Source organism: Notechis scutatus, chromosome 5, assembly GCF_049901735.1.
Source record: "Notechis scutatus isolate UNSWTSFEM ecotype Mainland chromosome 5, rNotScu1.2, whole genome shotgun sequence".
Taxonomy (NCBI): Eukaryota; Metazoa; Chordata; class Lepidosauria; order Squamata; family Elapidae; genus Notechis; species Notechis scutatus.
The window spans coordinates 56637776-56740238 of record NC_142013.1 but is presented as its reverse complement, the minus strand read 5'-3'; the positions used below and the strand labels follow the sequence as shown (position 1 = coordinate 56740238).

The 102463-nt window shown below is 36.5% G+C and overlaps 4 protein-coding genes across 6 annotated transcripts in view; 1 reads left to right on the top strand and 3 right to left on the bottom strand.

The window, feature by feature from the left end:
• GATD3 (glutamine amidotransferase class 1 domain containing 3) overlaps positions 1 to 4542 on the bottom strand; it is a 10642-nt gene extending 6100 nt beyond the window's left edge. Inside the window, exons 1-4 of the mRNA XM_087966809.1 lie at positions 4353 to 4542; positions 2235 to 2287; positions 1403 to 1516; positions 457 to 579 (exon numbers count right to left, since the gene is read on the bottom strand). Of these exons, the coding sequence (XP_087822935.1) occupies positions 457 to 579; positions 1403 to 1516; positions 2235 to 2287; positions 4353 to 4484 (422 nt within the window). The 5' untranslated portion in view covers positions 4485 to 4542. The remainder of the gene's footprint in view (positions 1 to 456; positions 580 to 1402; positions 1517 to 2234; positions 2288 to 4352) is intronic.
• The window catches only part of ICOSLG (inducible T cell costimulator ligand), a 57257-nt gene extending 30592 nt beyond the window's left edge, over positions 1 to 26665 (top strand). For 2 of the 3 annotated variants that reach the window (XM_087966803.1, XM_087966807.1), the window contains one exon: positions 1162 to 1466. In XM_087966803.1, the coding sequence (XP_087822929.1) occupies positions 1162 to 1223 (62 nt within the window). In that variant the 3' untranslated portion in view covers positions 1224 to 1466. Of the gene's footprint in view, positions 1 to 1161; positions 1467 to 25428 lie in introns of those variants that run through there. The other variant, XM_087966806.1, reaches the window with a different exon arrangement.
• PWP2 (PWP2 small subunit processome component) lies at positions 6719 to 34928 on the bottom strand. Its single transcript, XM_026674034.2, has 21 exons — positions 34817 to 34928; positions 29686 to 29798; positions 27486 to 27580; positions 27158 to 27257; positions 26670 to 26813; positions 23436 to 23571; positions 22331 to 22557; positions 21075 to 21218; positions 20297 to 20367; positions 19072 to 19208; positions 17429 to 17577; positions 16312 to 16459; positions 15465 to 15615; positions 14281 to 14461; positions 13432 to 13579; positions 11756 to 11864; positions 10908 to 10973; positions 10007 to 10225; positions 9367 to 9517; positions 8085 to 8159; positions 6719 to 7550 (listed from the first exon to the last, which is right to left on the bottom strand). The coding sequence occupies exons 1-21, from the start codon at positions 34832 to 34834 to the stop codon at positions 7394 to 7396; spliced, it is 2739 nt and encodes a 912-aa protein (XP_026529819.1). The 5' UTR covers positions 34835 to 34928; the 3' UTR covers positions 6719 to 7393.
• Positions 34929 to 38373: 3445 nt separating this feature from the next.
• On the bottom strand, positions 38374 to 101875 carry TRAPPC10 (trafficking protein particle complex subunit 10). The gene is made up of 23 exons (XM_026674033.2): positions 101552 to 101875; positions 72198 to 72279; positions 71135 to 71270; positions 70269 to 70465; positions 69028 to 69223; positions 68130 to 68241; positions 67718 to 67965; positions 65431 to 65577; positions 64475 to 64589; positions 63844 to 63920; positions 63195 to 63286; positions 62223 to 62363; positions 57661 to 57773; positions 56363 to 56877; positions 53799 to 53940; positions 51850 to 52008; positions 50446 to 50675; positions 49855 to 49955; positions 49245 to 49371; positions 46715 to 46885; positions 45939 to 46116; positions 45051 to 45245; positions 38374 to 41143 (listed from the first exon to the last, which is right to left on the bottom strand). The coding sequence occupies exons 1-23, from the start codon at positions 101664 to 101666 to the stop codon at positions 40905 to 40907; spliced, it is 3828 nt and encodes a 1275-aa protein (XP_026529818.2). The 5' UTR covers positions 101667 to 101875; the 3' UTR covers positions 38374 to 40904.
• Between the last annotated feature and the right edge of the window lie 588 nt (positions 101876 to 102463).

The following is a 102463-nucleotide window of genomic DNA, read 5'->3' as shown; positions in this document are numbered from 1 at the left end:
ATCAGAGACATACATACACATTCCATAGCATCCCACTGCTCTCCTCTCCACATCTGCGCATCAGACACAGGGCCCAGCTGTTCCTCCTCTTCCTCTTCAGCCACCTCCGGACCTGGGGGCTGTTGCCTCTCCACCTCGGGACTGATGGATGGCTCAGGCTCCACCTCTGTCTCTGTCTCTGACAGCTCCATTCCCTCTTCTCCACAGAAGATTGCCTTAAGATTGGCCTGAATCCCAATCCGCCTCCTCTGATTTAGCTACTGGAGGGGCAGGCCACAACAGGACCGCAACTTTTAATTCCATTGTTCATGATTTGAGAAAGGATATTTAAAAGTATGTTTTATTCATTTCAATTCAGGGTTGCAGTCAGAATTTACACTGCCTGCTATGTCATTTAGTCACATCTAATTAGAAAGTAGTGGTAACATATTGTGGCAACTTATAGAATTAAATACTCACAGATTTTTAGCAGCTCCAAAGCCTCCAGGAAATACTACCGCATCATAGTCTCTTGCAGTAAGTCTAGCCAAGTCAATAATTTTCCCACGAGCGATCCTTGCTGATTCTGTTAAGACGTTTCTTAAAAGAATATAAATATAAATGTTTTTTGGGCATCCAATTTTAGAGTACTGCTTATCAATAGAGTTTAAAAAAAGAACAGTGTGCCTAATTCCTTCACGTAACAAAAAACTTAAATTATGTTAAAAGTGGAACTGAATGGAATTTTAACAGAATCACCACATTAAGTCTCAACCCCTTCTTCTTATACTACTTGATAGTACTGAAGTACTTGATAGTACTGAACAAGCTTCTTGAATAAAAAGCGAAACGTCTTCAAGGAAAAAACAAAGTCCAGTTGTCTTTCGAAAAAGCACCTTTGGGGCAACTTGTTAGTAATTGCAGAGTTACCAAACCTATTTCATAAGCTATGACTTGATTCCAGAACTGTGATCAGAATATGGGAAAAAACCTCTACCTCAAGAGAAAATGCTTCCAGTTTACAGTTATCTCATGCAATATTTTAAGCTTTTGAACTCTGGTGTTGAAAAAGACTTAAGAACACTATGGACAGCCAAGAAAACAACAAATAAGATTATTGAACAAATCAACCAGAGTTCTCACTCAAGGCACAAATGATAATTTCAAATTAACCTACTTCAGACACAAGAGAAGACCCAGCTCTCTGGAGAAGTCTCCGGTGCGTGGAAAGGTGGAAGAGATGAGGACAACCACCAGAAACTTGATAGATTGTTACACTGATGAAGGGGGCACCATTAGAGGAGCTGAAGAACTAGGTTAGGGATAGATCATCATGGAGAAAAATCTAACTATGTGGTCACTAAAAGTCATCAACAACTTGATGGCACATCATTAATCAAGCATATATTTTAGTAATTCTTACCTCGATTCCCTGTCAGCTGGCTGCCCTCTGCTGTGATCAACAACATGCATCTGAGAAATATTTGGGGCATACATGTCAACATTGGCTCCTCCTCGGCTCAAATGAACCATTATCCTACATATAAATTTAATAAATTATGATTTGTCACATATTCAGCCAGATGTTGTGGATTTGTTACTATTACTATAATTCATCACACGGTTAGCCAGGAGTTTAGATTGGTTTTGGGATTTTTATCAAGTCCTTCCCTTTATCTGCCTGGGATAGGCAGATATTGATGTTTGACAGCGTTAAAGATATCATCACAGGATGCAAGCTGTTCCAAGTAAAACTACTTCTTGCAATTTACTGATTTTGTCAATGCAGAGGGGGTTCAAATGGTGCTCTGACATGTTTAATCCTACCTTCCAACTCAGCCTGCCCTTCCAAGGCGCCTATTAATATTGGTAGTATCTTTGCTCTCTTTTGCCACAGTCTTTCTATTCTCTAGTTCTTTCTCTTCTATTCTGCTGTCTCCAGGTATTGCCATGTCCACTATCCAGACTTTTTCAGTATTTATTATCATCAAAGTATAATAAAGCCAGAATGAGCCTAAATAAGTACTCCATTAAATGCAAGATTAATTTAAGATGAAATGTTATTTTATTTATTAATGTTCTGCAACTCTCATGTAGCGGTTACTAAGTACTGATAGAAGGGAGAATGACATTCCAAAATATTCTAATGGAAAGTCACTTAATGCTGTAATGCTTTCTAGATAACTGGATTATCTATCAGTCAGCTTTACTTATGGCAATGGAGGTTGTCCTACAATGTTTAAAAATACACTTACGCAGCGGCTTCATGGATTTCAGTGCCATCATAAACACCACAACCAGAAAGAACCTGTAATAAGAAATAAAGATCAAATAAAATAGCCTTTTCTAGATACCTCCTAACCTTGCTAAATTTAATGAACTTCAGAGATGATAGAAATAGTAGCCGGATACAGCTTGAAGACCACAAAAGGTTATGAACCAACTTAAAAGAGGGAGCAAATATATCTGGAGATAAAATAATACACCCAGTCTTACAGATTATTTGCTTATACAAGTAATGTACATTATTTTATTATATAAAGTATATATGAAATATGCGATTGTGGCATTTTGTACTTTGCAGTTTTGTATGGAAAGTTCTAATGATTTTAATAATTTCTCCATTTCAAGAATGGTAATTTTCCTAAGAAAAAAAATTGTTAGATATCCAGAAGCAGTTTATAAACCACAGAGAAGCAATGAATGAAGCAGCAGGAAAGATTTGATTTCCTTTCCTTTATTAATTTGTTATAAGACAACTATATTATTATATCTTAAATATTTCTGACATCTACATTCTGGTCTCGTATGTCTTATGATAAAGTAGGAGCCCCTAAAATTATGGAAACAGAACAATTAAATGAACCAGCATTCAAAAACAGGACTTTTTTGGGGGGGAAATATTAGGTGGGATTAAACCTATTGGTAAACCTATTGTAAGTCTTACCTACAATTTTTGCTTGTTTTCTGCCTCAAAAAAGGTAAGGCAGAAATTCTGCCACATTTTCTACAATACTGGAGGCTTGATAGCACAATGTAAGCTGCAGGCTGTTCTAACATGTACGTGGATGGTCCCAGAATGCTTAGACCTGTTCTCTTATAAAGAATTGAAGATACAGTTACAATTTAATAAGAAGTTCAATCAAGAATAATAGCTTACTTCTAAACTGATTTATATAGTGTTATACTGGCACATGCTCCTTTATGTAATACATAAATATTGTCTATATACATAAAGTGTGTCAACAGAGAACAATTAAATGCTTTTCAAGTCTGTGACACCTTGGCCACCCCAGTGTAAGTAATCTGTAGCAATACAAACAAGAGATAGCTTAAAAGACTAATACATAACATAGCACAATATTTTGAAGATTAAAATTAACCCCATTAAACATAAATCTTGAAGATACCAGACTGTGCAGGCAGAGAAATTGGAGCAGAAATGCCTAACTCTGCCTCCCTAGCCCACAAGAGCTCTCCAGATGCTGTAAATCAACTATACTTTTTAAAGTAATAGGCCATTTGATGAAACACACTGAATTCTGTTGCACTTAATTTTAATCCAGACAAATTCTGTTTTGTCCCTCCACTCACATTTTTTGTCCTCTTTCTGTAGCCCGAGACGCTGCATAAAGTTGAGAGATAATCTTTAAAAAATTGTGCACTCTGCCATTACAAAGCTGATCTGCAATTGGATGCCCAGGTTTCAGCCATTAACGTCAGTAGGTGATTATGAGCAAGTTACTAACATAGCAAATAGACACTTCATATAAGTGCTTTAAAAGGCAAATGAGTTTAAATACAAATTACTCTCAAAAGTAACTAGTAGAGTTACCACTGGGGTTAACTCAGCTTCCGGATGATTGCAGGAATACACATACATATGAGTTGACCCAGTGGTAACTCAACGACTTACTTCTGGTGTGATTTGTGTGTCAGGGGATATTTAAATTCGTTAGTCTTAAAACACTTATATTAAGTGTCCATTTGGTATATTAAAAAATAGTGAGCAGCTTGACATTACCTTGTGAAAAGTCGTGCGACTTCTGGACTAATCCTAGGATTCCTTCATTCCTGTGACTCCCCAATGGCAGAGTCAAGCTAAAGTCGGCCAGATACAGTCACGTTACATAGCTGTGTGGAGTTTCACTTGTTACCAATCTTTGGCGCCCCTCTCTCTCTCACACACACACGCACCCATCCCACACACGCACCCATTCGACTCCCCAATTGCGGCAGACTCCCAGCCTTGGAAAAATGACCCAACGCTGCAGTGTTTGGTTTTGCCGCCGGACGGAAAAAGGCTACGCTTCCTCCTCCTCCTCCTCCTGGCAGCCATGAGGCTGCCGCCTTTGCCGCGGAGGCGAACTCACCACAGCTACTTTAGCCCCATGGCAGTGCGCCGAGGAGTGAAAGGGCGAGCTGGAAGCTGGGGCTCCCTTCGAGAGCAACAGCACCGAGGACAGGAGAGGCGAACGGGCGTTCAGGAATTTAGCAGCCCACATCTCGACTCCGGGAAAACCGAACCGCTGCCACCGAAGCCTTGTCAGTGACTCCTCCAAAGGCTGAGTTTCAGAAGAGGACGCCGCAGCGCCACCTAGAGGTCGGAGGATTTATCCCATGTCACTGCCTTGTAACAGCTTAGGTCGTTGCCGAGAGGAGCAGCTTGATGTTTGGCGTTGTGCGAGCTCCTCAAAGTGCAACGTAGCGCTGTCAGACCAGCTCCACGCCAATTCTTCGGTAATGCCGTTTGGGAGGCGGGGAAGGGAAAGCAACACGTTCAGCTGCGCATTCTATACAAACCATTCTGATAGTTTGTATAGCGAACCAACCTGGTGGAATTGCCGATCGCTGCAGCTTTGCACAACCCCTTGCAGCACTATAAAAAATCCATGTATTCATCAAACCAATTTGATTGGTTCTGCTCATCAATAAACAGTCCTTTTTTCCAATCAGCTGCCATTTCCAGCTTCTTTCTCTCGACTTGGAACTGGGATAGGCTGAATGAGTGACCAAAGTCATGCAGCCAGCTTTCATGCCTAAAATGGCACTAGAACTCACAATCTCCAGGTCTCCAACCCTATTATCTTAACAACTACACCAACTTTTGATATTCATTTGTCATCTCTTTCCAGCAAAGTAAGCCACATTGTCCCACTTGGTTAAGGAACAGAAACACTATTTTTATAGGGCCTCCAGGGATTTTAGAACTAATTTCTTTTATGAACAATCTAATTTTTTACAGAATCAAAGAGCCTTCACCTCTGATGCAGCGAAAACTATTCATTAAAATAACTTGATTCTTTTTCTATTTAGCTGAGAATTCATATTATAGTGACATCTGTATCTTTCCACCATATTGCACTAATTTCACTTAATATAGTACTAAAAAACAAGGTAAGGAAGTGAGATGGAATAATTACTCTGATGAATCAGAATGACATGGCCATCCATCTAAAACAAAAAAATGTCTCAAAAAGAAATCAAAGTTGTTTTTAATGATTATATTTTTATTCCCAAGGATACACATATTTTCTTATCCAGCAAAATAACATAATATTGCGAGATGGGAAATGCTGTTATTCTACTTCATGAAGCAAGTGGAATAACTTTTTGATGAGGCCTGATTGGTCATATCTCCCAATTTATCATTTTCAAATATTCAAAAATATATTCTATATTGAATGGTATTTTGTCTTATTTTTTTTATAACTACTTTTTAAATAAAACAGGACTCAAGGGGGAGGGGGAAAATAAGCTAGCCCACAATTCCAGAGCAACATATACAAATAACTTCATTTATTCTAGCCTAAAGCATTTTTGTTATTAAACCAGTAGAATTTCTTCATAATTTCTATTCAGGCTATATCAAACAAAAATTCCGAAGCATAACAGATACACTATCACATACTAACAACAATGATTTTTATAATATATGGAGTCCAAACACTTCCTGTTAAACTTTGATCAGATTTTCAATTATTTCAAATAAAAGCTTTTGGTGAGCTACCATGGTGAATAGAACAGGACACACTGCAACTGAGTAATGTTCAAATGCAAGATTTGGGCTACCAAAATCTCCCTGGAGTAAGAAGAGATCACAAGATCACCATATGTACTATGGATAGCTGGGGTGTTGTTGTTGTTTTTTTGAGCAGATGGCAAGAATTGCCTTTTTGCAGTCAGCTTATAATTGGCTGAGTGTCGCAGGATTCCATCATGCTAATATAATCTATGCAAACTCTTAAGTTTGACCCAGGCTCATCTCTTAATCACATTTATTTTTGTTGTTGTTTAAAGATTAAGAACATTCAGACTGGCAAGTTTTATTGAAATCATTGGGTGAGTTTTTCTACAATCCTTTTTAAAAAAAGTTCAAAGTTTAAAGTTTTGTAAGAAGAAAACATTGTAGCATTTAGAGCAAAAAGATTCTTAATGTTAGCTTTAGAATTGCTTAAACCAATTAAGGGCTTAGATGGACTTTGAAGTTAACTGAAAGGATCTTTCTTTTCTAGTGTTTCTAGTGTTTATGTTTGAAAACACTAGAGGGCATCAGATAGTTCCTTTAAAAAGAGATTTTTAATAAATGGATGCAGGAAGAATTCCGGTTATTTTTACCTTTACAAAAGAATCAGAAGGTGTTAATGAAGAGGGACAAGTTCTGTTGAATAAAACTGAAACTGATTTGTAGGTGGACTAAAAAAATAATAACTTACAAGAAAGAGATGGAAATAACAGATTTGCAAATGAAACTGGCCGATGGTTTAATCATTGAAATCAATATATAAATAATAAACTAGAAAAGAGATCTGGGTAATTTTTTTACACTGAATTTACCCAAGTGTTTTGCTGAAGTTTCCACACAGGAATTACAGACAGTAGATTCACAAAAACACCAAGAATTTTGAGAGAAGAGACAAGTAAGTTTCTACAAAGGATTTCTAGAAAATCTGTGGTTATTTTAGGACAATAAATGATTTTTGGTTGTTGTTTTTTGCAAAAAGTATAAGTCTGAATCTATTCAGTTCATTTTTTTAGTCCTTGTGTCTCCATTATTCCCCAATATATTTTATTTAATAGAAGTGATTTTATATAAAAGATCATTTAAGTAATGTGTAAATCACCAACACTGTGAGCATCAGACATGGGTAGGAACACTTATGATTCATGCAGTCTACAACAAAATTACAATACATGTCTAACTGCAAGAAAAAAGTCATGATTAGGATTTAATGACCATAGTTGTCCAGCTATTCAATTACTGAAAAAAGTGTACAAAAGATAAACTACTTTTTCCTAGATGCATTATTTCACATTCAAACCATCTATTAAAAAATAGGCCACTTCAAAGGGCTATGAAGTTCTCAGTGAATATCACTGTTTAAATTTACACATGGAAAAAAGTGTCATATTTCTATAAATGTACAGCTGATTCTTCCATAAAATCCTCACTACTGGAATCTTCCAAATTTTTCAAATCATTGTGTTCAGAATCTTCTGCTCTGCGTTTCATACCCCGTTGTTGTGAAATAGAAAGAATGTATTTCATGTTATAACAATTCCAATCACAACTGCAGAAAGAAAAACCATCATAAAAATAAGTCAAAAGCAATGCTAAACATATACAGTACAGCAAATAATCAGAGGCAGTGAAATATATACATCGCTCAATTATTCAACGCATCATTCAATATTCTGAAGCAATCTGAAGTCATATGATACAATGTGCTACAATGTGTTATTTATACATAGTTTCTGATCAAATGTACAACTTTCCTTTCCGCTTAGTTACTTCTAGTTGCAAGGTATTCCATAATATCCAATACTAGAGTAAATCAGGCAAGCCTGTACTTTTTCTGCTGCCATTAGAAAATGTAGTTTTTGATATCATATGTATGGACTGTTGTTCAAAACAGTAACTTTGGGCTACAGAGAATAAGAAAAGGCCCAAAGAGAAATGAGACAAAGCTGGCACTTACCCAGATTACAACCTGCCGTATGTAATGGGAAAAAGGGGAAAACATGCTTTAAAAATAAAATGATCTTATAGTGCAGCTTTTTTATTCTCCTCAATTAAGTAGAATGGAATCAAACAAAATACTTACAGTTTAGAAAGGTCTTCAAAATGCTTCTGAATGCTCTTCTGAAGAAACTGAACAATAGGCAGCAGTTTTTCTGATCTGCAAATGGACAAAATAGTCATTTTATAAATGAGGGCTGTGCAAAGCTCTTGAAAAAGAAACATTAGTATAAAAACTTTAAAACATTAAAACAAACATCCTTTGCAAGATTTTTATTTTTTTTAATTGAATAAAGCATTAAAAACAATGAATGTGGTGTGATCATCCTGACTATTCTGCTTGTCATTCATATCTATCGTACATAACATATAATACATATTTACATAGCATATACATTTATACATCAAAAATTTCCCATATTTCTAGTCTACTATCCTAACAACCTTATCTTATTTTAATTCTCAGTCCTTCCTTTTTCCCCACTATTGATAAAATTTATCTCATATTTTGTAATATTCAGTCTCATCCTTATTTTTAATAGTTAATTTGTCCATTTCAGCGCATATCCATATCTTTTTAATTATTTCACTTTCATCAGGAATTTCCATTTTTGAGCATAAGCTAACCTTGCTGCCGTAATCACATGTATTATTAGATACATCAACTCCTTATTATATCTCTCTGTAGTGATTCCCAGCAGGACAAATTCCAGTTTGTACTCAACCTTAAATTCACCAATCTCTTCTAACTATCTCTGAATCTTATTCCTGGGCTTTCCTACACAACCACTATATATGATAGTATGATCCATATTCTTGGGTGCATTTCCAACAAGCAGGCGATACATTTTGATTCATCTTAGGATTTTTTTTTTTTACCTGGATGTACATTTCAGAGTAGTGAAAGTATGCACATGCAAACGCAGCAAAAAATGTCAAAACCATAAAAATGGTGAAGAATGCAGTTGCTTCTTGGTGCCAATGCACATTTTTTTCACAACCCTGGAAATAAGTCCTAGAAATGCTAAATATAAAAGCCCAAATGCTAATTTATATTTAATTTTCAAAATATTAATGAGCTTGAAAAAGTATCTTTAATGTATTACCAATAAAATAGCTAGTAGTTACAACAGACATACAGCATACATGTTGCAACCTTTCTTGGATACGGCAGTTTGAAGCATATCTGCTGCTTCCCTTGTATTCCAGTCTTCAATCAAATCACCAAAGCCAATGAAAAAAGAATGGAGTTTCACTGACATTCTAACTACTGGCCTTTTGATGGTAGATATAATTCTACTTTTAAAATTATCAACTAATAATATGTATTCTCTCTTTTTCAATCATATTAAGCTAAGTTCACTAACCTTGTTTTTAACTTGCATCCATGCAGCATGAGCAATTTCTGAGTCCACACGAGATAGAATTCCAAGTGACGAGATTTCTCAAAACAAGATGCTAAAAATTCTAGGACTTTTTCTATGTACAAGTCTGGAAGCGATGAGCAGACTATATCAACTATTTTTTACAACAAACAAGAGGATGTATTAGTTGACAACAAATGAATAACTATGTCAAAACAGTTCACTTGTCATGATGTGCAGAAGGAAAATGTCTGCATTTTTAGCAAAGGAAACTGAAGGCAAGGAAATGCTATATTGCATGACACAATTCCTTTAACCAAGGAATAGTCTTGGATTCACGAATAGTCTTGGATACAAACTGCCTCACAAACACCTCTGTGTTTGTCTACCTTTTGTGTTGCTAGTTTTATGCTTTTGTGGGGGGTCTTTGCAGATGACATATCCACTGGCTGGGCCGACTTTTTGTCGTGTGATATTTAATAATTCTCCTATTCACTTAAAACACTCAAATTATTCAAGATATTGTATTTTTCCTTCTCTTTAGCACATACACACACATCAAGTTTTGCTAACAACTTAGAAATTTAGGAAATTTTGTTTTCTGCAACCATCACATCACACTAGTAATAGTAGTCCAGCTTACTTTCATCATAGGGCACAGTTTCTAGAACCTCTTGAATCATTTTCTTCTCATTTAGTCGAAAAGCCATGACAATAGCCTTAGTGTACTCCTTTTGGGTCAATACTTTACGAATATTTCTAGGAGTAATGTCAATTTCTAAGTCAAATGGATCAAAGGTGAGACTAGAGTCCAAAGAGTAGATAAGAAGACCTTCTGTAGTGGTTGCTGCCCAATTTCTTCCTGAAAGAGAAGTACTGTGATATTAACTAAAACTATGGAGATGTGGGAGCAGGGGTGGGATTCTATAGAACCGGTTGTTATGATTCTGCGCAGTTCGGAGAACCGGCAAATTGTGCCCTTAGCTGGCCCCTCTCCTCGCCGCCCAGTCAGTCCTTATTGCACATGTGCAACATCGCGCGCATGCCCGACATCGCTGACTGCATTATTCCATGCATTATTCCATGCCCAGTCACTCCATGCCCAGTCACTCCCAGTCACTCACTCAGCATACCCCCGCCCCCCCCTCCATTTTTTGCCTTCCTGGGCCCTAGGAAAGCTTCCTGGGGGCAAAGACACCTCTCCAAGGAGGCTTCCCTGATGCCCAGAAGGCCCCAAAATGGAGCGCAGGGGGGTCCTGCGTGCCCCCTCATGCTCTGTTTTTTTCCTTCCTGAGCCCCAGGGAAGCCTTCTGGGAGCAAAAAGGCCTGGGCTTCCCTGAGGCCCAAAAAACGGGGGGAGAAGGGTTGCTGCAAAAAGAAAAGAAGAATCCATGCCCACCCAGTCACATGGCAATGTCCACCTAGCCATGCCCACAGAACCGGTTGTTACAAAATTTGAATCTCACCCCTGTGTGGGAGGATAGGTGGACAGACAGAAATGAAGAACATTTTTCAAGTAACGAAAAGAACCTCTAAAAACCTACCAGTAGGTGAGAAGCGGAGGCATGTTACTCTTATTTCTGGTTTAAAATGCCGAGAACTCATATCACCTGAAAAGAAAGCAAAAAGCAACATAATTTCCTACAATAATTTCCTTGTACAAACCAGTGCTGACACCGTAAATTGATTCTTTCTACAAAAGAAGTATGGCAAGAGAAAGAACCACACAGATACATTTACATTTCTTTTCTTTAAAAAACTTATTATTGGACAGGGCATTTCCTCCATCAATGTTCCCGCACCCAAACCATTACCACCCTGGGAAGTAAATGACTGTCCTTGTTCAACATATTAACCAGTACAAATGTTTATGTGATGCATACAATTGTTACTATCACAGCAATCATTTGGAACATTTACATTTGTCAGTTGCCAACTTTACAAACATTTAGCAAGCATACTGGGATCATAGTATTTATTGATCAAGCCGATTTTGTCTTGTTATGAATTATTCCAAATTAATTAAATTCAGGCAACATAGGGAGGGTGGGAGTAGCGATACATACACATAGTAAGGGCAGTAGTGAAAACACTAATGTTATTAAGTGCAAAAGTTGCTAAACCTTTGAATTAGCTAAAATAATCAGATAATGAAGAAAAAATGTCATAAAACACTCAATACAATGAAATATTTTCCAACGGCCATAACCTGGGGGAATGCTTCTCATTCCTCAGTAAAGACACTGGCTGATCTCCAAACTAAGATTCAATCATTTTGTCAAAATGAGAGGAAACAAAAGGACTAGTTTAAAACTTTGCCCTTTTCATCAGGAAAATTTAAATCAATCTAATACACATGATTTGGAGACCTTTATTTAAAATTAACTAATACCTCTCTTAACTCCTGGAAGAGGAATGATAACATCATCATCGTCCCCATTTCCTTCTTCTATTAATGCCATGCTCCCAAACTCAGTCATCTTCCTGCGATCCAAATATTCCTGTAAAATAAAACATACAACAACATAGCCAAAGACACAAATTTAAATTTCTCAGTCAAGTAATACCGTATTTGCCGGGCGTATAAGACGACTTTTTTGCCCTGAAAAACATGCCTCCAAGTGGGGGGCGCCTTATACGCCGGGAGGACTCGACTCCCACTTCGAGCTTGAGTTGCAGCCGGGAGGGAGGCTGGGGGGAGCGGGTGTGTGTGTGTGTGTGTGTGTGTGTGTGTGTGTGTGTGTGTGGCGGGTGTCACTCGCCACACGCTGCGCAACCTTTCCCCTCTTCCTTCCTTAGCGGTGGGGAGGAGAGGATTCAAGATCCTCACGTGCGGCGTACTTTTTTCTTTTTCTTTTTTCTTTTTGCACGCAGGTTTTGCATGCGGGCGGCTGTAGGTTAAGGATGGGGAGCCCCGGGTGAGTTATCAGGTTTTACGGTGCTTCCAACATGTGCGAACGGTGGGAGAGCGGAGAAGAGAGCGAGCGAGCGCCTGGCTGTGTGAAATCCTGCCGTCAAAGCAACAGTGGGGGAGGCAGGGTATAAATTTACCAGGTTAATGTAGCAATGGTGATTAATGCCCAGAACATTGTTTGCGGGTATTGGGGTGTGTGTGTGTGTGTGGTGGTGGTGAGGAGAGGTTGTCCTTTGAATGCGGAAAAGTAGGTGTGACCTTGTGTAGGAAAAAATAAAGAGATCCTTTTAGCGTGTTTGGCTTCTTTGCCTCCCCTCGTCGTTTTGATGTGGAGATAATGGCCTTCGGGCGGAGGGGAAGAAAACTGTAGCTGGATCATTTCAAATTTCACTTACTCTCCTGCCTCACTTCAATATGTCTGAGCGACTCCAGATACTGGAAGACTTTTTGAATGAAAGTGTTACCTCCATATATTTTTTTAAAGAGGGCCACTTGGGGAAAAAAAAAAAAAGATTCTAAGGAATTCCTTGTTTCTTGATTAAAGAGAAGGCATTGAATATACTGTTCCTTGGCAGCCTTTTCAGTGTCCGGTTTTTGGTGTGTGTGTGTGTGTGTGTGTGTGTGTGTGTGTGTGTGAGAGAGAGAGAGAGAGAGAGAGAGAGAGAGAGAGAGAGAGAGAGAGAGAGAGAGAGAGAGAGAGAGATCAGCTGTATTGAGAAGAGAATGTTTCCTGTGTTCTCATTTTATTTACAACATATTTTACGCTTAATGGTAAGCAATGAAAAATATTTTTAAAACTCATTTCTAAACTCCATAGCTATTGGCATATTCTTGGTTCAAAATTGGATTAGCTCATTTCAAAATTGTCCAAAGCAGAAAAAAGTGCTCAAAAAAAAAAAAAAAAAAAAGTGCAAAAGTGGAAGGTGTGTGGAAGAGGGGTAGTCTTATACGGCGAGTATATAACAAACTCTATATTTTGAGTGGAAATGTTAGGGGTCGCCTTATACCAGTCGTCTTATACGCCGGCAAATACGGTACTTTTACTATTAGCATAATTTAAAAATAATGTGTGGCAAGGCAAATAGCAAAAGTGACCATATTTTTATTTCATAAACTTACAAGATTTATCCCATACATACAACACACATACTAACCTCCATTGCATCTAAGGAAAGATTGCAAGATATTTCAAACTTTTTAATGAGAATCTGTTCCTTGACATGATAAATACAAACATACTTTGACAGACCTCCTGCCAAAATACACTGGCCATCAGCAGAATAGCACAGACTTGTAAAAGATCTGAAAAAAGAAGTTCAAATCAGTAATTTTACATGTATCCCAAGCTCGGTAACCACAGAGTTTATAGTTCTCACCCCTGAGCAGTTACTCTGGAATAATTGCAGCCTGCATCCTATATGATAGGGTTGGGAATTTTTCAAGCATAATTTTGTGCGATAATCCATACGTGCAGATATATTTTATTTAAATCTTACTCAAAACTTGTGAGATTTGAAAATCTAAAGAGATATTTGTAAAAAAAATATCCCCATGTAAAATTCAAACAAATTGAACACATTCCTGACTTGTTCACTTTATTTCTTTATAACCTTTGTCGGTTAAAGAGATATAAAAAGGTGGCTGGTAGATCTCAGAAAATCATTCAAGGTTATGTTTCAAATAAAGCTTCGGTTGAACTAAATCTTCAAGATTCCTTCCAACCTTTACAGTCCATGATTCTATAAGTTTCTTCTAAGGGTTCCACCCAAAATTTTATATTTTCATATTTTCTCTCTGGCTGGAAATTGATTTAAATAAATACCTATAATTTTAGGATTAAATATTCAAAAGAAAACCATAGAAAGCATGCAAAGCAAATCTCTGCACTCCAATACTAAAATAAGCCTATAGTAATAAAACTCGAACATTCAGATAAAAGATTTCACCAATTATAATAAATACCAGTACAGGAAAAAAAAGATAAAAAGGTCATGAATACCCACTTGCCCTTAGCAGCTTGTTTGGCAGTTATTTTGTCCAGTTCTTTCCTCCCCATTTGAAGGTCATGTCGCCCCATAATTGATCCTGTTTGCATTGCATTTTCATGATCCCAGAAAGTGATCTGCCCATCCAAGGAAGCTACGGCAAGCTCATTGCCATCCGGACGAAAAGCAACAGCAAGCACTGCAAAGAAAATCCAAGGCAAACTTTATTTAAGTTTTGTTCCATTACATGCATTTTGATTGCATTACCTCCCTCAAACAATTATCAGAGACCAATTGTTATATTTTAAATTTCCACAAACATAGATTCCAGAGTTTGTAAAGATGGTCCTGTTTCTTATACTAAAACACATGTGCAACACGGAAAGTTTTAACATAGTCAATATAATTTCCCATCTGATTAGTTGGTGGTTTGTGTAGCTATCACCCACATGATATTCAGAAAGGCAGTGAAAGCATAGCTGTTCTCACAGGTTTTGGGACAGAATGGTGGTTGAGTCCCTATATATGATATTTTATCATTATTCAGACTTTGCTTTCTAGATGCTTTTACACTGTTCCTTGCTTTACATCAGAGGTGGTATTCAGACAGTTCTGGAGAACTGGTAGCGGAAATTTTGAGTAGTTCGGAGAACCGGTAAATATCACCTCTGGTTGGCCCCACCCCCATCTATTCGCTGCCTCCCGAGTCCCAGCTGATCGGAGTCCCAGCTGATCAGCTGGGTCGTCTTTTGTTGCCCTGCACAGGAGAACGGAGCTGGAAAGCAAGTTAGTGGGATGGGAAGGAATTGAGATTTTGCAGTATATCCTTGCCCTGGAGTGGGGGTGGAAATGGAGATTTTACAGTATCCTTCCCCTGCCACACCCACCAAGCCATGCCCACCAAGCCACGCCCACAGAACCGGTAGTAAAAAAATTTGAATACCACCACTGCTTTTACATTTTTAAATATAAGCCACTCAAGAGTTATTGGAGTTACGCAACCTCTAAATTGTATTAAATAAATAAAAAAAGTAAAACTCAATTCAGACTCATTAATAAAAATTGTGTCACAGGGAAGTTTTTGTTCCAACACCAGTGCTCTGAGGTCTCCATGCAATTTGGCTTCACTCCATTCTACTCCATAATTATTGCAAACATCACTCAAACAAGATAAAAATAGTCATACATTTCAACAGACTTACCATCAGAACTTAGTGTTAGCGTTTCTTTGGTCCTCCAGCTATCTAGCATGTCCCACAATCTGACTGTTTTATCCCAAGAGGCACTTGCCAGAACACACTTCACTGGGTTAAAACACAGACTACTGATGGGGCCTTCATGACCATCTAATACCTAATGAAAAAAGTATCTATGTAACAATGGAGAATTATAATAAAAATTCTTGAAATATATTTATCAGTATTCAACCAAGGGGGACATTTTATGTGTATGTTTGCATTTCATTTTATGCACTTTTTTCTTTTTTTGTCTTTGTTTTGTTCTTTGTTCTTTTCTTTCTTTTCTTGGATTTTGTATTTTAATTTTGAAATAAGTAAAACACTTATAATTAAAAAAGGAAATCATCATTTATTTTATCTATGGGCTACTGAAGAGTCCAATCCAATCCTTACAAAATTGCACCACCTTTGGGTGCTTGGCACCTGACAGTTACAATGTCCTGCAGTCATGTGATCATGATTTATAACTTTCCCAGCAGGCTTCTGACAAGCAGTCAATGGGGGGGAAAGCTCTATTTGTTTAACTGTGTGATTCACTTAACAACAGTGTGATTCATTTAATGACCATGATGATTTGCTTAATAACTGTGGGAAATGGTTGCAAAATCAGGAGTTCTATAACTGTATCTGGTTTTATTTTTTTCACATAAATAATCTGCTTAAAAATTCACAGGAATTCAATGTTTGATTTTAATAATCACTTCTACTAATTGTACTAATAAGACCTCATCTTTAAGGGCAACACTGATAAGAGTAACATTTGTGTCAAAATGGATTACTGCAAGCACCATAAAAAGTGCCTATGTCTTACATCTAAAAGTCGTCCACTCTGCACAGACCACACAAATACTTCAAAAGAATCCTGGGAACCAGCTGAAACGATTTCTCCACTGGAGTCTACAGCTAAGCAGGAAAACTGTGTTGGTCGCGGGGAAGTGAAAGTGCGGAAATTGCGGTACCTATCGCAAAAGGCAAGAATAATATATAAAACTATTTTTTAGACTTAAGTTAAAAACCCCTAAATGCTAGAAAAGAGCAATTAATTACATAAAATGTTTGACTAGGATTTTAATTATGCTTCTACACAACAACCTAGTATAGGTAGTTCTCAAGTTACGAATGTATTGGAGCCTGCCCATTCCATTTGTAACCCAAGGATTCATGGGAGTGAATCTCATACCTTGAACGGGATCACTCCCTTCTTTTGTCCACGCATTCACTAATCAAATGCAAGGCTTGTTAAGTGCACATGTATTTCAGGGTGGGGAAGACTGGGGGGGGGGCTAGTAATGGAACAGGCCACCTGCCTAAGACCACCCAAGGCCTCCCCAACCCACTGAAATACCTCATGCTCCCCAAAATTGCTTCTCCTCCCAAACCTGCCACACCAGGTCACTTACTGTGTGAAGATCTAACAAGCAGTCTCTTCTCCAGCCTCTCAGCTACGCATGTCCCTCTGCAACTCCGTTTTGGTGTGTGCAAGCCTCTCCTGGCACTCTGCTGGCCAAAATGGAGCTTCGGAAGGGCAGATCTGCTCCTCCTAAGCTCCATTTTGGCCAGCAAAGTGCAGAACGAATGTTGCAATGTTTGTAAGGGCAAACAACTGCCCTGGTGGTGCAAGATGCATAGTTTTGGGACTTGTTCATAAACATTACGGGGTGCTTATTGTGTAACTTCGAACATTTGCTAAGGGAACACTCATAACCTGGGGATGTCTTCTTCAATCAGGGAACATGATTTTTATAGGGGAGGCTTCCAAATTAGATTAACTAATACAATTAGATTGACACAACTGTTAAAGAGAACACAATCTAACTGGTTTAATGGAAAATTGCATCTTGAGACATTAATAAAGAATACACTAATCTTCCAATGTCTATTCCAAGGTGGACAAAACTAAAAGTAAGCAAGTAAAATAATAAGCTTACCTGTGAAGATCAAATGCCCGCACAGTTCCGTCAAGAGAAGCACTCAAAACAACATATCCTGAATTGGTAAATGTTACAGCAGATATGACGCTGGTATGCTCAGTAAAGGTAACAAAGCAGAAGCCACTGCTGGTATTCCATACTTTCACCTGAAATGGAAAAAAAAGCTCTACATCAGCTTGAGATAAATTAAACCTTTTCAGTAATTGATTAATGATTTAATTTGGAGAGATTACTATTGAAAGAACATTCCAATTCACCACCTTTAATAATTACCCTGGCAGGGAGGTTAACCAATCATATTTTCAACAAAAAAATATAGAATCATCTCTTTAAAAGCAGGTATGCCCATAAGTTTCACCATTTTTTATCTTAGTTTTTCATTTTTATCTTACCCTTTTTATATATAACTCAAGGCAAAAAACAAACCAGATGTCATGCAATTCTGCACGAACCAAATATTTATCTTTTTAAAAAATAGAACCAGTCTTTTATAGCTCAACAGGATTAAACAAACATATACGACATATTACTTTCTAATCCCTAGGTATATTGATTAGAGTTGGGGAAAAACCACTCTACTCTAGAAAAAACAAAACATCAATTTATAAGAACATGACCATAACCCAAGAGATAAAATTAGACCCTATCATTCCAATGTTAAATTAGCAGTAAAGTACTGTATATATTAACAGTAGTTTAATATTATATATAATAGCATACTCAGCATTTTTATAATGCTGACTTCACAAAATGTTATTTATAAGTAAAGTTAAATTTAAAAATTTAACAAAAGACTGAATTAAATGTTTTATTGTTTTCCAATGGTTCTGTATTGTTAGTATTTTTTTAAATCCCACAATTTATTTTAAATATCACAAATATTTTTAAGATTTAGTATTCCCAAAAAATTTAATATATGCACATGCTAAATTGTAATTTTTAATATGCATGATGAATTATGAAACTGCATACTTAATTTCTGACAATTAACATGAAGATATATTTTTGTCATAGTCACATTTATTTCTACATTGTTTTATATATTACTTATCCTTAAATACACTTAATAATATTTAGTACAATAACTACTGTTTGATTTCCTTAATAAGATTGTTTTGATTTGTCAAAGATAATCTCATAGGTCTTGACAACTGTGATTTGTTAAGGTTAATCTGACTAGCACTTGGATGGGATAACAAGATACAGGCTTGACTGGAAAATCAGAAAATATATTTGAAGAAGGCAATGGAGAATCATTTCCATATTCTATTTCTAACAGATTTAGCAAAAGAATGCAACAAATAATGGAGAAAAATAACCTTGATGTTTATCTCTGTAACATAAATATTTAAAAAAATAAGTCATTTTCCTCAGTGCAAATTCAAATTACACCAGTGATTGCTGGTTCTTAAACTGCCCTCTCATACTTATCAAGTATTTCATGCATATTTTTTTTTTAAAAAAAAACCATTTTAATGTGATTTCTGCATCCAAAACAATATTGTGATGTTAGGTATTTTAATTGTAGAATGTTAACGTAATAGGTCACCCATTTAATATTATTAACAAATCCTTTCTTGGTCTTCTGAAACTATATACTAAGACTTTTTAAAAATCAACATTTTAATCAACGTACTTACTTTTCCATCATCCCCGCCAGTAACTAAGTACTGCCCATCTGGTGAATATGCCAGTGATACCATGCTGTTAAAATGGCCTTGCTGTTTCAGCACATAGGACTCACTTTGCCATTCCCAAACCAAGAGCTGTCCCAGACCTGTCAATAAACAGAAAGGAAATGTGGATCAGTGGAGATCTCTGAATGTACCAGAAAGCGTCTTAACCTTGGTCAAACAGAGAGGACAAATGAGGAATGAATCACAAATATTTTCACTGCTCCTTCATTTATTTCTAAATCATTCCTCATTGAGGAATTCATTAAGAGGGTTAGAAAGATTGGACAAGATGTATTTGATGAAGAGGTAATGAAAGAAGTGAAAGGTTTAATAAAACAAAAGGGAATGTTTGAGTTGGAGACATCATATACACAAAATTTATTTGCAAGGATAGAAAGGCATGGAGAATTACAATTTTGGTACAAACTTAAATTAGATACATTTCCTTTCCTATTTTTTCTTATATTATGCCTTAATTTCTTTCTCTCACTATTTTTTACATTCTTTCTCGGCTTTTGTTTACACAGCTTTATACTAAAAGAACATGGCATCCTGGGTATGAATATAGGCACCGTATTTTTTGCTCCATAAGACGCTACGAACCACAAGATGCACCTAGCTTTTGGGGAGGAAAACAAGAAAACAAAAAATCTGCCTCTGCCTCCCAGCGCCAGCACATGCCTCGTCAGGGCTCTGCTCCTCTGCTCTTTTCAGCCAAAAGCTTTTGAAGCTACGGAAGAAATTTCCCATAGGTGAGGCTGTCCCCACAATGGATTTTTTTCTCCTGGGACCCGGGTCTATTCTATTGCTGCCACCACCTAATGCCGCAGTCACTGCTAGCCACTGCCACCTATCCACAGTTGGATTGGCCTCCTGGAATACTGCCAATCAGCTGTTCCAGGAGGTTATCGCCGCCACTGCCATTCGCAACGCAAATGGTGGTGGCAGCAACAAGCAGTTCGCGGCTGCCTGTTGCTGCCGCCTCCCAAACCCTCTCTCCCCCGTGGCCCGTTCTGTGACGTAATATTCAGTCCATAAGACGCACAGACATTTTCACCCACTTTTGGAGGACACAAAAGTGTGTCTTATGGAGCAAAAAATACAGTATTTATGTACAAATCCAACTATTATTTTAACACTATTACATAAATAAGCCCTCCCAAATCCTTAGAATATCTTAGTTATGAACCTGCACATCCAAAGGCAATCCAGTCACTGGTACTGTTGATGGAAATAGATGCAATTCTATGGTCTGAAATGCTGAACAAAATGAAGAAAAAATTAAATACAGGTAGTCCTCGACTTATAACAGTTCACTTAGTGATCGATCAAAGTTACAACGGCACTGAAAAAAGTGACATGACCGTTTTTCACATTTATGACCACTGCAGCATCCCATGGTCATGTAATTTACATTTGGATGCTTGATAACTGACTCACATTTATGAAAGTTGCAGTGTCCTGGAGTCATGTGATCCCCCTTTGCAAGTTTCTGACAAGCAAAGTCAGTGGGGAAACCAGATTCATATAACACCCGTGTTACTACAGTAATTTAATAGTAACAACTGGAATGATTCATTTAACAAATGTGGCAAGAAAAGTCATAAAATGGGGCAAAACTCACTTAATACATTTCTCATTTAGAGAAATTTAAATTTTGGGCTCAATTGTGGTCATAAGTTGAGGACTACCTGTAGATCAAAAACATGTCTTTCTCTGTGTGTATATAAAATTAAATATATTATTTCAAGTACTCGCGGCATCACATTTTCATCACGTGATGTATCACAACTGTTTTCCCCTTCGCTAAAATAGGGGTGGGCATGGCCAGCATGTGATGAATCTGGCCTGCAGGCCGTGAGTTTGACACCCCTGCCCTAAACAAAAGATGTTTTTAAAACTGATGAATTATTATTGCTTTAATACTATATGTATCCTCAATGTTTAATATTAATATTAACATTAACCTTAAAGAATGGATGAGATTGAATTCTGGAAGCTCATGAAGATGAAAAATTCCAGAAGCAAATCCAGTGACCAACAGATGGCTTTTCTTGTGATAAGCTGCAGCTGTCAGGGTGTTAAAATCTCCTTCTTTATTAAAAAAGTATCTGAACACATAAAGAATACAAAAATTATCAGATGCATTTTTATATAAGAACAAATCATCCAATTACCTTTCAAAGAGTAGTTTAACAGATAGGAAAGGAAGCAGTAGGTTGGTAATAAAATGCTGTTTTATGTTAGCGTATCAAGAAAAGGAAGAAAACATTAACAATATGTTAATATTTGTCACATCACTAAAGATTAAACAATAATCATGAGTCTTAAGTTAAAATGATGAGCAGAAAAGTTTCAAGTGTTTGCTGTCTTAAATTTTAGCAGTCTATTACAGCTTTAAGAATCTATTAAGTTTAAATGGAAGTGTGTGTTGTCTTTTTTTCCTCATAACTATCACTTTAGTGGGTGGCATATTTGATTAAGATTTAGATTATTTTATTCAACTATTAGTTGCACAAGCACCTGCAGCATACTTTTATTACTGCTCCCAGTATATATTTACCTAAATAACTGGAGAGAATGCATAATATAATAGCATGCACTTACATTGCCAGAGGATAGAGACCCTCAGCTGCTTTCCTATTGTCCTCCTGATTTTCTGGACTTCAATTAATAGACTTTTCACTCTTTGCCATCCTTACTGGTAATGTTTGCAGTTGAAATCCGAAACACAGTGTGTGGGGGATGTTAAATAATGCAAGAGCAATTGTTTGTCTGAAACTACTATAGCCCATACTTTTAAGACTTCTACTTAAAAGAACTGATTGCAGTGCTTTGTTAACAATTCTTCCTAGTTCAGGCTTCTTGAAATTCAGTGAGCTGTACCTCACATCTTATGTGCCATACAGAACAATAATCTGATTACAGGTACAGCAACATTAGATTCTTTTTACTTTTTGTCAATAACAGTGAGATCAACAAAGACAATTTTGATATTTCTTAACAAAACTAGAATTCCTGGGTCCTCCTCATCAGTAATATAGAAATTAATACATTAGGTCTTCAGTTCAGAAGGCTAATTATAACAACCTGTTTCCAATCACTTCCACCATGATTGCGTTCATGTTAAAAGCATCCCAATGTAAAGGTTACCTACGTAACAAACCAGTTAGAAATTCAATAAATTCCTCTTATAAGTTTCTTTCATTAGAAATTCACTTACTTGGCAGCACATGAATATTTCACTTTTTTCTTGTTTTGTTTTTCATTTCCACTGGTTTTTCCATGAATCTCTTTGTCTCTTTGTGTTTCTATCAACTCTTCATCTAGGTCTTTTGCTGACTCTGCCTGGTCAGTGGGATGGCTTTTGGAACTTCTAGTTATCAGACCATTTAGTTCTGTGTCACACTGCCACACACACAAAGCCCCATCACGGCTAACAGTGTATAACTACAATAACAAAGTATAGTTATCAATTGGCAAAAAGGAAAATAAAGGAACTGTGCAGGAATTCCAAAATCACAAAATGCTACCTCTAATCTATACTCTTATTTTAGTGTGAGCATGTCATCTCTGGTATATGAGAGAGAAGCTTCTTGAAATATTTGGCTGCATGACATCTGGGTTGCATTTGTTATTATATTATATAATTATATTTACATTGGATCTGTGCATAGCACTTAATGACAGAGAATCGGGCTGTACAGTACTTCAAATTCAAAGGCAAAAAGTGGTTGGAGTATTTGGGGTATGCTCCTCTATCACATGCCTGCAACTCCTTCAGCAATTGCAACTCCTTCCCAGGCTGCTCTCTGCAAAATCAATGTGATCCAGGAGGAAAACATTTAACGGATAGTTTAGAAATGTAGGATGTGCTCATCTGTATACTTCGAAGCATCCTTTTCCTTTTGAATCTGCACAGCCCTAATAGATAACTGGACATGTGCATTCATTAGTTGTTTAAGTCCAAAATCTATAGTGCTAATTGTTTATGGCTTTTCAGAACACTATATCAACTGCCACCATATTTAAAGTATTGCCCTACCCACTCATACAGCGGTGTCAAACTCACATTGTTACGGCAGTGTCATGTGACAAATCAGGACTTTCCCCCCCTTTGCTAAACCAAGCGTGGTTGTGGCCAGTGCATGACACAGTCAGCCCATAGGCCGGGAGTTTGACAGCCCTGCACTAATGCATTAACATTGTAACTACACACACAGGCACAAAAATATATTGAAATATTGAAAATTATAGACCTCACAGGGATTAAATCAAATAAATACTAACTACATTAACTTAATGTAAAAAATGTGAAAGGTACATACATCCAAACTGTTTTCTTCAAAAAAACAGGCAACAATTGCATCTTTATGACCTCCTAGTGCATAATAAACCAGATTGACCCAGCGTTCAGCTCCAAACACCCATGTTGACATATCTTTGCTACCCACTGCAAAACATCTGAAAAAAAAGTTACTTCATCATTATTAAAGTCTATGATAATTACATAGCTGTGGGTAAGACAAATTACTCATTCCAGCTAGCTATCTCCTAATAGCTTTATGCACTGGGAAAAATACTGATGAGTTCACATAAGTTAAGCTCATTTAACAACTGTTCAGTTACAAGGATGATGAAAAATGTGACCATTCTCACATTTATGACCTTTGTAAAGAAGAGGAGAGTATAAATAAATGCACTTAGCAACTGTTTTGTTTAAAGCAAAGTTCTTCCTTCAGACTGTGGTATTTCCCCAGCTTCTTATACTCCTTCCTGATGTTGCTATCATTTGGCACTACTACATCTATCACCACTGCTGTCTTTTGGGTCCTTGTCTACTATCATGTCTGGGTTGATTGATCAGTACCTGCTTTTCTGTGTGGGAAATGGAAGTCTGGAAATCTCACAGTATCTTAACTTTCTTGTCTCCATGATCTTCTGTGGGATTTTCCATCTGGACTTAGGAGGGTCTAGCGCAGAGGTCTGCAACCTTAAACACTCAGTCATACTGTCATGCCCCTGTCAGAGTCTGAATCCGAGGTGGAAGACGAACAGCTGACTGGGGAAAGGCAAAGTCTGGCTGGGCAGAGCAGGGGAGAGGTAGAACGGGAGGGAGTTCAGAAGAAGACCCAGGCCCACCCCCTCTTCATCCTAGGGCAGGGGTGGGCAAACTTTTTGGCTCGGGGGCCTCATTGACTTTTAAAATTTGACAGACGGCCGCTACCTGGTGTCGAAATGCCTGTCATTACAAGTCAAAATCAAATGAATGCAATTATTCAATCATTCACATCAAACCTTAATTCTGTACCAATCTTCGGCGGGCCGGATTAAAAAGACCAACGGGCCGGATGTGGCCCTCGGGCCATAGTTTGCCCACCCCTGTCCTAGGGCATGCAGGGAGGAGCGGAGAAGAGAACAATGTGGGTTGCGGGGCTTACAGGGGAGGAAAGGCCCCTGATTCCCTTCATTAGCCACACCTGGGAATGAGAGTTTAAAAGAGATGCAAGCTGAGTGCAGCATCTGCTGGGAACAAACCAGAGTTTATCTTGTGTTGACTTGATTATCTGCATTCCTGGCATCCTCCCAGCCGGGTTGAATTACTGCTGTTCCTTCACGTCTGGAATTCCTTCTCTTCCTGCCAGACTAATTACCTCATTTTGCCTTGATTGGACTTATAGTTTTTGTTGACCATGTTTTGACTTGATTCTCTGCAGCCAAAGGCTGTTCCTGGGAGAGTTTTTCTCCAGCCCAGAAGGTAACCAGGACATTAGGGCAAAGTTGGAGCTAATAGAGGACTCCTACTGATTATCTCCAAGTCATCATACACATGGATCCGTTTCCCACAGAAAACAGGGAGCCACAAAACCTGGGTGGGCATGGCCAACACATCCTCACTCCCACCCAGTCACGTGACCCCCCCAGCCATGCCTACCCAGTTTTTGTGGCTACCGGTATTTTCTTTTCTCTGGGAAACAGGTATCTCTCTCTCTCTCTCTGTTTCTCTCTCTCCTCTTTCTTTTCCCCTTTCTCTCTCATCTCTTTGTCTCCTCTCTCTCTCTCTCTCTTTCTCCCTCTCTCTCATCTCTCTTTCTCTCTCCTCTCTTTCTCCCCACTCTCTCTCACCTCTCTCTCTCTCTCCTCCTCGTGTGTGTGTTCCCTCTGAACCATTTCCAAAGACAGGCGAGATTTGGGGTTTTGTTTTTTGTTTTTGCTGATGTTGTTCTTTCTTGTTCTTTGGGTGCTTTTTACCATATGATTTAAATCAAGAGTCATTTCAGGTTCCCAGATAAATGAAGCTCTTTCATCCCCCTGCTGTAGCTCCCTGTCGGCTGAACCCACCACTGGCTGGCCCTGCCCTGCACCCTCCCCTCCCACTCACTCATCTGCCCTGAGAAGAAAAGGGCGACAGCAGCAGATGGAGACTCGCTCCGTATTCCAGAGCAGGAGCGAAGCACCCCTCCACTTGTCTCTTCTTCCGACCCATCTTGGTGCTGTCCCTATTTTTAGGGCTTTATTACATTAGCGATGAAAAACCAACCCTACGTTTTAAGCGGTTTGAAACATGCTCTTTCTAATGAGAATGATTTCACAGAGTTTCCAGAAGGTCTTTTTGTGTAAAAGTGGGCTGGAAATACCCTATTTTTGACCTTTTTACAAAAAAAAAATGTTAACTTTACACTCAATTTGTAAGCTATTAGAAAGCAATAGGATAATGAAATTTTATATTCGAAAACCTTGTGTTGCTAAGTTATTATGCACAAAGGTTCACATTTATCATATCTTTCCTTCCAGAGACATAAAAAGCTAAATTTTAACCTTTTTTCAATCTGCAATATTTTTGGACAACTTTGCTCCAAATTATCTAGATGGAGATCGCTCATGAGAATGTTTTTATTATTTTGTTTAATAGAGCACAAAAAGTTGTACAAGTTTTGTTTCTCTCAACAAAATATTGCTGGAGATATTATGTCTCAAAGTTGCTGAAACCTCAGAGTCATACTGTAGAAGGCTGCGGGTATGGAGTCAAACAAATGACTATATCTCCACAAGTATTGCATCAGCAAACGTAACACTTTACCAATGTTCATTGGGGACATGTGTGCATGTTCACACAAAATTTCATCAAAATCCATGTTGGTCAAGCAGGGCACTTTTCTGTAATCAGACCACTTGACATGGATTGAACCCAAATCGTGATTACATGACCACAGAATGCTACAAATGGGCATAAACATGAGCCAATTGCTAAGTGCCCAAATTGCAATCTCATGACTTCTGAAATGGCGCGACAGTTGTCACTTTAAGGACAAGTCATAAACACTTCTCCAAGGCCATCATAACTTTGAAGTATTGTTATATAAATGGTTGTAAGTCAAGGACTACCTATAAGTATAGATAAGAAAATATTCCTAAAATATGCTTCAGCTTCTTTCTTTAAATTAATGGAATGATGTACATTAACTGTATATTTTTAGATTACAAATCATGAACTGAAACCAGGAGTCACTGACATTGACACTAGGCGTTTGGCTTTCTCAATAAACTATACAAAAACCTACCTGGAATCATCAGTCCAGTCAATGCATGTTGTTTCATCATAAGCACCATAATATGTTTTGTCAAGAACAAATGCATTAAATTCTCTCTTTTTCCCTGGAGCATTATACATCAGGGCAACTTTGTCTTTAGTAATCACAAATTTTCTGTTTTACAAAAATGAAAATTGAAAATAAATTATAGAAATAAAGGTCACATTACAGCCAATTTAGTAAATAAGAATTTGTGTAATTAAAATTATTTATGCTTCTGATGCAGATAGACTTACTTTCTGATAATTTACAAGAACCACTAGTACACACTCATAAATAACATATAGATTGACTTAAGAATGATCCATTAAATCATTTCATCTACCATTATATCTATTTTTCTTTAAACAAACTTAATTTCCTTAGTAATTTCATGAAGCTTATTTCACTTTATTGTTAATTACTATTAATATTTCTATAAAATGCAAAATAGTAAAATCAAATACAGTTCTTCATACTTTCCATTTGGAGAAAAACAGACACTATGGACAGGTTTCTGAAAATGGAATCGATGGATAACAGTTTTACTGATCAAACTGACAAGTAAAGCAGATCCCTCTGTAAGGAACAGAAGAAATATTTCAAATATTTTTATATATATGAAAAACAGTTTGTTTACATGTTAAATCTACTCATATTTTAACTCACACAAAGAATTTTACCTGCAGTTCAACTGAATATTTAAACAAAAGATTAAAACATTATTTTTAGTGTAAATATTATAATGCTAACATTTGTAAATGTAACTTACTGATCAAATTCTTTCTTAACATCTTAAACAATTACCTTCATCAACAAGTATAGCAAGATTTCCATCTGGAGACAGTCCCATACATGCAACATTGTATTGAGCAGCCAGTGGTAAAGTTTCAGATTTGTTACTGAAAGAAAAGATGAACAACATATCAAAGGTAACAACACAGTAGCGATTAATACAGTAATTTTAATTATATATATATATATACAGTTGAGCTCATAAGTTTACATACCTTGGCAGAATTTATGATTTCTTGGCCATTTTTCAGAGAATATGAATGATAACACAAAAACTTTTCGTTCAGTCATGATTAGTGGTTGGCTGAAGCCATTTATTATCAATCAACTGTGTTTACTCTTTTTAAATCATAATGACAACAGAAACTACCCAAATGACTCTAATCAAAAGTTTACATACCCCAGTTCTTTAACACGGTGTATTGCCCCCTTTAACATCAATGACAGCTTGAAGTCTTTTGTGGTATGTGTGGATGAGGCCCATGTGTGGATTTTGTGGTATGTGTGGATGAGGCCCATGCCAAAAAGCCTCCAATTCCTGTAAATTCTTGGGCTGTCTTGCATGAACTGCACGTTTGAGATCTCCCCAGAGTGGCTCAATGATATTGAGGTCAGGAGACTGAGATGGTCACTCCAGAACCTTCACTTTATTCTGCTGTAGCCAATGACAGGTCCACTTGGCCTTGTGTTTAGGATCATTGTCATGTTGGAATGTTTAAGTACATCCCATGCGCAGCTTCCAGGCTGATGAATGCAAATTTTCCTACAGTATCTTTTGATAACATACTGCATTCATCTTGCCATCAATTCTAATCAAATTTCCTGTGCCTTTGTAGCTCACACATCCCCAAAACATCAGCGATCTACCTCCATGTTTCACAGTAGGAATGGTATACTTTTTATCATAGGGCTTGTTGACTCCTCTCCAAATGTAGCATTTATGGTTGTGGCCAAAAAGCTCAATTTTGGTTTCATCACTCCAAATGACTTTGTGCCAGAAGGTTTGAGGCTTGTCTCTGTATTATAAGCGGGATACTTTGTGGCATTTGCGTAGCAATGGCTTTCTTCTGGTGACTTGACCATGCAGCCCATCTTTCTTCCAGTGCCTTCTTATTGTGCATCTTGAAACAGCCATATCACATGTTTTCAGAGAGTCCTGTATTTCACCTGAAGTTATTTGTGGGTTTTTCTTTGCATCCCAAACAATTTTCCTGGCAGTTGTGGCTGAAATTTTAGTTGGTCTACCTGACTGTGGTTTGGTTTCAATAGAACCCCCCATTTTCCACTTCTTGATTAGTGTCAATGCTGCTGATTGGCATTCTCAATTCCTTGGATATCTTTTTATATCCCTTTCCTGTTTTGTACAGTTCAACTACATTTTCCCACAGATCCTTTGACAATTCTTTTGCTTTCCCCATGACTCAGAAGCCAGAAACGTCAGTGCAGCACTGGATGAAAGATGCAAGGATCTGTCAGAAGTCCAGGAACTCATTGACCTTTTATACACACACACTAATTACAAGCAAACAGATCACAGGTGAGGATGGTTACCTTTAATAGCCATTCAAACCCCTTTGTGCCAACCTGTGTGCATGTTATCAGGCCAAAATCACCAGGGTATGTAAACCTTTGATCAGGGTCATTTGGGTAGTTTCTGTTGTCATTATGATTTAAAAAGAATAAACACAGTTGATTGATAATAAATGGCTTCAGCCAACCACTAACCATGAGTGACAGAAATTTTTTTGTGTTATCATTCATATTCTCTGAAAAATGGCCAAGAAATCATAAATTCTGCCTGGGTATGTAAACTTATGAGCACAACTGTATGTCTGCCAAATTCATGAATTAGGTAAGGAAGCAAATGTAGCACTTGGTTTCCAGGCAACATTATCCAATATATTTGAAGCAGAGTAGAAAACTAAATCCTCTATAGCACTAACTTATCAAATGTATTTCATAAATCCCTTCCACAAACAGTAGCTTGAGAGGCAGACTGCAAAAGCATTTTTAACAGGCTATTTACTAATAATACACTTAGAGGTCACCGTACAAGAGCTAGATATAATGGTTTAAATGTTAGACTGACACTTGGAAAACCCAGGTTCAAATCCACCTTCCACTGTGGAAGCTGTTGAGCTAGTATCCCACACTCTCACATGCTTTGAGCTGAACAAACAATATCTAATAAATCAAATAAATAAATGAATACTTTTTCAAGTCAAAGACTGTAATTCTGTTTCCCACTGGACTAATCAGAGAGTTTCCATCTGGAGTGAACGTCAAGTTTCCACATCGGTAGACTGTCCCCAACAAATTGGAAAACTAGAAAAATAAAATTGTACTTGCATTAATGCAACGTAAGCAGAAAATGAAATAAAACACAAAAAGTGGTACAGTACCATAATTCTTGAAGGCAATTTCGGACAATGCAAACTTGAATAGGAATTAAAAAATGTACATGATTTGTAATAAACTCACTGCCAAAATGTAGAGAAGTACATATAATGCACAAATAAATTATATTAGGAGATGCTCTCAAGTGCCATTTCTTTTTCTTTTACCAAATTTTATTAAAATGTTAAAAACTAACAAGAATATTTAGAATAAAGGAAAATGAAAGAAAAAGAAAAAATACAAAAAGTCAACAAAATCAACAAAAGAAATCAACAAAAGGAAAAAAGAATTATAAAATTATAAATTATCCAATTTTGTTTTACAGCAATTATAAGCATAAATATAAAATAGCCTGTAATTTTATAGTTACAGCATTGTTTACATTTTTGTACAGTCCATTATTTTTAATCCTAAAAACCATATGACTTCATTTTTTTCTGTTTCCTGCAATTGAGGGTTTGTATTAATCGTTAAATTTAGACAATGTCCTAATTAAAGCTGTCAATTTAGCCATCTCAGCAAGTTCCATAACTTTTACTATCCATTCCTCCATTGCAGGTAGAAAGTCGAATCTTTGCATCTTGCATAATAGTGTATAATAGTTTTGGCTGCAGTTTTCATATATAAAAACAAAGTTCCCTTCCAGCTGTAATTCCCACGTTATCTAAAGCAAGGACCGCAAGCTCCACAGCCCCGCTCCGAACTCTGTCAGAGGGCTGCAAAAGGAGCCATAGCCATCCTGTAGGGGTGGTGAAATAAAGCCTTGCAGGTTGCGGAGAGGCACTTCTTTCCTCCCTAACTGTGAAAATCCCCTCATCCGAAGATGAGAAGCAGCGGCAGCAAAATGGCTGCCATGAAGCCGGAGACAGTCTGAATACCTAAGACAGTGCAGGATGAGATCGTGAATGGTGTGTGAACTGGGTGAGAGAATACTTTTTGTTGAAATCTGACCCCTAAGAATCCAAGGGGAATATATATTTAGAACTATTTGTCAAAGTGGCGAACGAGCACTTTGGAAAAATATTGGAGAATTTAAGAAGAGAACATTTTTCTTAAAAAATATTCAAAAATATTAGAAAATTGAATTCTCAAAGTGAAAAGATGTGGTATCATGAAGGCATTTTTAAAATGCTGGAATTACAGACCTAAAATCTTTTTTTATTAATACTGCTTACTTATTGGAATTATAATTTAAAATAATTAAAATCGGACTTGCCAGCAACATTGCAGAGGTTGAAGCAGGCTGAAGCAGACAGCGCCATCTACTAAAGAGAGGGCAAATATGCAAGCCTGGGAATAACCATCTGAAGGACTGAAAATACTTACTGGGTTACATGTATCTACTCTAAGAGCACTGGAGATTTGAATATTAAATAAGAATTTTTAGTTAAAGGACCCCTGAATGTTATTGAATGTATAACAGTGACTTGAAGAGGCGTGGAAAACTCCCTGGTGTATCTAAAATTGGTTTGACTGATTATTGATGAGATACTAAAATTTGTGATTTGGCAAGCTTTGTTTTGAATCAACAAATCCTAGACAACTGGATAAAAAGGAGACCTGTTAAACCAAATAAGAAATCTGTGGAGTTTTAAATGGAATGGAGCTGTTGTTTCAAAGTATTAAGGACCTTATACAGGAACAACATAAGACGATGGTGAAAATATTTGATTGTATAGACCAAAAACTGGAAAATATTATATAAGGAACAAGGAGCAAGGACCAAGACTATGAGGAAAGAAAGGAGCCATCAGAAGAAATGGAGGGGAAAGCAGAACTGCGAAGCCAACAAAAAGAAGACAAGGAGGAGACATTATCAAAATTAATAATGATTAAGGAATTAAAACAGGAGGGAAATATTTTAAAAGATTTAAAAAGGGAATGGGAGAAACAGGAGGATATCTGGGGGAAAGAGGTAGGGGCTAGAACAAATAGCTTTAAAACTAGACAGTGGGAAAGGATAGACAGGAGAGAAAAGGTTAGATTGTATAGTCAGAATATAGATCTAGAAGTAGATGGAGTAAAAAGATTTAAGAGAAGAATATGGGAGGCAAGCCAAAAAAAAAAAGATTAAAAGTTCTGATGTGGACAAGAGATGATGGACTTAAAAAAAGAGAGTAAAAGATCTTCCATGAATACATTTTAATAAAAACATGTATATTAATACTAGAATTATATAGGCTGGATAATTATTTTGTAAGTAATGTGATAGATATTAGGATAATATTTTAAGATAAAACAGATATGAAGAGTGAAATATAGGAATTATGAATAAGAACTAAGTATTCTGGAAAATTAGAGATTGAATGAAAGCATTATTAAATAAGCATAAAAATAAGATTAGCAGTGAAATGACAAAATTAAACAATGGGTGATTAGATAATGAAAGAATATATTTTAATGTAAACATGTGTTTACCAGTAGAATCACACAGATTGGATGATTGGAAAGAACATGAACAGATGTACTTTAAATGTTTAAATGACTGTGATTGATACTAGAAGCATATATTAAAGCATTGGATAATGAAAAAATGAAGGATAAAATTTTAACATAAATGTGAAGAGTTAAATAAAGGAATTATGAATAATAAAACAGGTGAAAGATGGAAAATAGAAATGTCTTTGAATATTACAGTGATATGGGGGAAAGATTAAAATAGAAATAGAAATAAGAGGGGAATAATAGTATATACATACATACATACATACATACATACATACATACATACATACACACACACACACACACACACGTAGGTCTTGGCATGTTTGGGTCTTTTCCCGTGTAAGATTGAGAGCATCTTGGCAACGTTTCGACGAGGTCCCACTTGCCATCTTCAGGCTGGTGCTTTCGGCTTCGTGCTTGTGCGAGCAAAGCATGATTGGAGCTGCCGACTCCCTATATATACTGGTGGGTAGGTTGGTTCTGTTGTCATTTCTTGATTGGTTGATGGAATTGTTTGCAGATTGGCTGGCTTTTTCATAAGAACATGTGTGGCTGAGGTATTGGCTGTGTGTCTATCAGCCTCCTGTGTTGTAACGACCTGGGTAATGGGCTGTGTGATGACCTTCTGAGTTCTACTGTTGTGACATCCTGGGTCTTGTGCTGTGATTTCCTGGGTCATTGACTGTGTTGCAACATCCTGAGGTTTTGTGGTGTAACCTCCTGAGTTCGGTGATGTGATATCCTGAGCGGGGTGGCTGTGATGTGACGTTCTGGGTTTTGGTTTGGCTCCGAGTTTGAGGCCTGGATATGTGTTCATGGCATTTATCCGTTTGCTTGGTTTGGGGGTTAGGGTGTGTGGCAGCTGGTGATGCAGCCGTGGTCTGGTTTCTGGATGGTGGTTGTCTTTTGTCTATGGGATGGGTTTGGGTTTGAGTCTGGCGAGGGAGAATGGTGGTGTCATGTGTTGTTTTGGGTCCAGTGTTGGTTTTCATGGCTGGGACTCACTTGTTGGTGAGGGCTAGTTTCCAGATGTCTGGTAGGCGGGAGGCATCGTCCCGTTTATTCATGTTATGGGGGTGTTTCTCTATTTCGATGGCTTCCCTGATTATTCTCTTGTTGAAGTGTTCAGTATTGGAGATTAATTTGGTTCCCTCAAAATTAATTTCATGTCCTGTGGCTTTAAGGTGCTGGAAAAGGGAGGAAGTATTTTCTTCTTTAGAACTCAGAAGGTCATCACACAGCCCACTACCCAGGTCATTACAACACAGGTGGCTGATAGATACACAGCCAATACCTCAGCCACAAGCACAAAGCCGAAAGCACCAGCCTGAAGATGGCGAGTGGGACCTTGTCGAAACGTTGCCAAGATACTCTCAATCTTATACGGGAAAAGACCCGAACACACCAAGACCTACATACCTGTACCCGTGAAAATCTATGAAAACATATTATATATTTATATATTTATATTTATATTTATTTTATATATATATATATATATATATATATAGATATAGATATATAGATAGATAGATAGATAGATAGATAGATAGATAGATATAGATATAGATATATATAGATATAGATATAGATATATGAAAGAACAAGAGGTTTAGAAACTGAAGGGCAATTGTACAAGGTATATGTAAACAATATGAAACAATGAAAATGAAATGTAATAATTAGCAGCAATAATATGTCTATGTATCAAAATGTACAATTCCCAGGTATCACACCATTCACTCATTGATATGTATAAACAATATAAAATAAAAATCTTGATGGGGAAAAAATAAAATAAAAACAAAGTTCTATAATATTTTTCCATCTGCTTACCCATCAAGTGCCATTTCTATGTGCCCAAAATATTTCACTTGATCTTAAAATATAATATCAGTTATCTTTAATGAATTTTAATTTAAAGTTTTACAAAAACATAAAAACACAAATCAATAAAAGGTTAAAAAAGAAAAAAGTGCAAAAGAAAGGAAAAAATAGAACTTTCTGATTTCATCTGCAGCAAACATAAGTACACTTATAAATTACTCTGATTACAAAAAGAAACCATCACCCAATTTAGATGCAGGACTGATTTCAAACGTAATTAGTAAATGGCTTTAAATAAATTGTAGAGAATCTCTCAGATGTGTTGGACTTCTGGACAGATATTTTGCAAGCAATCCAGCTGCACACTTGTCAAAATGTAAAAAGCCGACATTTATCAGGGACAAAGTGAACCCGTGGGTTATCAAGTACGTTTCCTACTCATGGATAAGGATAAGAAAGAGGAAGCGGGAAGGAACCGAGGCTCATCTCAAGTTACGTTTTGGAAAGTCAGGGATATCCAACCAGCTCCACTTGTGAAACCTGGGGGTAAGCAACCATGGGATAAAAAGAAGATGGCAAACCGATGGGAAGAGGAAAACCTAAAACAAGGGAGCCACCCACACAAGAAGACTTGCAAATCCCCAAGTCGGCACCGGGCCCCGTTTTCTCACCCGGTAAGCGAACTTCATATCCCCGCAGGTCTCCTAGCCCCACTCCCTGCAGCAAAGCGCCCAGCACGTGAAATCGGCGAGGCAACCGGAAGATTTTCCTCTTTTCATTTCCGGGTCAAAAATGTTTCCATAGCAACTGGAGGCGTCTTTGGTTAACCTTGTGCAGACGAGTCGACTTGAGCTGTGAATCTTCGGAGACTCGAGCTCTGAAGCAGGAGGGTCCGGATTCCCGTTGACCGGACGAGGTTTTGTGTGCGTTTGATAATATGCAATCATTGCTCTGCATATATTGGCCAGCAAAAGATTTAACAGACGTTTAAACTGCCAGTCGCCGTGCATTGTTTCTTAGGAGCAAGCCCTCGATGCATAGGGTCGTACGTGGCCATGAAATTACAGAATGTGGTTTGGATGGTGGTTTTAAGCAGAGTAGCTGGCTGGAGAATTCTGGGAGTTGAAGTCCACAAGTCTTAAAGTTGCCAAGGTTGGAGACCTCTGGTTTTAGGTATGGGCAAATTGAACAGTTGCCCAGAGTTCCACACGTCACCCCCTCCGCACGCATTTTGGCATAATTTCACTACATAGAAAAGGAAACCTAAGGGAAACACTTTGCTGGCCTCTTGTTAAGGTGGGGGCCAGATGCATCAATATAGAGTGTTTGTATTCTGACATCTGGGACAGCCTTTTAGTAGGTAAACCCTCAAATTATTTGAACACTCAGATGGTATGTCACTATTACTTTGGGGAAATAAAGAGGAAAATGTGTGATGCCTTAGATAAATATGTCAATCATTGCCACAAAAAGAAAGCTTATAAAAATTGTGCAGGTCCCCAGTTATATTTCTAGACACTGCATTACAGTCTCTACCACAAGTCCCGAGTGGTGATCCCACAGGTGTCGCTCGGATTGTTAATTTACTTGTCAAACTGAACATAGGTAGTGAGGCAGAGATTGATGAGATCCAACACTCTGGATACTTCAATCTTAATGTATTTGGCTAGGTTGGGTGTGTTGTGTAGTGCTATTGCCGTGGATTCTTTCACTAGTTCTGGATATAATTATGGTCATAGATCCAGTGCGTAGAAATATGTGAACAGTCCCAATGTTATAACCATTTTTATTGCAGTCATTAAGTGAATCACATAGTAATTAAGCATCCAGCTTCCCATTTGATGTTGCTTGTTGGAAACCAGCTGGGAAGGTTGCAAATCGTGATTACATCACCACAGAATGCTGCAAATGGACAGAAACGTAAGCCAATTGCTAAGTGCCCAAATTGCAATCACATGACTTTTGGAATGATGCAACAGTAGTATCTTTAAGGACAGGTTGTAAAACACTTTTTCCAAGGCCTTCATAAGTTTGAAATATTGTTAAATAAGTGGTTGTAAGTCAAGGACTACCTGTATGTATAGATAAAAAAAATATTCCTAAAATGCTTCAGCTTTTCTTTAAATTAATGGAATGATGGACATCCACTGTATATTTTTAGATTACAAATCATGACATGAAACTAGGAGTCATTGACATTGATACTACATATGCCACACCTATAACCAAAAGTATGGATTCAGTATATAGACAACACCTTTGTCATAACAAAAAAGGAACTGCTAGAAAAGACACATAAAACAATAAACAAAACTTCAAAGGAATAAAACAATAACACAGAGCCAGATTGGCCTAGTGCCGTGATGGCAAACCTATGGCATGCCTGCCAGAGGTGGCACGCAGAGTCCTCTCTGCGGGCACACAAGCACATGCCTCCTGCCGGTCAGCTGGTCTTTGGGTCTCTGCTGAGCATGAGCAGGGGGCAGGGCGCAGCAGGACACACATGCATTGCACTTTGGAAGGTCGCACACATGTGTGCTTGCTCTTTGGGCACTCAGTGCAGAAAAAGTTAGCCATCACTGGCCGAGTGGTGAAGACACTAGACTAGAAAAACTGGTATCATGAGTTCTAGTCCTACCTTAGCCATGAAAGCTAGCTGGGTGACTGGGTCAGTCACTCACTCTCAGATGCAGAGAATGTAAAAACACAACTACCTTCAAGGCCAAAATGTTTCTATATGAGAGGAAGTATAGAAAAAGAGCACACAAAAAATCTTAAGAGTGGATATAAATTGTGTACCATCCCTTTGGCTGCAATAAAACTACAAATTAGCTAAAATGACTTATTTTCCTGTGTTACAGCTAGCATGAATTTTTAGTGCATTTGTCCATGTCTCTAAGAAATATATTCAGTATTTAAATAAAGGAAAGAAATTATTCAATTTTCTTGAATTTCATAATCCTCATGATCCACTGCAAAAAAGGAAAAACGAAGCAGCATAGCATGTCTCCACTGAGTGTATTGCCACCTGCAGTTGCTGCACTGGGCATTCCAAATTTAATATTTGCTTACCAAATCTCTGAAGCATAAGTATAATTCTATATAAAAGTTTAGATTCATTAAAAGTACCTACATGCTAATTGATGGAAGGCAAATGACTGCTTTTTATATAATTGCTTTCCAGTTGCCTTTTGGAAAAACACCTTTGGGACAACAACAACCTGGATGATTGAGAATCTTCATAGACTGCTTTATAACTAACAAAAATAAGAAATAAGAATCAGAAATAAGACAGGATTCATGTACTATTTATGCTAATTAACCTTATAGCAACATGGTGTTTTCTGTCAAACTCCATCTGGAAAAGTAATTAATTGGGAGGTAACACATTAAACTAATAGAAAAACTATTAAAATAAATCTCTACCAGATCAATTTAGAATGGTAAGTCTAAGTCTTTTTAACATCCAGCCATCTGGATATTACCATAACAAGATACAGCCAATGGTAAATGTGGTCACCCTTGTGTGTTTTGGAGAGCTAAGGATAATCAGAACAAAGTAATGTTGAACTATAAAGCAAAGTTTGAAATTTGATTGTTTATCAGGAACTATGGTTGTAAGAGGGCTCTAATATTGAGAAATTGGAAATACGATGTTCCAGATGTTGAAGACTGACTGTTGGATATGTATATCTGTTTTAAAAAAGGCATTCTCTAGTAAAATGCAGCAATATATGTCACAATGGCTGAAACTTTGTGGTATTTTATAATATTTTGTTCTGTCAGATTATTGTATTGATCAATAAACCACTATTGTTTAATATAATATATAAAGTGGATTTCACCTTCCTACTTTCCCCCTTTTTTAGTTTATTTTGTGTTGGGAATTTTCCTAGTTTTTTTCCCCTTTTTTGTTTTGTTTTGTTTTGTTTTGTTTCTATTAATGGTTTTAAGATTAAAGATTGTTTTTTTAATTGTGTATGTTAAGAATGTGCAATGAAATAGCATGATATGACTCAGCCCTGACATATAATTGGATGGGAGACCACCTATTCCTACCAGGCCTGAAGGCTAGATTGGGAAGTCAAACCAATAGTTCAGTTTGTCAAAACTGCATAGTTCTGTCCATGAAGTCAACCAAGAGTCAAGCTCAACTCATGGTTGGCTTTAGTTTTTCATGTGAAACAAAGGATTGTATACACAAATGTTGAGAATCAGAACAACTTACTTAAAATATTCAAGATTTTTATTCACTTTATCCAGTAGCTTGTTTTCCATTTTTTAACAGTTTATTCCCTACTTTTAATGACACTGCTTTAGGAAAGAATAAAACTGGATAATAATTTTCTGGATATTTTTCCTATTTGCTTTTCAACATTGACATTACACCTATAGTGTAATATTGTACAGAGTTGCAAGTAGGGTATGTCATAAATGTCATTTAAATTCAACAATTTCCATAGAAGGAGTTAATTTTTCCAATCACAAATCTGTGAAAATCATCAAAATTTTACTCCTTTAACCCATTAACACATATTTACAGGCTTGAAAGTTATCTACAAATAAGATAATTTGTCTTTTTCCGCCAGATGCATATATTGCAAATTGAATCAATTATTTACAAGTTAGAAAGCAATCGTTTCCTTCTATACATACGGTATATTATCACCTCAGCAGTGATTAAAATACACTTCTGGTGTATTTTAGTGAAGTTCGTCATTTCAATATGAACATGAATACTTTATGCTGCTCTGAAACTATAACAAAACAAAGTCTTCCACATTAATTGTTGATAAAACTTTGCCTTTGGATTTTTTCACAATACATCAGATTATTCATTATGTCCAAAATATACATTTATACTCAAATTTGTTTGAAAGACAGTCTCTATTTTAAAATATATATATAAAGAAACTCATGTGTATACATATGTTCATTGTGTAATCTTGTTAATTCTTATAAGAAAATAATCAAAATTAAGAGAAATTATTGTCAAAAAGATGTTTGAGAGCTTGCATTTTTTTTCTAAATAAAGCAAATGGCAAAGAGACAATCAACCTGACTTCAATGGAAATTTCATGAGGGAAGTTTCTACAAAAGGAAGAAAATTAAACATACAAACAGCTATTGACAAATTAGCAGAAATGTGATGTCTCATTTCCTATTAAAAAAAGGTTGAATTGCTCTGAAGGTAGGCAAAGTAATCAAGAATAGATACACAATTTTGGAACACATTTACATACTATATAGCTTAATAAATGATTTGGATTTTAATTTCATTATGCCTCCTATATCTGGAATTATCATTGTTTTCAAATGTGATGGAGGCTGATTACTAAGAGGCTACATATATTCACTAATAAAGTAACTGTGTAAGCTAATAATTGATAAGAGCAACAGCTAAGGTAATTACAATGAAATTTAAAGAAATGTTTATGTACAAAAATACATTGTTTCTAAGAACTGGAAAAAGTTCTACATATTAAATGTATTTACAAGCTTTGATTTTCACACCAATTAAAAACACATTTATTTTGTCATTGATTTCTGGAACAAATTATACACAGACAAATACATCAGATTATTTCAAACATTTTAAAATAATCATTTATACAATAGATTTACAACTAAAATGTAATCAGTTGGTGTAAATGCAGTTTGTTGCACCACAAATTCAAACTAGGACCTTAAATTCACCTATAACCAGATTGCAAAAACAATTAAGGCTCCCTGCAGTTCTTGCCTCTTCAGTTTACAGTATGGTATGGAAGTTTGTGTGTATATACTGTACATACACACTTACTCTTTTACTATATATATATGGCTCTGCAGTCCATAATAAATTAACAACTGTAACAGAAACAGAAACTTTGGTGTTAAAAATATCAAGTGAAATATTCAACAAAATCAATTAAGTTAAGACCTAATATCTTACACATAATCACTTAAGTATTAGATTTGGGAACAACCTTAGACCAGTTTTTGTGTCTTCACTCCAAACTAAATGAATTGTGTGTTTAATTTTAATTTAACCACTTTTGTGCCTCTTTGCTATTTGTATCAAGGTGTGCATGCATATATGTGTATGTGTCTCTGCATATTATCCCATGTGTTGACAATGTGATTCTCTATATGGTACAAATTCAAAAGCATCAGCAGACTGATAAATCTGTTATGTTCCAAGGCACAGAAGAAGTCTTCAAGAAACCTCTCTCTCTCTCTCTCTCCCTCCCTCCCCCCCCTACACACACACACACACACACACACACACATGCATTATTTAAAATCTTGCCGATAGTTATGGGTTTAAGAATCGCTCTATTACACAGAAATTTGGAAAAATACCCTGGTCCAGGAAATCAGACAATCATGTGACTAGAAAGGCACCCACTTCAGTATTTAATTGCCACACTGCAAGACTTACACTGTCAACCTGAAATATCATTTGAGCAGGAACCTAATTATTGAGGCTGCTCAAATTAACGATTTGCGGTAAGCATCTTTTATTTCATCAATAGAATGACAGAGGAAAAAAAATCCCAGAATTCATTTTACATAAAATGTAACAATATTATCTATCAGTTACAAGTATCACTGTACATTTAAATTGATACAATTGTCTGATGCTTCCAGGGCCAGTAAGGAATAAGTTGCCATAGTGTTAAAATATCTCAATGGTGAACTATCGGGTTATGATCTTTTAAAGTGCATTTATATTCAAGTCTCATGTGCATATTTTTACACATTTACAGAGAAACGTCATGTGACATTGACTTCCAAAATGTGATCATCTTTGCTGGGAATGACAAGGATTTGCATGCCAGAGCTGGAATTGAAGACCTGTCCAGGGGAAAATGATTGAAGTCGGGGCATGGGCAAACCTTTGTGTTCTGCACTGGCTGTTGAATGCATGCTTCCTCTGCTCTTTATGCTACTGCTGTCAGCTTGATCATCCATATTTTTATCCACAGAGAGATTATCATTTTCAATCCAGCTATCTGTAAAAAACATAAAAAATGTGAAGGTCTATTTCACATTCATCTATTGATATTGTTGATTATAACTAGTTTGCTTGCACTCATAATTAACTAAAATTATCAGAGATTATTTATGAATGCATTTAAATTAACATAAGAAGAAAATCTGACAAATTTATAACATCAATTTCATTAAAAAGAAAAAAAGGCCAGCCAGGACACAACTCTTCTCAATGTTTTCACAGATAAAACTCTGAATGCATCCCCATTGAAGCGTATGAAAAGTCTAAGTTAAGGAGTTCCTGAAACGAGAAGAGCTATCTGTTATAATACAATTTTGTCTTTTAACCTAGTGCCTTAACATGAAGGCAACGTAAATTTCAGGCCACTTACTGAAACTTCTAGTGCAGAAGGAATAATCAGACCATTCCCAACTTTGGCAATTTCCAGGTGTGGTCTTCAAATCCCAGAATTCCACTGCCAGCACAGCAATAGATGAAAAACTGGGATCTGAATCCCTATTCCTAGAAGATGTCAAGATTGGAAAACACTGGATTAAATCAGTCTTTTTACCAGCAAAAGATATATATTGGCAGCATTCAAATAAGTAATTATACTTCATGTACATGTCATCAGAACAATAGGTTTTATAAAGAGCAAGATATAATACCTCAGATGTGATTATTGAAGTCTCAAACACCTACTATTTTTAGTTACTTTTTTGTTGAGTCATTGTTTCGTAGATATTCCTTTACCACAAGGTTGTCAAACTCAATTTCATTGAGGGCCACATCAGGATTGTGGTTGACTTTGGGGAGCTGTGGTGGATGTGGCCATGGTGGGCGTGGGTGTGGTGGGCGTGACCAGCTCCCACTGCTGCTCTCCTTGGTCAGGTTGCTCATGGTACGTACAGGTGGGTCAGAGGGAGGCCCATTCCATCTCCTTACGAGGAGACCTGGCTTTGTAACCAAAGCATCCTCAGTGATAGGATGGGAGACCACCAGGAGAGGTTAAGAGGGGACAAGAGGATGGCAAAAGGCAGCAGGGCTGCTGGTGTCCAAGTGTTCAGGCAAGATTTACCTCTGACCCTCACTCTCATTATTATCTTTCTTCCCTTTTTCCTTCTCTCTTCCTTCTTTCTTTCTTTCCCTCTTTGTCCTGTTTTCCCCACTGAAAATAGCTATTTGCAACACACAAGGAGGGGATACTTTCCTAAGAGCTCACAATTCAATAATACCAATGTGCACATGAGGTATCTCAGGGTGGGGAAAGCCATGGGGGGGCCTAGTGATAGAACAGGCCCTCCCACTAAGATACCTCACGCTTCTTACTCCCTTCCTGCAACAAGGACTCACCTTGCAAACATCTATCTCCTCTCTTTCTTTCTCTGTTTCTTTGTCTTTGCTTTAAGGGAGGAAGGGAGAGGACAGTTGGCTGGGAAATGCTTTTTGTGGCAAAAATGGATGTTCCTGGGTGCTATATTGCGCAGATTCAGGCACCTATCCTCTTTTGCAGAGTCAGGGACCCAAAAACTTTCATTCTCAGTGTGAAAAGTGTTTGTCGGTCTCCTGCTCCTCCCTCCCCCACTACTTTCCACTTAACTACTTAATGAGACCTTGTGTCCCACGGAGCAAATGGGACGAGACAGAGAGAAAGAGAAATCTAATTGTGTGTGTGTGTGTGAGAGAGAGAGAGAGAGAGGAGAGGGGGGAGGGAGGGAGGGGGAGGGAGAAAAATAGATCTGTATGGCGTGGGGGACAGGAGCCATCTGAGCAGCGAGGCAGGGGGGGGGGTGGACTATGAAACAAGGCAGGGGATGCTGAGCACCCAGCAGCCCGGCACTGTGCCTTACCACTGCAGCGAGAGACAGAGAGAGGGAGGCTCTCCAAAGTGTGTGTGTGTGTGTGAGAGGTGGGGGAAGTGAGCATGTAATCCCTGCTTTAGTTGGGGCATTTAAGCTGCTGGCAGTGGGGGAAGAGGGCAGGAGCTGCCTTAGCAGCTGTTTTTCTCGTCCTCCTCACTGAAGCAGCATGCTCTGCAGGACAGCAGGGCCTCTCATTTCTCCCCCAGCGCAGCAAACTCCAGCTTCAGTCAGGGAATTTAAGCTGCTGACAGTGGCAATCAGATAATCCCCATTTGCCACCTCCCCAACCAGCCAGCCAGCCAGCTGACCTGCTCCCTGCCGGCTGGTGTAAAGCCTCACTGTTCTTCTCCGCACTCTTCTCCTCCACGCACCAGGGCCATAGATGGGATTGGTTCCTGTACCCAGCCGATTCTGATTCCACGGCCACAAACAAAGCCTTCAACTGAGCAAGGAAGCACTGCGGGGCCAGGCCCTTCACACCCGCGTCCAGCCCACCAGAGTTCGCTGCACCGGGGCAGAAATGAGACCCTGTCCTGTGGAACCTGCTGCCGCTTGGGCAGGGAGCACGACGAGGAGAAGAATGATGAAACTTTGCGCCAGCTGGCAGGGAGCAGGTCAGGTGGTGCAGGCTGCCTGGTTAGGGGGCAATCATTAGGTGGCTGCCACTACCAGCCAGTTAAATGCTCCACTTGAAGTTCACCATGCTGGGGAAGAAATGAGAAGCCCTGTTGTCCCAGAGCCCGCTGCTGCTTCAGTGGGGAGGATGAGGAGAAAAACAGCTGCTCAGGTGGCTCCTGCCCACTTCTCCTGCCACCGCCACCAGCAGCAGCTTAAATGCCCCAACTAAAGCAGGCATTGCACGCTCGCTCTCTCTCATACACACATACACACAGAGAGAGTTTGCAGAGCCCCATACCCTCTGTCTTGGTGCAGCAGTTGTGGCACTTCAGTGCCTGGCTGGTGGGGCACTCAGGTAAGCCGCTGCAGGGCATAGAGGGGGCAGCTCCGCACCCTCCTGCCTCATAGTCCACCAATGCCTCACTTTGTGACCATCGCACCAGTGCGTTGCTCAGCCTCCTACTAGGTTATGGCGATGGGGGTGGAGGACGAAGCAAGGCAGGGGGTGCAGAGCTGCCCCACCTAACCTGCCCCACCCCAGCTTACCTGAGGGCCCTTCAGCCAGGCCAACCCTCACCCTCCCACCACCACCCAGGGCAGCCATATCCCTTCACTAACCTTTCCAGCTCCTTTTGCTGCCGCCTCATGCAGAGCAACTAAAATAGTCTGTGGGACTACGGTAAAACAATAGTTCAGCTTCTCTCACAAAAAAAAAAAAAAGATCTCGTGAGGTTGGAAGGTCTGAACTATTTTTTTACCCTAGTCCGACAGACTACTTTAGTTGCTCTACATGTGGCGACAGAGAACTGGGCCTGTGCACATGCACGCATGCCGGGATGGTGGGGGCCAGGCCAAAGTGATGCAGGCTGGACCCTTATAGTTTTCAGCATAACCACGTGTGCCGGATCCGGCCTGATCCGACCCGCGGGCCTTGTGTTTGACACCCCTGCTTTACCAGATTCCCCAATGACTTCGGCAATGATGAGTTTTTAATGTTCTGCCTTCACTGGAAAAGTTCTTAAAGATTCAGGGAGGTATTTAGAGATGTAACAGTTCGATGCCATTTGTATTATCACAAACCATTTTATGATAATTTTTGTGTCATAAAATGATTTATAAAATTTGCCAAATTTCAATTCCGTGCGAGTCATATGTCTCAGATTTTGAACACATTCTGTAAATTAGTCTATTTGAAGTACCTTGATTCAAAAATTGTTGTCCTATAATGCATTGGTTTGCCCAGTTAATATGTTTGTTCAAATTAAATTTAGCATTTTCCAGAGAATGGGAACATCCACATAAATATCTATTAACCCAAAATAATGTCTTTAATCATGAAGAATTTTCATAGTTTAATGCTATAAATTATAACTCTATAGAGAAAGGACGTTCTATAATTTTATGTTAGCCCTTTCTCACATAACTTTTAAAAATACACATTCTTACCAGCGTCAAGCTGCATAAAGTGAGCAGAGTGATGGGGGAGATATTTAAATAGTTTAACATCAGGAAAAGGAAGGTATCCAGCAAAGAGGGGCATTACTTCCATATGCACTTTATGGGTTGCTTGAACTGCTACTGGCATAGATATTACCCCCGAACTCTTTCCACAGACTGCCCAGTTACTACTGTCATCCACAACTAAAATAAAGAGAAAATGTTATTCAAAATCAACTATTACTTCAACTAATATGGTATCATAATGTAATACTGGATAACATCCTGTGAAGCAACTTTTGTAGATTGATAACACCTGGTGCTTAAATTTACAGATTTGACATGCTTATAAAAGAAACAATCTTGGAAATATAACATATTTATAAGATTGAATATTCAAGCATCCCTGCCTGTTAAGGAAGTATAAAACATTTCAATCATATAATTATCTCTATGGAAAAACATAATTCTGTTAAAAAGTTTAGGTTATGATTCTACTAGTACTTTTAAAGGAATCTTTTATAAGATTCTTCTCTAAACATCTTCACTGTTCTGTTTACAATGACAACAATCTGATGTAACAATTAAGGTGCTGAGTTAGAAGTTGTAAGACCCGGGTTTCTAGTATTTCCTCAATCTTGAAAACTCATGGGGCAACTTTGCTCAGTTCAGTGCCACCCCACAGGGTTGCTGCTATTGATGAGACAAACAGAAGGACTGAGCACTGTGTACATTGTCCCTAGTTCTTGTACAAAAGGTACGATATAAATCTAACAAATACATGATATCCTGAGATACCAAAAGAAAAGTGCTTGTTTTGACAATTGATGTTAACATGGCTCAGTAAGTTATCAATAAGTAACCAAACTAAATCTTGAGTAATAAATATTCACTAACCTTCATACATCAGTTTGGTTGTACAGTATCCATCAGTTTCTGTTAATGCTTCATCTTTATCCACATCCAGGAGGTCTAAAAGACGGGTAATTGACACTTCCAATGAACAGAGCGAGCCTGTTTTACAATATTCTGCCCCCAATGGGGGGGAAATCTCAGCATTCACATTGTACAATGTCTGACAGGAGTACAATAATATTTATGGTCAACATACAAAAGATAACTTTTTCATACTATTCAAATTGATATGAGATAATCCATTTTTCTGATTGGATAGAACAGCCTAACCTCTGAGTTTCTATAAACACAGCATCAGGGGGGGAAATCCCATATAAGCCAATTTCTTATGTTTAAAACTGACATTTATAAAAATTGCAATGACATCAAACATTTTGCTAGTCACTGCTTTGGTATCCCAAATGCAAAACCTTAAGGGTGATTGCAATAGACAGATGATAAATACTTTGAACAATAATTATATAAAATGCTTTATTGCAATCTTGTATAACTTTGCAACATCAGCAGAAAGTTCAATAAAGATACTGTACTAGAAAACCCCACAGGACTATCATAATTAAATATATATCCTTCTTGATCCTGTAGTTTTAAAAAGCTGCTTGCCATACAAAGACAGAAATAGGGCAAGTATAAAATATAAACCAATACATGATGTCAAGTACTGCAGTGTTAAAATAGCATCTCTATATCAAATTTAATGTAATTTGTTATTTCTTATTGCATCCCAGTGTTCTTACAACAAGGTATTAACAACTTACAAAAAAGTTTTCCAGCTGGAATTCATAAGTGTACGGCTTCAGAGAAAATGAGTGATCCTCAGAGAGTGCAGAACAAAAGTTCATTGAAAATATGCACTGCAATGTTGGGGGAAGCTCTTTTGTCCACTTCAGTTCCCAGACAAAAAATATTGCTTGCTTACTGTAGATGTGCTAAGAAAGAATTTTTTAATTAATATTACATTAGAACTGGAATATTGGATAGCAATGGGTAGAACTGAAATATTTTCTAAATAAATAAAGCAATTATGAGTTCATTTATATATTTTCAGAACCAATGGCTTAACTTAGAAACAGTTAATGTTGGTCAGTTAGGGAAGAGATGTATACTTACAGTAGATTACCTCATCTGGTAATTTCATGTAGATGTTAAATAAAAGCGGGAAAAGATTAGAACACTGAGAAACCTCTTTGTCTTGTCTCCCTCTAAACAACGCTAATTGAAACTGACCACAGAAGCAGAAAGAGAACCATTATAATACTTTGCCACCTCCCAGTCCCCCTGCCAAACCAGTCCAAAAGGATGTCATGACTGATGGTACTGAAGGCTACTGAAAAGTCAAGAATGGTTTGACTGATTGCATTACCTCTATCTAGTCCAGCCAGCCAACCATCATCAACAAAATCAACACCATCTCAGTACTATATCCAGGTCTGAAAGCCAACTGTAAGCAGATAATCAGCTTCCTCCAGAGCAGTGGTTGCTAACCAGTGGGCCGGGGACCACTGGTGGTCCGCAAGAACATTTTAGTGGTCCGCAGATAAAATTTCCCCCAAAGCATTCCCCCCAAAGCAATTAATCCAGGCTGCGTGGGAACACAAGGCTGCATCGCCTACATGGCCTGCCCACCCGCTTGCCCCCACCCTTCGGCCAAGCGCAAACCTTACCTTGAGTAGAGCCATACGAGCTGGAACTGGAAGGTAAGACCAAAGGCGGGGGAAGGAAATCCGCCCCGGGGTGGCTTGCTGACATTGGTGGGAAAGTCGTTGCTCCGGGATGACCAAAGGGCCAGTCCTGTGACTACTACAGCTCTGGAATATGGGAACGACTTTCCCACCAACGTCAGCAAACCACCATCAGTCAAAATTCATATTAGTGGTCCGCAGGATTTAAAATTATGAGTTTGGTGGTCCCTGAGGTCCAAAAGTTGGCAACCCCTGCTCCAGAGCACTTTCTCAACAACCTTCCCTACTGCCTAACACTACTGGATCAAGCAATGGTTTCTTAAGAAGATGGCACTACTTCTCTAAGAGCTAGAGAGACTACCCCTTCCCTCAAGTATGCATACACCATCATCTCAATTAAATTAAAAATTTCATGAAAGGCCTTAACCCAGGGGGGTGGCTCGGGGGCCTGACTTTAAATAGGGGGCCCCCCGGGGGTGAATGCCGTACAAGTCAAAATCAATGAATGCAATCATCACATCAAACCGTATTCTGTACCACCGGGTAAAGACCCATGCCAGAGTGGGACATAGCCACCCCTGCCTTAACCCAAGTGGGACATAGATCTAGTACACAGGTGGCCATACTTACAGCTTAAGTACTCTATCCACTTCCTCAGAACCAACAGGCTCAAACTCTTTCCTATTACTACAGTAACTTTTTTATTATAAATATTCTGCAGAAATATAATCAAATGTTTTACATGCTCCTTAACTTAAGCTATTCTATATTCTAACACAATGTATACAATAGCTTTTCTGTAGACAATGAAGCAAAAGCAAACTACCTTCTTAAACTTTCATTCTCTTTCTATTATTAGCTATTTGAACTCATGTTTCTCTACATTTTCTGAAGTTGGCTGGCCATTTTTTTCTATTTCTATGTATGGATCTATTCTTTTTTGCAAGATCTTAAACAAAAACTTTGCTAGTGTTTAGGAATTAAATGTTTAGAAATTTACATATTCTTTTTTTAGTATAAATTATGTATGCCAATCTTTCAGTCTCTAGGGCAGACAATTTTGTTCTTTATTTGTTGAAAAAGTGCAATTAACATTAGCCTTTTAATTTCTTCTTGTCCTACATGTTTAAGTAGTTCAGTGGACTGAAAATAAATGTATTCTAATAGAAAACTGCAATTCAAATGATCAGAAACAGATTTTTAGTCAAGACAGATTACCAATCAAATAAAAGAACCTGTCATAATACTTTCTCAAAACCCCATCTCTATTGCTGCTTTTCAACTGCCTCTTAAATAATCTCAATAGGGTTTACAGTAAAATTATTGAAAAAATAATATCAGCCCAAACTGAAGCTAATATTCTCTCCATAAAAGTGCATTAGATGAGACAAGGGACTTGTGAGGTTCCATTTGTTCTTCCCAAATCTTTTCAGGCATTACAATAAAATGATAGTTTTCATAATCATTTTTAAAATAAACACTTGATTTTTTGAAGCCACATATATATATTTATAACTTTTAAGATGCATAACAAAATGAGTGAAATTGAGTTGTAGTTCAAATCTATGTTTTATGTTATTACAAGAAATACATGTAAAATAATTACCTGTTCAGCTTTAGGATTTAGAGGTTGAAGACTTAAATCTAGGTAAATGTCAGAACTTTTGAGATTATTTTCAGAGAATTGAAAACAGATTTCGGACATGTTCTGCACACAAACTTGTATATATTTCCTAAAATAAGAAAAAATAAAATTAAAAATAAGAAACTATTATAAAGAGGTATTGCTATATACAATTTAATTGAGTTGTGTGCACGCACGCATGTATATCCTTGCAGCAGAATTAACCAAATGAAAACAATAGTTTAAAAAAATGAGAAAAACATGCTAATTTACATTAGATTATACCCTAACCCAAAATTTAAATGATGTTTTAAGCAAAGATCTCATTTGAATGGTAAAATATCCCACCACACAATTGACAGTACAATTGTATATATACCTACTTAGAAGAGTCAAACTAAATTCAACAGAGCTTTCTCCCAAGGAAGTTGTAGGTTTGGAATTGCAGTTTAAAATATAAAAGGACCCTTTTAAACCCTTGGGATTAAAAAGTATTTTCAACCCTTCCTGCTCATTCAAACTACCTAATTCATAGTTTTGATAAGAAAAGCTTTTATGATGGAATAGAAAATGAGAATTTTGAATAAGTTACCTTATGCCTGCTGATAATAAGGAATGCTTGGCTTTAAAAGGTACACTGAAGGTAAGTGAAATAATAGTGGAGTAAATTGACCATGGACAATCAATGGTTACCTATATGAAACATATAATAAAATCATCTGATATATGGCTTAAAATTTCTATTTACAGACAAATAGTTGCTACATTTTTCAATTTTGGGCATGGAAGAGTAAGTGAAGAATATAGTGTAGCATAGCACATCCAATCCAATCCATTCCAATCCAATCCAGAATCCTGAATTAATTTATTACAGATTTATTGTCTTGCAATTCTTTCATCTCTGCATCAAATGCACAAAACAACCATTTTAAAGCAAACTAGTTGGAATAGCAAGCTTGAAAATGTATTCAAACTCTCTCAGGAATTGATGTGTATATATTTAGCAAAAATAATGCAAAACAATACAGAAACATTGGAAGATTAGCAAAACAACTCCAGGGATCAAAACAGCAGCACAGCAAACTATTAATATAGAAGTATTTGCCAGTTTGAAATGTGATATTGACATCTGAATTTCATTTTTAGTTAATTTAAATATTAATCTTTATTCATAATTTCTTACCTTTTGGTCAATCGTAGTCATGCTATTGTAAGATGTTTCTTTCTCTTTGCCTTTTTTCCTACACTCTTTACTTGACAGATTCTCATTTTCCATCATACATATTGGGACTGATGGTGAGTATAAAACTTCAAGTTCAAAGGTAATCACATGATAAGCAGGAACCATCGGTAAACTGATGCTTGTGATTTTTTCAGATGACTGAACAGTTAATGATGCTTCTGATACCTTTTCTAAAATTGTATGAAATATAAATTAGAGACTATAATTTATATTTGAATTAATAAATTATTCAGTTGGTAACATATAAGCAAATCCTGTGTTGACCTCCAAGTAACTATTTTGAATGTTCCAAGCATGAAGGAAAGTATGTGTTTCACAGTTTTATTTTATTTGTTCTGAGTATTGTAATTGTTTTAAGGGAGAAAGGAAGCAGAAGGAGATAACCAGCACCACATTCGTGATCAGCCATGCCCAAAATTCTATTGCTGTAGATTGGATGGGCTGGAGTGGAAGTTAAGTATTCAAAATAAAATAGGACTTAAATTCCTTGTTAGTCAGAAAAATAGCTGAGCAAAGTTTTTCTAAATTATTGTTATGAGAAAATTAAGGTTATGCATGTAGGAAAGGCCGCAAGTGTGCTGTATTCTTTTGAAGGCACATAATCCTAATATTTTAATAATGGTTGCTTGGTTGCTTATGATTTGGCAAAAATCAGTTTTGTATTAATATTTTAGATACATACATGCACAATGTGTATATGCATATCTATGTATATAAAATTACTATATTAATACAAAATTATTTCTTAAGCTTTTTATGGTTGTGCATTCTATGCATATTCTTATGCCTTGCAGAAGTTGACTTTCAAGTTTTACTGAGGAGGGTTTATTTTGTTTTCCTATGAAAAACTCTAGTTGCCTGCTAGATCACCCTACAACCAAACCTACTTCAGAAACTTGTTAGCACTAAGATAGAGAATTCATTGTGAAAACACATCCTCATTAATTGGCAACAGCAACAGATGTGTGGATGTTCTAAGACTTAATGTTACTTCTAATGCTATTTCCCTGTGTTTTAAACAGCATGGAAGAAAGGAGAAGTAAAACTTCAGAAACAGATTTGATTCTATTTAATTTTATAAATGTATGTATCAAATTTGGAAACTATCCATCACACACTCACAGAGCAACTATACACATATTATACCAAATCATAATAAAACGCAAACTGCAATTGTCACAAAATGTTGTTAAATGCAACAAAAAATAAGATCTCAGTGAAAATGGTGCACTATGTGTTAACAACTACAATTTAATTGATTGTTTATAATCTGGAATTTCTTTTATCATAGGATTAAAATGTAACAAAACTGAATATCTTGAGTGTAACAAAAAATTTAAATACCTTGAGTGTTTGAATAAATCACAGCTTTGCTTTCAGGATGGTACAAGACAGGCATAGCATCAGCATTACTTAGTTGTAATGCATCTCCACTCTTTATAGTATAGTGGCCAGTAGTCACTGTAAATTTTACCTTCTGAGGAATGCCAGCCAAAAGGCTATCTGGAGAATAATGAGTTGATAATAAGGGGTGTGGCAAAGGAATCATTGCTTGCATAACATAATTTGGATATTACTAAATCAACTGCACAAGATCTGTTTTACTGTGCCTAATTGCCTAACCCTAACCCTAATTTTTATCACATATAAACATTTAAAAATACAATACTGTGCCTGTAAGAGCTCAGAAAGTTCTATCATCTGTCCGTCCATCCATCCATCCATCCATCCATCCATCCATCCATCCATCCATCCATCTTCCTTCCCCGTCTTGACAGTGTACATTAAAAAAGTTTGACAGTCTACATTAAAAACTCCAAAAAGTTTGTCCAATAACTGCTAAATTAACAGCTTAGCTAAAACAGAGACATACAAAAGGAACAAACAAAACACACATTAAGAAAACACTGTTAATTCTGTTATATTGGGACCACCAGAAAGGTAATAAATATTATTTACCAAAAAGTTTCAGTGAATCAAATCACAAATTCTCTGTAGAAACATAGAAAACTGATGGCAAAAAAAGACCTAGTGGTCAATTGAGTCTACCCTTTAAGGTTTCTAGGTATCCAGAACTGGACACATTATTCCAAATGGGCTCTGACTAATAAATACTCTATGCAGTGGGATTATGACCTCCTTTTTGCTGCTTGTGATCCCTCTAGTAATGCATCCCAAAATTTTGTTTGTCTTCACAGCTGTTTGCCATGCTGTTTGCTATGAGCACACCTAAATTTGTTTCTTCTGTTGTTCTACCACTGTACCCCCAATACTATACCCTGCCAGAGGATTCCTTTTCTTCCAGGTGCATGATCGTATGATTTAGAAACAATAAACTGCAACGTTCACATTTTTGAACAATTTTCCAGCAATACCAAATCATTTACCATGTTATGAATAGCCCCATATCAACTCTATTACACATATCGACTCTATTACACATATGGGTATTATTTCAGCATTCACAAAACAATAAAATGCTGTTCTCAAATATCCTGTTTGCTATCACATAATTCTATCATATGAGTATTTCACTTTCATTTAATTATCTATGAAAGATCTCAAGCAAACAGCTTTATAAGTAGAGATTATTTGTAGAACATCTTGTTTTAGATGAAAAAGGAGCTGAGTATTTTCATCCATTAGAAACAGCTTAAACCTTCACAATGAACACAGGGAATGAAGGCAGTGCCAGGAACTCACTCTGTTACGTTCCATATTTTTATGATATTCTCATATATTACAACAGATACACATTTAAAAAATATTTAATGCCATTACATGAACAGTGAAGTTCATTTAACAGTTCCCCTGAACTCATCAAGCTATGATATTTACTCTTGATTTTAAAGAAATTATTATATACTGCAGTAAGAAAAAGTTTGTAAACTCTTTAGAATTATCTGCAATAATGCAGTACTGTGACTTCTAATAAGATCTGAGATTTAAACTGCTATTAATGGAGCATTCACAAATATAAAGAATTAACACACTTTTTCTCAACACTGAGACACTTCCATATTGTAATCATTAATAATCATTTTCAAGGTTTAAATGTGTAAATTCCCAAAACAAATAACCAATAACATCTTTAAATATGTGTAAGCTATCACTTAGGAACAATCAAATTACATTTGGTCCAAATACATTATTATTATTATTTTAAATGATTAATGGAAGATAGCTGCAAGGAACTTAGTCCTCACAAGTTAGTTTGCAGTTTTTCTGATTGAGAAATAATTTTAAAACTATAAGAAATAATAACGAAGTACAACTTCTAATTATTTACTTACCATTACCTGGTTCCACTTTTAGCTGTGGCTCCTGAGAATAGATATCATACTGCACAATTGGATAAATATGAAGTAGAACAAATTGCATTTTGCCCACTGAAAGGCATAACTGCCTAAGTGTATATGTTCCAGGTTCTTTGCCCTATGAGAACATTTGAAGTATTTATATATTAAACTTCTTCTCAAGAAGGCTATTTGTGCAAAGCAAGAGATTTAACATCTGATCAGCATATAATTACACGAAATAGAATGCATTTTTCATCCTCATATAACCACTGGTATATTCTGTATTTTTATGAACAGAACAAAAAGACCTAACACAGCTTCAGATTCACTTTTATATTAAATAATTTGAACTTACATTAATTTGAAGAGGAGTATCATCTAGTTTCTACTTCCAACCATTCCACCCTGTGAATATTGAACTGTGTTCTGCTATATGTAGCAGGAAAAGCATATGCAGGCCAACCAGCCACAGTGAAGCTCTTCTTTACATAAATAAATTCATCGCATTAGGAATTGTGCTATTTCGTGTACATACATGTTTGAATTGGCCATTGTTAGTTAAATTTTCACCTATGACCAGTTATTATTTGATGGTCTTACCAGGCCCCTCAATATCATGAGAATTTTCAGTTTTAAGAATGGAATGTTTTTTTGTGTCATGTTAATTGATTTCAAACCGAGTTTTGGGTTTGCTTTGCTTTTTGATCTTTCCTGTTTATCTTTATTTTTTGTATTGGTCAATGTTTCTATGTACACAGTACAGTGGTATTTAAAAGCTTGTGTATCCTTTGGAACTCTCAATATTTCTTCATAAATATGAGCTAAACTATTCTCTATTCTCTATGCAAATCCTAAAATGAGATAAAAAGAACCCAATTAAACATGTGAGTCAAAAATATTATACAGGTGAAACTCAAAAAATTAGAATATCGTGCAAAAGTTCATTTATTTCAGTAATGAAACTTAAAAGGTGAAACTAATATATGAGATAGACTCATTATATGCAAAGCAAGATAGTTCAAGCCAAGATTTGTCATAATTGTGATGATTATGGCTTACAGCTCATGAAAACCCCAAATCCACAATCTCAGAAAATTAGAATATTACATGCAATCAATAAAACAAGGATTGTACAGAGAACAATATCAGACCTCTGAAAAGTATAAGCGTGCATATGTACTCAGTACTTGGTTTGGGCCCCTTTTGCAGCAATTACTGCCTCAATGCGGCGTGGCATGGAAGCTATCAGCCTGTGGCACTGCTGAGGTGTTATGGAAGACCAGGATGCTTCAATAGCGGCCTTCAGCTCTTCTACATTGTTCGGTCTCATGTCTCTCATCTTTCTCTTGGCAATGCCCCAAAGATTCTCTATGGGGTTCAGGTCAGGAGTTTGCTGGCCAATCAAGCACAGTAATCCCACGGTCATTGAACCAGGTTTTGGTGCTTTTGGCAGTGTGGGCAGGTTCCAAGTCCTGCTGGAAAATGAAGTCAGCATCCCCATAAAGCTCATCTGCGGAAGGAAGCATGAAGTGCTCCAAAATCTGGTAGACGGCTGTGTTGGCCCTGGACTTAATGAAGCACAGTGGACCAACACCAGCAGACGACTTGGCTCCCCAAATCAACACAGACTGGATCTTCAAGCATCTTGCAGTGTGTGCCTCTCCATTCTTCCTCCAGACTCTGGGTCCTTGGTTTCCAAATGAGATGCAAAAGTTGCTCTCATCAGAAAAGAGAACTTTGGATCACTAAGCAACAGACCAGTTCTGTTTTTCTTTAGCCCAGGTAAGACGCTTCTGACGTTGTTTGTTGTTCAGGAGCGGCGTGACAATAGGAATACGACATTTGAAGCCCATGTCCAGGATCCGTCTGTGTATGGTGGCTCTTGATGCACTGACTCCAGCCTCGGTCCACTTCTTGTGAAAGTCCCCAACACTTTTGAATGGCCTTTTCCTGACAATCCTCTCCAGGCTGCGGTCATCCCTGCTGCTTGTGCACCTTTTTCTTCCACACTTTTCCCTTCCACATAACTTTCTATTGTGCTTTGATACAGCAGTTTGGGAACGTCCAACTTCTTTTGCAATTACCTTTTGAGGCTTTCCCTCCTTATGGAGGGTGTCAATGATGGTTTTCTGCACAATTGTCAGGTCAGCAGTCTTTCCCATGATTGTGATTCCTACTGAACCAGACTGAAGGTTCAGGCCCAAGAACCCTTTGCAGGTGTTATGGCTTAATTAGCTGATTAGAGTGGGACACTTTGAGCCTAGAATATTGAACCTTTTCACGATATTCTAATTTTCTGAGATTGTGTATTTGGGGTTTTCATGAGCTATAAGCCATAATCATCTCAATTATGACACATCACGGCTTGAACTATCTTGCTTTGCATGTGATGATTCTATCTCATATATTAATTTCACCTTTTAAGTTGCATTACTGAAATAAATGAACTTTTGCACGATATTCTAATTTTTCGAGTTTCACCTGTATTTGTTCATTAATTTTCTAAGGAAAATAATCCCAAACTACACATTTCTGTGTGGCAAAAGTACAAAACATACCTGGGTTCTGAAAGTTATTTTATTGATCCCTGGTTCCAGTATTAAATTGCTACATTTTAATATGTGGGCCCCATCCTCCAGAGTCAGCCCTATAGGTATTTCCAGGGAAGAGCTGCTCTCCTGCCTTCGTAAGAGCATATGCACATTTTTGCAGATGATTCCTGTTGTGTTCAAAGAATTATCCGAGGGACTTCTCTCATACATTTCATACAACTCCAGCCCTTGTAAGCCACTTCTTGAAAGAGAAACACCTACAATTTCATTTGGAAAGTTGATAATACCATTGGAAGTCTTGTGCTTTGTAAGCCATTCAGCTGTCTTCCGGTAGCTATTTTTTTCAATGCTGAAATGGACATTAATAGCAATGTGATCCACATTCACTGAGATGGGCATCAGATTTACCAACGTCAGTTCTATAGATAGGGTTCCACCCACATGAACCACAGCATTAGGAGGATCAAAATGTAGATTCTTCAACTGTGCAAAGGAATGTATGGAAAGCATAACTTTCTGTCCTGGGAATAAAATATAAATGGGATTTATGGTACATTATGTTGGCAGGATCAGTTCTACTGAAAACAATCTTTCCATTTATCTAATTATAATAACCTTAAGGGAAAAATAATTTCTTAGTTTAGTCCTTTAAATATATGTAACTCAATAAATATACATGACCTCATTGATCCTCAAACCCAAAACAATTTTATTTAAAGCCCTGCAGTTTGGAACAAAACATTAAGTACACCTAAAATATTTTTACCCCTACATTTCGCTGAATTAAACACTTAAGATAGAGTGTAGCTTTAAGTTAACTAAATTAAAATAAGGGAATGAATGTTAAGAAAAGTAAATATATTATACAAATTATATTGTTTTCTTTCTCTTGCTGTATGCAAACTATTTTGTCATTTATCATTTTCTTCTAGTATGTTCTAGAATAAGGGAGATATAAAGCTTCGAGTTAAACCTATTTGAAAATGTATTCATTCACTTTTCTGGCTTCTGTGGTTTCAAAAATATTATTTATATATTTAAACTGTATTTTTTCTGCTGTAAAGACTAGAAACTTGTTGCTCTAAAAACCTAAAATTGAAGTATCATATTTTGTAAATGTGATATAATTGATGGATTTACATAGAATTTAAAACTAAACTGACCTGAAATTACTCGTAATCAAGCAAAATAAAATAAGGCAGGCACAAGTAAGAATCTTGAGAAAATTAAGACATTATTTTGACATTCACCGAATGAAGTTGAAAGTAGTTTATTTGAAGTTTGATTGATTCCCTCAAACTTACCTTCTTTTTCTGAGGGTTGTTTGGCAAAATCTAATATTTCTTGGCAAAAATGTTTCCGCTCTTCTTCAGTTAAGTTATTATCACCAGCTAAAAGACTGCTTGTCTGAAGATAGCTAGCACAAAGATAAGGAAGGATGGGAAAAGAATGTACACAACTCTTGATAAAAAATCAGTCAATTCTTTTATCTTCCATTCATCAGAAACACTAAACAGATAATAATCCAATAATCCAATAATTTTAGTAGTTCAGTAGCAATTTTATGCTGAAATAGTGCAAAAACCATTTTTTCTATATCACCCAGTATTCTTGATGCTTTATTTAAAACTGTGATTCAAATATGAACATGTGAAAATATGTATTTAAGGCAATTAAATAGGAGCAAGAGAAAGGGATACACACGCACACAAATACACACAAAGTAGTCCTCAATTTACAAGTTCATTTAGTAACATTCAGTTACAATGGCACTGAAAAAAATTGCCTCATGACCATTTTTCACACAACCTTTGCTGCATTCCCGTGGTCACATGTTCAATATTCAGACATTGGAAATTGACTCATATTTATGATGGTTGCAGTGTCCCTGGGTCATGTGATCACCCTTTGCAACCTTCTGGTAAGCAAAGCCAAATTCACCTAACAACCCATGTAACCTAACAATTACAGTGATTCACCAACAACTGTGGCAAGAAAGATTGTAAAATGGCACAAAATTCACTTATCAAATGTCTCACTCACAGAAATTATGGGCTCAGTTGTGGTTGTAAATCAAGGACTACCTGTATGTGTATGTGTGTGCATGTGAGTGCACGCGTGCACACACATGCATATCAACCCATCCATTCTTCCTCATCTAGCATATTTCCTTTGATTTGAGAATCTCTTTTAAGAACTGCAAAAAAATTCTATTGGAGTATCTGAACCATTAAATATATAACTAAAGGAACATGATACACAATACCTAGCTAGAAACTGATTTTTTTTCTTAGCTTCATTTAGAATGGATGTAACTACTATAATTTTTAGGGAAATCATGATATAACAGGCTTCCATGATCCTACTGGTAGTTTTGCATGTTACCCTTAACTACAAGAAAAAAATAAAAGCATACAGGTAGTTCTCGACTTACAACAGTTCACTTAATAGCTGTTCACTTATGGCCTCCCCATGATCATATGACCCAGACAACTTCCAGTGGCACTTCCATGGAAGTCGGATTGGAGTCCGTGATCGTGCATGGCTCCGGTCCGAGCTCTACTCATTGAAGTGTCCCAAAGAGGACCGGAACCACTGTGGAGAGGTGATGAAGAAAGGGGGACTGCTTGTTGGGTCGAGGGGAGCTGCATCTCCCCTTCCTGGCTAAGAACACTCCCTCTGAAGATGAGCTGTAGCGGTAGCCTACAATGGCTACCATGAAGATGGGAAGCTATCCGCGAAACTAAGGTTATGCTGGACCAGTGAGTCATGAACAGTGTGTGGACCAGGTGAAATACTTTGCACTTTAAAAGTTAACCCTGGAAATAACAGGAAAGAATTCTCGTGAAGGATTGTTTTAGCGACGATTTGAAAGAGAGAGAGAAATTGGAAAACATAAGAAATTTTTGAAAAAGTCTTAAATGGAAGTGATACAATTCAGAGAGAAACTTTTGATTATAACAGAATAGGAAATTGAATCTGGAGATTATACAGTATTTGGCACTAATTAGCATTGTTTAAAATGCTGGAATTGACTATGTTAAAAAGGAAATAACCTAATAGTAGGGAATTAGCAAAGTTAATAAAAGCTTAAAAAGTGGAAAATTAAAAGGTGGAAAGTGGAAACTGATTTAAGAGCGCCACCTAATGGTAAAAGAAAATTCTTAGTGACTTTATAAAAAATGTGTGGTCTAAATGAGGTGTGAATTTAAAAAGAAATAAAAGGAACTTTATTATAACAAAACCCCAAAAAGTGTAGTATTAAAATCCTACAGCAAAGGAATACTTAAAGATAGTATCCCAGGACTGATTGGTGGTTTTGGGACTGTTTTACAAAGAACAGACTGATTAAAACTGGAAAATAAAGACTTATAGACATTGACTATAGAAACTTAAAAATAAAAAGACGCTGGTTTAAACAAACTGTAGGACAATCGGATTGGATATAAATATTAAGGAAGATAAAGAAGAAGTAAAGCAAAATGAATGAAATATACAAAGAAATAAGATCGGAACTGCAAAGCATAAAGGAAATGATAAACAAAAGCTTGGAAATACGGAGCAACATAATAGAAAAACTAGAAATGGCGACGCAAATCACAGAAGAACAAATAAAGCCCAAAGGGGAGGGAGTTAAACAAAGAAGAAATCAGCTTAAAAGAACAAGGGAAACAACAAATACTATGAAAGGACAAAAAGGGAATTAAACTTAAGATATGATAAATAAAGGGGAGAATTTTTGAAGGCTAAACAAAGGAAGTGGAAATTATAGAGAAAAGACCAGGAGTGAGTGGGTCAAAACAAATAATTGGGGAAATAAATTGCGGAAAATAACAGGGAAAAGAGGCAAAATTAAGAGAAAGGACCAAAAACGATAGAAAATGGAAAGCAAGTTAAGATGAAAAGAACTTATATAGTCAGGAGAGTAAGAGACTATGGTTAAAGATAGGAAGGATGGGGGATTCCGCATGGAAATGTATTTTAATAGTTAAGAATATAGATATATATGTTAAGGAACTTAGAATTAATATTTCATTAAGAATTATTGTTAAAAATAGATAAATAAATTTAATTGGAATAGACATGGAAATAAGAATTTATTATAAGATTATCATTTAAGATATAATGTGATGAGGATAGTGAATATAGAGTATGAGAATTAAAAAATGATTATACTGTTATTAGTTTTTATAAATGGTTAAATGGGAATAAAATGGAAAATGCAATTTGTTATACAAATGTTTTTTGGAATATATAAAGAAATTAATATGTAATAGTAAAAGGAAATACCATGTGGAATGATAGAAAATATATGTGCATCTAATATACAGCAAACGGGAATATTAATATGAGAGAATATAAAGGTAATAGTAAAGGGAAGGAAAATGGAAAATATATTGATATACTATGATGAGGAATGTGAATATAGAATGTGGTAACTAAAAAATGGCTATATTATTACTAGTTTTTATAATTGGTTAAAGGGAATAAAATGGGAAAAATGTGTTACAATGTGTGTAGGGTGTAAAGAGGGTGGCAAGATTGAATTGACAATGAAAGGGGATAAATACTGGATAATACAAATTAAGATGAATTTTTGGAATGATGAATGGAATAACATAATGTGATAAAACCTGCAAATATGACAAATACAAGAAAATGTGTAATGAATACAGAGATTGATTAAGAATATAGATAATATTATAAAGTAATGTATGAGAATGTAAAAAGGAAAATTGGAATAGATAATGATATGATATGAAATTGGATAAGAAAGCTAAATATGTAACCATGGTCATGTTTGTATTGGAATGTAAAAACCTGGAAGCACATTGTTCACTCAAAGAGATGTTTAAAAAATAAAAATAAAAAATTTATAGGGAAAAAAAAAAGATCATATGATCTAAATTCAGATGTTTGGCAGATGGTTCATACTTATGATCATTACTGGTCATGTGAACTCCTTTGCAACCTTCTGACAAGCAAAAGTCAATGCGGAAGCCAGATTCACTTAAAAACTGTGTTAGTAACTGATCCACTACAGGGATTCACTTAACAGGTCGTAAAATAGGGCAAAACTCACTTAACAAATGTCTCACTTAACATAAATTTTGGGCTCAATTGTGGTTGTAAGTCGACAACTATCTGTATGCCTATGGCTCCCAAAATCTGGAGTTCATCTCAGGGATTGAATGGCAAGGATAGTCAAATAGAGTTTAGCTACACTTTTCAAGCACACTGGAAAGGAATACAGAAATAGAGAAAGCAATAAATCTTTTCAACAATTTGTAGTCAAAACTAGTAACTTTCAGAGTGGCTTAAAAATCTGATTCCTCAACTGTAATCTCCAATTAGTAAATAATTTTTGCATTTATTTAAAACATGTCCTACTGCATCGCTTAACAATAAATTTAAATAAATAAAATTTAAATAAATAGAATTCAATAAATTTAAATATCCTCAAGGAGGAGTCTATTCAAAATCATGAGTGTGCTATATATTTACATTTTCGACCTTGTCTGCACTCCTGAAGCTAAGCAAAGTTAGGCCTGTTTAATATTTGCATAAGGAACCATCAATGCATCCCAGGACAAAATACTTAGATGGGAAGTCAAGTATATGGCAAACTGTTTTATGCTGCTACCAAAGGAACTGCACTGAGGTACTCACATAGTTACCAAGAGTCAAGTTTGATTAAAGGGTATCTATCTTTATTACATAGCAATATGAACACACGCAGCCTTTTGGAAGTTAATATTTCTGCTCCTCTCAGATGTGTTTTTGGTTCTACTACCCGCCCTTACTTAATAAGATAAATCCAAGCACACATAATCAGCAATTTTCCACTTTTTTAAAAAAGGGATACTTTTCAATTTGTCCAAGGTGCTTCTGACATTCTGCTAATTGCTTTCGTGTATGTGTAATAAGCAATGCCCATCCTTCAGCAAGATAAGTTTTTAATGCACCTTGAAGGTAAATCTCGGCTTTTTGAGGACTCTTCTTTTTCCTTAGGAACAAAATCATCAAAAGAAAGGGAAGAAAAGAAAACACATTAAATGCATTCATATATAGCTTTTATTTATAAACCCTTTTCTTTAGCTATTGCCTATTACAACTATCAACTAATGAATAGGTGGCAAATTCTTCATTTAGTAGAGTCAATTTACTAATAAACATATAAAATCCAGCTAGAATATAACTAAACCATATTTTCAGGCCATGTGCTACTAAACAAAAAAAGTAAGTCTATTAAATTCTTCCCTAAACATTTATTCACATGCAAATACATTTAAAGTTTCAAAATCACAAAGTCCTCTCATTCCCAATTCTAGATCTAAGGTAATTTTCTTTGTATTGTACAGAGAAGCTAGTAACTTAACTACTAATCAGTGTATTTTATCCGAAAGAACTTTATAAAATGAGTACACCTTAATATACATAGGATTCCTTTTGCCCATTACAATAATCAATAAAATATTTAAGTGACCAACACTGTTCTAGTATCCTGGTTCAATAGTCAGAGCAGCATAGTTTGGCAGTAATTAAGTATTTTTCCCAAATAGAGAATGTGTGCTATTTCTGGCTGCCACAAATAGCAGAATAAAACATAGTTTGGAAAATATTATCTTTTAAGATTTAATAAGGCTGCACCATCCTGTAATCAGTGGAATATTTAGCCTCTGCCAAGATATGGGCAGGGAACCTGGAAGTTACAGTTCTCCAGCTATTCAAAAGCACTGCAGTGTGCTTTTATGGTTAAAGGTGAAATGCACATAGTAGTTAGAGATACCCTTTTCAGAATATTACGATATGCAACAATTCCAATAAGTTTATATACATGTAAAACTCTGCCAGATCCTTTCCAACAAGATTTGCTGAGCGATTTCTTCCAATATTTTTGTACATTTCAATAGTAGCATGTGAAAGATCCTGTGAAAAAGAAACAAAAGGACTGAGGATACACTATACTGTTACAACTCATCCTTATTTAATTTAGGTTTAATTTAGCTAAATTCAGGAATATAGATCTCCTAAAGTTGGTCTAAGCAAACAAGATTCTGTAACTTAAGGGACTCAAGTCACCATCTAAAAGTCATAAGCTTTTTAATGACATAGCACTTTTATTTATTCATCTTTCCACGTGTTACCAAGAGCATATTAAAATGAAACAGTTGACTACAAAATTCATTTAGTTTCCACTCCAGAATTCGTATATACATATAATATTTTGATTAATGTTCTTAGCTGAGAGGTATTTTGATTAATGTTCTTAGCTGAGATGTTTCATTTTGGATGTCCAAATTTTTACACTTTAAATTAATTTTACTAAAAGTGATTGAGCTGCTAAAGTATGCTATTTTTCAAACTACATTCTAATTCACATCTAAAAACACTATACTATTCTAACTACTAGTTAGAATACTAGTTATGTAGTTAGCCATCCTCAACATATTTTATAAATATATAAATACATAAACCATCCTTACCAAATAATGCTTTTCAAAAGCTTCTACAGATGATAAAGCTTCTTTGAGTTTTTTATAAGGAGACTGTGCTGTATTGGCTTCAGAAACAAAACAGAACATAATAGAAAACATAAGCAAAAGCATCATCCACAGCTTTGCACTAAGTGTTCTGCTAAGGATTTCAATTTTAATTCTAACTATTGATGGATGGAGGAAATTCAGATGTAGCTATAATGCTACTGCCTCCATTAAAGGGGAATGTTCACTAGCACCTCTGCAACAAAAATCCATGCTATATTTGCAAAGATAGAAACCTGCCACCAGCTATTACAGGTAGAAAGCAAAAGATGGTTTTTACATTCAGATCAGATTTGGCTTTCAATTCCTTTTTGGGCCAAAGAAGGACTCCTGAATGGAGTGTGAACATCTGTGTTCCTCAACTTCACTTCCCTTGTAAGCCCTCCCTAAAATGTTAGTTTGAATTATCTTATTGGATATACTCTTCAGTTTTTCAAGTTTATTTTAATAAGAATAAAAGCATATTAAAAAATAATCACTAGCACATATTCAAACAAATGCATAACCACTGATTCTAAATATCAATTATTACTTGAAAAGCATCAATCTGTTTTATAAGCAGATATGTTGATACCTGTTTCAGGACGCTCAGCTCCAAGTCCTGCCAAAAGATCAACTGTTCTGTTAAGATCTTCTGAATTGGGACCTTTTTCTGACACAAGTCCACATAAGTACCCCAAAGATTTCAACTGTAAGAGAAGTATAAACAAGAAGTATCTTCATTTTATGGTAATAATGTATATTAAAAAAGACTTATAAGTTTTTGTTAAAATTTAGAAAATGGATACTGACAAGTTTCGATAAAAGCTAACAAATTTTAAATCTATCTCTTAATATTGTAACATAGTTAACTGTCTGAAATTTATTAAGCTAAGATGTGCAAAACTTTATTTTGCAAACTTGAAAAACAAATTTATTTTTTCAAAAGAATAAATATAAGCAACTTGCAAGAGTGATATTTATAAGAAATAATTAGGAAATTACATATATATTTGCATAACCGAAGTGTGTGTGTGTGTGTGTGTGTGTGTGTGTGTGTGTACATAATTGGCATAATTGATTTCTACACATACTGGATTGTACATAGATATATAATTAGGTCCAGCACATAATGTATAGAATAGAATGCCATACTAATAAGGTAGCATGAGTGAGATGATACTAATTCTCTCAGCATTTATAATCTAGTATATAATCATATAGATAGTGTGTGTGTGAGAGAGAGAGTTTTCATAGAGAAAACAAGTAGCCAACTGAATAAATGAAGTTATATACACTAGCTTGAACCATAGCCATCCAAATACATTCTGATGATACAATGTTGTCTGAAGAAAATAAGATATTCTGCTATTCCATATATCAGCATATTACTGCATCAGTAAAACTTTAATACTTCAAAAATAAAATGTTATATAGAGGAATATTTTTAATTAAAGATATCCTGATTTTAACAAAAAATATAGAATATTTTCTATTCTAAATGTATTTTAAATGTGATTGTTTTTTGGTCACAGTTCTACTTCTGCTCACCTTTTCAGTGGCATAACTCCATAATCCAACTGTGTGGGAAACATTAGAATCAATTTGAGACCGATCACAACAACCTTCTATTCTTTGCAAAACCTCAAGACAGCTTAAGAAGACCCAACAATCCAAAGCCCCAGGAGGAACAGAGACCTTAAAATAAATTCAGTTAAGAGATCAATCAGTATGAATACTATTACAGAATATAACTTAAGACAAAAAAATATTTTTGAAAGATTTTAATATGCTCTCACACAACACAAAACTGTACAGAACAAAAGTACTATGTGCTAACGGAAGAGGACAGAAATATAAATTAAATGTAAATATAATTACAGAACATATTTTAAAAAAATAAACAGAAGCAAGAAAGAATGTAATCCATGTACCCATAATGCCACTAAGAAGGAAGGAAGAAAAGGGAAAGATGTAGGGGGAAGACAATCAGAACAACTAAAAGAGAGAGTAAGGGATTCATCCAAATCAGTCAACCATCAGATATTGACAGCTAAAAAATAAGCAAGTCTTATTTTCTAAGAGTATGCTAAAATCCTACAGACAAAAACTATCAAAATATCTGACAAACATAACACAAGTAAACAAACAAGAATTACTTATAAAAAATTATTTTTAAATGTTTGCTCTTAAATATAATACTTAGACCAAGACCCTGATATCAATAAGATTATTGTTTTTAATCTCATGCTGTGCTTCTACAGCCCCATACATGGCAAATTGGGTGGTAAAATAGGGACAGCAGCAATGGTGGAAAGAGAACCTCTGGTTTTTTTTCAGTAGTATACTAGGGACAGACAAAGAGGTAGATATGACTAGAACAGAAATTACTGTTTAATTTAAAACATCTGTTGAATTAAAAATGGTAATATGAGTCTTCTACATGTCAATGCTTCCATTCTGTTATTTAAAATGTAAAATGTAATCCTATGCCACTGAGAACTTTAAAATCCTGGCCCAGGCTCTTACTCAAAGATTTACCTATAAACTTCTTTCCAAGGTATCTCCAGGCTTTTTTACTGATTTACTAAATATTCTACCTTCTGCAATTATGCGAGGTAGATTTACAAGTGCCCCATTGTCAAAAGGCTATGCTCCTGTCGTTTGGGCCCTAGTGCATGCTTTATAGTACTGTTCTTTTTAAAATTATTCTCTACTATTAACATTTCTTTTAAGTTACTACTCAGATAAATCAGACAGCTTATATGTTATTCTTTTTTATCCGATTCCCAATGCAGGCATTATTAATAAGGTGGTGAACATTTGTTTCTGGAACCATGATTTAAAATTTATCACTTCTTCCAAATGGAGATAATTGCAGTCAAAGTCAGAACTGTAAGGCTAAAAAATCTATATGAACAGAAATAATTTCCAACTTTATAAAGTTAATTGTACAGAAAATGGAAATAATGTAATAATGCAACACTTCTGAATCTATTCTGAATTGGATCCATACTTGATCTAAGCCATAAGAAATAAGTAAACGTTGGCATTGTAGATGTTGCTGAATTACAGTTTCTAGCGGCTATAGCCAGTACACTGAAATGATGCAGGAGGAGGAATTCAGAAGTGGCACAAATTGCATATCCTAAACCTAGGCATTGTTTTTCACTTCTAATGCATCAAAAGACATTTTTTTTAAAAGATTTTATATTTTCTGGCATCCAAAATATGAACTCCACCACATTCCCAACTACATTATCAGAAACATTGCAGAAAGTAACAGAAGAAAAAGATGTATTTTCATTTTTATATTCATTCCACATTTTTCCCAAAGGTGGAATGACTTCAAACTGTATTCATATCTAAGAAGTGACAAACATTATCTGCCTTAATTCACCTAAAATACTGGTACAACCTATTTTTGTAAAACAAGGACTGAATAAATTGTTTAAAATGTCACTTGGCTGTTTATAAAACAATTATTGTAGATTACTTAACGGGCAGCATTGTTTTTCTCAGGTAAAATGTAAGTTTATCAAGCTATTAATTTCCTATCCAGTTTCAAGACATCAGACATATGTTGGTTCAAATGTGAAGAGACAATTATTGCAGATAAAAAAGAGGTATAAAACAATTTCACCTTCTTTGACTTAAAAGATTCAATTATAATTTCTATACCAAACTATAATCTGCTTCCTGGAACTTTTGCACAGTTAACATAAACCACTAACTGCTAGCAATCCTATTTGAAAGTATGCATCATCTCTATAACCTATGGCAAATGAAACATGACAGAGACTTAAGCTTTTACTTGGATTGAATTAACCTGACTTACTTCAAGAAGCTTTAGCTCTTGCACACAATTATGAAGAAGTTCTAGTGCTCGCTGAGATACTTCCCATGGCCTCTGAAGGAAGATCAGTAATGTGCATTGACGAGAAAAAAGGTAACTGCGCAGATCTAACAGAGTAGCTTCCTGGTTTTGAATCAGTTCTCTTTTTTCCATATCTATTGGTTTACGAAGAACCAACCCATTCCAGCTTCGCACTGGCTGACAAAAAAAGGTCAGCCAATTTGCCCCATCTATGACAAGCAAATAAATACAATAAGATACAGAACAGATGAAAATATTTGAATATTTCCAAAATACGCAGGGTTTTTTAGCAATAACAAGTTTAAACAATCCCCGTGGCTTTTACTGAAATGTTGCAAAGGAAAAATAATCAAGCATATACAGAAATACTTACCACCAGCACCAAAATTGACAACATATTGAGAAAATAGAGCATCCAGTTCATCATATTGCACCAGGGCATCTTCAAATTGCTGAAGCATTTCAAATACGAAAGCCAATTCTTCCTTTTAATACAAATAAAAAACATTATATATTCACACACAAACACGCACACTTAAAAGATACATGCACATAACCGATCAGGTGCCAAGACTCAAAGTGCGCTTTTGCTGTTGCAACCATTGTTGCTTCTCAGCTTGCCAACGAACCAGGGGGGAGAGATGGGGGAGATGAAATGTAGGCTCCAGATATCAAGAAGACGAGCATGAGAGCCAAGGACACTTCAGCAGGTGTTTGCCAAAGCCAAAGACTTTTTCTCATAACAATACAATGGGACTCAATTGGACAATGTGACCTACACTAATGTGGAGGGGGAGAATCCTATACTTTGATTATGTGGGTTTGTGCGGGAATTAGCTAGATCTGGTTTTGCCCTTTTTAGTGCCAAAATGATGTACTCGATAAAATTTTGCATTAAGAGATTGGATTGTCCGCTTTGGTGCCTGGGTTTGTTAGTCGGAATGTTGACATCAGGATTATAACAGAAAAAAACAATCAAACAGAAAATCATATTTTCCAGGAAAACCTTGTAAATATTATCACTCTGCTGCAACATCATAATTGTTTAAAAATATGAAGTCTATAAGCTCTCTGATAAATAACCCAGTTTGACTTTGGATTGGCTACTTATGCAAGCAAAATTAGAGCTTTTGCTTGTGATTTTAGCTTACAGTCATTTTAAGAACATATATTTTAATCATAAAAAGGTTCTATTATTACACGAGTAGCAAAGCAAAGCAATGTAAAAATATTGTTTTAAGTAATTATTTTTATATAGTATTTTAATTTACCTGGACCATAAAATAGTCACAAAAACTCCAGCCTGGTTCTGTCCTCTTCTCTCTCAAAGTTCTCATGTCATCCTCAAATTTGCCTAGGTTTTTGGTAAAGGACATGAGAAGAAGTGTCCTAAGTTTTGTCAAGAAGGCATTCCAGGATTCCTGAGAGCGGGAAGTGTCTTTCAAAGGATCAGAGAGAACTACACATCTGTAGTAAGTGAATAAATGAATATTTCAGTCAAGGTTACACAATCAAATGGAACATAGTTTTTTTTTTTCTTATAGGCAAATGTCCCCGAGCCGATTTGGCACTTTTTCCAGAGGATGAAACACCCTCTCATTCAAGAAATGCACCACATCAGTCATACGTTGCTGTGACTTTCTCAGGTAACTGCCCCACGATTAAATCTTTTGCAGTTTTCTCATTAGATCCAAATTTTGTAAATGTAAACATTTAGGATGCTTATCTTTAAATCATAATAAAAAAACAAACATTTAAGTTATGCAACATACAAGTTTAATAAATTGTTATATACATTCACATCACCACAGATTATAAATCTAGATTCAAAACTCTTAATGTGTGTTACACAGATACGTGATTATTATAAAACCATAGATAAATTTATCCAATAATATCACAATAACATAATGGAACAAAGTAAAATCAGAAAAATCGGACAATTACATTCTTATAAATATAAGAATATAAGAGCCATGGTGCACAGTGGTTAGAATGCAGTAATGCAGGTTACTTCTGCTGACTGCTGGCTGACTGCAATTTGGCAGTTCGAATCTCACCAGGCTCAAGGTTGACTCAGCCTTTCATCCTTCTGAGGTGGGTAAAATGAGGACCCAAATTGTTGGGGGCAATATGCTGACTCTGTAAACCGCTTAGAGAGGGCGGTAAAGCACTGTGAAGCAGTATATAAGTAAGTCTAAATGCTATTGCTATAAGCAAGTTACATTTGCTTGCATTTCATAATTATAATTTCTTATATAGTTACATTTTGCTTGTTTATATAATAACTGCTTTTCAAAAATAAAACATTCCCAAAGCAGAAATTAATTTGCAATCTCCAAACTAATTTTTCACATGATAAAGGGATTAAACTTTATCCCCTATGTAAATAACCTATGTTATTTTAGTTATTTTAGATAGAAACACTAAGAACATACTGATTCTGAAGACTTCAGTGCATATTCAGCAATGATTAGCACAGATCTATGTTACAACATCACAAAAATCTTACCTGTCACTCTGCTTATTGCAGAAATCATTTCTTATTTTATCTACTATAGACGTTCGAGGAAGGATATTAGTTTTGTTTTTTTTCTTGGCATCACACTCAACCACAACAATTAACCAATCCATCGAACTATGAACTTTCAGAACATTCTGCCACTTGGTGATGTCATCTTTTACAGTAGCTTTATATACTTCTGTATCCTAATGGTATAAGTGATGAATCACAAGATTACATTTGCTGGATAAATAAACTTGAATTGCTTTTCTGATAAAACTGAGAGCAAAAATGTTCACAATTATCAAGCTGAATGAGAAAGGCCAATATCTTTTTTTCAGATCATAAATATATTAAAATAAGAACCATTTGTTTTTAATTGTTTATCCCACCTGTATACAGATAGTCCTCGACTTACAACAGTTCACTTAATGTCTGTTCATAGTTACAATGGTACTGGAAAAAGTGACTTATGACCATTTTTCACACTAACAATCATAGCAGCATCTCCTGGTCCCGTGATTTACATTTGGATGCTTGACTCGCATTTATGATAGTTGCAGTGTCTCAGGCCTGACAAGCAATGTCAATGGAGAAACCAGATCAACGGTGTTACTAATTTAATAATGGCAGTGATTCACTTAACAAATGTGGCAAAAGTCATAAAATGGGGCAAAACTCACTTCGCAACATAAATGTGGTCATAAGCTGAGGACTACCTGTACTATGTGCTTCTTTATAGCTGCATGTTTCCATTGTTTCTCAATTTGTTATATTTTATAATATAAATATGGCAATGTTCAAAATCAAATATACAATATCTTCAATCATCAAAATATGTAAGACTTACGTTTTGAACACACAAGACTACTTACACAACATTCTGTCCAATAAATATGGAGAAAAGGAAATGTCAGAAGAGCTTTGTTCCCTTCTTTAGGTAGTAGCTCTTCTTTAAATTGTACAAAATTAGATTCCAGGTGGATCATCTTAGGGGCCCGTCCATATGACCTGAATAATATTTAGAAAACTTACATTAGTTGACTGTATTGTCAGGTCCAAATAAACAGGAACAGGAGTTGCATTCAAAGCACTAAGGGTTTATTTTTGCTACTTATCACAAGAATGTTAACAACTAATGATCCAAGCTAAATTGGTGCTAAATAAGAGTCAATGAAATTCATGGGGGGCTGGACTTGGGTCTCGCGTGGCTACCCAATGACTTCAAACTGATTATGCATTTAATCCAACCCTCCAGCTCAGCCTACTCATCTCCTACACATATACTGAACAAAGGTAAAAGAACAACAGACAGCATGCAGATAAATATTTATAGAAAAGGTAAGAAAGAAATGGTACTTAGTTTGGATATGCAGATTTAATAATTTATATAAAGTGTCGTGCTAATTTACAAAATTTCATACAATTTTCTGTTATAAAAAACTAAAATTTATAGAATTTATATAAAAAACTAAATTTAAAAAAAATATGTAGTGAAAGAGAAAGTGCTCTACTAGTTGTTTATTATTCTCAAATGTTTTTTTCAAAAACATAAAAACATGTATTGAAATCTCCATGCTTTATTTCAATTAAACTTTTTTCATTTAATCATTTTAACATATACTATTTTTTATACATGATATGCTTAGATATCCAAAGATTTACTGAATTGAAGCTAGAATTCATTTCAGTTCTACTTATCTATTTAAACACAACAAAGAAGCATACAAGTAAGTTATATGGTCACATGCATTCCTCCTTAGCTGTTGGTCTTATACTCAACTAGTGTCAAGACATTAAAGAACATTTAACTGTTATTTCATAAGCAAAATTATTGCATGTTGTTTTGAATAGACTTTAATTGTACAGTAAATTAGTCTGTCTACATTGGTGGTACATAATGGTAAATATATGAACAATGAAAAAAAAATGTATTACCGTCTCCATTCCATAGGCTCTTTTGGGAGCTGCTGAGAAAGTGTTGGATACAGAGAACTGAAAAGACTCTGATCACCAGCACCTAAGAGATAAAAATATCAGAATCTGAACATTATTCTTGTTCAAATAAAGTTATTTAAAATAAAGTTATATGTATTAGATATCTTGATGAACTGGCATAACCATTGGCCAATGTTTTGAATAAGATACTAGTTGTTTTTACATTTATATTTCTCAATGAAGAAGATATTAAACTTTTACAGATAAATATGCAATCATAATCATAATCAGCAGTCCCCAATCTTTCTGGTTCCATGGACTAGAGGCAGCGGCTGTGGTTTTGTGTGTGCAACTTAATCCCGCACATGCACTAAGCATGTTGCCCACCACTTGTGTGGCCCGGTTCCCAATGGGCCACAGACAGATACTGGTCCTCACCCCGAGGGTTGAGGATCCCTGATATAGATAAGCCAGAAATAGCCTCTTTGCTGGTATAAGGTAACCCCCAAGAACAAAAGAAGAGAGAGTACTTCTAGTATGAGCAGGAAAGAATGTATTATATACAAGCTCAATGTGATTTCTGACAATTCTTTTAACAAGGATACCAGAAAACAAAACCATACAGACAGCTTGTACATTTTATCCATGTAAAGAAATACATCTATATCTAAATTAATTAATAGAAAACAACATTCAGCACAAAAAAATTGTTTGAATTTACAAAAAAGAAAATGGGCGTTGGTAGAAGTTACCCTGAACGCCCTTTCTATCTATGCTGCGAGAGAGCCCAGGATGGGTTGACTCCTTCCTATGACATCATTTAGCTGAGTCTGTACTAAGATATAAAAGCCAGCCCCTGGAAGAGACCCCGGCTTTGGCGAAGATACTTGACAGACTGAAAGGTGTCTCTGAAAGCACAAATGAATACAGAAATATGACTTAATGAATAAATCTAGAACTAATCATAGTGTAAATAAAATGTATGTTTATCTGGAGAAAATGCTACAACCCACCTATAATTGTACCACGTGTTGCATTTATTTAACTTTGAAAAATATCTAAAAACTACAACTGGGACAAAATGCCAACTATCCTATATGTGAATATACCTTGCATTTGATAATTAGAAGAGAATTACACATTCTGAATGAGAGAAATTGGGAGGGGGGTGTTGCTCATCTGATATGAACAGATGAGATGAGTGGGACAAAAGTACGAAAAAAATATTGTTCCAGCTAGAAACCTAAGAATGACTTAGAATGGTTACTAGTTAAATTCAGCTTAGAAAAAGACATTTGCTTCAGCATATCCATTCATGCAAATAAACTACAAAAAATCATCCTAAAATATGATTGTTTATGATAAAAAGATTTTAGAGAATTGGTGAATGTTATGAGGGGATGAAAAGTTCCAAATTTGGGACAGATCATTTGGTAGTGCCATAAATTTCCTCTGAAGACTCACTCTTGGAAATAAGGAAGGAAATAAGTGAAATAAAGAAAAATGAAAAGAGAATGTAAGAAAATAAGAAACCTGTAAGTATAACATCTTCCATTAATTTCACCACAGAATGATTGAAAAGTGGAGATAAAGATGTAAGATACAGAAGTTACTTGTTACAAATTGCTATAGAAACGTGATCATATGCTAATATAAACTAAAAAATAGGATTCTTAAAGGATTGGAAATACCAGAATATCTGTGTACGGTTTTTCTCTAGCTAATTTTAACCTAACAGGTTAATAATTTGGGGTGGGGGGCATGATAAAAACTTTACAGTAAAAAAAAAAGCCACACTGAACCCACTGGAAGGTGCCCAAATCTCTCTAGCAGCCAGGTTTTTTTTACTTAATCTGAATCTGTAAATTATTGCATTTTCAATTCTAATGAACATTATATTTAATTTTGTATCATTTGGACATTATGTAATGTTTTTTCACCCAAACAATATTGTTAAGTTAATGAAAAGGAGTCTTAAGTAGCATGAATGAAATTAAGAATAAAAGTAATGAAATGAAATTAGGGATGAAACTGAAGTAGGGGAATTCTGGCAAAAATATTTTAGAGGCTTGTTTGAATAACAATAAAATGTCAGTAGAATTAAAAATAATGCTATGAATTTTAGCGTTCAAGGAAAGATTGATAAAATGGAACATTAAAAAAATAGAAAGGCTGCAGGTATATATTTTCCAAGGTATATTTGAAAAATGTTAAAAATGGATATGGTTTGCTTATGCAATGGCTCTCTGACATCATTAACATGAATAAAGACTACATCTCTGACAATTAGAAGATTGTTGTTTCTGTTCCTTTATACAAAAGCAATGAATTAAAAAAAAATGGAAATGAATTTGCTAACAGATTATGTTTGACAATATTCTGATTGAAATAATAATATAAGCTGTGAATATTGGATTCAAAGATGCAATAAGTATGAATGAATTACTACAATTTAAATTTAAATAATTGAATAGAGAAATGTTAGTTTATTTATTAAAAGTAAATAGAAAAAAAACCAGAAAGAAAAGGGGAAAAGGAAAGACCTCTCCACACATAAATTGTATATATAAGGTCCTGAATGTATGGTCTATAGTTATATAGAACTTTACATAAAATGTTTAACATATGGCCATGTTTCATTATAATTGTCCATGCACAATGTTAGTAAGCAATTTATTTATATGTTGCAAATAAGATCTTCAATCCACTACATAAATTTGTTGTTGAAGATGTTGGCAATAAGAATAATATCGAAAAGGAATTATTCTCACTGCAATTCTTGAAAATAATTTACTTTATACAACACAATGCAGCCCAGTAAATTCAAAATATGTTTTAGATAATTGGATAGAGGAATGTTAGTTTATTTATTAAAAGTAAACAGAAAAGCTATAAGTTTTATTAACATTTTGATACATATACCGTATTTGCCGGCGTATAAGATGACTGGGCGTATAAGACGACCCCCCAACATTTCCACTCAAAATATAGAGTTTCTTATATACTCGCCGTATAAGACTACCCCCTCTTCCGCACACCTTCCACTTTTGCACTTTTTTTTTTTTTTTTGAGGCACTTTTGTGCACCGTGGAAACGAATCCTGTGAAGCTGAAAGGAGCAGCCAGCCTTCAGGCCGATGTAGACGGGCCTCCTTCTCCCAGTTCCCAAGGAAACGAGGCGCTCAGCGGCCTCCGCTCGCACCGCCCGGCCTCAGCTGCAACAAACCAGAGAAGGCATCCCCCTCATTGGGCTCCAGCTCTTTTTTTTTTTTTTTTTAACATGCAAGGCTTGGGAAAAGAGTTTCCTGGTAGAGTGGTTTATTATTTCTGAGTTGCCCAATAATATCTTGTCTTATTTTTTGAAGCATCATCCATATTTTAGTTCCCATCAGAGAAAGGTAAATAGTCCTAATTTCAGAACTGGATAAACCCAGGGAAAGCATACCACCAATGGGAAGAAAATATGGGTGAGAAAGGACATAAAGAAGAGGTGAAACGGGCTATTTTGCAACCCATATAAACTTTGCTGCTCTCTTTCTTCCTTGGTTCTCTCCCCATAGAGGGAAAAGTATAATCAAATAACTGCATGTTCCTCAGAGTAAAGGACTTTTCCTTTACTTGGGCATCAAAAGCACTGACAGCGTTGTAAAACCAAGGATGGAAAGAAGCCATTTCTTTTGCTCAGATGTGGTAGTAAATGGATGGAAGCAATTCCTAGCAAAGTACCATCCTCAAGCACTGGAAACAAGCAGGAAAGGATGCCTACATCACTGGGTTCAAGCAATTGCCTTTAAAACTCCCCCAAGAAATCCAGGGTTTCTGAGAATAAATTTCTCCAGGGAGATTCCTGTTTCAAGAACTTTTCCTCTTCTTTTATTTTGTTTATCCCCACCGCTTCTCTGAGAAGTCAAGGCACCAAACCGACTTCCTCATCCTTTAAGGGAAGCTGCTACACAGGCACCTAACTCTTAACAACCTTCCATTGATTGGAGGGGACCGAAGGGACTTTCATAATTAAGGTGAAAGGCTGAAACTGGTAGAGTGAAAACAACGCCGACTTTCCAACAGAGCAGAGCTGACCCAAAACACATTGCCGGCGAAAGTGACTTTAATGGTTTCATAACGCAGCCCCGCTGCAATAGATGCGCTCATTCTGCCAGAGGGGGCTCTGGGCTTCTTCCCTGAGGATTCCTACATTGGTGGCACCTCTGATGGCACCTCTGAAAGAGGTTCCCAGCTGAGGGAAACAGCGAGGGTTGATTGCGAGGCCTTCTCCTCAGGTCAGGAGCACTAGTGGGTGGTCCCGCTCACGGGCTGCCGCGTGCTTTGGGACCCTCGGCAGGCACTCACTGCTCTGCCCCCTGTGCGCGCATGCGACGAGGCGGCAGGCAGCCCAGCCCCATCAGCCGGAACCAGCCGGCATTACATAATCTTGCCGCGATCCTGATCCGGTCCCTGAGCCAGACGAAGCCACCGGCAAACGGACAAGGGGTGGGGGAACTGGGGTGCCGGTTTGATTAGGAACACACACACACACAACCTGCCTACCAGCGTGGGGAATACGCGGACGCACCTGAGGGAAATACAGGAGTTGCTGGAGGCAGCCGCTGCCGAGCAGAGGCCCCAAATTTTCCAACTAAATACGCCGGGGGACGGGGACGGGGGAGGGGGTAAGCGGGGACCGTTGCGAACCAGCGGCCTCAGCGGCAGCGGGACACCGCTACCCGCAAGGGTCGGGAGGGTGGGGGGAAGGCGACCGGCTATCCCAGGCTTACAGCCGCACCACCGTCATTCCGGGCGGTGCCGCGGGCAGCCGCAGTGCTTCCCAATTACCATTTGCCGGCGTATAAGACGACCCGGCGTATAAGATGACCCCCCCACTTGGAGGCATGTTTTTCAGGGCAAAAAAGTCGTCTTATACGCCGGCAAATACGGTACACATATATTAAATCTTTTATGGTTAGACAAACTAAAGATCTTCAATTCACATTTTATTTAATTTCTTTCCAAGAAATTTTAAGACAAGCAAATGTTGGTACACAATAGGGATATTTATGTAATTTCTTGTAGGAAATGTTTATCAAAAGCATAAAAATTGTTGTTTATAAAATTGGGCTCCTTTTTTCATTTCATTATATGGAAATGAGAATTGGATTTGAATGAGGAAATGTAAATGTGAATGCTGTAGGAATAGATATTTAAAGAATGTTCTACGTAGCTCCCATAATACATGATTTCACACACCCCATAGCCTAGGGTAACATATCAGTAATAGATCAGCACCATAGGGAACAAAGAATTAATCAGTATCATGACTTATTAAATGACAGGATTATCACTTGGGAATTCTCTTTTCAATTAGCTAAACGAACGGAATTTTCTCAGTTGATATTATTTTGACTATGTAAGATTTTTCATTGCTTAAAAGATCTGAGATCAATTAATCTGTGATTAATTGAAAATCTGGATATAATTTATTTTACTAGCCTGTTATAAAATTTCTGGACTAGTGCTCCAATTGAGTTTTATTTCCAAATAAACTTTAAGTATTGCAAAACAAATATATTTAATAGCTTTGAAGAAATGGATGCTGAATAAGAGACTTGTTTATATTTAATGTACTAACAGTACTATATAAGTACACTTAAAAAGTACAACGCATATGCAGTAAACACAATATTTTTTCAAATATTCTGATAAGGCCATAAACTTTCAATTTACTTTAGGCTTTGCACTTATCAAGAACAAGAAACTGCCAACATACACTTAGCAATTCTCCTACTGCTTAAAAAGAGATATATTTTATGCCAGAACAAATATCTGCTCTGTGACTTATCACAGCCTTGAAAGCTCATTTTCTTATTAGAAAAAAACCAAGAGTCCTGGATGGTACTGTCCTTGCTTCCCTAACCTTGGAGACCTAAAGCAAAATTCCATGTTTTTTTCAGATAATTAATCCAGATTAGTTTTACTTCCTGTTATTTCATGGATTTTTCAAGGAATATATTTTACTGCTTGGCTATTATTAAAATGTAATCCTAACACTGTCCTTAATGAAAGGTAATCTCAGAATTATATATGCAAATCTATAAATATCGATGAAATAACACAAAAATAAAAGATCAAGCAGAGATTAAAAAGAAAAAGATTAAGATGAAAAGATGAAAACGTTGTTGTTAGTTGCAAAGTCGTGTCCGACCCATGCGACCCCAGGGACAACGTTCCTCCAGGCCTTCCTGTCCTCTACCATCCTCCGGAGTCGATTTAAGCTCACGCCGACTGCTTCAGTGACTCCATCCAGCCACCTCATTCTCTGCCGTCCCCTTCTTCTTTTGCCTTCTTCTTTTGTTTTGTGTAATGAAAGCATTACACAAAGAGAAATGAATGGAACCATGGATATGATCAAAGTAATTAGAATGTGTATCAGACCAGACCTGATCTGAGTACAGACCTTGTTAATTGCTATTTCCCATGTGAATTAACATAACTCTAGTCTTCCAAAAATATGGGGGACAAAGATTTAGCAATCGGGGAGCTGTTTCAAGGATGGACAGACAGACAGACAAACCAAGCCTTTTTGTCAGAAAAAAACCTGCAGCTATTGAATTTTAACTAGCATAAAAAATTGTATGAAGCAAATTTAAATCTCTTTCAATAAATTAAGTTGCATAATTCATTCTAATTGCAATATATTGACCAGCATAAAAGCAGCAGATGTAGTCATGGGTTACTGAAGCTACAACAAGCCACTGAAAATAATTATTGAAAACAATTATTCAGTTTAAATATTTATAAACTGCTCAGAAAGGAACTTTTATAGTTATAAATCATTTTTTAAAATCTTTTGAAATAGCAGTATTTACCAACTAAAACTAAATAATATTTAGATAGAAGATAATTCTGAAATAGTTTGCAAAGGTCATTTTACTTATAGGTAGCAGAAAAGACAATGCCCTTTTACTCCACCTATGTTTCTTGTATTGATATTTTCTTCAATAAACAAACACATATAAAAATTAATACTAAAAGAAAAGCTCCAACATGTGGCATAATTTTTATTTCCATTAATTCGACTAGCCATTGTATGTACTGTATCTAAGTATGTACATATTTGATTGATTGATTGATTTGTATGGTCCTATCTTAAAACAACCCTGGGTGGCTCACATGCAGATGGAGGAGGGTAGAAGGGCAAAGAGCAATTTGATATATTCTCCTTCATAACATACATTGCTGATCAGCCAGCCTCCTTAGACTTGGCAGATATGACCATGGATCACTTGTTCAGAGAAAAGCAGAAATGTGTTTTCCTTTTCAGCTTAAGAAATTTTTCTTTAACAATCACTGAGAAAGCTTTAAGTACAACATTTTATAAGCTACTTGATGCCATTAACTTCCTGCCATTGTCCTGTTGATTGAAGCAGATAGGTACTGAAATCCAAAACATTATTACAGGCAACCTGACCTGCAAAATTGTATTTGCTACATAAACATATACACACACGATCTTAATATTTTAAAATGAAGTTATAAATACACAGCATAATTTTAAAAGTATAACATCTACTGCATGTGCAATATGTCCAAACCTGCTGGCTCTGCCATTTAAATCACAACAGTCCTGTTCACAAGCTCATATGTCAGATATTGTACCATGCAATTCGAATACTAACACTAAAGCATGTAGGCCATTGGAAAAGGAGCAACACTAAACGCATGTGGGCTATTCTTTTTTTACTGTCCACAGCAATGAGTACAAGTCTTACCGAAGCTATGAAAGTCAACTGGGTGACTTTGAGCCAGTCATTCTCTCTCAGCTCAAGTCACCTCATAGGGTTATTGTTATGGGAAAAATTGGAGGAGGAAGGGGTGTTAGATAAATTTGCCTCCTTGACTTTTTTGTAAAAACAAGAACGGCGGATACAAATAAATGGACAAATGAAAGTAGAATTCACAGTAGCAGAAATAGTAACTAGAACCCTCAACTTCTATGTTAATCGTTTATGCATTGTGCCATTATCTATGGGCTTTTGGTTTGACCTCCGAACTTGGCAATGTGGTTGCAAACGTTTCATCACCATTCGAGGAGACATCGTTAGTGAACTTTGAATTGTACTCATCTGTCAGAACACTTGCCTGGTCTGTTAGACGAGCACAATTCATAGTGCACTGACAATGTATCCTCAAATAGTGATGAAACGTTTGCAACCATATTGCCAAGCTCAGAGGTCAAACCAACAGCCCAACTACCAACCCGAGCTACTAATATTCAAATACATTTTAGCCATTATCTATGTTAGGCTAACTCTGCCCCAAGCATACATATATTGCATTAATATGTAATTTGTATGACAAGGACAATTAAGAATGCATATCCGTAAATCACAGATATCTAACACTCAAAACATTATCAAAAATGTATAAAGGTGTTTCAAATAACTGTTGGAAATGTAACTGTGACGAAGGTACTTTCTATCATCACTGGTGAACCAGTGATAAAGCAAAGAAATACTGAAGCCAGATTTTTGTTTTGATTCAGAAGATTTTTACAACAAATACAAAGTTGAAAGCAGAATTTTTTCTTTTAAGATTATTGGTTAAAGAACTTGATAAAAAATTCATAACTTTATTATGATATGATGAATGAGAATCCTATATGCTAAAAAATGGAAAGATATGTCAATTTCCATAATGGAAGAATGGATGGAAACAGTGATGGAATTGGCAGAGATGGCAAAATTAACTGTTCTTAATCAAAGAATTCCAGTTTTGTTTCCACTTGGAAACAGCTTCTGAACTTTATGCTCCAAACAGAAAAACTGAAACTTTGATTTTAGGTTTTGATGGTTAGATTAACTCTAAATGGCTATTACTTACTAAATATGTAAAGCAAAATTTGAGGTTGTAACTGCATTATGTATTCTACTGCACTGAAAAAAATTGGAAGTCCCTGCTTTTTCTTTCCTCTTTATCTTGGACCACTTTCCCCTATGATCTTTGTTATCATTTGTATTTTATAATAAACTTTAATAAAATAAAAAATGCTGCGCTTTATACACTTATTTCATAGGAAAAGGCAATTTACTAACTAGTAACTACAGTAAGTTGGACACATACCTAGTATAGCTTAATACAGTCATCGAGGCAGAGGCCACATAACAGCAGCTTGCCTAACTCACCCCAAAGCTAGATTTGATATGAAAACTAAATGGGAGAAGGACTCTCTAAATATATTATTCAATAGTGGCAGACTTTGAATTATCATCCTGTTCCTGGCAATGCTATCCTATTCCTGGTCAGTAAATAAAAATCTACCAAGACGTGAGCTTAAAAAAAAGATGTAGTGAAGTCTAGATCCTATCATTGAAAAATTCTATCCCATAAGGCAAGGGTCTTCAAATTTGGCAAGTTTAAGATTGTGGACTTCCAACTCCCAGAATTCCTGAGCTAACATGACTGGAGGAGGAATTCTGGGAGTTGAAGTCCACAAGTCTAAAAGAGACCACTGCCATAAGGTAATCTCCCAAGCAGTCTAACTTCAGTGTAGGCTACTGTCTTTTAAGCAATACTTTTATTTTGCAGCACTTTAAGGTTCAAGCCTTATATGAAAATTGTGTAGATTTTAAATTTGCAATTAATTTGATTTTTAAGTTAAGCTATGGTCTATTTTTAAGAATTCTACTGTATATAGACACAATTATCATACAAGTTCCTTGACAACTGTAATTTGAAAGTCTATTTCAGAGCTATGTTACAAATAAATCAAATCATAGGGCACTAGGAGAGATTGAATTTTTCTGCCTATTATTATACCAACTTCCTGGTTTCTTATCTGAGTAACATAGCCAACTAGCTCCCAAAACTGGGAAATAAGCATATTGCTATATTTCTTCATGCAGATGACACTGTTTTATTTTCTCTCGCTGTGGCTTTTTTCCTTCAAATGGAGCCTCCTTAAAACAGAGTCTCCTTAAACATGAAGCCCTCCAAAAAATTATGAGAATAGGACCTGCTTGCAGAATGGCTATCTCTGTAAGAAAGCTGAGCCTTGCATTGGCTAGGCACATCTGTCAGAAGCTGCAAAAAAAAAAAAAAAAATGGAAAGGTCATTTGGGTGCCGCTGGGCCCTGGAGCTGACTGAGGAGCAGGCCAAGGCCAGTAAGCTGCATGGCTTCATCCCCACTGGTAGCCTGAGGCCTCCCAGCACGCAGCAAGTTTACATGCACCAGTGGGGCCCTGGGCTCCCAGGGCTTACCTCCTGTTGAAGCACCCTCTGTTGAAGCACCCACTTAGTGACCGTTAGCGTCACTTAACTACCACAAATGGGAGAGCTGGGAAGGCAGTCGTTGAGTGAAGTGGTCACGTGAAACTCATTTAAACGACCACCTCACTCAACAACCAAGATCTCAGGATAAATTGTCATCGTAGGTCAAGAATTATCTATAAATGAACTGACAGTACAAAATATACAAGAGTTTAACATTAATAGCACCATAACAATGAATATCACAAGGAAATTAAATTTAGTAAATAACTACCAGTAGGTTTTAATTTGCCACAAAAATTAAGACAATGATGACATCAGCCAAGTTTCTGAAGGAGAAATCTCTAATCAAGGTGCCAGAGTTGACCAGGCTCTTCCATTTCTGAATTCCTGTAGTTCCCACTATCGAACAATAGAATTCTCATGATAGATCATAACAGGCAGATAAAATGAGCTCAATATCTAAATTACAAACTACTTTGAACTTTTAATCATAATTATTAGCTAGAATTCTGACTAGAAATATACTGGTAGCCAGCGCATTTTTTTTTTCAGAATTGTTAATTGGAACAGTTATTCTTAACAATATTCTGTTCCAAAAATCACTGTAACTGCTAGCTGTAGCCACATTATCCTGTAAGGCATTGTAAAATTCTAGAATTTATTGCGTCATTTTAATTAGAAAATTACCTTAACCTGAACAAAATGGAACCTTCAGTTTTAATAACACTCACTGCTAGGGAATACAAGTTGCTGTGGAAGATTATTTCCTTCAAGGGCTTGCTCATAAGTGTTCTGGAGGCTTTAGTTGCCCTTTGTAGGAATCAGGATGCTGATTCAGAAGCACATTCCCTGAGACAAGGCAAGCAAACTTTATTCTCAATATATAAATTTTCAATCAAATATAAAGATCCATAAGGCAAATTCATCATACAGGAGGAGAAAAAAGAGGAAAGTAACAATACTGAACTGGGCTGCAGTCTTCACAGTAAGAGACCTGCAAATGTAGAGTTTTCTGAAATTTTGCATTCGGGTTTGTTTTTCTTTGTTCCAGGAAAAGAAAATAGAAAGGGGAATTTGGCATATATTTGGACTTAGTCAATGAGGTAAGCAGAACAGCAACATTAATTTATTAATGTTGCTGTTGTTCTGCCTACTTCGCTGAGTTGAGAGAGGATAGAAAGAGTCCTCATAAATAAAAAGTCACTGAAAGAAAACAAGTCCTCAATCTGGTCTTTGGTCTTTTTTTTTTTTAATTTCAACACCATATGGAAGATGATATACAGCTAAATTGCATAGCTTTCCCTTTGCATACAGAAAACAATAATATAATCCAATACTGTAAAATACCCATACATAAAATTCTTCCTAGCATATCATTTTAGAATAAAGATTGGATAGCAATACAAATAATTTTCCTGAGCATTTTATATATGTTATATATGCACCACTTCAGCAATCCATTCAAGATTTTCTCACAATACAACATTATGGTGTTTTATGCCACTTTATAAACCCAGAAAAAGGTGGGATAGAAAAGCTAACAGTAATTTCATAATAACAGAAAATCTCACATTTTATCCTATTTTTTAAGAAAGCACATGGGAATATCAAATTTCCCTGGAATTTTGCTCTCCCCCTCATTTTTAAACCTCTAAAATCACTTGTAAATCATAAATTCCTTTGGGATAGAAGGAATCCAATTTTTACCATCTCTGCTTCAGTTCCTCGTATCATCTTCCCTGTTATTTCAGAGATTTCTTAATATTCAAGAGTAGATCTTTGATTGGTGTCTAGGAGAGGATATCAGAGAAAAATAAGCATCATCTTCCTCCTGAATTCCAGTTGTAGGATTTCAGCATCCAAGGCCATATTATCTGCCATAAGGATTTGGAAAAGGGGAGGAATCTCATTTTATTAAACTTTCTATCACTCCAATCCATCCTCCAGACTGATTACAAAAAGTAGAAGTACAACAACAACAAATCAAGAGGCATAATTTGGCCAATGAGGAAAAGGACCAGCAATATTGTCTAAATTCTGAATAGCTAGTGTACTTACATAATTGCCAATTGAGATTAAAATGAACCCACAATAGCTTTTAAACAATACTTCAATTTGCTTTTTGACACAGATGTAACCATTTTATGTAGAAGCCCTATAAAAGGAGTGGGGCAATCCTGGACTTTAGCAATAGTATGATAAAATTATGAAGTAAACTAAGAAAAAGCCAAGACTGATTATATAACAGCTGCACCACTTCAGCAATCCATTCAAGATACCAGAATGCTAGTCTTAACTGAATGGTAGAATGATGTATGAAAAATCGGATTCCACCAAGAGATAGAAAAAGTTTCCAAAGACCCTGCCAAGTAAATGGTTTTAAGGTTATAAATTTATAATTACAAAAGTTATTTATAATGTATACTTTCTAAAATCAAAAAAGTGATTTAAATCAAGCCTAATTACATCATGCAAAATGGCTGGAAGGATAAACAAGAGAACTATCTTTTAGAGCTGCCTGAACTGAAAGTAATTTTTTTCCCAAGCATGAAAATCTCACAAAGTTCTAAGTCCTGTGTTATAAATATTTAATTAACAGTGTATCTACTTCTAGAATACCTCAATTATTTTAAAGGGATTATCTTTTTATATCAATTCATCTATATCAATTTATTTGTTTATGGAGTAAACATACTGTTGACTGTTCTGCAGACAACCATGAACCAATTTTCTTGTCTACAGATTTTTATGTTAAGCAACTTACATAAAATGATTCAAAAATACAGAAATTAGAATACGGAACTTAAAAATGCACAATATACAAAAATAACCAAATTACACAAGTTATGTTATTGTCCCAGAGATCCAAGGCAAAGCACAGATAGTCTTCGACTTTCAACTGTTTGTTTATTGGCCATTCAAAGTTACAACGGTAATGAAAAAAATGACTTATGACCATTTTTCAAACTTATGACCATTGCAACATTCCCATGGTCATGTGCTCAGAATTTAGATGCTTGGCAACTGGCATGAATTTATAGTGGTTGCAGTGTCGCAGGGTCTTGTGATCGCCTTTTGCAACCTTCTGATGAACCAAGTCAATAGGGAACTCAGGTTCACTTAACAACCATGTTAATTGAACAATTGCAGTGATTCACTTATAAAATAAAGCTGATGAACTTGCTGCTATGTGACAATACTAATCAGCAGGCAGGTCTTTCTCAAGGCAAGAATACCAGCAAGAGAACCCTAAACATATCAAATTACTTCTTCTTCTCCTACTTCTCCTAGTATAATGAAGGCTCCAGGTCATATCCTAGATTAAAATTCCTAATAATTTATTTTAGAAACCACAATAGCTGGACTCACACAAGCCTTAAGCCACAATAAGCAAACCAAAATGTGGCTACAATTCAGCCATAGAATACCCACAAATCAAACAATATTCTCTATTTGTGTTATGCAGCATATTATTAAGATCACTAGCATACCAAAAAAAAGTTGACTTGAAATTTAATATTAAGAAAACTAAGACCATGGCATCCGGCCCTCTCAATTCCTGGCAAATAGATGGGGAAGAAATGGAGATAGTGACAGATTTTATTTTCCTGGGCTCCAAGATCACCGCAGATGGGGACTACAGCCAAGAAATTAAAAGACGCTTGCTCCTGGGCAGGAAAGCTATGGCAAATCTAGACAGCATACTAAAAAGCAGAGACATCACCCTGCCAACAAAAGTGCGTATAGTCAAGACTATGGTTTTCCCAGTTGCAATGTATAGCTGTGAAAGTTGGACCATAAGAAAGGCTGAGCGCCAGAGAATTGAGGCCTTTGAACTATGGCACTGGAGAAGACTCCTGCGAGTCCCTTGGACTTCAAGGCGATCAAAACGATCAAACCTAGAGGAGATCAACCCTGACTGCTCTTTAGAAGGTCTGATCCTGAAGATGAAACTCAAATACTTTGGCCACCTAATGAGAAGGAAGAACTCACTGGAGAAGAGCCTAATGCTGGGAAAGATTGAGAATAAAGAAGAAGGGGACGACAGAGAATGAGGTGGCTGGATGGAGTTACTGAAGCAGTAGGCGTGAGCTTAAATGAACTCTGGAGGATGGTAGAGTACAGGAAGGCCTAGAGAAACATTGTCCATGGAGTCGCGATGGGTTGGACACGACTTCGCAACTAACAACAACAAAGTATACAGAATATTTTACAAGAGGTAATTATAACTGTTCCTGTGAAAAAAAGCCCTATATCAGCCTGCAATTGTTTAGTATGTATTTAATTATCATACAAGGTAACACTATCATATGATTGCTTAATTCCTCTATTGTTTATGCCTACTTCCTTAAGTCCAGAGTAAAATAGGACAACTGGAAACGTTTATTAACTCACTGGAGATTATCTTGGTTGAAAGTCCTCCATGAAGCTCCATATCCAATATGTAGTTTGCAAGCTAAATATCTTAGATATCAAGGAACAAATTGCCTCCCAAAATATTGAAAATACCTTTAAAGGCACCATGTTTTGGCAGTTTCTAATATTTTAGAAAACAGTGAGGAAAATGATACAGCATCCAGTAATAAACAAATATCTACCTATAAAAGTTAGTGACAATCAGTTCACAATGGAAAATACTGTTTGCTATTTTCTTTGCCCAAAATTCTCTTAAGCCATTGATTTGAAATTTGTCACATACGTCCATTCTTACAAGAAATCTATAAAATAAATTATGGTATATTCCTCACTGTAATACATACAAATATAGTATTCTTCACTCTGGGCCAATTACTACCTCTCAACCCAAATCAGCATTAAATTATGTAACAGTACAACTTATAAACAAAAGGCTCTTGTTACATCATGCATTGATAAGTCTCACTGGAAGAATTAGGCAAAGAACTAAAAATAATGAGCAGATTCTGCAGCACCAATCCTAAAAAATCCAATATTCCTCACTATAAGAAACATTATACTACAAATTATATATCCTGTGGCAAACAAGAAAGTCACAGAACCTCGGTGGCATACTGGTTAGAGTGCTGTACTGCAGGCCACTTCTGCTGACTATCGGCTGCCTGCAATTTGGCATGTCAAATCCCACCAGGCTCAAGGCTGACTCAGCCTTCCATTCTTCCGAAGTGGGTAAAATGAGGACCCAGAGTGTTGGGGGCAATATGGTGACTCTGGAAACCACTTAGAGATGGCTGTAAAGCACTATGAAGCGGTATATATGTCTAAGTGCTATTGCTATTGCTACAGACTTTGAAAATGTTGTCATGTTGCTGAAAAGACATAGGACAAAAGACAGATATGAAACCACTTCTTTATCTATCTTCAATATCCATTTTATGCTATCTAAAATGGATATTGGAGAGATTTTGCAAAGAAGTAGTTTGTTTTATTGACTACAGCAAGATCTTTATATAGATCATGCCAAAAGCTGAAACATATTAAGGCTAATGGATATCCTAGAACAATTTATTCTTCTTAAAAACCTTTATTATGAATTAGAAGTTACCGTAAGAAATGCATCTGGAGAAACTGTATGACCCAAAATAGGAAATGAAGTAAGACAAGGACTAATATTGTTTCCACATCTCATACAGGATATATATTTAAAAATGGTAGGATTGAAAAAGATGACATGAAGTTAAAACTGGCAGTAAAGGCAAAGCTATTTAGAAGAGCTAATTATGAAAGTGAAAAATAAAAAGTGAAAAATCTGAGTTAATGTAAAATATCAAAACAAAACTAATATCAGTCAGCATACTTAGTGAATTTATAGTTGGTAGCAGAAAACTGAAGTTTTGATTTGGTTTATTTTCTTTTCTAGTTTAAGAGTAACTAAAGGAGAGAGTGTACTCTCAAAATAAAAAGACCAATCCCAAGAAACTGAAATAGCAAACTTTGGTAAAAATCATGACTGCTAAATACATTTTAGGACCAAGATCAAACAATTAAATTAAAGCTCTTTTTTCAGCTAATGACCATGGCAGTAAACATTGAAAAAGAGTAAAAGAAAAAAGAAAAATGTCTTCAAATTAAGTAGCTGAAGATGGTTACCAAGAGTACTGTGGACTTAAAGAAAAACTAAGCATTCAATCCTAGAAGAAATAAGTGAATGTTTCCTTGAGACAATGATCAGCAAGCAGAAACTTACATCACTTGAAGCAAGCAGATGATGGACTAGAAAATTATTACTGTATAGCTAACAAAGTTAAAAAAGACAATGGATAAATTGAATGGATTGGATAAAAATACTATTACTAAATAGCTACAAGTTGAGATTGCAAACACTTGCCCTACAATAACCAGGAATAGAATAAGTTACAATGGCTAACTAACCGCAATACCTCAAAACTCTATTCATTGATTTCCATATGTGCTATCTTTGATTATAATATTTATATTCCTGCAAATGTTATCTTGTTGATTTTCTTTTTTTAAGTTATAACTGTTTTCCTTTTTCTGTTTGCTAGGTTACATCAAAAGGGCCCTCAAGTTTCCCAAATAGAAAATTCCCAGAATTTGGTATAGTCAAAGTAAGCTTCCTTCTGGGCAAAAGAGAATCTAGTATTTTCAGAGCTCATGTGAAGTTCAGTAGTCCTGGTACAGGCATACCAATTATATTTCATTTTCTTTGACAACTTTGAGAACTCAATCTTCAGTAACTTAAATTTATCTCTCTTTAATTGTGAATATGTCTTACTGGTTTAATTAAATTAAATTAAATTAAAAACTATACTAAAAGGAAGTTTAAGTAATATGCGACCAAACATTCTAACAAAGTAGTTTATTGCATGCCACCTAGAGCCACCTGTTATGTGCAATGGAAAGCTATATAAATTTCCAGGTTTGCAAGCCACCAAACAAGCTTGGGCCTCATAAACTTGGATGCTGAGATTCATGAATATTTAACTTTATGGGGAAAAACTCCTCTAAAATAGAGAACAAAATCTTGCTTTGCAAGCTCTGGGTAGAATTTGGAATACATATTTTAAATAAATTACTTTGCAATATCTTTTTCTGAATTTCAAACAGATTTTTGCTTTCTTGATTCACAACAATATCAACTCAAATATGTTTTAATGTTTGAAACCTTGGGTGTCAACGTATTTGATGGAATTGATGTCTGACATTAAACTGTCACCTCCAAAACAAAGAAACATTTTTAAAGTCAGCATTAAGGACATTTATGGTTCACATATTAAAGAACTGAAACACTCAGTAATGGGACACCAATGCTTACAGGTTTTAAAAATGTTAAATTTGCTTCATTTAATTTAAAATTTGAAATGGATTCATCAAAAAATCTTATTTTGAATTTACTGGATACTCCAAAGAACGTATTCAAAAGGACAAGCATCGTTATTTTCTCTGCTGGCAATGTAAGAAATGTAAGGGTTCCATTGGCTCAAATAATTTGGTCCTATAGATCACTAACATCTTTCTGGAAAAATATTTAATGTAAATAAACAGATATATAGGGATGTATTTTAGTATTAAAGATGTTAATGTTATGTTGAAAGTTTGGAACTACACTATTTGTGAGCATTATGATTGTTGCTTAGAGAATTGTTTTCAGAAATTTGAAAAGTAGCAATATTCCTGATATTTAAGCCTGAATTCAAGAAAATGTGACAAGCTTTTTTTTAAAAAGCTTATTTTTCCTGTGGCATAAATTATTACAATAATTATTACTTTCTGCTAAAGTAGATTTAGAAATCTATTTACATTTGATTAATAAATTGATGGTTTCCTCTTTTCTGATTTTAACTAGTACAACAATATTATTTGCTTGTACCACTGACAAAAATTAATCTATATTATTATTATTATTGTTGTTGTTGTTGTTGTTGTTGTTGTGTTTGTGATATATTTGTATTTTATACATGACCTAGAACCTATTTTGGATCTAGGTAGCAAATAAATCCCATAAACAAACACAATCTTGTAATATAAATACTTTAAAATATTTATATATTTTAAATGTGTATAACGACAGTTTAGTTTAGTGATTAAGACACAAGGCTAAAAACTGAAGGATCAGGAGTTCTAGTCTTGCCTTTGGCAAGAAAGCCAACTGGGTGACTTTGGACCAGTCTTTCTCTCTCAGCCCAACCCACTTCACAAGGTTGTCGTGGGAAAAATAGAAGAGAAAGAAGTATTTAGGTATGATTGCCACTTTGAAATATAGATAGATAGATAGATGGATGGATGGATGGATGGATGGATGATAGATAGATAGATAGATAGATAGACAGATAGATAGATAGACAGACAGACAAAAAAACCTGTAACAATGGGAATTTAGTTGCAAAAGGTGCTATCACATGCCTACATTTTGCTATCATAGTCTAACATAGCTACTGTCCTATAATATGCACAATAATTTCAATAAACTGTGTAAAGGGTGCAGACAAGCTTCAGTGATCTTCATTAGACCAGAACACACATACAAATAACTGTAATTCAATATCCTATTTTACTTTATTTATAAGCTCCTCATTCCAGAAAAGTTTTAACTGTCAGCCAGATCTCCAGCATGATTTTCTGAAGGTGGCTTGCTCTCGCCTGCCATAGAAATAGGGAGTGGGCCTAGGCATTTGGATTTGCCTGGGCATTTGAAGCAAGCTGGTGTGAAGTTGAAAAGGAGTTTTCCACTCGTGAATTATGGTACTACTGAGCGGAGTTGCTTATACTTCTTCAAGGCCAACCATCCTGAGACTCCAAATGTGAGAAATACCTGCAGAAGAGCTTTCCCATAACATCATACTGGATGTTGATTGGACTCTCAGTGCTGGACCTCAGGGGGAGGGATTTGGGGTAACTTTCAACACTTGGTTCAGATCTTGCCTTGCTTTCGCTGCTAACAATACAAACTTAGTAAAAGTAACTCTTCTCTAAACCAATGTAGTTGGAGGTTTTCTTTCTTAGGTTTTGAACAGAGGCAGGCCTGACATTAGGCAAGATCTGAAAGATGCATGCAAGTTACACATTGAAAGTCACACCAAATCCCTCCCCCCCAGGTTCTAGCATTGAGAGCGCTATAAAAATTTGCAAAAACCAGGAAACTGCAATTTTATTCTTTTTTATTTTGTTTGTCGAACATGTACAAGATAACAAGTATAGATATGAACATAAACATGAACAAAGGAAGTAAATACAGATAAATGGGGACAGTAAGACAGGGATGGTAGGCACACTGGTGCGCTTATTCATGCCCCCTTTACGGATCTTTTAGGCTGGCTGAGGAATTCTGGGAGTTGAAGTCCACAAGTCTTGAAATTGCCAAGTATGGAGACCTCTGCTGTAGGCAATTCATCTCTTCCTTTGCTAAAATTGCATTGCTCACTAATGTTTTGAAAACTAAGTGAGAAAACAAGCCTAAGCTCAGCCAACCCCTTGAGTGGACAATGGAATGCCACGCTGCCTTTGAAAAGCACAAGTGGCTGTTTGCACCTGAACCCATATTTATTTTTTAAAAAAACTTTTTTATAATCAACTTTATTGATTATACAACTAAAATGTCAAACAAACACATTCACAACACACAGAAAGAAAAAGAAAAAAAAAACGATTTTAAAAAAAACCTAGCAATTCTATTATCAACAGTCTATGGTTCCTTGTTTGTAATCAATATTGGTGACATATTTACAAATACATCTTATTGCGAGTGCACCTGAACCCATATTTAAACACCCCAACACCGATGCCTGTTTGTGATCTAGGCTGATACTAGTGATGTGGCTCTGGGAGCCATGCTGTTGCAGGCAAATGCCAAAAGGGACCTTACAACTCAGACCTTACACCTCCAGAAAATTAACTGAGACCAAAAGGAGGTGGGCAATTTGGGAGAAGGAAGCCTTTGCTGTGTGATGGGCACTATTAACTTGGAGGCATTTCCTAAAAGGGGCAAAGCAGCCTTTTTAGGTGTGGACAGATCACAAAAACCTGGAGGCCTTGAAAACGCCATGAAAATTCTCACCTAAGCAAGTTTGTTGGGCACAAGACTTTAACCAGTTTAATTTTGCACTGCGCTACATTCCTGGGGGAAAGAACTTTATGCCTGATGCTTTGTCCAGATTACCTCAATATAACAGTGTTAGGCCTGAAGTAATCCGACCAGTCATCCTTTCTAAGCAGCTGGCCACTCCTGTGATTACCAAGGCTCAGAAAAAAAACTGCCGGCCATTTTGGTTTTGTGAAGACTTTGCACCTGATCAAGTGGCAGTTTTGGTGGCCTTCATTGAAAAAGGACATTGAGACTTATTTTCCCAGCTGTCCTGTCTATGCTGCAGCTAAACGGCTCCCAGGGAAGCCCACTGGACTTCTATAGAGTGTTGCCAATCCTAAGGCCCCATCAAAGGAAATATCAATGGATTTTATAATTGAATTGCCTGAGAGTGGGGAGAATACACTTATTTGAGTTGTTACACATTTATTTTCTAAGCAGGTGCATTTTGTCCCATGCACTAAGATACCTACAGTTAAAGGATTAACTAAACTGTTTATTCAACATGTGTATAGGCTACATGGAGTTCCTGATCGTATTATCTTGGAAAGGGGGGTACAATTCACCTTCCCAATTTTGGTGAGAATTCTTAAGGATGTTAGGCTCCACCTGGGGCTAAGCTCTGCCCACCACCCTCAAACTAACGGGGCTTGTGAATGAACCAACTCGGTTCTGGAACAGTATCTTAGGTGCTATGTAAATTACCAGCAAGAAAATTGGCCCAACCTGCTGCCCTTTTCAGAGGTCTCTTATAATAACTCAGAACATAGTAGTACTGGCTTCACCCTGTTCAAAGTTCTCCATACCAGAATTGTCTCAGGAAAAGCCTCTGATCCCCTCCTTGGTGGAGTGGATTGAACAGCTGCAACACAACTGGCCCATCACGCATAAGGCGCTGGATAAGGCACATCAAGCCCCTAAGAAAAAGAGGGCTAAGAGGGTTTCAAGTGATGATAAAGTGTATCTGTCTCCTAAATACTTACAAACTACCCCAAAATCAAAGAAATTGGAACCTAATTATGTGGACCCTTTCCCAATTTTAAGAATCATCAACCCAGTTACTGTACAGTTGGATCTGCCAAAAAAGTCTTAGATGGATCCACCCAATGTTTCATGTTAGCTTATTCAAGCTTGAGAAAGCCTGCTCCTCCAGTACCCCTCCTTATAGAAAGGGAGCGGCACTTTCAAGTTAAAGAAATCTTTGATTCTAAATAATGGAAAGTGCTCTCGGCATTTGGTAGCTTGGAAGCATTTCCCTCCTTCCCAGTCTGAATGGGTGGATGCTCAAAATGTTCAGGTCCCCAAACTCCTTCAGGTGTTTCATAGGAAATATCCCGATAAACCAGGGCAAAATAATATTCCTTAATTTTATCTTGAATCATTTTGTATTGTCCATTTTAGTTTTGTGCTATGCTCTCTTCTTTTATAGGGCTCACGCCTCTGTTACAGAAGGGCCGAATGTCAGCCAGATCTCCAGCATGGTTTTCTGAAGCTTGCTTGCTCTTGGCTGCCATAGAAATGGGGAGGGGGGCCTGGGCATTTGGGTTAGGGAAGTGAGCTGATGTGAAGTAGTCCCATGCGAACCGGAAGGGAGTTTTTCACTCATGAATTATGGCACTGCTGAGCAGAATTCTTTATACTTCTTCAAGGACTGTTAGGAATAACATGGGTTACTTAACGTAGTTTGGGTAAAATAATATATATAAACTATGATTGTGAGTTTAAGTGTGTGTCACTTTAACTGCAAAGCTTGTAATTTTGGGTGCGGCTGTAAATCACCATAAGAGGGAGCAAGAGAACTTGATTGATTGCTGGTTTACTGAATTGCTTGCTGACGATGATGGATTGTTAACTGCGTGTTTCTCTTGCTGTTGCTGAAGGAAGAAAGGAGGTTTTACTTCTTATCTCTACTGCGAAGAGATAAATTACTGGACTGATATTAGTAAGTTTAATGACCTCTTTTTCGACACTGGACTTTGCAACTGATTAATCCCTGGACGGACTGAACTTAGTGTATGATATATGGACTGTTTGACTATGCATATAAATCTTACTGGAATAAACTATTTAACTAGCACATTGTATCTGTTTTACTGAGTGTAAACTACAACAACATTTATCTCACATATTTGCCTGCCTGCCTGCCTGCTGTGCAGGTTCTGCTAGGGTGTATATCCCTAACACTGGTTATGGGCCCAGGCTGCACAGTCAGACTAACCAGGATATAACAGGCTTATATAAAGTGAGAGTTTGTGTAGTTACACAATACTGTAAACAGACAGCTGTGTTTTATTAATTATAGTTTAATATCCAGAGAAAGATGGCACAAGTCAATTTACCAAGTTTGTCTCTAATATCCAAACTAGATGGAACAAACTATGTTTCATGGTCTATGAAATGCAGCCTACTTCTACGCAGAGAAGGTTTATGGAGTATAATTCAAAACCCACCAGAGGTAGATGCATGGGATCCGGAAAATGAGGATGATGCCCAGAAAATACAAGAATATAAACTGAAGAATGAGCAAGCTCTCTGTATAATAGGACTGACACTCTGTGACCAGCAGCTTGTCCATATTCGTGGAGAAGAAACAGCTGCGAAATGTTGGGAGAATTTAAAGAAGATTTATGTTCGAGACAGTGTAGGAGCACATATAAATCTTACACGGAAACTGTTCAGAACACATCTTCAAAAGAATGGAGACATGTTAACTCATTTAAACACAATGAAGAGAATTTTTCAGGAACTGCATGAAAAAGAACTTATCTTCACAGAACTCCCTCAGGTTTATATAATTTTGTCTTCGTTAGATGAGAGTTATGACGACTATGTAACTTCACTGGAAGTACTGCCAAAAGATAACCTCACATTAACTGACATTACTGGCAGATTAATTGAAGAAGCCAGGAGAAGGCTTGAAAGGGATCAACTCAGAAGGGAACAACCACAAGAAGATAAAGAATCTTCGACAGCCTATACAATTAGAAAATGTTTTAATTGTGGAGGAAAAGGACATTTGGCTAGATTCTGCAAGAAAGGAAAACGCCACAATGCCAGCCAGAATGCTAAAAGGCATCAAAAGGATGAAAAATGCTTAGAGTTAGCCATGTATAGCAACGAAACTGTGAATAATAATTTATGGGTTGTAGATAGTGGAGCATCGCACTGCATAACGAAAGATAAGAAAAGATTTGTTAAGATGTCCACGAGTTCACAGCAGATATTGTTAGCCAATGGCTGGAAAATGAAAGCAAAAGGTGAAGGTATTGCACATTGTTCTTGCATAAAAGAAAATGTAAAAATGTTATATGTACCACAACTTAAGTTTAATTTGCTTTCGGTTAGAGTTTTGGTTAAACTAGGTTATGTAGTTACCTTTAGAGGAGAAAACTGCATAATAGAAAAGGAAGGTAAAAAAGTGACTGCAACTTTAAAAGGTGAATTGTATGTGTTAAATGATAATTCATTAGAGGTAGCTAACACAGTATATAATAATGTTAAACCTCATGATGAATGCATACATTTGTTACACAGACGTTTAGGGCATATAAATTTTAAAATGCTCAAACAAACGGTTGAACTGTCTGAAGGTATAAAACTAAAGCCTTGCAGTAAGTATTTGCACTGCAATGCATGCAGTCAAGAAAAAAGTAAGGTAATACCAGCAAATAGAATAAATGGATTTAAGACAAAGGAACCTCTAGAGGTCGTATTTGCTGATATTATATTTCCTAAAAAACCAAGTGTGGGAGGTGCTCGTTATATATTAAGTATAATGGATCATTATTCCAGATATGGTTTCTGTTATTTAATGAAGAGTAAAACTGAAACATATCAGAATTTCTTTAATTGGTTAAAGTTTGCAGAAAGAAAAACTAAAAGGAAACTAGTAACTCTTGTAACTGATAATGGTACAGAATTTATAAATAATAAATTCCAAAATAGACTGAAGATGGCAGGTGTTGAACATAAAAAGTCTGCACCATATAGGCCACAACATAATTCCTTTATAGAAAGACGAGGCCAAACAATACAAGCAATGGCTCGTACTATGTTGTCAGATTCAGGATTACCTGAAACTTTGTGGGGAGAAGCAATAATGTGTGGTAATCATATATTGAATAATGTTGTTAACTCAACAACAGGTGAATTACCATTCACACGGTGGCATGGTTGAAAACCTGACCTAAGCTACATGCACATATTTGGAGCACCAGCATGGGTGCATATTCCTACACAACTGAGACACAAGGGGCAGCATAGGGCTAAAAAGTTATTCTTTGTAGGTTATGAATCTAATCACAAATCATACAGATTCTGGGGAAAAGGTACACCTAGAGTTTACTGTAGTGCTAGTGCACAATTCCTTGAACATGTAGGATGGGAAAAACTGGAACAAGATTCAAGTAAGGAAGTAATCATAGAAACCTACAAAAGACCAAAACCACATATCATTAATAAGAAGAGTACAATTAAAGAGGAAGTACAGGAAGAGCACATAGGACCAGAAGAGGAAGAAATAGGTGAACAGGAAGAATTAGATAACCAGGAACAGGTAGTACATGAAAGTCCACCTGTAAGCCCTGTAATACCTAGACGATCTACACGTGAAACCAGACCACCTGACAGGTACCAAGCAAGTGTAGTTTGCCAAGTTAGTAAAGTTCCAACTACTGTTGAAGAACTTAGAATGTATCCAGTAAAGGAACAAGAAAATTGGCAAAGAGCAATGGAGAAAGAATTAAATTCATTAAAACAAATGGAAGTATATGAAAATGTAAAATTATCTCCAGGTGAAAAGTCCATTGGCTGTAAATGGATATTTAAATTAAAAACAGGTAAAAATGGGACTGTTACCCATAAGGCTAGGTTGGTAGCTCAAGGATTTAATCAAACTGCATGTGATTATGATGAAGTATTTGCACTGAGTCTAAAAGCAACAACCTTGAGAGCAGCTTTAGTGTGGGCAGCTAAGAAGAATTATATTATAAATCACTTAGATGTAGAAACTGCCTATCTGCATGCACCATTGCAGCACACTATATACTTAAAGAAACCTGTAGGAATTAAGGATGATAAAAAGAATAATGACTGTTGGAAGCTTAAAAAGAGTCTCTATGGATTAAAACAATCTGGTTACGAATGGAACCAATATATTGTTAAGGAGTTAAATAATATAGGGTTTAAAGCAGGTTTAGCTGATCCATGTGTATTTAAGAGAGAGACAAATGGAATAGTGTCATTATTATTGTTATTTACAGATGATATTGCCTTAATTACAAAAACTAATAATGAAGCTACTGAAATAATATCATTATTAGGTAAGAGGATAAAATTAAAGCAATTAGGAGAGATAAAACAGTATCTAGGATTGCCAATAAATAAAACCAAAGGTGGCTATAAGATATCTCAAGAGGATAAGATTTATCAATTACTAAAAACATACAAGATGGAACTTTGTAAACCAGCTAAAACTCCAATGAGTAAGGAATTTGGCCACACTGATGCTCAAAGTCCAAAATTCGATAAGACTATTTATCAATCACTAATTGGTAGTTTATCGTACATTAGTAATTGGTCAAGGCCAGATATTGCTTATGGCGTTAATCAATTGGCAAGATTCAACGCTGAACCCACTGAACAACACTGGCAAGCAGCAAAGCGTATATTAAGATATCTTAAAAGGACAATGCACTATGCATTGTATTTGGAGCCAAAAGGTGATCTGATTTTAAGTGCATATGCTGATGCAAGTTTTGCAACAGACATAAACACTAGGAAATCAACTTCAGGTACGGCTATACTATTAGGAAAAGCACTGATTGGTTGGAGGTCAATTAGACAGCAACACATAAGTATGTCCACAATGGAAGCAGAATTTTCATGTCTATCTTTATTATGTACTGATTTAATTCTGTATAAACAGTTGTTATTAGATATGGGAATAACTGTTATGATTCCATTGTAGTTTATGAGGACAATCAAGCAACCATACGGTTGGCTACAAATATTGCTGTAAAAACGAGATCTAAGCATACAGATCTTAGATATCTGAATGTAAGACAATCTGTAAAAAATGGTTTAATAAGATTGGAATATTGCATGACTGAAGAAAATATTGCTGATCAATTTACAAAAGCCCAAGGTTCAGTCAAACATAAAGTTGTGATAACTATGGTTTGAAGTTGTAAATAGATATACATATTATTATATTACCCAAAAGGGGAGTATGTTAGGAATAACATAGGTTACCTAACGTAGTTTGGGTAAAATAATATATATAAACTATGATTGTGAGTTTAAGTGTGTGTCACTTTAACTGCAAAGCTTGTAATTTTGGGTGCGGCTGTAAATCGCCATAAGAGGGAGCAAGAGAACTTGATTGATTGCTGGTTTACTGAATTGCTTGCTGACGATGATGGATTGTTAACTGCGTGTTTCTCTTGCTGTTGCTGAAGGAAGAAAGGAGGTTTTACTTCTTATCTCTACTGCGAAGAGATAAATTACTGGACTGATATTAGTAAGTTTAATGACCTCTTTTTCGACACTGGACTTTGCAACTGATTAATCCCTGGACGGACTGAACTTAGTGTATGATATATGGACTGTTTGACTATGCATATAAATCTTACTGGAATAAACTATTTAACTAGCACATTGTGTCTGTTTTACTGAGTGTAAACTACAACAACGTTTATCTCACATATTTGCCTGTCTGCCTTGCAGGTTCTGCTAGGGTGTATATCCCTAACAAGGACAACCGTCCTGAGACTCCAGATGCGAGAAATACCTGCAGAGGAGCTTTCCCATAACATCATACTGGATGTTGACAGGACTCTCAGTGCTGGATCCTTCAGGGAAGGACTTGGGGTGACTTTCAATGCTTAACTTTCGCAGGCTTTGCCTTGTTTTTGCTGCTATCAATTCAAACTTAGTAAAAGGACCTCTTATCTAAGTCAATGGAGTTGGGGGTTTTCTTTCTTAGGTTTTGAATGGAGGCAGGACTGACATTTAACTATCTTAACTGCTAGTAAGAAAACTCAGAAGAAACATTTTTAGCTAAATTCCTGGGTAACACAATTCCTCTCCCCTTTGAGATTAAATAGCCTCAAGACCTTGCTTGAGCTTTTTGGTTTTAGTCTTTTCAGGGAAAGAAATAGAAGATTACATTCAAATGGTCCACTTCTTTCAGATGGTCTAGGCTTTTTCAAACTGACTTCTGGTTGATGGCTTTAAAATAATATTGTGTTTTCTTTCACTAGTACAAAGTAGAAGGTATTATCTTTTCTTCAGTTTGGTCCATCTGCCCAGTTGAAGGGGGGGGGAGATTGTGGCAGTAATTATCTGTGAAAACAATGTATGAACCTCAGGCAGAGTTGAGTGGGTAGGACTAAGGATTTGGGGGGAGGGATTTTTCTTACTCACTGCCAGGCATTTGTGGGATAAAAGACATGTTCAGGCCAAATATAAAAACAAGAAGCCAGGAAAGAGCGAATTACAAAACCCTGATAGGTAATCAAAGATAACCCATGCACTATATCTTTCTCAGTTGTGAGATACTGAAGTGACATTCTCTTCCCTGCAGACTTTAAAGAGTTACTGATTGCTGAAATAACATGCATGAAGAACTTTTAACAATGTAAAGAAACATAGCCTTTTCTAAGTTTTAAGGCTTAACATTCAAACAACAGTAAAATTCAATTTCACTTATAACTTTGTGTTTATATTGGAAATATGAAATGTACTCTATTAAACAGAATGAAGCTAAAACTATACATTGAAAAAATGCAGACTAATCTCTAATAGAAACAAACATGTTTATGCACATAATCAAATGCAACCAATCAATGTTTGTCAAGTAGTTATTACTAAGAAGTCAATAAATGTAAGTTTAGAAATATTGTAAGCTAGTGCAGTGATCAAAAAATGTTTCCCCCACCCATTTGCTAAAGTTGTTATTGTTCACCACACATATCACAAACTAATGTTATAAAACGTCAGGGCTAAAATTCTAAGACTGAATACTCTGCATGAATGAAAACCTGCTAGAAATGTATTTATACTCCATTCCTACAATAGCTCAGATTATTTTTGTTCTGCTCATTTTGAAGAAATATAGATGGGATAGTACATATCTTGACTTAAATCTTTTCATTGTGTTATATTTATTTCTAAACTGACAATTATTTATCCTGCTTCAAAATAGATCTACATTGCTTATGTTCTTTAAAACTGCCACCAGTAGCAAAACAGATGGTATAAAAACATTCTACCTTGAAACCGACAAGTGAAAAAGGCTCTTAACTCTCCATCTTTTTACATTTTAATAGTTGTATCATAGCCCTCCGAATGAGATTAGGCCAATTAGGATAACCTCAAGTCATTTCTTAGGACCTCAACCTACTACTTTCATCTGTGAATAAACAACTGTGTTAACAACTACCACATAGCAAAAGGGTTGATAATGCAAATTCCCTACAGTTGTACACATACAACTGAGAGATCTGGGGCCAGTGAATTCTCTGCTTTCCACCCGAGTTTCCCAAACCCAGATTTCTACCGTTCCTTTCTATCAAATCCATTTTTCCTAGATTTGTTTTGAGAGGAAAAGTGAAACTGGGATATTCAGCACACGTTTGCGGGTGTGGGATTCCCAGGAACCAAAGGAGACAGCCAACGCGATATACCTCTCCATCCTTCTAGCGGTCCGTCCCTTCTGTGACAGAAACACGCGTGGAATCGTTTGACATCCAAGCACAGTAAGCGCTAATAGAGCCCTCTCCAAGAACTGCCTCCTGTGCAGAATATTGGAACGAGCACTGAAGAGAAAGAGCCTCGACAAGGGTTGCCCCCGTGGACCGAGCCTCGGCTCTCCGGTCAACCCCACAAGGGGGTCTAAGCGGTGACACCCGACATAGGAGCCCCTTCCCCCGAGCAAAAAAAAAAAAAAATCCGCCTTTCCCAAGGCAAAGGTTCCCGCCCCTCGCCGATGACCCTGGGCGGGGGATGCACGGAACGACCCTGCCGCAGAGCCGCCCCCGGCCGCACGCCTCACTGTCGGCTCACTCACAGGTAACGATGGGCTTGTTCTCCATCGTGTAGATAACCGGCGGCGTCTCCACCGATGTCCTGCCTTCTCCCGGCGCCGCGATGACTGCTGCTGCCGCCACCGGCGCGAGTTCCATGGGTAGGCAGGGCGTTCAGCCCCGGCTCCTTCTGCTCCGAGCCATAAAGCCGGCCCGCCGCGCCTCCCCCGCGCCCGCCCTCCTGCCGCCTCCGGCGAAGGGACCCTCCTGAAAGGCTCCCCTCCAACCCGAGCCGGCCCCCCTCGCGCGCGGTCGTCTCTCGGCACGAAGAGCGTTCCAGCTTCATCCGCTTCCTGTATCACCGACCAGCATTACCCCTTCCGGCAAAGGGAGAAGCGGATGTTAAAGGGGAGGCTGGAATCTGCCGTGGCCTCCGATGACATTTTTTTTTCTAAAAGGGGAGTGTGCAGTGGAAAGGAAGGGCAGGGAGAAGAGCAGGTAAGGGGGTGGCGGATGCCTGGCATTCCGTAGAAAGGTTTGTTTGCAAGTGGGCGAGCGGAGCAGGGCCATAGACATTTTCTTTTTCTGAAAAAGGAATCTTAGCTTGCATTATTTATTTCTACATCCTGATTACCTGTCTTGTTTTTCTCTCCCGAGGAGTTGATGTAGGCACCTTCTTGATTTGATCCTGGCAAATAGGGGCGTAAGATGCACGCCGGAAGAGTATTGCTGCGCTTGTTAAGTAGAACTAAATACATTTTACAAATAGGTCGCATTTTGCAGCCGTGAATATATTCATTTGCAGCAGTTCTGTAGAGTCTGATGTATCGTTCTAGACAATATACAGGTAGGCCTTGCTTACCAACTGCCTCGTGCAGTGACCCTTCACAGTTACCAAGCCCCTAAAACAAATAGCTGCTCTAAAGGCACACATTTACAATGGTCTTGGCATCCTT

Bases quoted from the DNA above. Each gene is read 5' to 3' on its own strand.
- TRAPPC10 (XM_026674033.2), bottom strand. From the start codon at position 101,666: ATGGAACTCGCGCCGGTGGCGGCAGCAGCAGTCATCGCGGCGCCGGGA. The intron at 65,578-67,717 runs GTAAGTCAGGTT...ATTTATTTTAAG, and splicing joins AAGAGCTAAAGCTTCTTGAA to GTCTCTGTTCCTCCTGGGGC. The intron at 56,878-57,660 runs GTAAGTTTGAGG...TTTTATTCCCAG, and splicing joins ACAACCCTCAGAAAAAGAAG to GACAGAAAGTTATGCTTTCC.
- PWP2 (XM_026674034.2), bottom strand. The intron at 26,814-27,157 runs GTATGAAGAACT...TTTGTAAAACAG, and splicing joins TGTTTTTCTCCAAATGGAAA to AAAATTTGTGATTACTAAAG. The intron at 21,219-22,330 runs GTAAGTGAATTT...TTATGTGTTCAG, and splicing joins AAATATTCATGTGCTGCCAA to ATACTTTTTTAATAAAGAAG.